Raw genomic sequence first — 142,809 nt, forward strand, 5'->3', positions numbered from 1 at the left:
ATCTGATGTGTCATTTAAAGCAAAACTCAGGTAAAGAGCTGTGTGTGTTTGTGCATGACAGGCATCAGGAGCTGAGCAGAGGCTGAAGCAGCTACAAGAAGAGCTTAAGTGTCAGAGGCAAATGCAGAGAGCAGCCGACTGCAACACCAACAGCGCACCAAAGAGCTGGAGAAACAGTATCAGAGGGTGAGATGATATTGAAAGAACAGGAAAAGTGTCTGCTTGTGTCTTACTTTCTTTTATTTTGATTTTTGTTGTTTTATTGTTTGTGTGTTTTCAGGATTGTTTTTTTTTTTATTTTTTTTATTCTTGTTTATTGTTTGTTTGTCTTGTTCCAGGATTTGACAGCGCTTCAGAAGGAGAGGCAGTGTCTTGAGAAGCAGCATCAGCAGGAGATGAATAAACTCAACCAGGAGCTCCAGCAGGCTAGACACTCCACAATGCCCTGCAGGCTCAAGCTGACAAGGTACATGCACACACATGTACAAGCATATGCACAAAATTTTTCACATTAACCAGACCAACAAGTCTTCTAACACGCATATAAATATATTTATCAAGATCGAGTTGTTACCAGCACTGAAAACTAAGGACCAAAAAGGTTCATAATCTGGTTCATAATCTGTCCAGTTTTTGGTATTTCCTCTTCCTTTCCTTTTTTCTGTCCCTATCCCATCTTCCTGCTCCCTTTTGCTTTTTTCTGTGACTATTATGATATAGACCCAAGGTCAATACATTTATCTCACTTCTCCCACACTTTCAGCTTACCCTTGATGTTTTCTCTCACTCTCTTTTTCACTGTCTTCCTCTCTGTTTCTGATTTCTCTCCCCTCCACCTGCTCCTCTCCGCTTCGTCCTCCTCTCCTCTTGGTTTCTCCTCAGTGGAAAGGTTGAGCAGAGAAGGTAATGATAGTGTGACTGCTCAGTTTGCTTTGTTTATGAAGCGTGAACCAATCTCGGAAACTTGGAACTTGTGTGTGAGAAATGGAGTGCTCAGCAAGAGAGGCGTGAAACAGTGGCTGCGGGTGGAGGTGGATGAAGGATTGTTTGAAGTGTTTTTACGGCATGTTGCATGAATGTATGGAAGTACAAATTTGTTTTTGCTTGAAAACCTTTTCAAAAAAAGATATTTTGTAAGTGTTTAACATAAAGGAACAGTGTATTTATTTTATTAGATTAAAAAAACCTCACAAAAATTTCCTTGTTCTTAACTGTCTGTGTATTTATAAATTCTACAAAATTCTTAACAATAGCTATTTAGTTTCACTAGTGCCCTTTAAAACCTTAATGTAATCTCTTTGTAAACCACACAGATGTTGTCTTGTTGCATCTGATAATTCTACACTGTGCAAATCCAGTATCTGACATTTAAAGTCAGACATTCAGCTGCGGGCAGTGAGCGTGTTACATAGGCTTTTGTAGAATTTGCATATTACTATTTGTGCATGCATGCAGTTTCAGCCATGAGAATCCCACATGATCCCACACCTGTTGCATTTTATTGATTCTCTTTACATTTATTAAAATGCACCAAGTAAAAGCAAAAAGTAAAATCTCTGTCATATTTTTTTCAGAGATGAAGAAATAGTTGTAAAAATGCTCCAAATTGCTCGATCATCTGCTGATTTGATTGGAAAATTGAAGTACTTGTGACATTACTTTAACTGAGAATTATTGGGTCAATGAAAATTTTTGGGTTACTAGATACTCTAACAAAACCAATATTAGTTAACTAATTAGTGACTAATACAAAAACCGTGAAGTTTTTCTTAAAAGAGCTACATTGAAATCACCACTTTGCTGTGCACTGAAGTGTAAAACACACCAACAGTAAATCGAAGAAGGTGAAGAAAGTAATGCAGATAACAGCCTGTTTGCTAATTTAATGAAGGTAATTTAAATACTAAAATTTGATTAGTTATTAATTAGATAATTTACTCAATACTTCACAATAAAGTTACATGTATACAGTTACATAACCATAATGTGTAGAATTTTAGATGAGAACTGGTGAGATGCAAATCTACTTGAGTCTTTGTCAATAACCCTGAGAGAGGTAGAGGATACATTAGACCCCGCTTTTGCTTGCTATTGATCACTGAGCTCTGTCCTGTTTCCTGTTCTCTTCACTGCCTCTGATTCCTGCACCTGAAACAAGTCAACAAGTTATTCCTTTCATCAGTTCTTCTGTTGTTTGTTTTACATCTCTTGCTCTCCTCTTTAGTTTTATTCCCACTCTTTCCTAGCTAAATAGTCAAAATTTCCTCCATCAGCTTTCTCTACAGAAGCAGGCATTGGAGAAGGAGTTAGATACTCTGAAAGAGAAACTGAAATGGACGGAGGGACAGCTGAAGGACAGCCAGAAGAAAGAAGCACAGACACAAGCCAAACTCACGGTAATGCACATACAAACACACACAGTGATCACCCTGAGTGTTATGAGTCAGGGTCTGCTTGTATCAGTTATTCATTAGATGAGCAGTGGGTATATAGTGAGCAACCTAATGTGCCATATGTCAGTTTAATATTTTATGTTTTCACAGTGTGAGAAAAGGAAATAAGTGGCTTCTTAAATTATCCAATATTATCTTTTATTAAAGCTATTGGATTAGTAAGCAGGGTCCACTATATCCCACAGTGCCATCATCATTCTCACCTCATCATTCTACACATTGTACAGTATGCATGCATCTATATTTGCAAGTGAAACGCATACCCTGTCAAGCCCTGTACCACCAGCATCACCTTTCTGCTGCTTTTTCTATCCCACAAAGAGCAGCATTTCTATTTCACTAGCCACATATATTGCCTTTAATGTGAAGACAGGCTACTGACTGTAAGAAAAAAAAAACAAAAAACTACTAGTTGGTGAGGGTTTGCTTCAGTGTGAATACTTCACAGATTAACTCGTAGCTGTGATTGGTGAAAACACTGTCACTGGACCAATTGCGTAAGCAGCTAGCCCTTCAACTTGCCTGGGCCACTGTTCCATTGTTGAAGCCTGGAATGAACTTCACACAACTAAAAGTGGGGTCTTTTAAAATACTGAATCAGGAGTGTGAACTTGAACAAAAAAGCAAATGTCCTTGCACATCAGAAAGCCTTTGCTAAAACTAACCTGAGTGCGCAGAGGATGTAAAATAACCCAGATTTGTTCATTACAGCAATTCATTACATGTTCGCAAGCTTGCAACAGAGCTTGTATTAATGCTGTCTTTATCTGTAGCTTGTTTGTGGTTTATAGCTGTTGTGACACTGTGTTTGCATAGCTCTTCTCCATGTCCTCATCTGGAAATCGTCTTGCACAAATGATAACATTCCAAGTTTCAATATCGCAATGGCAAAAATATAGACTTATAGAGTTATTAATGGCTTAATTTTAGTGTTATCTTGAGACAAAGATGTCACGGCAGACATATTTTGGAAAACAGTCTAATGTTCTGACAGATATTTAAAAATTCACCTTAAAAGACCATTGTTGGTAATATAGATTTGGTTCAGCTAAGCTGAGCACTTGTTTTAAATACCAGTTTGATTTGCCTGGATTCATTCAACCTCATTTGACTATTTTTGCTCTTTGCATTAGGAAGCGGTGCGTGAGGCAGAGGGTGTGGCAGTGAGTCTGGAGCAGAGCAGGAAGCGAGAGCGAGCTCTGGAAGAGGAGGGGAGGAGACTTGCGGATGAGCTAGCCGACACCTTGCGTCTTCTCAAAGAAGTGCAGGGTGAGGCATAAACTGTGGGGAGGAACCCAAATCTATTTATTAGTCATCTGATATGGACTCATAATTTTTCTAATGTTGCATGTTATTTAACTACAGGTGCTGGTCATAAAATTAGAATATCATGAAAAGTTGATTTATTTCAGTAATTCCATTCAAAAACTGAAACTTGTATATTATATTCATTCATTACACACAGATTGGTATATTTCAAATGTTTGTTTCTTTTCATTTTGATAATTATAACTGACAACTAATGAAAACCCCAAATTCAGTATCTCAGAAAATTAGAATATTATGTAAGACCAATATAAAAACAGGATTTTTAGAAATGTTGGCCAACTGAAAAGTATGAACATGAGAAGTATGAGCATGTACAGCACTCAATACTTAGTTGGGGCTCCTTTTGCCTGGATTACTGCAGCAATGCGGCGTGGCATGGAGTCGATCAGTCTGTGGCACCGCTCAGGTGTTATGAGAGCCCAGGTTGCTCTGATAGTGGCCTTCACCTCTTCTGAATTGTTGGGTCTGGTGAATCGCAACTTACTCTTCACAATACCCCATAGATTTTCTATGAGGTTAAGGTCAGGTCAGTTTGCTGGCCAATTAAGAACAGGGATAACATGGTCCTTAAACCAGGTACTTGTAGCTTTGACACTGTGTGCAGGTGCCAAGTCCAGTTGGAAAATGAAATCTGCATCTCCATAAAGTTGGTCAGCAGCAGAAAGCATGAAGCGCTCTAAAACTTCCTAGTAGATGGCTGCGTTGACCTTGGACCTCAGAAAACAAAGCGGACCAACACCAGCAGATGACACAGTGCCCCAAACCATCACTGACTGTGGAAACTTGGATTCTGTGCCTCTCCTCTCTTCCTCCAGACTCTGAAACCTTGATTTCCAAAGAAAATGCAAAATTTGCTTTGATCAGAGAACATAACTTTGGAGCACTCAGCAGCAGTCCAGTCCTTTTTGTCTTTAGCCCAGGCAGGACACTTCTGACGCTGTCTCTTGTTCAAGAGTGGCTTGACACAAGGAATGCGACAGCTGAAACCCATGTCTGCATACGTCTGTGCATGGTGGTTCTTGAAGCACTGACTCCAGCTGCAGTCCACTCTTTGTGAATCTCCCCCACATTTTTGAATGGCTTTTGTTTCCCAATCCTCTCCAGGGTGCGGTTATCCCTATTGCTTGCACACTTTTTTCTACCACATCTTTTCCTTCCCTTCACCTCTCTATTAATCTGCTTGGACACAGAGCTCTGTGAACAGCCAGCCTCTTTAGCAATGACCTTGTATGTCTTGCCCTCCTTGTGCAAGGTGTCAGTGGTCGTCTTCTGGACAACTGTCAAGTCAGCAGTTTTCCCCATGATTGTGTAGCCTACAGAACTAGACTGAGAGACCATTTAAAGGCCTTTGCAGGTGTTTTGAGTTAATTAGCTGATTAGAGTGTGGCACCAGGTGTCTTCATTATTGAACCTTTTCACAATATTCTAATTTTATGGGATACTGAATTTGGGGGTTTTCATTAGTTGTCAGTTATAATCATCAAAATTAAAATAAATAACGTTTTAAATATATCGGGGGGGGGGGGGGGGGGGGGGTCACAGTCACACCTGTGGGCAATTTAGAGTTTCCAACTAATTTCCAATTAGTTTTGTAGAGTTTGTCTTTTCTCCTTTCTACAAGAAAGTCAGAGATAAGAAGTTTCAAGAGGCCAAATGCTTGTATTGGTGTCCTCTGGTGGACTCAATTTGATAAAGCTGCCCTGTAGTATTTTAGTATTTTGTGCAGAAAAAAAGGGACATTGTTTACTGAAGGAGATGAGCCCTAGATTGTGCCTGACAGTACACTATGTCATGTAAATTACTGTGTCACGCATAAGCCTATTATCCCAGTGCTGCTCCCTGCTGGTTAATGATAGATGAATGTTATCTTTTAAAAATACACTTAACCTTTCCAGTAATGCGTGTGTTTATTAAAAACAGACAGATAATCATTTTTTTTAACATATATAAAAAAATCTTTTTCCTTTTAACTCCAGAGCAAAAATTAGCACCTCCTCCACAGCCTGTGCAGTTTTGCCCTGTTGGACAGAGTTTTTCATCTCAATCTTCCTCGTCTCATCATCCTCGACCTTCAGCCCAAACCAAGAGACCTTCTTCAAACCAAGCTGAGCAGAGGAGGGAGGAAGAAAAGGGTGTAACGGAGAGAAGGACAGATATTACAGCATCTTATCCTTCTGACAGAGAACCAGGAGAAGGAATTGACTCTGAACACATCAGTGTCTTAATCTCCCCAGACTCCTCAGAGTGTTTACAGAGAACAGTACACAAAGGGAAAAGTAATGAAGAGGAGAACAAAGCTATAAATGAGGAATGTGACATCTCTCATAGGCCCATCAATAACTCTGAGAATGCTGATGGAGTGATAAATCTTGAGCACTCACCTCAGGCACAAAATTTGATGCTTCCTGCAGAAAAGACACCTGCTCTCAAGTCTGAGCAGACCATCCCCTCTGAAGACCTCAAGAAGGAAAACGCCATGCTCCGTTCAGAGCTCCAGGATGTACGAGAAGAACTCCAGAAACGACTGGAGGACCTGGAAGCACAACGAAGGGCTGAGACAGAAGCCAGGACCCGCCTCAAACAACTCAGCCGGAAACATGCCAGCCAGGTTGTGGAGAGGGAGGAAAAAGGCAAGGAGTGGAAGGCACAATTGGAGACTGAGAGGGCCGAGACAGACAGGCTGAGGAGGACAATGGCTGCTTTGGAGGCAGAGATGAAGAGTGCAAAGGAGGGAGGAAGCAAAAAGGAACGAGAGGAGCAGGAGGGAGAGGAAAACAAATTACAAGAAGATAGGGAGAGTGAACTAATGGAGCTTAATATCCAACTTAAGAAACAGCTAGGGGAGGTGAAAACCCAGCTGGCTTTAGAACGAGAGGAAAGAAAGAGAGAAGAAGAGGAGAGAAGCCAGATAATAAACACAGACATTGATATAAAGGAACAGCTGAGCATGAAAGTGGCAGAACTTAAAGCTGAACTGGACGAACTGAAGCAAAAAAGGGAAAACTCACAAGAAGAGGAGAAGCACACAGATGCAAACAGCCCCCTGACGTACTTGACTCTTCGTGATGACGAGCTCAACTCCAACATTGTTAGCTGTGACAACAAACTCTTGCTTTCAGAGGAGCACCTCCTTTTCTGTCAGTCCACCAACCAGCACAACATGCTTGTTTCTCAGGCAGCAGATGACATCCAGGAAAAGAGCAATGTCATAGACACTGAGCACTCACCTCTGTCAGATGATGTTCAGATAGGCCTAGTGCCCTCAGACCTCCAGAAGGCTGAGCCTGCTGCCTCTGATTTGGTGAAAGAGATGGAGCGCCTGAAGAACAAGAACGCAAAGGAGACAGAGCGTGCTAACCAGTGTCAGGTTAAACTGGAGGCCCTACAGAGCCAGGTAAATAATGCTGGATGTATAGATTAGTGCACTAATGTTCTCAAACCTCAGTATAATTAGTGTTGACAAGTCATAAATAAAGCTTTTTTATATACTAAACTGTCACTCTTGAATTGTGGGTAGTCAATCACAAAAAACAGTTATGACCTAATATATCATGTTTTCAATATTTAACTTCTGATCAGAACTTAATCCATGTGTCATCACTGTACTTTCATTTATTTATCACAATCATAGTTTCATATAAAACATGTTACTGTAAAGCACAAGATTAATATTAAGGTATTATTACATAGATATCACTGATCTGATTACAGGTTTTTTTAAAAAATTTAGACATGCTTACTTTCATTCTGTAGCTGTTTTATGAAAGAATATGGCTACTACTTTAAGATGCTACTTAAAGGCAGATAGCAGCCAGTAAAAAAATACAGCAAAGTGTGGGAGTGAATAAAAACCTGTTCAAGCCTCTTTAAAAGCAGCCAGAACAGATAGACTTCATATTCCAGTTCAGGGCTAATCTGACAAGCTAAACGTCAGTCATGATAGAAGCAAAGTAAACTCTGCAGTTCCAGTAAGGTGACCTGAGCTCTCTGTGTGGCCCTGATTTACAAGTGGTAAAGATGATTTGAATTTACAGCAGTAACTTCACTGCGTGTATGTGCATTTTTCCTTGTAGGTGTTTATTTTGTATACTGGTGTTACCACATTAGCAGATATTAAAGCTGACACCTAAAGGAAGTAAACTTAAGAAGAGTGACCTTTGGTTTGCTTTTTTTTTAATTGTGCTTTGTGCTGTGGCCTGTAAAGTGCCGACTCAATAGTATTTTTCCTGCCTGTTCTCATGGTTTCTTTTTCTGTTCAACCTTCTTTTCTTCTCAGGTGACACGTCAGACCCAGCAGCTTACCATGGCCTTCGAGAAGCAGAGTCAGCACATCACAGGCCTTCTAGCTGAGCTACAAGAGAAGGAGAGTGCCCTCCTCAGCCAAAGACAGGAACTGCTACAATGCAAGCAAGAGCTGGATGCACTAAAGAAAGACAGGAAGTATGAGGTGAAGATGATGGTCAAAGAGGTGGAGGAAGAAGGAGAAAGAGAAGAACAGGGAGATGAGAAACTGGTGGAGATCTCAGAGCTCCAGATGAAACAGGAAAAGGAGAGTAGGGTCACCTGTGAAACTGTAGACTCACTAGCTGAAAGTGACTTGAAAGCACAGAGTGATGCAAGTCAACCAGAGACACGTGACGATACTCAAACAGCAACGCCTGTTAGCAGTGAAGAGGCTGATCAAACACACTGTTCGGGAGAAGAGCATTCTGAACCTGTAGACTCAAACAAAACTCAGAGTAACCCTGTGATGGCAGAGAATCAGTGCGGTCAAAATCGAGAAAAAGCAGACATCCTTACAGAACTGCTCACTCTCAGACAGGAGAATCAGCTGTTAAAACAAAGAATTGAGGACTTGACCGTCTCTGATGCACAAAACCCAATATTACAGACTGACAGTGAAAACCAAGAAGAACCAAAGCAAAGCCAAAACACATCAAAAGCTACTCTGTCCTGCTTGGCAGAGGACGTAACACTGAGTCTGCTGAATGATGTCAGGACTGAGGGGCTGGAGTCAAATATGAAGAATGAAGATGAAGGGCAAGATTTGGAAAAGGAAGATGGGAGAATCACAGGAGCTGAAGAAGACCTGGAGGAAGTGTCTCAGGTCCATGTAACTCACCTACAGCAACAGGTAATGGCAGTGATTTTCCTCTCAGTTATATGACAATATGAAAAGTGACAAAAAATATGTTAGTTGCATAGGACATAAAATTAAACAGGTGAGCTAATGGAGTTCAGTATGTAAATAGTTAGACTCATGATAATGTAGCTGGTAGTCTTGAGTAACACATAATTTTTTTTAATTTTATTTTTATTTGGAAGATAACAGATTTACATGAAGATACCTATTCGTTTTCCAGACATCTTCCCAGTTTCCATTTTTTATCATTAAAGAAGGAACAAAAAAAACCAAAACAGATTTGTGTGTGTGTGTGTGTGTGTGTGTGTGGGGGGGGGGGGGGGGGGGGGGTTAATGCAACTTCACCAGTTGGGAGGGAGAATCAGAGACGTTAGAGAAACCCGGTTCTAATTGGGGTTACATACTTTATCCACTTTTTCCAAATTTGGTAGAATTTATTTCTTTGGATATTCAGGGTATAGGTTAATTTTTCCATCTTTTTCTAAAGTAATATCTAACCAACCATCTACCGTAGGAGGGGTTGGGTTAAGCCATTTTCTGGTAATTGTTTTTCTTGCTCGCCACTAAAAGAGCCTGCAATAGTTTCCTGTCCATTTTCTGTTTCAGAATAGAAACATCAGCAAATAGAGCATCACAAAATTAAATGGTATTTCAGTTCCAAAAACCAAGTTCAAAGTTCTGTAGATTTCTCTCCAGTAGGTACTCAGTCTAGGCAATCCCAGAACATTTGGTAATGATTGGCTGTTCCTGTTCCACACTGTCTCCAACATATCCCTGTCATATTTTTGTATTTATCCTGGGCTGGAGTCTTGAAGTACCTTATTATGTTTTTCCAGTCGTGTTCTCTCCAGAATGAGGAGCTGGTGGAAGACCACTGGGATCTCCAAATATCCCCCCAGGTTTCCTCTTAAATAACAACTGCTGCTTCTTCCTCCCATTTTTGTTAGAATACCACAGAATTTATAACATTAAAATATTCAAGAAAATCTACATTGTTGAGTAAAGAATTACTTTTATATTATTATTGTATAGTGGAATTTATTTCTTTTATATGTGAGTTTTATGTCTGATTGATTCAGTGTATTCTGTCATTTTCCTTCTGTCCAGGTGGAGGCGCTACAGATGAAGGTACGGTCTCTGTCTGAGGAGACCCAGCAGCAGGCTGATGAGCTTGCTGTATGGAGACTGGCCTCCCAACCAGTACCAACATTTGACGAATGTGAAACCCACGAACAGACGTCTGCTGTCAGACAGTCCCACTCAAACCAGCAGCAGACAGATGAGATGACCCAGAGCCTGGCTCAAACTGTTCCTGATCGGGTTCAGGCACCCACACTGGATAGTCAGAAGTGCCAGGATAATATCACAGTGATCAGGGAAGATGAATTATTCCTTTCCTGCTCTTCCAACAAACTTCAGGGCCGCATGTTGTTCTCCAGGTAACTCATACCACTGTGGAAGCAGAGATCGCTTGCATTTGAGCCTACATTTTTTTTGTGTGTGAATGTTAATTGCATATACAAACATTAATTTATACAGTGTATGGGCATCAGCCTTCTTCTGCATCTGCTGGAATTAACTTTTTCTTGTTTTACCTCAAGACTTCAGAACAGCAGCCTTACTGAACCAAATATCCTCCATCCATTTAAACTGACTGCAGTGCCTCAGGAATACAATCAGGACTCTGCCAAGACTGACCAGGTGATTTTAAAAATTGTTGCTCACTTAAATACCAGACCAGTGAATGTCAATAAGTTTTCTAGAATATTAAAAGAATGTAGTTTTTCCAGTGATCATTACAGGACTGCAATTTCTCAAGAATTTCCTGGATTATTATTTTTTTTTGTGGGGGGGGGGGGGGCTATGTAATTTGGTGGAAATTACATGGAAAAATAAAGTACACTTTAAATTAAATAATAACAAATAATTGTTAGGGCAATCTGGGGACTCTTTTAGCCAGTGGACATCAAACCATTTGAACATGCATAAAACAGGGAAGCCTACATATTCAGAGAAATGTATTTTTAATAATAAACTGACAATAATTGAGTATTTATTCAGGTTTATGTGTAGCTGCTCCTGTTTTGAGTACCTATAAAATAAAGCATTTTTATTTTTACATCTAAACTCAAAACAGCAGTGTGCCCACAGTATTGAATACAATGCAGTGTTTTTCAGCCTGGTAAGTGCATACATTTCATCTTTTAGGTAAAATATTAACTCTTGAATTACTGTATTTTGTCCTTTGACTCAGGAATCTGAAAAAGAAAACCAGATCAACTTCTCACAATGGTCAGATAATTGTCCAACAGTGAGAAGAGACACCGAACCCATCCAAATGTCATCAGGGAAAATGGCTCAGCAACACGTAGCCAAAGTCTTGGAGCTAAATCCGACCAAAACAGAAGCCAATCCAAATATAACCACTAATTCCTCAGATAGAGATGTCAAGATAGAAATGAAAAATGTCAGCAGTCAAACAGAGGAGAGTTTGTATTCTCGTGGTGTTTCAACAGTATGTGTTAACACTCAGACTGAGATGGAGGAAGAAGAAGGGTCAGTGGATTCCCCTCCACTCTCTCCTGTCCAATTATCTGAAGGGGCGGCATCAGGAGACAAAATATTGTTTTCTGGTTCTTTCCCCATCCCGGCTGACCCAGCCCGGCTGGCTGAAAGAATCCGCCGTAACAGGACGCAGTTGTCAGCCGCCTTTGATGATACAGAATACGAACCCTATGGCCTGCCGGAAGTCGTCATGAAAGGTAACTTTATAATGTCTAATTGAGTGAAAAAAGGAAAATTCAGTTAACTTTTTTGGGTTCAGGAGTTGTGTAAAACTGAGTAACTAGTACAAAATTCTCACACCCGTATCACCCACTGATTCCAGCTGGCAAGCCGTGAAACATTACAAATAGCGAAGCATTTAACTGCTAATGAGCCAGATAGCAGCAGTTTCTAGAGAGAAAACTCAAAGAAAGAGAAAGCACAAACATGACTCTGAATTAGTGACTGTTAAACTCCCTCTCCAAGCTCTACCACCATTTGCCAGCAGGTTTGCTTTAGCAAATGAAATGGCGGCAACTGCATAAACCCACGTAAAACAAGACATGAGTGTCGTGATCTTCACTTTAACAAAAGCGCAGCTATTTCCACAGCTGTTTCCAATTCCTTGTGTCAGAATATTTAAACATATTCTTGATATCAGTGTCAAGTAAATAAATGGGAGAATCACAAAGAAAAAGGGCCGAATTAAAATTTGAGGCAAAACCTTAAAAAGGTTTTAGGTAAAAGATTAGAAAAGATGGTAAAAGTGGCAATTTTCAGTTTGTGTTCCTGGTGCTGCATGACCAGTTTAAAGGTCAAATTATACATTAGATCAAAAAATTTGTTTAGTTTATTAATGGTATTTATGGGTACGTACAGCCTCTGAGTCTTTGTGGCTTTCTGAAATCCACTGAGAAAAAAAAAATGTTTGTGATTTTTGCCATGTTCCCTGTGGGTTTCCTGTTTATGTGCTTCTTATTTCTGTGCTTTCCCACTCTGATCTGTTTTCTACCAATTCTTTCTATCCTTTAGGTTTTGCTGACATTCCCAGTGGTCCCGCATGTCCTTACATTGTGAGAAGAGGTTTGTTGGGTACAGCTGTGTTACCTGTCTCCCAGAAGGATGCAGGAAAGGAGGAGGAGATGGATTAAAACACAGCAAAAGGTAACTTCAGACACTATCAAAAATGTTTTAAATAGATTCAACATCCTAAGAAATTAACAAAACACATTGGGTAGTAAGAGCATACCTCCTGGATCCAGGATATCTGGATCCAGATTAGTTTGTGATATTAGAACAGAATAGAAGTAGATCCAAATCCAGATCAACTCTGAAGGTTAATTGCTTCTAAATTTGGTCAGTATCCATCTCTGATTTCATACTTACGTACTTAAGTCCCTCTCATCCACCAAGTTAGGCAAATGTGACAACTCCCTGTCTCTTGAAATTGGTCTTGATTTGGACTAAAACACTGCCTTACATGTTCTCTTGTTTTTGCATACAGGTTTTTTGCAGATCTAGTGGAAAGCCCTGATCACCATGGCTTCACTATGAACCTGAATGATAGATGACAGCAGCTGCACAGAAACTCAAAGCAATTAAGACCTTGAAATAAACACAGGAGCAGTTTAAAAAGCTGCAATCAGATGCGGACCTCTGTACGTGTGGGTGCAGGTAACTGGGCCTGCACTGACAAAATAAACACCTCCACTGTGGATCCAAAAATGTTTTAATGGCCACTAGTTTATCCACAAATTACTATATGGAGACTTTGTTGTCCATCACAATGCTGTCACTTTACACCCACCTGTATATTTGGCTACAGAGGTGGTGGTTTAGTGTGATGCTTGTTGATGTTTCTTGAACCACTTTTCCAAAGGGACTGTTTAGCTTTTTGAAACTCAGAATTAAGTTATGGGCCTAGCCTGGACTTACTTTGCATGGAACAGTGCCTAGCTGGTGTTTTTCTAAACAAGCACTTGTCAAGATAAGTTTGACTTGTTTTCCAAAAGGGTGAAGCAAAGAGAGGCCTGTTATGGGAAATATGTTTTCATCTTTAAACCTCACCTTTAAACCATTTCAGGTGGCTTATTTATGAACACTTGAATGTGTTTTCATAGAGGGGAGGTGTTAAAGAAAAATGTGTGAAAACATAGTGAGTGTGTGTGAATCATTAGCTGTGAATTTGCACATTTGTGTCCCCATCTTGGTGTGTGTGTGTGTGTGTGTGTGTGTGTGTGTGTGTGTGTGTGTGTGTGTGGGTGGGTGGGTGGGTGTGGAGGGGGGGATAAGCATGTCTATGACTCAGTCTAACCTGCATTGGTTTCCGCTCCATGTATGGTGATACACACTGCGTTTGCTCTGTTCTCCCTCTCCCACTCTGCTTCTCTGTGCTACACTAACACGCTCTCGCTAGTTATTCACAACAAAATTCCTATCAACTAAACGTGTTACTTTGTTAGAATTAGTTGAACTAAGCTGGTGTTTTTTAATGCATAAATTTTAATTTATTTTCTCTTGCACATTTGTTACAGTCATAGACAACATGTATGTGGTTTTGTAGATGAGTTGGGAGATGATGTCCAGTTTGTCCTGTACCCTGAAACAGCAGGATCTCATCATTGTGTTTACAGGATTTGGTCTTGTAGGTAAAGTATAGGTCCTTAAGTCTGCTTAAAATTATACTCCCATACCCACTTTTATATTGAAGGAGTTACTTGTTGAGTTTCTCATTGTGGATCAAATACTAACTAGCAAGCTTATTACTATAACTCACTTGCTTATGTCACAGTAAACAGTTCAGCCACAATAAGATCCACCTCTTGCCTTCAACAAAGCTCTGAGCATAGACTCAATCTCTGGGGTGTCCATGGTGTATGGCACCAGGATGTTGGCAGCAGATCATTTGGGTGGGGCCTCTGTGGATCCGGATTTTTATCATATCCTGTGGCTTCTTGATTGGATTGGTACATGGGAAATTTAGAAGGCTTGTCATGCTACTCAAGTTGTTAATGGCAAGTTTCTCAGTGCAATGGGGATGGGCAACAATGTTAAGGTGGGTGGTACGAGTCAAAGTAATGCTCACATGAATGCCGAGACCCAAAGTCTCCCTCACCTTAGTTTAAATCCACACTTTATTCTGAAGATGTATTTGTATCATGGACTCGTCTCCTAACTGCAGACAGTTTCTGTTTTTAAGGAAGTTAAATGAAAGTGAATAATGTAAACCAGTTTACAATCAAAATTTATCATCAGTAGGACAATAAATTATGATTGCGTACTTTGTTTTGAGATTTCTGGGCCAAAATGTTTGTGCCAAAATGTACCAAAAATAAAGAAAATGCAGAAATATTGTGTTGCTTTACATAGCTTCAGTGCAAATATGCATCCACTGCAATCCATTAAAGAAGGATTTTTACATCCTGGTGTGACCCACCACTTGATCAGTTTTTCAAAATTAGTGTTTATAAGTTAAAAAAAAAAAAAAAAAACCCAGACAAAGGTGAGGATGATCTGCACTTGAATAAAAACAAAAAGGGAATTTCAGAATAAGTCAGGCTGCCAATTTTTTTTTTTATTTCAACTTAGCCATTTATGAAATGTTTAGGAACAGTTAAGGACAGGGCAAAGTGGCCATTTATTTGTTAATCTAGATAATAAGCCATGAGTATAATTTTAAAGTATACTTTATAAAAATGGTGAATCTATCCTTTAAAGCTGGCTGTGCTGTCTTTCAGTGATTTTTAGTTTGTCACATTTGTGTTAAAATTGAGTGAGTTTTCTTTTTATGTTTACATTTTATTTAGAGGTAGAGTACTTCTTGTGTGCAAAGTTGTCACACACGCAAACACCCACCTCATCTGGGTCTCAGATGTCTTCAAAACTCTTGGATTTGTAGTCTTTTGTCACCGTAGCAGGATTGTCTGACCCTGAGTGGGGAAACTTAAAGTGTATTTGTTGCCTTGTTTTGGACACCTTTATGTGAATGTATCTGTGTTGTGTTTGCAACTAGAATAAAAGGTGTGCTTTTATTTAACCGCTGTCTTTCTGAGCACTGTGTTGGGGTGTGTGCTTTGTATTTCACGCTGTGATATTAGGTCTATTTGGTCAGCTGTGTGAGATTTTCTTTTTTTTTTTTTTTTTAAACTGCTTGTCTACAATTAAGTCTAAATGAGTGCCACGGTCCAATGAAGAGAGCCTCAAAGTGTTTTTTAAGTGGAATATCTTGGTTAAATCACATAAGTATTTCCGCAGTTACCAAAGTCCTCTCCCTTTGCCTCTCGGTCACAAATTTGTTGTTGACGAGGTGCTGAAAGTGTACAAGGAGCAGACTTAAATCAAGCACTTATAGAGTAAACTAAAGAGTTAGTCTTTTTCCAACTGTAGAGCCTGTTTTATTGCAGTTCTGCGTCAAGTGAATGAAAAACTGTCAACCATTACTCTGACTGTGAAGAAACAAGTGTTTCTACTTCTTAAAAAGACAGAGAATCAAGAGATGAAGGATTTAGAGCCAAGCCCCCACACCCAGATCCAGCTCAGGAAACTCCGGGCCCTCTGCTCTTCCTCTGCAATGATGGCACTTAATCACACTCAGCACTGTAATGGACTTCTCATCCACTCTCACGCCTCGCCCCTTTATCTTCCCCTTCTCCTCCTCCTCCTTATACAATCTGCTGTCCTCTGTCAGAGTGATGTAGAGTCACGAGAATGGGGAAACACCTTCCAAGGAGAAAACACACATGCACAAGTGCCTTTTCACAACACACACACACATACACACAGAGCTCCTTCAGTGCTGAATGGTGAGACAGCTTGTACTGCATGAACTTGGATAGCAACATTTCTCCAAACTGAAGGTAAGATGTGCAACAGTATCTTTCAGGAAAGCTACTGCCTGCTATAATGTTAGTATTTTTTTTTTTAAAGAACGACTGATCTGATTTCACTTTTGTCATTTCATGCATGGTTTAAGGTTCACTTTACATGTATAGACTGTCACACTGATGTAAAAAGAGATGATCCGTCTCCTGCTCCACCTTTCCTGGTCTCAACACTGACACTACAGACAAAATATTAATTTAACAGCGAAATGTCACTCTTCTGATTTATGCATGTGTTCCTGCAGTGCATCCACTCTGTTTGATAAGCGTTTCATTGGAAATATTTCTTTGATTTATTGCCTCAAAGAAATATGTCAGCCAGTTTATTTTTTTATACTGCTTCTGTAGCCCCAAACAGTCCTGTCATTATTTCTGTGGATCATTCTTTCCCAGAGCATGAAACCAGAGATCCAGAGTCGTACCCTGTGATCTCCTTCTGACGTCAGTGCTGGCTCACTGTAAAAAAGGGAAATTCTTTGGTGGGGTAATTACATCTAAAAGAGCTTTATTTTCTTCTCACACTGTAAATTCTTCAGTAGATACTACAGTCTTACCCATAGACAATCCTATTCATCTCTGGAGATTGATTCAGGATTATGGGTGAGAGAACATCTTTGTTTCTCCATCTGTGGCAGAGTAGTCGTCACAAATTGTACTTCTGTGTTCATTTGGCACATTAGAAACTGTACAGTCACTAAAGCCCCAGTGTCTTGCTGACATTATCTTTGCTGTGTCCTTTTTTTTTTTTTTTTTTTTTTTTTTTGTTAATATAACCCAGTCATTTAAAAATCAAGTTTTTGTACAATGTAATGTTATTAATATTTTTGGATCGGTTAGACCCTGGAGAGAGAAACTTCTGACCTGAACAAATGGTTATGAATTCTTATGAAACTCCTTTAACAGAAAACCAAGTAGACTTATTTTAGGACTATTAATGCTTAGTCTCACAGACTCCAGAAAGAAGTAAAACATTTTCTTCTGAAACTAGTAGACTAAAAGGAAAAAGTCAATGAAGACCACAATAGGAAAAAGTATTTAGTCCAGGATTAGACATAATCCCTGTATGGGAAACTGGGCCCTTGAGTTTAACATTAGAATCATAAGAATTTAGATAGAATAATTTTTAAGATCCCTCACTCAAACATGTTTTAAGACAAAAATACCCCAAAAAATTCAGTTACCTTCTCCTCTCCTTACAAAGTGCATTGTTCATTTTTATAGTGTGACAGAATTCTCCTGCTTTACTGAGAATTTCTAGTTTCCACTTTAGATTTGTATGTTACAGGCCACACACTGTTTTCTTAACTCTCAAAATCCTTGTTCTTTGTACATGTGTTAAGCAGAGATTCAGGTTGAGCACACAAGGAAAAAAAAAGATTGAGCTCAAATCTCCAAAGTTAACTAAACACGTGTTTGACTGGAGGAACATTTAAGGGGATTTTAGAGATGCAGCACCACAAGCTGAATATTGAGGGTCAAATTCAGGACTGATCATATTCAGAGGAAAGTTTGCAGCAGTTTTATGTGTTTTCTGTTTCTGTAGTCCTGTGTTTCTTAAGCTGTGAGAATGTGGGGTCAGCAGTGAGCCAGGTGAAGTAAATTAGAAGGTTTTTTTTGTTTTTGTTTTTTTTTTAATACTTAATGTCAAATTTATCTCTATAGCACATTTAAACAACCTGAGTGCTTTACAGGCAACCAAAAAATAAAAGGCCATACATAAAAGAAAAACAACAAAGATCCAAACAAAATAAAACGTAATAAATATAAAGTGTCAAGATTAGCTCGAATTAAAAGCCAGAGAGAAGAAATGGGTCTTGAGCAACGACTTAAATGTAGAAACAGTCGAGCAGTTCTAATATGAAATGGTAGGGCATTCCAGAGGCTCTGCGCCATAACTGAAAATGAACGACAAAAAGCATAGGATGTGAACTTTTTTTCAGTAGAGTTTGAAAACCTACTTTAGTTGAATCCAGTTTGGTAAGATTTTTATGCCTTACGTGTAAACTTAAGACCAACACATACACATCTTGTCGCAGCTTTGTGCGCCTTTCCAAACAGCTCACCTCATGATTTATTACCCCACCTGCCGCACTGTTTATCTTGGGATTAGATCACAGCCTGTCAGACACGAGCCGTCTCTCTCCAAGGCCCCCCCTCACTTAACATCTTAGCAAAATATAAAAATATGCCTGTGTAGGTTTAGACAGTGATAACTAATAATCTGTCAGTGTTGACGCCAGAGACAGAGAGTGAGGCTGTCCACACAAACCAAAGCCAGCAGTCCATTAGCACAGAATGCTAACAGTTGGCCAGACTCTGGGAAGTCTCAGAACACTGTCAAGGTCCAATGGGGAGACGACCAGGGCCAGTCAACCCAGAGCATGAAGCTCCTAAATCCCAGTCCTGTTTGTCTGGGTGTCTGACTCAAAGGTAAACTTGGTTCAAAGTAACCAAATGAAGATAAGACCTAAGCATGTTTTCGATTAATGTCAAGATGTATCTTTGGAGTTCTGGCAGAACATAATCGTTTGTGCGCCCACTGGCAGGGTCGCCTGGTGTGTGTCAGTTTTTCCCTGGTTATTATGACAAACACCCAGCAATGAGAACATTTATTTAAAGTCATGCGTAGAAAGAGAAACAAGGAAATATGCCAGCTTGGAACTGTTCTGATACATTTACCCTTAAGATACATGATCGTTAACCTAACCAAGTCTGTACTTTTGTGCACTTAAAAGTGTTCAGGGAAGGAAATGGACACACAATCCTCCATGCCTGAACTCTGACATTGGAGGCATCACAGAGCGAGCAGCAAAGGAAGAAAAAGGAGTCTTGATATTTCTGTCAGCTGATTTGTAGAATTTTAACATGGGATGAGCTTCTGACTCCAGTGAGTTTAAGGTACTGTCTTCATTATTTTCTTGGTTATAAAACATTTGTTATCGTGGAAACTACATAAAGCATTTTGAACAGCTGCTCTCAATAGGACAAACTCACTATTGCTATATTAGACTGTGATCACACACATCTCGATTTGGATTAAAGATATGGTTTGTTCTCATGTTCCAAGTTAAACAGGTCCAAACTTCAGTAACGTCACACACTGCGTCAGTGGAAATTATCCTTATCTAAGCAGATTTGTTTACCTGAAGATTTAAAAGGCTCCTTCTACTCATTTTATATACCATCTTCAGCTTAGCCTGAGGAAACAACTGGACAATCTTCTCTGTGACCTGAAATTAGGGCTGATATTTATATTAACCTCCTTTGCATTTTACACTCATGCAGAAGAAGACCAAAAAATCCAGACTCACCTGGCAAACAAGTGTTGGTCTATGGCGTGCCATTTTCATGAACCAGCTCACACTGGTCTTGTAACACGCTGTTGTCAATTTTGCAAAGTGCAACATCATGAATTCCCCTTTGTCCCTCACCTCTTAGTCTTGCCTGAGGGTTTGAGAGACGGGTGCAAAATCCCCCAAAATCTACAGTCTGTTTCATGCAAAAAGCATTTAAAGGGCAATTTTCTAAGAAAACCTTGTGTAGTGTTAGGATGTACCCACCCACACAGACAGCTGAAGCCTTATAATACTATAAACTGGAATGAAGATGGCTTATATCACGTATTCATCTTCTTATAATAAATATTACATCAGTAATTGCTCTCTTTTTGGCCAATATAGACTAGTTGAATGTTAATGAGACCAGTGAGTCAGTGTACATGTAGCAGGGTACACACATAAAGCATTTAGTGCAACAGTTCTGAAACAAATTCATACTGTATGCCATCTCTAATGCACCATCACACTAATAAAAGGATCATTAAGTGAAAGTTCTTGTTCTCCATCATGTCAGTGGCTCTCACATTTTTTTTTTTTTGTTGTTGTTGTTTTTGTTTTTGTCAGTGACTCTCAGGTTTGGGTCTAATGTACAGATGTCTTCCAAAAACACTTGTGTTGCTTTTCTGGACACGTCCGTGCTCCATATAGCACCTCTCTAAAGGAACGTCCTGTTTATGGCCAGCCGCATCCAAGTGTATCCTGACTGAGATCCCGACCAGATCTGGACCTCTGAGCTGGGACCCTCTAACCCTGGAGGGGCAGGAAGGTTGACGGGGAGAAAATGCAGTGCACTACCCTCACCACCCTGCTGGTGGGAGTCATGTTGTACCTGGTGATGGGAGCATTTGTTTTTGTCACCCTGGAGAAGCCCAAAGAGAGCCAGGCACATAAAAACCTGCTTAAAACCAAACAAGATTTCCTCATTAATAACTCATGTGTCACCGAGTTGGACTTTCACAAGCTTGTGAAGGTATCAGTGGACACACTGAGCTCACTCTTATTATCCCACTCAAACACATTTAAACAACTCTGAAATATGTTATTCCTTATGAAAGCAACCAAATTTCACCCTTTCAGAATCATCTGGGGGGTTTTGTACAATAACTTTAGTATATTTAATTAAACCGTGCAAAATTTTACCATCATACTTGTGAAAATTTATAGAGTTGCAGGCCCTCCATGTAAATAGGGGTGGGTCAAAATGCAGTGCATCTTAATTTGTGTTAATTTTTCTACCATTTTAAACTCATCAGAACTAAAGCTCAGGATTGAGAAACAGTGTTTTAAAACTGCAGTTTAATCAATTCTACCCCCCAGTCAAAGTGCCACCATTTAAAGCCAAAATCTTTTCTTCTTCAGAACATTATTTTCTACTGCTTACACTGAGCATCAGCATAATGGGATATATCATTGTTCCAATAGAAAAACTGCCCCAAATTAATATCTTTGATGTAAAGGAACAGAAACAGGCATTGGAACCCTGCATGTTTGATCTGTTCTCTGATCGTTCATAAGAGGAAAACTTCAAAAAGTTCATTTCAGATAAACTTGCTGGGGTCATATCACCCATGTGCGATAAGGGGCTAATCAAAGTACATAGCACTATATGCGTATATATTTTTAAGGCTTGTTACATTTGGTTCCACCTAAATGCAGTTCTGTGAGCTTAGTTGAGCTGATTTAAAGTGCACACTGTATGAGATTAATGAGTAAATATTTCAAAGTGTGGCATCAGAAGGCTCAAGCTTTCAGTCTGTTAGATTAACAACAAATGAAACATTCTGATTAAATAAATAAATAAATACTCTGAACTGCCAAAAGTATTCACTCGTCTGTCTTCACATGCATATGCACTTGAGTGACATCCCATTCTTAATCCATAGGGTTTAATATGATGTTGGCCCACCCTTTGTACTTATAACAGCTTCAACTCTTCTGGGAAGGCTTTCCACAAGGTTTAGGAGTGTTTATGGAAATTTTAAAACAATTCTATACTGAGCTCAGTGTATTAGAAATACACCCACAATGTGATAGGAATAAATAAGCATCCTCTTTTTGTACATTTTAACTTAGATGAATTCATATATTTACAACTGAAATTCCTCCCACACCTGCAGGTTTTGATGTCCGCAGTCGACGCAGGCCTGGATGTGAGAACCCTGCCTGCCAATTTGACCACCCGCTGGGACATCGCCTCTGCCTGCTTCTTCTGTGGCACCATCATCACCACCATAGGTACTGTACGTCGCAGAGCTCACCTGCAGGGGAAACTTTGAAGACTGTCCTAGAAAATGCTCTCTGAGTGGCAAAATGATATACCTGACACACCACTGAGACGATAGGAAAACAAGCTTTTCTGAGAAAGGGTAGCCCACATTGTTTTTCCTGAAGCATTTAAATGTACGAGGGTGGGCTGAAAAGTTCGTAGGCTGACTAAGGAGCAGTTATGATACAGTAAATTTGGCATGCCTTAAATTCAACCTTTACTGATTCCAACTGCATGTTTTCTTTCCAGATAAACCCACATTGGATACAGAATTGAGGACCTGAAAAGTAGTACTAGAGACATTTTTTGAAAATGGATAAAATTTGGCACCGTGGTGTTATCAATTCTCTGCAGAAAAAGGGGTTAGGGAGAGACTTGAACATGACCCAAGGTCCGGACGTCCTGCCACAGTCACCACCCAAGAAAACATTGACTGTGTTCACCACATGGTGATGGATGACAGCCATTTAACTGTTAATCAGATAGCTAATGCTGTAGCCATCTGCTGTGAATGAGTTGAGAACATTCTGCATAACGAACTTGGCATGTCAAAGGTTTCTGCTCAGTGGGTGCCACGACTTTTGACGCCTGATCAAAAGTGCACCAAAAGTGCACATTTAAAGTGGCTTTAAATGTGCAAATATGCTTTGCTAAGGTGGTTTTTTTGGACCCTGGTATGGTGCTCATTTTGAGCACCGTACCAGATGACTTTTTTTTTAACCTAACTACCCCATGATGTCTTTTTCGGGGAACTGTAAAGGTAGCGCTGCACTCGGCTGCATAACCTCAGGACACCTGTCCCCCCGTGTTGTGTTTGTGTTTGTTGTATTCTTGGATGGGTGCTCTGTTAATTGCAATTTCCAATGTGTGAACCTGTTCACCCAGATGGCAATAAAACCTTCATTCATTCACATTCACCAGGCTGGTCATGCCACAGGTGAACTTGGCACTTTTTGAAGCAAATCCAGACGGTTTTATTGAACATTTCCTCACCCAAGTTGAATGTTGGGTTCACCACTTTGAGCCAGAGACCAAACGGCAGACCATGCAGTGGAAACACACGTCTCCTCCCCCACCAAAGGAGGCCAAGGTGGTGTCATCGGTAGGGAAGGTGATGGGCTCCATCTTCTGGGATGCAACGGGCATCGTGTTCGTTGACTACCTTAAAAAGGCCATAATATCAATGGAGAATACTATGCCAACTTGCTGAGGCAGCTGCAAAAGGCAATCAAGTCAAAATGGCCTGGAAAACTGATGAAAGGAGTCCTGTTTCACCAGGACAACGCTCCTGCACACGAGTCTGTGCTTGCAATGGCTGCTGTGGGTTTGAGCTGGTTGATCACCCTCTATATTCTCCTGCTTTGGCACCATCTGACTATTTTCTGTTTCCAAACATGAAAAAACACTTGGCTCGGAAGCAGTATGGGACCAATGATGAGGTCATCATTGGTCCGATACTTTTGAGGACTTTTTTGAGGGCCAGAATGAGAGCTTCAATAACACGGGAATCCAAGCACTGCAACACTGATGGAAGAAGTGTGTGGACCACAGGGGAAACTATGTTGAATAATAATAAGAAGAAGAAACATCCTTTTGAAGAAGAAAGAAGAAGAAACATCCTTTTGAAGAAGAAAGAAGAAGAAACATCCTTTATTGTCCCACAGAGGGGAAATTTGGGTGTAACAGCAGCCGCAGTTATTATAAATATAAATATAATAATTTACACTATTGAGAATATATATATATATATATATATATATATATATATATATATATATATATATATATATATATATATATATATATATATATATATATATATATAATATAAAATCAACAAACAAGATTAGCCTTAATAATACTAATAATAACACACATTTGGTCAAGTTTGACCATTGCACTGTGGTCAGCCTATGAACTTTTCAGCCCACCCTCGTATTTTGGTCTCATCTAAATTTTCAGGGATTTAGCCTGCAGGTGTTTTTTTTCCTGGCCTGAAAAATGGCAGACTAGAGCTTATTTATGGCCTTGTTTTAAAGACACATTGCTTATCTGGAATAAAATAGGATCAGTGTTGACTGAGTTATAAAGTATTCATAAACTGTAGAATCATAGCTCATGTATATTGTCTGATAAGCCCTTCTAATTAACATAACTTCATAAGGATCCTCTGTAAAATGTACATGCATGTCAGCTTTTATAATTAGCTGCATGTGTTTTTGATTTATTTATTCTTGTAACAGGTTTTGGGAACCTCTCCCCTCGGACGTGGTACGGCCAGTTGTTCTGCGTGTGCTACGCCTTGGTGGGCATCCCCATGTTTGGCATCCTCCTTGCTGGAGTGGGTGACCACATGGGCACCGTGCTGCGGAAAGCTGTGGCCAGGATTGAGACCCTCTTCCTGGTGAGAATGGTCTGTCCTGCCCATCAGCCAAGGCTGAGGAGTCCCATCTGAATAAACCTACAAGGCACAGTCTTCTTATCAGTGCTGTACACAGTAAATAATTTGTTCTGTACGAGTTACAGGTTAGAACTGTACAAGAACAAGATATCTGCCCCTAGTGGAGGAATTAAAGAATTTCATGGATTGGCACAGAGTCTGCTGGTCTGTTGTGGTGAAGAGAGTGTTGAGTATGCTGTGGGTACAAGTGGCAGAAAATAGTTTCCTCTGAAGGATATCTGGGCTCAGCCTTAGAGATAGAATGAGGAGCTTGGTCATTTGGGAGAGGCTCAGAAGAAGTCGCTACTGCTTAACATCAAAAGGAACCAGTTGGGGTGGTTCAGGCATCAGATTTTGACGTATTTTGAGATATCCAACTAGGAGGAGAACCCAGGGCAGACCCAGGACATGCTGCAGATATTATGTCTCTCAGCTGACCTGGGAATCCCCTGGTGTCCTACCAGAAGAGCTGGAGGTGGTGGCTGTGGAGAGGAACGTCTGGATGTGTTGGCTCAGACTTCTGCTCCTGTGACGCAGCAGAAAATAGAGAGTGAATGGATTTATTCTGCCTGATTCTTTTAAATAGATGAATAACATAAAACTGCCAAATAAAGCCTTTCTTATTATAAAGCTCTTAATTCTCCTCCACAGATGCAAAAAAAAATTTTTTTAAATCACAAAAACGGTCTTTGTAAGTGAATTTCTATCTAAAACTTGCATTATAGTGCAGATCAGTTGAACAAGCAGAGCTGTTATCGGCACTATAGCTGCAGCTTCGAGCAGCCCTACAGGAGCCTTGTTCAAGGGTACCATGGTCACTATAGGCAATGAAAAGCAAATAATAACTGCCCTGCTATGACATCTTCAGTCAATGTGATGAAGATGTCAGCATGGACTGAAAAATGGCTGATCAACACGGATCACATCGGCATTCAGTCTGAATCCAGATGATTCTTTGCCTTCTTTTTATTAATCTAGTTTAATTCTTGCACTTTTGTTTGAAATGTATAACTGTGTTGATTTTGATTTATTCTGCATCTGTATTTGCTTCCATCTTTCTCTCTCATAGAAACGTAAAGTTGGGCCCACTACGGTGCGTGTGACCTCAGCAGTCCTCTCCATCCTAATTGGCTGTCTGATCTTCCTCGCTGTGCCAACAGTCGTGTTTCAGAAAGTGGAGGACTGGTCTTTCCTGGAGTCGCTCTATTTTGTGGTCATCACTCTTACCACTGTTGGCTTTGGAGACTATGTACCAGGTACGTACACACACACACACACACACACACACACACACACACACACACACACACACACACACACACAAAATAAAACCTCATGTCTCATTTTAAACAGTCAGGCAACATGCTTTTCTTGTTCAGTGCTTGACGGTTGTACTATGAATCATGATTAATGGATTAGTGAAGTATTCAGTTCAATTTAATTTATATAGCACCAAATCACAACAAACAGTCGCCACAAGGTGCTTAAATACTTAAATAAGCTTAATATCGAGCTTCAAGTCAGTTTTCCCTGTCATGAATGTGGATCTCTTTTTACCTCATCAAGTCATCATCTGCTAAACATAAAGCCTGGTCTGGAGCAGGTTATGTTCAGAGTTTCAGTTTAATAGTGTTGTAGTGTAGTTTTTTCAGCCTGTACTGCTGAAGAAAGCTGTGCAGCAAAGTTACATCACTACAAAATGAACTGCGTAGTAACAAAAAATAAAGGCTCTTATATTTGGTCTAAATCTGCTTAGCCTGTTTTACACTCCCAATCGATCAGTCTATTTTTAGGTCATTTATCACTGACAATATTAAATCAATAGAAATTATTTCACTTCAATCTGGCCTGAAATGTGCCCTTCTTTAGTCTGTGGCAGTGGTCCCCAACCTTTTTTGAGCCACGAACTGGTTTAGTGTTAGACAATATTTCCACGGACCGGCCTTTAAGGTGTGGCAGATAAATAAATGATAGCGACCGTAATCAAAAGTGTGATATTTTCTAAGTATAATAATGAACAGAGGAGGTGGATTACGTCACCAACTTTCCCCTGCTTACATTCATACCTTTGTTCCAGTGACCTCAGTAGGTCACATGAAACAATGGAGTGAAGTCCTAAATTGGTTTCATCTGAAACCACTGATTGTAATGGCCCATGCCTCCTTTCACACCTTGGCACATGTGATTATGCACATGAACAATAGAGGGTCATAACCACCTGCAGATGACTATGCCCACAGGGGTTTAAATACCTGGGTCTCTCCACCATTTGGTTTGAGAACTGAAGAAGTCTTTCGGATGAGCGGTGAAACATCTTCAAGAAACAAAAAGAAGTCCAGTCGCCTTTTTTCAAGCTCCAGAGAAGTCCAGCTGTGAAATTTCCTCAATGCTAAATATTCCACAGTCAACTGTTAGTTGTATTATTAAAAAGTGGAAGTGATTGAGAGCAACAGCAACTCAGCCACAAAGTGGTAGGCTGTATAAAATCACAGAGTGGTGTCAGCGAATGCTGAGGCGCATAGTGCACAGAGGTCAACAACTTTCTGCAGAGACAATCGCTACAGACCTCCAAACTTTATGCTGCCTTCAGACAACATCAGTGTCTGACTTCAGAAATGTGCTTCTGGAAGAATGGTCAAAAATTCCCATAAACAATCCTAAACCTTGTGGAAAGCCTTCCCAGAAGAGTTGAAGCTGTTATAGCTGCAAAGGGTGGGCTGACATCATATTAAACCCAATGGATTACTCACTCAAGTTCATATGCAGACAAGCAAATACTTATGGCAATCTAGTGTAGCTCCATACTGTTGTGCTAGATTGTGAGTAAATGTTGGAATAGACACTGCTTTTTTTTTTTTTTTTTTGGCTGGGTTATCTTAGTGAAATAACGGGCACTTGTGCTATGTGCCCTTTTATAGCAAACCAGGTTGCAGGTTCTGAACACTGATATTTCACAAAGAACAGTTTTGTTATTGACTTTAAATAGATGCTGCTGGAATCACAGTTATTAAATATTTGCTCTCTAATTGCATCAGTCTGAGATCCAAGTTAAGAAATGTGAACCTTTATTTATGCTCTAATACTGGATTTTTCCACATATGTATACAATCATAGCTGGAGCCATTGGTTGCTTAATTGACTCAAACACAGATAGTTTTTCTATTCTTTTCTTTGAATATATTTGGCTTGTGGTGGAGCACTGGAACATCACATGAAATTAAGCTAACTTTCTTTATATTCAGTTGGAGGTAATGAAGACGACAGCTTCTTCAAGCTTCTGGTGTTGCTGTGGATAGTGTTTGGTCTTGCCTACTTTGCCTCTATCCTCACCATGATAGGCAAGTGGCTAAGGGTGCTGTCTGAGAAGACCCGTGCTGAGGTGAGAGACAGCAGAAATGTTAACCAAGAGACACTTAATCTTGTCTCTTAACTTCAATATTGAAATGTTAATCTGTCTCCCACTCAGATGGAGGGGCTGAGGGCCCACGCAACAGACTGGACGCAGAACATGTCCAAGGATTTCCGCATCCCAAACCCTTTGGAATTCAATGACCCCTTCCTCCTGCAACGTCGACGCTGGAAACGAAGTGAGCGGCGACACATCCGCCGGGGAGCCCAGGGTACACTGGGATACTGGGCACGAGGGGGATCTGAGAATGGACACTTGCCGAGTCATAGGGCTGGCCTATCTAGCTCCATGAGCGAGCTGCAGGACAATCCATCCCTGGAAAGGGCGATGGCAATCAACCCAAGGGCACAGGTGAGTGTGGCTGGAGGAGGAATGGTCCTGAAAGCAACAGTGGGATTCAGGGTTGATCCTGCTGTGGTTCTGCAGAGGCAGGGTAGGTCGTTTCCTCACCTGCTATCCCGCTCATTCTCCGTCCCTGTGACCCGCTCTGCTTCACAGCTAGACATTGCAGGTGCACATATGCAGGAAGGATCACTCTTTGGATCTGAGTCTGCGTTTGACTCCAGGTCAGATGGCTCCTCAGTCTCCTTGTCTTTCTCCCCAAGTTCCAGCAAGTTCCAGCCGTGCTGTACCGTCAGCAGCATGGAGGAGCGAGGAGTGAGAGCTGTACACATGGACACATCAGAGGGGAAGGATGAACTGATTCCAGAAAAGAACTGTGAATCTCCACTAAACAGAAGCCACGAACCCGCACCTGACCCTAGTTTTCCATCTCACTCCTCCCCTGTGCCCCCGTCCATCCCCCAAGTCCTCCTTCCCTCCCCTGACATCACCCCCTCCTCCTCACGAGGCTGCCAGCTGCTCGACTTCTTTGGTGAAAACTTGGCATACATCGATGAGTCCTCAGACACCCTGAGCGACCGCCCCCAATCCACGACGAGCGAGGAGAAGAGGAGACGGTCTCGAAAGCCTAAGAGGAAGAGCATGAGGAGGCAGCTATCACACAGGTGGAGCCTGCTGCAGGTGAGGAGGCCCAGCAATGACATGCGGCCACCATCCAATCCTCCAACACCACCTCCAGACTCCTCTCTTTCAGACCTGTCACTACCCGAGAACCGGACAGATGTAGCTCCTACACTCTGACGATCACCAAAGTCCAGGCCTGTGGGTTTACACTACTACCAGCTAGAAGACACATGCTGCTGTTCTGGATTTTTTCTGTGTGTGTGTGTATTTATAGTTAGCCTCACAAAACCACTTCAACAATATTGCTTTATTACTTAGTTGTTGCTGCTAGTGTGCCTAAAGCAATATAAGCCGGATTTGAGTTACTAGGTTGCTCTGACATTGTGCATCTAAACAAAGAGATATTCCTGCCTTTCAGTGAGGGGAATCATGCAACTTTAAATGAACCACACCTGGTGTAAACAAGTTTCAGGACTCAGTGAGTCACTTCATTACCCAGATGTCATTAAACATAATTATCTGCTTTGTTTTGAGCTGCTGAGCTCACTCAATTCTCGGCAGACTGACTCAGAACTAAATCTCAGATTTAATCTGGCTTTGTGAGGCTAACTTTTGGGGCGTGACTATGAGCTTTGAATTCAGCACCGGGTTTACACAGCCATTTATAGAAGCTGTCAGCCACCTCGCCTAAAAGAAGACCACTTCCTTTAACATGAGAAAAAAAAAAAAAAGCTTTATGAAATGGAACATTAAAAGGGACAGCGAACAGGGAAAAACATCCGGGGATGTGTTTTTGAACAGTAAATGGCATATATTTAAAGTGTGTGAGGTCGTCATGTACTAACTAAATTGATCAAAAGACACCATGCGTCAGGATCTGGGTGGCTTACCACCACGACTTGAAAAAAAATTCCTAGGGGAAAATCCTGCAGTGGGTGGAAAACCAAAACCACAACAACAGCACATCTGTTTCAGAGCACAGCAGAGCCATGATTCTTCATCAGCCCAGCACCAGCCCAACATGGGGTGCTGTCATACAGGTCCTGAAGGTGTCAGTTGTATTAGGGAGAAAGAAAAACTGACTCCTGAAGGATCTCTGATATGCTGGTTCATTAAACTTCTCCTGAATATTTTGTGTTAAAAAGAGTTATAAAAAACTCTGACGGTATAAACCTGTTACAGTCACACCAAAGTTATTTGAGTTCAGTTTGTGGCACATACCAACTTTGCAATCAAGTGTCCTTAAATCACTGTTGGTAATGTTCTGCTTGTGTCCTCTTTCCTCTTGGCTTTTTTGTTTGTTTGTTTAATTTTCTGAATAATGGCAAGTTTTGTTTTTACTTGTGTAAAAGTCTTTAACTTCCTGTTTTTCTTCCAGTTGAACTTTCTCAGATATATCTTAAAGCGACCCATTAAAGTGACCTTTATTACACACTGTTATCAGACATTAACTGTAAGTCTTTATTCTGCAACTGTGACAAATTCTTTAAAGGGTCCAGGTGGAGTTTTCTGTCACTTTTAATGTCAATAAAAATTTTACATTTGGGTTTTCTACTTTATTTATTTATTTTGGTCAATTATTTTTATTTTTATTGTGAATCCACACAAAATACAAACAAATACAACATCATGTAAAGGAGTGAAATAAGGCACTTAAATATAGAACATACACACATACCCCCCCACGGTGACCCCAACCCCACCCACCCCAGATCGCAGAACAATAGCAATAATGAAAATAAAGATACAATTAAGTAGCAGAAAATAGAACATACAGTCACCAAATTAGATGTTTACAAAGAATTGTGTTGCACTTTTTCTTTAACCAGAGCATAAGCGGCATCCCATGCTCTCATTCTTTTCTGACTTGCTGCATGCATCCTGGCTACTGATCGCTCCATCATAACAATTTCTAAGAAAGAATTGGCCCACTGTTGCCATGGGAATATGTGTGGTGGTTGCCATCGCAGTGCCAACATCTTCTTAGCTGCCATAAGGCCAGCCCATAGTAAACGTTCTTGATGAGAGGAGATCCCTAATTTGGAATCATCATTGAGTAGGAGTAACAGAATGTTGACATGAAGCAAACCACTCAAAGTGGTGGAGATTGGTCTCCAGAAAGCCGCCACACTCAGACAATCCCAATACATATGCATAAATGATCCTAAAGTATTAAGTGTGCATAAATCACAGTTGGGAGAGTTAATGATTTTCATGGCGCCTCCTGGGCGTTAAATGCAGCCTATGTATGAATTTAAAATGTATGAGCTGATGGTCAGGGTTTTTGGAGGTGTTGTGTAGATTCTCCCACACTGTATCCCAGCAGATTTCAGCCTCTCCCATAACAGAGAGGTCCCTTTCCCATATCTTTTCCAGGGGCAACCTAGCAGGAAGATATGAAATAAATTTATATAATTTAGAAACAATACCTCATGTCTGGTTTCGTGGGGCAAGGAGTTCATGCAGAGGGTGGGTATTGAGAGATGTGCCCCACGGTACACCGTACGCCTTCGTGGCCGATCTCAACTGCAAGTAAAAGAAAAACGTTGAACCCAGTAAATTATACTCCATTTGTAGTTCACTAAAAGAGCGCAGGCCATGATCATTGAAAAGATCTTTGAGAACATTAACCCCCTTATCTCTCCATTGCAGTAAAGACAAGGGTTCTTTCCCAATAAGAATAGAAAAATTATTAAATAAATAATAAATTTTCAAGTTGGCTTTTGTATGATTCAACACTTTATGGCATGTTCTCAGCAAATGAGAAATAATGGGACCTAATTGTAATTTAGCCTATTTGGAAGGTATATTAGAGTACACAAGGTCCTGGAGCCTGTGTGGTCAGGAAAGATTCTCTTCCAGTGGTTTCCAGGAAACAGAGGCCTCGGGATTAAACCATACAAACAAGGGCCAAAGTACAAAGGACCAAAAGTACATCTTTAAGTTCAGCAGACCTAATCCACCCAGTGTTTTATCTCTCTGAAGTGTTCTTAATTTCAATCGAGGTTTCTTCCCATGCCATATGAATTTAGATATAAGAGAGTGTAACTTTTCCTAATAGCCCTTTGGCAGAGCTCTTTGTGGAGTTTGCGTGTTCTCCCCGTGCTTGCATGGGTTTCCTCCGGGTACTCTGGTTTCCTCCCACATTCCAAAGACATGCACTTACTGGGGTTAGGTTAATTGGCTACACTAAATTGCCCATAGGTATGAATGAGTGTGAAAGGTTGTTTGTCTCTCTGTGTTGGCCCTGCGACAGGCTGGCAACCTGTTCAGGGTGTACCCTGCCTCTCGCCCTGTGACAGCTGGGATAGGCTCCAGCGACCCTGAACAGGATGAGAGGAAGCGAAAGCTATGCGAAATATAGAGGGAAAGGTGTTAATCCCAAGGTACCTGTAATGATTCACCACTGGGATATCAGATGACAGGGGTAGAGCTGATACGACTGAATTTAAATTTAACAATGAAGATTTGCTCCAGTTGATTTTAGAAGAAGAAGGAGAAAGAGAAAGAGCTTTATTTGTCACATACATATATATGCAGTGAAATTCATTCTCTGCATTTAACCCATCACACACATGGAGTATGTAGTACACACAGCACAGCATGGAGCAGGGGGCAGCCAAAGGGCGCCCAGGGAGCAACCTGGGGGGGGTGGGCTTGCTCAGGGACCCACAGTGATGCCAGCCCGAGGATTTGAACCAGGGTCCTCTCAGTGATGAACTCTCTTCTTCTCCCCTAGGCCACCACTCCAGTTATATCCAGATAGTGGGCCAAACAAATCAAAGGTGGATAGTAAATGGGGTAAAAAGGATCCTGCGTCACGAATATAAAGTATAATATAAATAAATATAAATATAAATATAAATATAAATATAAATATAAAGTTTTGTAAATGATGGCGCTGGTGAGGTCAGCAGCCGTCGTACCTGCTCCTACGCTTTGTTTGTATATATTAGGTTTAGCTCTAATTTTGGACTTTATAATTCCGCCTGCTCTGTGTCATATCACGTATGACAGACAGACTCTTTTTAATATCAGAATACAGCACTCTGGCTGTATTCTGACACCTTTTTCTCCCGACCCGACTTGGCCTCGGGAGATCCAGCGTTTCCAGTGGGCCAGCTCAAACAAAGGACGCGGAGCACCCAGGTCACGGACAAGGCCCCGAGGGAAAAGAGCCGGCGTAAGAGAGAGGCTGAGGCGCAGAGCGCACCAAACGCCACTGCCGAGCATCCTGTTGGCTAATGTCCAGTCACTGGATAACAAGCTGGACGAACTCAGGGCCAGGATACAGTTTCAGAGGGACATAAGGGACTGCAACATCATCTGTCTCACGGAGACATGGCTGACTCCCCTCATACCGGACCACGCCGTACAGCCGTCTGAGTTCTTCAGTGTTCATCGCACGGACAGAACGAGTGAGTCTGGAAAATCAAGAGGAGGAGGTGTGTGCCTAATGATTAATAACAACTGGTGTGACAGTAGGAATGTTGTCCTTCTGAAACAATCATGTTCACCTAACCTGGAGCTCCTAACCCTGAAATGCCGTCCCCACTACCTGCCCCGCGAGTTTACTTCGGTCATCTTCAGCGCCGTCTATATTCCACCTCAGGCGGACACAAACACTGCACTATCCGAGCTACATGAGGCTATTTCCACCTATCAGGCTAACCAGCGTGATGCGGCTCTCATCGTAGCCGGGGACTTTAACAGTGCAAACTTGAAAAAGGTGATACCGGAGTTGATTCAACACATCGACTGCCCCACCAGAGGAGAGAGGACCCTAGACCACTGCTATTCTCCATTCAAAGATGGCTACAAAGCAAAGCCTCTTCCGCCTTTTGGGAAGTCTGACCACACCTCTGTGCTTCTCATGCCGAAATACAAACAACGGCTCAGGCAGGAACCCCCTGCTGTGAGAGAAGTGACACGGTGGTCTGATCAAACAGAGGCCGCTCTGCAGGGTGCGTTGGATTCAACCGACTGGGACATGTTTCGCAGCAGCGTGGCGGAGACATCGAGGAGTTTACGGAAACTGTTGTGGGATTTATTGGGAAAGTTGTTGAAGACACTTCACTTAGGAGGACCATCAGGACTTTTCCCAACCAGAAGCCGTGGGTGGATAAATCTGTCCGCGATGCCCTGAGGTCCCGCACCGTTGCCTACAACTCCGGCCTCGCCTCTGGGAACATGGAGGACTACAAGGTTGCATCATACAACGTCCGCAGAGCGGTGAAAGAGGCTAAACATCGCTACGGCCGCAGACTGGAACAGCAACTACAACAGTCTGACCCCAGGGGACTGTGGCAGGGACTACGCACCATCACGGACTACAAAGCACCACACACACACCCGGTGAGTGCCGACGCTTCTCTGGCTGATGAACTCAACATCTTCTTTGCGCGCTTTGAGTCGGGAAGCCGACAGCCGCTGCGCTCCCGGCCGGAGGGGCGGAGACACTCACTGTGACGGAGCGCGACGTGAGGAGGGCGTTTAGACGTGTAAACACGAGGAAAGCGGCTGGACCAGACGGTATTAGTGGACGTGTCCTTAAGACCTGCGCTGACCAGCTGGCACCTGTGTTTACACTGATATTCAACCTCTCACTGAAACTGTGTGTGATTCCCACCTGCTTTAAAAAGTCCATCATAGTCCCTGTCCCAAAGAAACCACACCCCAGCAGCCCCAATGACTTCAGGCCCATAGCACTCACCTCTGTGGTGATGAAGTGTTTTGAGAGACTCATCAAGACATTCATCACCTCCTCACTGCCCACCACCCTCGACCCACTACAGTTTGCATACCGGCCAGACAGATCCACAGATGACGCCATATCCTTCCTCCTCCACAAGACCCTTTCACACATAGACACTGGTAAGGGGAACTATGTGAGAGTGCTGTTTGTAGATTACAGCTCAGCATTCAACACCATAGTTCCCTCCAGGCTGGTCTCTAAGCTGCTGGACCTGGGCCTGGGCCCATCCCTGTGCAGGTGGGTTCACAGCTTCCTGACCAGCAGACCACAGGTGGTACGAGTGGGTCACCTCACCTCATCCTCCCTCACCCTCAACACTGGATCCCCCCAAGGCTGTGTGCTCAGCCCTCTGCTGTACTCACTGTACACCCATGACTGCGAGGCCACGTCAGAGTCCAACGTCATCATCAAGTTTGCTGACGACACTGCTGTTGTGGGACTAATCTCTCACAATGAGGAGACAGCCTACAGGAGAGAGGTCTCCCGCCTGGAGAACTGGTGCCAGGAGAACCACCTCCTGCTCAACGTCAGCAAAACAAAGGAACTGATCGTCGACTTCAGCAGGAAGCAGCAGAGGGACTACCATCCACTTGTCATCAGTGGTGCTGAGGTGGAAAGAGTGGACACTTTCAAATACCTGGGAGTGACCATCTCACAGGACCTGTCCTGGACTCATCACATAAACATCACTGTGAAGAAGGCCAGACAGCGTCTCTACCTCCTCAGGCGGCTGAGAGACTTCAAGCTCCCACTCAAGGTGCTCAGGAACTTTTACACCTGCACCATCGAGAGCATCATGCGTGGGAGCATCACCACCTGGATGGGAAACTGCACCAAGCAGGACTTCATGGCCCTAAAAAGGGTGGTTCGTTCAGCTGAACGGACCATCAGAACCACCCTCCCCAACCTGCAGGACATTTACACCAAGCAGTGCAGGCTGAGGGCCATGAAGATCCTAAAACAGCCCAGCCACCCCGGACACTCTCTCTTCTCCCTGCTCCCATCAGGCCGGCGTTACCGCTGCCTGAGGGCTAAGACTGAAAGGTTGAAGAAGAGTTTTTACCCACAAGCCATCCGTCTGCTCAACTCTGAGCCCTAACTGGACCATTATTGCACAATGTAAATATTATAATTTAAAAAGTGTGTATAGTGTATAGTATATAGAGTATAGTGTATAGTGTGAATTACTTTTTTTTTTTTTTTTTTTTATTTTTATTCTTCTTATTTATATGTGTGTGTATATAAGGTTGCAGGTACAAAATACATTTCACTGTGCATTGTACTGTGTATAACTGTGCATGTGACAAATAAACACTATCTTAATCTAATCTTAATCTTAAGTAAAATATCATCCACATATAACAATATGCGATGTTCAGTGTCACTGACAAAAATAGGGAGAGTTGAGGGATGATGTCTGATTTTCTGGGCCAGTGGTTCGAGAGAGAGAGCAAAAAGTAATGGGGAAAGGGGACAGCCCTGGCGAGTGCCCCTTAATATGGGAAACAAGGTGGAACACATATTAATAGTGTACACCATCGCAGGGGGGTTAGTGTTGCAGGTCCCAGCTGACACAGGGACTCCGGTAACAAAAAGAGTGTCTGTAAAGCAATTGTAGAGTGGAAGTAAGAAGCACACCAACACTCATGTCTTTCTCCAGACCGCGTATATTAATAATTTTGTTTCAACTCATTTACAATACATTTCAATGCTTTAAATGTCCAGTACAAACCATCTAGATAGATAAAAATCAAAATGGAGTGGCATCCTGCTCTCATTCATTTCTTATTACACAGAACTAGATGCAATTACAACTTTTCCACCTCCAGGTGACTCTTAGGAATGCTGGTAAACAATGTATATATACTGTAGTTTCAATGTACTATAGGTTCCTATTTCAATAGTGCAAAACTCAGTGCATCACCTGTGCTTTCGCCTAAGCATGTTAAGCTCATTTATAATTGGACTTAGCTCTTTGAAATTTTACTTAACTATAAACTCTCTTGGTTGTAACATACTTCCCTAATACATAAAGTTAACACTGACAGTCTGGCATTAACACCACAACACTAATAATCTGGAACTATGCATCATTCTATGCTTATAAAACTCATCAAGCCACATCAGGAGTTATACAAAGGAGATTGGGAGACATGTACATATGAATGAGGTGATCAATATGATAATGTCGACCCCTTTAACCACATTTTAAGCGTGAATTCAATGTCGAGAGGAAAATGCTCATTATCGCGAGAAAGACGATCATTAACGCGAGACTAGCAAAGCGAGCGGCGCGGCTCAGCTCTACCGCCGTTACCGATCGCGGCTCAGCTCTACCGCCGTTACCGATCGCGGCTCAGCGATCCTCAATAAAACAGTCATCGCAAGTCACGGCGATCATCCTACGCAGTGACTAAGCAATCCGAGCATGATGAACAGCTTAAGGCTTTAACTCACAGTTGTTCAACTGGATACCGACCTGTAAAGCAATTGTAGAGTGGAAGTAAGAAGCACACCAACACTCATGTCTTTCTCCAGACCGCGTATAAGCGTGAGCAGGAAGTTGCACCAGCTTATGCAGCCGGGACTGAGAGGTGCGCATAGGTTCCGCTCCTCCACAATATCATTTAAACAGGACTACTTATACAAAGTAAACGATTATAAGCTCAATACTCATGTAGGCTATAAGGTAACACTTATAAAGTGGCATTTAAAATTGCAACCTTTAAACACTATTGTGGTTACATCATTTAGATGGGCCACATTAGCATACAGAACCTTTACCATTTGAATAAATTGAGAACCTAGTTTAAAACTGTCCAGGGGGGCCCAAAGATAGGCCCACTCCAGTCTGTCAAACGCTTTTTCGGCATCAAGAGACAAGACTGAGCAAGGGAAGTCTACCGTCTTTGCTGCATGGATAGTGTGCAATAAACGGCGTACATTATCAGATGCCAATCTACCTTTCATTAATCCGGCCTGATCGATATGTATCAATCTAGACAAATATCTTTCTAGTCGAATGGCGAGCACTTTAGCGTAAAGTTTGACGTCTCCATTTATAAGCGACGGGTCTATAATTACTGCATTGGGCTGGATCCTTATTTGGTTTGAGGAGTAGAGTGATTATTGTGGCATTAGTACTTGGGTTAAAAAAGCCTTTGTCAATCGCTGCATTGATCATATTCAACAGCAGTGGGCCATATACTTCAGAAGAGCAAATACACCTCTGGTGGGATACCATCCCAACCTGGGGATTTTCCTTTTTTCATGGTGGCAAGGGCTTTTTTCAACTCTTCCAATGTAATGGAAGCGCTAAGTTTTTCTGAATCTTGAGTATCCAAAGTAGGAAGCTCAAGATCCTCAAAGAAATGCTCACAAATCTCTGTATTCAACAATAATTAAGATGAGTAAAGGGTAAATTCAGCAGAGAACCTAGAAAAACTTAACAGAACATGCAAATATTGTTGATTGAACATGAGAGGGGCTCCATTTGTAAACAAGTAAGAAAAAATATTCACTCATGAATAAGCTGGAACTGCTCAAAACAAACCCAGATATAGCATGACAAAGGTTAGGTTGCTATGCCAGCAGCACTTCAGACGTCAACCACAAAAAGTCAACCCGTAACCTTAATAGCAAAAGAACTCATTCCTTAATGGAATCAACAAACCTCTCAGCCACTTGAAGGGTGACAAAGATGTGAGTGGTTCCATCACGCATAACTTTAAGATTGGCAGGATAGAGCAACAGGTGCGGAAACCCATCTTCTGTAAGGCACCCATCATGTTAGAAAAAGCCAGTCTGCGTCCAAAAATGCGTGCTGTAGTCAGGAGGGAAGCAGACCGGCGATCCATTCAACTCCACCACTGTTTTCCGAGCATGAATCTCAGAAGATTCATCAGAAGGGTGCGCGGAGTAGACTTACGATTGGCATCTTCTCTCACTGGACCCACTCGGTGTGCACACATGATTTCAACTGCTCCCAGCTCCGGGAACCACTTTGGGATGGCATTGAGCAAATAGGCAAGAGGATTAGCCGTTTTGGGGTTTTCAGGGATCCCATGTACCCTTATATTGTCTCTGTGCGATCTGTCCTCCAAGTCAGCGCACAGTACTGTTAGCTTGTCTGCCGAAGTAGAGACCTCCGTCAAGCAGGTTTTGGTGGTTTCCATATGCTCCATACATTCCGTGGTGTAGTTAACATCTGAGACCGAAATTCAGCAATCTGTTCCGCCACCATGGCTTGTGTTCTGGTGGAAAGTTGGGCAACCACTTCTTCTAGCAATGGCTTCCTTAATAGCGTCTGCTACAGCTAGCTTGACTAGCTTAGCAAGTGCTTCGTTGTCAACCGAGTGGATATTAACTTGTTCTTGAGCTTGTTTGGCAGAATGCTTCTTAGACAAAGTCGACATCTCTTTAGTAAAATTGTCGATCAAATGATCAGATATGTTGGAAAAACCAAGAAATTTAAGGGAAAACTGTGGAGCAAGATAGTAAACTACTGCATCCCTCGCCACGGTCATGTGACTTTGGGTTTTCTACTTTATTGATCACATATATGCGAATTATAACACGTGTGTGGCCTCCACATGCCTGTATGACGTCCCTACAATGCCTGGGCATGCTCCTGATGTGGTGGCGGATGGTCTCCTGAGGGATCTCCTCCCAGACCTGGACTAAAGCATCCGCCAACTCCTGGACAGTCTGTGGTGCAACGTGACGTTGGTGGATGGAGCGAGACATGATGTCCCAGATGTGCTCAATTGGATTCAGGTCTGGGGAACAGGCGGGCCAGTCCATAGCTTCAATGCCTTCATCTTGCAGGAACTGCTGACACACTCCAGCCACATGAGGTCTAGCATCGTCCTGCATTAGGAGGAACCCAGGGCCGACCGCACCAGCATATGGTCTCACAAGGGGTCTGAGGATCTCATCTTGGTACCTAATGGCAGTCATGCTACCTCTGGCGAGCACATGGAGGGCTGTGCAGCCCTCCAAAGAAATGCCACCCCACACCATTACTGACCCACTGCCAAACCAGTCATGCTGAAGGATGTTTCAGGCAGCAGATCACTCTCCACGGTGTCTCCAGACTCTGTCACGTCTGTCACATGTGCTCCGTGTGAACCTGCTTTCATCTGTGAAGAGCACAGGGCGCCAGTGGCGAATTTGCCAATCCTGGTGTTCTCTGGCAAATGCCAAGCGTCCTGCACAGTGTTGGGCTGTGAGCACAACCCCCATCTGTGGACGTCGGGCCCTCATACCATCCTCATGGAGTCGGTTTCTAACCATTTGTGCAGACACATGCACATTTGTGGCCTGCTGGAGGTCATTTTGCAGGGCTCTGGCAGTGCTCCTCCTGTTCCTCCTTGCACAAAGGCAGAGGTAGCGGTCCTGCTGCTGGGTTGTTGCCCTCCTACGGCCTCCTCCACGTCTCCTGGTGTACTGGCCTGTCTCCTGGTAGCGCCTCCAGCCTCTGGACACTACGCTGACAGACACAGCAAACCTTCTTGCCACAGCTCGCATTGATGTGCCATCCTGGATGAGCTGCACTACCTGAGCCACATGTGTGGGTTGTAGAATCCATCTCATGCTACCACGAGCGTGAAAGCACCACCAACATTCAAAAGTGACCAAAACATCAGCCAGAAAGCATAGGTACTGAGAAGTGGTCTGTGGTCCCCACCTGCAGAACCACTCCTTTATTGAGTGTGTCTTGCTAATTGCCAATAATTTCCACCTGCTGTCTATTCCATTTGCACAACAGCATGTGAAATTGATTGTCAATCAGTGCTGCTTCTTAAGTGGACAGTTTGATTTCACAAAAGTTTGATTTACTTGGAGTTATATTGTGTTGTTTAAGTGTTCCCTTTATTTTTTTTGAGCAGTGTATTAGAGCAGCTTTGTATATTTCACAGGTCAAAAAAAAAAAAAAATCTTTATCTTAAACTGGGCCTTGGTGCTGCACCCTCAGTTCAGCCACTATCTGAGACAAGCCAGTTTTAGTTCCTCTTCCTTTAAAGTAACTTCCTTCTGACTGCCCACTGCTCACAAACAAAAGGTCTGAACATTAGGTGGGTGGGGCTTCTGTGCTCACAACCAGAGCTGTATGCCTAAAATGACCATATTAAGGATATCTGCTCTCACTGACATACAAAACAAAGAGAAAACTGTCTGAAAATGAGGTTTTACAGCACCCTGAAGCCTCAGCTTTTGGCTCTCAAGGGTTAGTTTTACAGTACATAAGCTGACCTTGTTCTTTTAAGCTCTAGTCATGATTAATAGGAGCATGCATATATAAAGAAAAGCAGAGCACATCTTTAGGTACAAGTCTTTTTAATTTCCGATAGACTGTATTTCTTAAAGATTACATTGTATTGCATTACATTTTGATTGCTATCATTTCCTTACATTTTAAAAAAGAAAATTTGCTCACTTTTTGTCTATAAACCCCAGAAAGTTTATGATACTATATACAGTACACATTGCATACAGAATAAAACTGGCACACAGCTGGGGTACTGTACAGCAGATGTGAAATGACCTGACCCGAAAGTTCTGAATGAACTCAGCTCTGGGTAGATAAATAGCCTCTTCCTGCTTACTCAGAAGCAGGAACTACTACCGAGGCTATCGTGGCATTTTGCCCTCCACCAGGGCCAAAATAAGTAACTGACTGAATCCACACTCAGATTCAGGCTGCCACATATTCTGTAACTTGTTGACAGAAAGCTGGAAGTAGATGCTTCATAATGGTGTGCTGAATATGACCCATCAGCAATATTGTCATTATGAGTCCTGACCGATGACGGATGCTCTTTTTCTTTTTTACTATTTTTTTTCTTTTTGTGCAATAAAAAGAAGAAAGCAAGTCAGGATATTATTGGTATTTAGACTAAATATGCAGCTAGTAAAATTTCAGATTTACAGATGTAATGATAAAGGTCACAATTTGTCATTTCAGATTAAAGGTCCTTCAAAAAACAAAACAAAACAGCAGCAGCAAAATAAACTTTTAAAGTAATTAATTTAAACATTATTTACTTATGTACAGTACTGTGCAAAAGTCTTGCGCTACCTCCCATTTCTTTGGCGCGTAAACAGGCACCTAACTACAGGAATGAACCAGTGTTGGGTCCACATATAACAGACAACTTAGCAAAGAGCCTTTTTTTTTATTTTTACTTTTGGCACTTTGTTACTTGCAGCCTTTCACAAAAACACATCATTTTTTTCTATTTCTTTAGTTGAATCTATTCAAAATGGGAAAGTTAGCACAGTTTGGCCGACACAAAATTGTATTTTTGCACCAACAAGGTAATTCCCAAAGATCTGCTAGCCAAAAACCTGGCATATCTCAGCATGCTGTGTAGTGTGTCCTTAAAAAACAGAAGAAACAAGTGGAGGATAAAAGAAGTAGCAGGCCAAAAAAAAAAAAAATACAGCAGATGAACAGTATCTGAAAGTCATGTCCTTAGGAAATAACAAAAAAATCCAGCAAAGACCTGACACAGGAGCTGTGAGATGCATGTGACCCTTCAAAAGATCCATCTACTGTTCACCCAAGGGAAGAGAAAAAGGGAGAAAAGGCTGAGATATGCCAAATTACACAAGAACTGGACTGATGGAGTGATGACTTTTGGTACAATCATCATCAGTATCTATAAAGGAGGTCAGGTGTGTACAACAGTGAGTGTATGTCAGCATGACAATGATCCCAGAAACACACTGCTAATGCAGCAAAAGCATACCTAGATAGAAAAACACACAATGGAACACTATCAGTCATGGATTGGCCTCTCTAAAGCCCGGACCTCAACATTATTGAAGCAGCAGATCATCTTGAGAGAGAACAGAAGAGAACAAATCCAGCATCCAAAGAAGCTTTGACTGTCCTTCAAGAAGCCTGGAGAACTACTCCTGAAGAGTACTTTAAGAAATTACAAGATAGCTGCCTGAGAGAGTTCAGACTTGAAGAATAAAGGTGGTCATACCAAATATTGACTTCAAAGCTTATTAAAATTGTGCAAACTCTATTTTTGCCTTATATTGTATATTTTTGCCTTGTATTTCCATGGACATTTGCACATTTAAAAAGAAATTGTTGCACCCATTTTCTATTTTCCTGAGAACATATAAAGAAATGAGGGGTGGCTTAAAACTTTTGCACAGTACCGTATGTAAAGAATTTGAATTCCTAATTATTACATTTAAATCTATATAAAATATACAAAAAAAACTATATAAACAAGAACAAATACTTTCAAATAAGTATTCATGTGCAAAATTTCAATGAAATTGTTCTCCAAAAAACTATTTAAGAAACATGTTAAAAGCTTCTCTTTTCATGTGATTTTCACCCTGTTTCAAAAAATGTGCCCAGAAACAAAAAAATCTAGGGTTCCCAGTAAAAACAGTAGAGAACAAAATGAATTTTCTGTGAGTACCCACAAATCATCACTTCTTCCTGTAGGAATAAGATTTAAAATGCCGAATACGACTTAAAAGCTCTGTTTCACAGGACTAAGCCTAGTCTTAGACTAAAAACATTTTTCAGTAGAAATCTTTGAATTAGTTGAGGCTTATTCCATGTCTGACAAATGGTTTTCAAATGATTAAAAACGAGGTTTATATTCAGTCATAGATTTAGTAATTATTTACAAGGAAAACATAAAATAAGCTACTGAATCTCACGTTAAATTTGAGTCTTTTTTTCTTTATTACTAAATGTGGCCTTCTTCTCAAAAGGGTCCTATTAATAAATATGACTCACACAGTCACCACCAGATAGCTGAACAGTCAAACTGAAGAACTTTCCTCTTTCCCTCAAACTGAACCACCCTGCCTTGCATTTATTGAAAGAAAACACAGAAATGACGCCCTCATCTGCTTAAAAGGAGAACAGCCAGGTCTCTGTGGGTTTGGCCCTGCGGCTGTTTTGTCCCAGCAGGGCCTCAAGTACAGCTCTGCTCTCCAAGTTTGACTGCTCAACGAATATGGCTTCAATAACGCCGAGGCCACAGATCAGTATCTTCTGTTTACTCCCGTGTCTCGTTGCTGCTCTGCTGCTTGTATAACTCTATATTTTGTGTTTATGGTGTCCTGTTGCCTTGAGAGCTGCATTTTAATTTAACTGGCAGGAATAAATAGGAATGACTTCAATCTAAAGTCTCGTCCAGACCTGTCATGTGAGCTCAGACCATAAGGTGCATGTGAGAATGAATTGCTTTTTTTTTAAACAGCTTTTTTCAAAGGCTCTCTTACTTTTTTTGGTCAGCATGGGGAGGGCGAGGGAGCGTTTCAAGAGCCAAAACCATTAATCATGGCATATTTTGCTGCATGGAGGCAAAAATAACTGAATATATGGATGTAGGGGGTGTGCTGCACTCACACTCTTTCTGTAGGTCAAAGGCAGGGTTTGTGGAGAAAGACGCGTCTGTGTGGGCAGGGGTCGACATCCACAACAGACGTCTCTCTCAAGGACAGAAGAACTCAGTGTGAGACGGAGCAAAGCACTCTACCGTGGGATAAGTACAGGTTGGATTTAGCAAGGGGTAGTTAAGTGGAAAAGACTAACAGATGCTGGGGCTAGTTTACTCAGGGGGGAGGGAGCTTCACCACAGCTCAAGTACTGACACCCCAACACACAGACACACACACATTCTCACTACAACTTAGAAAAACACTTTTATTGTGATGCCCGTAGAACAGTTTGTATCTCTTTAAGCTATTTTCACAGTTGGGGTACAAACCAGACTCTCTTCAGTAAAGACGGCTTAATTGAAGAACCAAAAACATCCTCTCTGAGCAGCAGCATCCTGCCATGCAGACAGATTTGGGTCTTAGATGCTCATTTTTGAGTTCTGCCTACATACCAATACACCAGAGCTCACAGGCAGTTCATGTGTTGTGCATTTAAACTAAACACAAACTACAGCATCCATGCACCACTTGGGCAACCATATTATGAATCAATTGTCTTTGACTGTGTGTATGTATATATATATATATATATATATATATATATATATATATATATAAAAACCCCCTCAGCCAGATCACTAACAGGACTGGCTAAGGATACCAATTATGCAAGGAAGCAAGCATCAGCCACCTCCTCTACATGGATGACATCAAGCTATATGCCAGGAGTGAACGAGACATCGATGCACTGATCCACACCACATCTACAGCAATGACATTGGAATGTCATTCGGACTGGAGAAATGTAGTCGGATGGTAAGAAACAGAGGGCAGGCAGTCAGAACTGAGGGGATAGCACTACCACGAGGCAACATTGCTCCAATACCTTGGAATCCCAAAGGCAAATGGGAACTATGAAGAGGCCGCTAGGAAACCTGCAACTGCCAAATACCTGCAGAGAGTAAGGCAAGTCCTGAAGAGTCAATTGAATGGGAAGAACAAAATTCAGGCAATCAACACCTATGCCCATGTACCCAGTGGCAGATTGAAGAATTGGCTGATATCGAAAAATTCTACCAATGGCTGGACAAAGCTGGACTGACAGACAGCACAGAGGTAATAATCATGGCAGCACAGGAACAAGCTCTAAGCCAGTGGTTCTCAAACCTTTTCTATCATGCCCCACTTTGCCGGATGAAATCTTTTCACGCCCCAATCTGATGTTCAGCAATTGTTCTGCATGACTTTTCTCCCAGGTCGTTCGCGCCTTAGAGCCTTAGAGCAGTGTTTCTCATTTGAGAAACACTGCTCTAAGCACAAGGTTGATAGAGGCTGGGGTCTATCATACAAGGCAAGACCCCAGGTGCAGGCTGTGCAGAGATGACCCTGAGAGGCAATCCAGCACATAACAGCAGGGTGGAAGATGCTAGCAGGCAGGGCATACATGGAACATCATAACCAAGTGGCTGGCATAGTATACAGGAACATCTGTGCCGAGTAAAATAGACTTTTATTTATGTTTTGCTCAAAAAAATATTCCAATAAAATCTAATACGAATGAAAGTTTCAAAACTAATTTTATTTATTTGTATACTGTGAAGTGAACACATCATTACAAGGACTGCCATAGCTGCTGGGGAATGTAAAATTTTTAATGGATTAACAGGAAACTCAGATTTGATTGAATTCTTCACCTTTTTATTTTTTCATTGTGGAACTGGTCCTCATACTTTTAAAATATCTGAATTATTCCTCTGCTGCTTGTTGACCTTGTACTCTGAGCAGGGTCATAAGTCATATCTGGTAACATTTCTGTGAATTTGCAGTAGATTTCATGATGACAGGTCACATTTATACTGGCAAAACATGTTGATGTTTTAAAGTGAGATTTTTACAGTTCACTCAAAATATTTTGAATGTCACTCATTTGACTGTTTTTAGCAAAGACAATTAAGGGGAGCTGCTATGCTTTTCCTTATTTTCTGTCATATATATACAATGTAGTCAAAGTTTAAAATAATGAGGTCAGAGTACACTATATGGACAAAAGTACTGGGCCACACCTCTTAATCTTTGGATTCAGGTGTGTATTAGCACCTGGCCATGCAGTCTGCCTTTACAAACATTTGTGAAGAAAAAAGGATGGTTCTGAAGAGCTCACTGAATTCCCGTGTGGTGCTGTAACTGGATGCCACCTCCACAACAAATGAGTTTGTAAAATTTCCTCCCTTAGATATTCCATGATCAACTGTAAGTGGTGTCACTGCAAACTGGAAGCGTTTAGGAACCACAGCAACTCAGCCATGACGCTACAGACCACGTAAAGCTACAGAGCAGGGTCAGCAAATGCTGAGCCACCAACGCTCTGCTGACTCAATAACTGCAGCGCTCCAAACCTCCTCTGGCATTATCTCCATCTCCTGTAGATGTAATGTGTAGGCGGTCCAGTGCTTCTATCCATATAATGTATATGCAAGTAATGCCTGTGCACCAAAATTTTCACACTGCTCAAAACACTAAGTTCCAGACATTTTTTCTTGCCTTGGCTCTGCATGATGTCACTGTGAGAGGAGGGGTCATCTCAGGCACACAGCTCTGGCTGTAAGCACAGAAGCCCCACCCACCTGCTGTTCAAACCCTCGGTTTGTGAGGGAAAGTCAATCAGAAGACAGTTGTCTTAAAAGGAGAGGAGCTAAAACAGCTTGTTTCAGACAGAGGATGAACTGAGGGGCTGCACCAAGGCCCAGTAAAAGAAAAGTTAGGACTATTTTAAACTGTGAATCATTCAAAGCCACTCTAGTGAAGTCCAAGAATAAAAATATAAAGCCAAAAATGAGCATATGTATAATATGTCCACTTTGAAGTAAATAAATGGATTACGTGAGTAAAGGGGTGGAGAAAAATCACAGACTAACCTGGAGAGAGAAATGGTTAATTTAATCCGCCTGCACTGAAACATTCAGATATCTATGAACCTGTCTAGAAGAGCTATCATGTGCACTTTTTTTTTTTTTGCAACAGCGCTTCCTTAAAGTGTTGACCAGTATACTGTTTGAGGTATCCAGTTACACGATTTTATTGCCAGCCTATATTTCCTGTGGTGTAACACCAGTGAGTGCATGAAAACCACTGGCCCACTTAATACATCTATAACTGGATGTTGTTGTCACAGCCTTGAATTTACTGGGACTGGGGCGCTTCCTATTCAACTAAACTTTATTGTCAACCAGGGTTTCAAAACATATGCACACATACATTAAAAACAAAAAACCCATCTCACTCATCTTTAGCAGGGTCACAGAGAAAACATCTGCTGCAGATGTTTTTGGGGGATTTTTTTAGACATAATCACAATAAAATTCACAATAAAACCCCAGGAATGACTTCTGTGCTATCACGCATGACCTCACCAGCTACATGCATGCACACACACACACACACACACACACACAAACACTGAAGACATGCACGCACACATGCACCCAGTTGCTGTCTGTCTCCCTCTCACACACAAACCACTGGCATACCAGAGAATCTATATTTAAAACAAGCCCTGGGGATGTTTTTTTTATTTTCAGCTTTTAGACATTCTATCAAAAGTGGTCAATGTAGATACTTGGGTGTATAGAAAGAGAGACTGAGTGATGATAAACATAGGTATGACAAAATACAATCTCAGCAATGAGTCAACAACTTTTTTTATAAAGATAATGAAGGCACATTCAGCAGAGGAGCATGAGAGTGCGATTATGAAATGTTTGAGCCAGACCCGAATAGTTACAAATTTGCTAAGGCTGCAAAATACCACCTTCCAAACTTGCAGCTTTTCCAAATACAGCTCTATCATCCCACGTCTCATTTTCAAAGCCTCTCTTTTCTCCCTCTCTCCTCCCACCACAAATCCCAGAACCTCGAGCACCAGAGAGAGGGAGAGAGAAAGACAGAGGAGATGAGGGGAGCATTTAAATCTGGCGTTCCGTGAGTGGTCGGGTCGGTGTCTGGAAATCTTTCACATCCTGTTTACGCCGGGCAGATTTCAGCCCGGGACCGCAGAGAGCTGGCGGGGCTGCTGCCTGGACACAGCTCCTCTCTCTCTTTTCTATCTGTTCCCGGCCTCCTTCGACTAAAGATCCCAGTCAGTCTGCAAATCTTTCCACGCCGCCTCCCTCCTATCAACACCTTCAAACCTAAAGCAAACATGTCAGCTTTGCACGGCTGCCCACAGCCGCAGGAATACGACAGAGGAGGAATCAAACTCCTGATAAAAAGAATCCTTTTATGCAGCAGGCGCACCAAGGGTGGCCAAGTCACACAGTACCACCCCCCTCCCCTTTAATTTTAATATCCAAGTACAGGTTTAATAGAGCTGTGTTGCCATATTTACAGTGTCTCAGTCAAACAGAAAGTTCCAGAAAGTGAAGAGGAGAAGATTGGAAGCAAAATCCTGATATTAGAGTCAGGTAACATAAAAAAATAACATCTCATGAGTCTGAGGTGATCAAACAGCGAAGCTTAATGAACCGAGGATCAGTCTGTCCCCCCGAAAGAAGCAGTTCGTAGCTTTGGTCCTGTAATCAGTCCCTCTGCCTCCCTCACCTCTGCATCTGAACTCGCCTCCCTCAGCGACACTTGCAGGATTTGACAACCATGTTGGAGAGCTGCTCAACACGTGGTGTGCGGCCTATGAAGTACATGATGGTGAGGGGTTCCAGGTCCTGAGGAACGCAGCAAGGTGTGGCTGAGGCCTCAGGGTTCAGCTTGTTGTACAGGGGCAGGATCTGACCCGGGAACAGAAATGTACAGATGTTGAAACAATTTATTCACAGGTTATTGCTGTGAATGATGAATGAACATGGGGAAAACTGTGAAGTTCAGCCCAAGTTTAAGCAGGGCTAAAAAAAAAAAAAAAAAAAAAAAAAAAGGAAACTGGGAAAAAACTGCCAAAAACTGCAGTCCCTCTAATGACTGCAAATAAGCCAATCCCCACAGGCTCCCATGTTAAAACACCAAACTAAACAGCATTAAAAATCATGTTAAAAAACTGTTTAGGTCTCTTTAAATAATTTACCCTTTTATAACATCTGTACAGAGGTAATTTATTTTCATAACTCACCTGTTTAATTGTATTAAGGCTTGTAATTACAGATTTGAGTGACATGTTGGAAGCTACTTACCCTTACCTCTGCTAATTTGAGTCAGTGTTTGAGGTGTTGGTCCCTTTTGGAGCATTTTGAATGCAAATATCTGTCAAATAATATGGCTTACTGGCTTATTGTATGAAGAGCCAGTCCAAGAAATTTGCATTCCAGTTTTAGAGAGTGAAATTCTGCAACATTATTTTATGTTAGTGCTAATTAGCAGGCATCTGCGTTTGTGTGTAGCCATATAGTCTTTGAATGCACTGAAATGAAGTTTGCTGGATTTAGCGCCTGACTAACACTTGTGTTAGAGATTGTGGTGGCCATAATGCTAAACTCAAGGCTTCAAATGTCACCTCAGTCTATGGTCATTTTACATCACTATTTTGGGGCTGCTTTGTAAATTTCTTGGTAACGCTTAAATCTTATTTTGACATTTTGGGAAATTGGCTTATTTAGAGTTAGACAAGAGGTTCGATGCCACTGTGCAACCAGCAGCTGGTTAGCGCAGCTCAGCATTGCTGGAAACATGAAAAAATAGGCCACCTGTCCACAGGGGAAAATCTGCAAAACAACATGTATACAGCTAACTAACTGAAATTAACATCTTCTTGTTTTACTCCAGTTTTAAAAGATTTTGGAGGGTTTTCCAGAATCTACACTTACCCAGAGGCAACTACTTTATCCAACTTTTCAAGTTTAATTCCTACCAGGTCAGTTTGTATCATTAAATCTAATTTTTTGCCTATTTAGACATCAATATGTAGTTTTCCATGCATTTTATGTGAAGGGGATGTGAATAAATCGAGTTTGACTTACTGAAGTGCATCCTATAACTGTCTGTCAGTTCCTCCATATGTTGCTTTCAAATACTTTAACATGCACAGCAAAAGCAGCCAAACTCCCTTACACTAAAGTCACATTTTGACAGCAGCAAAATGTGTAATTGCAGCAATCTTAAGTTGAAAATAAATGTGAAATTCTACACGTCTATATTAGAGTGAAGTACAAGAAGGGTGAGAGGCAGTGAGGCTGCAGGCCAAGCCCTACGCTGAGTGAGAAAGGCAAGCTGTGTTGCGTAAACCTATGCGCTCTTTACAGGCTTCTGTGAGGTGTCAGCCTATTTATGACCCTGGGGTTAACCAGCTAACGGTGGTGTTTTGCTGCCACAAACAATTCACTCAGAGCTCGCTTACGGGAAAACGTCTGCATCTCAAACTTCTGTACATTAACGGCTGAGCGTCGATTGGAGTTTGGTCCAAACCAGAGTGTTTTACCAGACAGGCTAAGGAGCTGCTCGGATTTTTTCTGACAATCACAGATGTTTTCTGTTTATATAATTTGGCCGTGTCTCTGCACCGAGAAGTCTGTCACTGTTTCCATTCAAAATATTCAATAAAGGTCATGAATCTCCAAATTGGAAAGAAATATAAGTTGGAAAAAAGAACACATTAGTCTTACTGGAGAAGGTAGTTTAAGTCATTAGTCTGAACTGTGGTCTGATGGGCTTTTAAGAGATACGGGTATTCATGTATGGATTCAGCTAATTAGTAACAGGACCAAAAACTGCCTTTATCAATTCCATTCTTTAAAGGGGAACCAATTATGTTTAATTCCAACTTCTTTGTAGCTCTGCATGATTCGCACTTCAAAATCATCCTTTTTATGTCATACTGGGCCTTGGTGCAGCCCCCTCACTTCATCATCTGTCTAAAGCAAGCTGTTTTAGCTCCTCTCACTTTAAGCCATAGCATGCATCACTTTATAGTTCACTCCACATGCACACATTTTTTAAAAATTAATCATTAATAATAAATAAAGATCCAAGCTAAAAATATCAGTCAGCATAATAACATCTGCTAACACGCCTGCTGTGGTTCTGTGCCCCAGCGCCGGGGCCTGTCCTGCAATTTGAGAACCACCATTTTAAGCCTGATTTCTTCTTATTGGCTGTCCCTTGCAAACAGAAAGTTTAAACTGCAGATGGGTGGGGCTTCTGTGTTCACACCCAGAGCTTTGTGCCTCAGATGACCATATTAGGAATATTTCCTATCTTTTGGCTTACAGAAATTACTTGCACATACGCTGATCTCATATTCTGGTCATGCTTAATGTGAGCATCCATCCCCACATGAGTATTTTTAATGATGAGGAAAACACGGAGAAGTACAGTTGGTCCCCTTAAATGAACTTAAAACCATCTCTCCAACCACATTTTCTTTTTGCCAAATGTGTCTAATATCTGCTGCTGACTAACCATAATCCCTATTTTATGTAATAATTATTGATTATTAAAATAGTTTTTATAGCAAAATTTAGAAGAAAGAATAATTAAGATTAAATTATTTGACTTCTTGAACCCTGTGACTCACCATGTTGTAGTGGTTGTTGGCGCTCCAGAGGTAAGGACAGTTACCGGCACAGAAATTGGCTTTGTAACCTTTTGGCTCATGGATCCACTTCCAGTTGAGGTCACGCCTGAAGTCGATGTAGAGCGAGCGGAGGCAGCAGCCCTGGTCTGAGCCACTGAGACACAAAGACACACACCATATGCAGTTCAACTCCCACCCTTCTCTTCAGTGTCATGGGAAAATTACCACAGGTCACCATCGAAGAACCAACCATCACATGGTAATAACTATGCAGGGCTGCCAGAGTTTTCCCCTGCAGCGTGAGGTAGTCTAAATAAAACGCTGCATGCCTCCTGGCCTGCAGTCTAAACACAGGGTCAGTGCTGTTAGTTTTGCCGCACAATAGTCTACAAAGTGGGTCAGGAGGAGAAAAATAAAATGAAACCCAGTGCTCGCCACAACTAGATTTCAGAATTACAAAACTACAAATGTTGGAGGAGTGTCAGCGATGTCAGTCACACCAAACCACCACACGAGCAGCTGGTTGGCGGCCTACCGGGAGCAGGTTGAGGTGTCAGTGGCAGCAGCCCTCTTCTTGCGGTTCTTCTTGGCCGGGTTGTCCACTCTGTCGCTGGGCAGCAGGGTGAGGATGAGGTGTGGCGTCTTGGTGCTGAAATCCGCCTGGCCTTTAACCTGACCGGGTTTCCTCATCTGACGGAGCCGTTCATCGTCCACACCTACAGAAGGGAAAAAGAGAAAAACTTACTCTGCCACACTGATTTTTTTTTCTCTTTTTATTCTGAAATACCTGAAGCTTTTTCTTTTCTAGGATTAAAAATGACACATTCTGCAAAATGTCTACCCAGTGTCTGTGGGTAGACATTGCTTTGTTTTAAAGGTTGACAACTATTGAGCTAATGTGTTTTAATTCCTACATTTTGCACAGTTTGTGTAATACTCTTTTATTTTCAGTTCCCATGCTTTCATTTTGCGGCGAGTGCTGCCCCTCCCAAAACTCCACACTCAATGCCCGCCAGGCCGAGGCATTTAGTTCACACTTATTTTTAACATATTTTTTTAAGCCCAAATATATTTAAATTCCAACGAAATGCACTGTTAAAAGGGCAGAAAAGCGCGTGCTTGATGTTTTTAAAATTAGTCAGCCAGCTCCAGTGTGAATGCCAAAAAATTTATTGGTTCGCATGTAGCAATAACTACTGATTCTGTCTGTGAAAGGTGCCGTTACTGCTTTGATTTTTACACCGTAAAGACTGTGTTTTTCTAAGAAGGCAGCAGAACTAATGTTCTTCTGCACATTCTGAATGTCACCGAATAAATATGACAGAAGTAATATGTAAAACAGATGTTTCCTACAGCAGGAATGATGGTCTGACTCTTTGTCTGACTTCATGGATTTTTTTTTTTTTTTTTTTGCAGCTCTTTCTGAGTTACAGGAGCCAAAGAGCTCAAAACAAGCCCCTGCTTGTCTTACATCAGTATCGCAAGTTGAATTTCTTTTCCCCCACGTGTGCAAAAACCTGACTTGGCTCAGCTGAGAGTAACTCCCGAGGAAAGTGCCATAATTTGGGGGCCTAAATGAAGCAACACAGACAGTCTGGTATTCAATAGTATCACTGTGAGAAGGAACAGTTTTTCCATTATTCCTGTACGATAGTGTGTGAGGGATTCATAAATCATTTTTATTTATGTTCACTTTTTGTGACCTGCTGGATTTTTGCTGTGCTCATAAATCTTCGAGTCTTCCAAATCAGTTAACTTCACATTTCGCAACTGGGATAGGCCGCTGGGATAAAATCGAAGTTTCTTAAGTCTTACTGGCACGCTGGCTGTCATGCTTATTTATTCGGGTGAAAAACAACCAACTTTCTCAAGTAGCTGCAATACAGCTGAAGAAGAATACCGAACAGCCATCCAAAAAACGAGCATCAACATAAAGAGGCTGATTGTGTTGATTTTTGGGAAATGACCAAAATCAACATAATCAAGCTCAGTCTATAATCAAGGAAACAAGTGAAACACGCCATTTTGGCTCCTCTCCCCACCTTTGTAACAATATATATGACAGAAAATAAGGAGGAGTATCATCGGTTCCCTTTAACCTCAGTTTCCTGGACTGGAATGTTTTTAGTAGCATCTACACTGCACATAAATGTATGATTATCCAGTCTTTTTTAATCACAATATTTAGGGAAAAAAAGAAGAAAAACTGCAATAAACCAGCAAACAGGGCCTCCAGCTCCTCGCTCTTGTTAGGAACGATGTTGTTGGTGGCTGGGATGAAGGTGCAGCAGGGACAGTGGACACCTAGCTTCAGGCCAAGATTATTCTCTGCAGGGGGAAGTAGGAAAAGGGAAACACGGAGATGAGATGGACCAACACTGATGTATGGATCATAGGGAGGAAATGGCTCGCTGGTGCTGAAGCTGACCTGGATCTGACACCCAGTTCTTCACAGTCTCTGTGACCTCCACAGAGATCCAGGCTCCTTTGGCTTTTGGCTGAACGGTGCGTGAGTCGATGTAACGCTGAGTGGAGGTACTTTCTTCATCTGGCTTTAGCAGCTGAAACAACAAACACACAGAAGGGAGCTGGTGTATGTTCACGTTTTTATATGTGAACCTCAGTTGACCTTCTCATGCATAGTAAGAGTACTTTTTGTGTTGGGTTTGAATTATAAATAACAATCTTCAAGCTTTAAGATGAAATCAAACTGTCTCTTGCTGAGATCGATGGGCATACCTGATAGATCTCCACTCTCTGCTCTGAGGCTCGGGCCTGTGGGTTGGGGGCTCTGAAGATCCTGAACTCAGCTTTGACCAGGGTGCTGTTAGTCAGGTCGACTCCGCTGACGTCAAAGTGGACGACTCTGTAATGGGGGCTGGGTGCTGCTGGCTGTACTGCATCTTGATGGAGCAAATAAAAAAAAAACACTGAGGATAACTAATGCTCCAACATCTCGTGCCTTCGCACAATGCTGTATTTATACTATGGGCTAAACAGCACTGTGGGACTGATGCATTGTCTCGGACATAATTACTGCTGATGAGCGTCTTGAACCCAAATTATAGGTTTGAGTAAAGAGACTAAATGTGTCGGGGCTTATGTTTAATATATGGGTGATTGTTGGGTTCATGGGTTTTCCTGTGTGAAACATTGCCAAACACCTAGACAGTTATACAATTATACACCATGTAGTATCAGCAGCACCATTAATCTTAAAATCTTCCAAATAAGATTCATCAACACACCGAGTTTTGTTTCCACAGCTGGTGGACTGACTCCATGAAACTGCTCTAGTGGTGCAGGAAAAGAGACTGCGTTACTCAAGGGTACTCCTGTGGTAGTTTTGAGTTTTTCAGAAGGTGAAATGTGCAGTAGTACAGTTTCTCACAGCAGTACCTATGATTTAAAACAGCCAGCACCATCTTACTGAATTGTCCTTCAGAACAACTAGAACTCTTAACTCAAGCCCTTAGAGTTAGAATTTTCCTTTCCTATCTATGAAACTCTTCTCCTCCTCAGAGGGAAATCCTCAGAGTGCCTTTTACTCCATTTAATTTTATGTGATAAATGGTTTGCAGCTGACTACAGTGTAGTTATTGTGTTGTGTTTGTCAACAACTGTAACATGGAGGCCAAAAAAATGGTTGAACAGATAAATCACAAAATACTGTAATAATTAGTCAAAATGTTTTAAATTTACAGTAAGCAAATGTGTTTTCATTTCTTTATATTTTGCTTCCAAGGAGCCCCGACTTTGTTGTATTTTGTAAAGCAGTAGTTCTCCAGGCTTCCTGAAGGTCTTTCAAGGTGTTTCTTTGGACATTGGCTGCTTTTTCATTCATTTTTACGTGTACCTGATCATTTTCAGAGGAATGTTTTTTGTTTGTTAAGCCACTTAACACTGACCTATGAATCATTCAAGCATAAAAAGCCACCTGACTCAAGGGATGAACCAGCGTTGTGTCTACACATAACAGGCAACTTAGCAAAGAACACATTTTAAATTGTAACTTTTGGCACATTGGTACTAGCAGCCTGCTGCAAAACAACATCATTTGTTCCTGCTTTGTGTGTGTGTGTGTGTGTTGTTGTTGAATCTATTGACAGACGTAAAATTGTATTTGGCATATGTCAGCATGTTGTGCAGTGTGTCCTTAAAAACTGAGGAAATTGGACATGTGGAGGACGAAAGAAGGAGTGGCAGATGAACAATATCTGAAAGTCATGTCCTTAAGAAATAGGAAAAATTACAGCAAAGACCTGACACAAGAGCTGAGAGATGCATCTGGACTCTCAGTTGATCCATCTACTGTTCACTGAAGCCTCATCAGAAATGACTCAGTGGAAGGGTGGCTGTCAAGAAGCCATTTGTGAGGAAGCGCAACAGGGAGAACTGGCTGAGGTGAAATTACACAAGAACTGGACTGAAAGTCAGTGGTAACAGGTCTTGAGTGGAGTTAATCCAAATCAGGCCTCAACATTATTAAGCAGTGTGGGATCATTTTGACAGAGAACAGAAGAGAATAGAACAAAAGGCAGCCATCATCCAAATCAGAGCTTTTAATATCCTTCAAGATTCCTGGAAAACTATTCCTGAAACAATTAGAAGAAAGCTGCCTAGGAGAGTTCAGACTGTGTTGAAGAATAAAGGTGGTCACACAAATATTGACTTTCAAGCTTGTTAGAATTGTACAAAATCGGTTTTTGCCTTATGAATTGCTGAGTGTGTCCAAACTTTTGACTGGTACTTGTATACTGCATTTCCATGTATGTTCACATGTTTCAATAAACTGCTGCACCTATTTCATATTTTCCTGATAAAATATAAAGAAATGAGGGGTGACTTATATATATGTTATAGTAATTGGCAAATAATATAAATTAATAAACAAAATGGTAGTCTAGCTGCTTAAAACTACATTTGTGCTAGAAATGTTTAAAAATATGTATTTATGAACTGACAATAAATGGTACATAAAGGACTTTAAGCTGTTACATATGTAGTTAAAATATATAAAAGCATATAGTTAATAAGTATATAACAGCCTTAGTTAGCAGACTGAACTACCAAACCAAAGACAGAGAAATCAGACAGACTCACAAAACCAGATACAATATTCAAGTCCTACTAATACATTAGCAGACAATAAATAAATTACCAGTTTTGTTTTTTGTTTAATTTTAAAAATGTTCAAGGTCATTGTTGCTATGATACGGGTGGAGGTTAGGACTTTTCAGTCACTTCACTTTATTGTAATCATATAGGAAGGCTGATACAAAATTCAGTGCATAAAACCAGATAGGTGGTGGGTTTCTGATAACTTGTCTAACAGTTACAAAAGAAAAAGAAAACAGTTATTTTTTGACTGTAATTCACTGACAGCTCTGAATAGATGGCCTAGGTCTTTCTTTTTACCAGATGGAGAATATCCAAAGGTTTCAAACTATGACAGGATGTAATTCTTCTAAAGTGACCCCTGAAGACCGCGGGCCCCACATTGAGAATCCCTGCCATACATCACACATGGACTCACTTGTGTCGGTACGGGGGGGCAGCATGTCAATCCTCTGCACTTCTTTGGCGTAGTAGTCTTCCTCGCTGCTTTCGCGCTCGCACGCGGACTCGGCCAGACGCGCGCGCTCTTTCAGCAGCTCCCGCGTGCTGTTGTAGAGCAGCATGACCTCTGCGGGCACCGAGCTCACTGGCGACTCGTCGTCGTCGTCGTCGTCCGGCGGGCTGCGGATGCGGAGCTTGCTGAGAATCTGACCGCGGACCGCCTCGATGCGTCGAGATTTCTGCGCGTCCAGATTGATGGACTGGCACGTGTTGAAACCCCTCCACTAGGAACACACCGGAGAACCGGAGCAGCAGCAGCAGCGCGAGGCAGGGTAGCCACATTGTCCGGGGAGAAGATGCGGGGACGGAGATAAGTCACCGTGGTGGGCTCTGAGTAAAGCTGGGTCTCCAAACCGAGCGCAAAGAAAGTGTGCGTAAAGTGACTTAAACTGCAAAACCGTGGGTGAAACCAGAACCTCCCTAACTTTGATCAATAAACTATTAAAAAAAAAAAAAGAAGAAGAAGAAAGCCAGCTGTATTTGTTATTTTGGTCAAAACCGCGTCATGTAAAAAGGAAAACCACATCTGCTGACTTCACACTTCTGATTTTGTAGTTTTATGACATTTTCATACAAGCGCCAAACACCAACACACAAGGACGCATTATTTATTCTTTAAAATCTACATTTAAGTTACTACATCTAAAAAAGCTCAGTTTTAATTAAAAAAAATCAAACTACAAGAACACTCCACTGCAAAATTAAGTGAATGGAAATTTTTCGTGACTCCTCCGCTGAAACTTCTGGCGTACAGTGCCGGCGTGTGCACGCTCTCTTAGTGTAAAGGTGACGAATTTTAACGACAGTCTGTCCGGAAAGTTAAAGCATTATCCGTCTCCGTTTTTCCATCGTCGGATAAGTGAACAGCTTTTAGGAGAACAGTCATCACGAGCTCAGCCCATGTCGCAAATCCTCCAAACAACAACCTGAGCGGCGCACTTTACCGAAAGCAGCACAGCTCCCGTGCCTTCACCCCGAAACACCCATCTGTGGAGCAAAAACTGTCCATATCCGCTTCCAGAAAATCTAGCTAAAAAACCCAGTGAGGTCCTCCCATTCCCCGTTATAGGTAAACAGAAAGCAGGCTGTACTCAAACGCAGGAGGAAAAAAAAAATGTGATTTAGTTGGAAAAAAACACGGTGGGCCTGTTAAACCCCCTCATATAAACATCAAAACACGGAAAAGTCAGACGACGTAAAAAGACATGACGCAGAAAACATATGAAAGAAATCCTGTGCTGCTACTTAAAAAAAAAAAAAAAAATAGAGGAAACTCTACAGTGACCTGTAGATCTTTAGTTAAATGAGCTCCAGCCGGGTGAGTGCTGGGCTGAAAGTTCTGCTGAAAATACGGAGACCTGCTGCAGGATGTGACTCCATTATTCTGCAGATCCTCTGTGAGCAACTCTGAGCCTTAGACGGAGAGAGAAGGAGGCTGGGAGGGAGGGATGGATGGTGGTGGTGGTGGTGATGGTGGGGGCGGGATGCCACCAGAGTGAATGTAGTGTATTATTATGTAGGTAAAAACCATCTTCCTCCCTCCAGAAGAGGCACACACACACAGCTGCACATTTTGCAATTATTTTCTCCACAAAAATTCACCACCCTCTCTCCGCAACTAAACCGCTCCAGGGGGAACAGTTCAGCATTTAAGGAACTAAATCTTTACATTACCTTTGCGTATTATGTGCAAAATAGCCAAACTATATACACAAACACACACCACTTTATTAGGTACAGTTAGTAGCGTGTTGGACCCCCCTTTTGCTTTCAGTGCTGCTCTAATTCATGGCATAGATTCATCACAGATTTTGCTCCATATTGACATGATAGCATCACACAGTTGGTGCAGATTTGTCTGCTCCACATCCTGAAGGTGCTCTACTGGATTGAGATCTGGAGACTGTGGAGGCCATTTGAGCATGTACAAGAAACCAGTTTGAAATGGTTTTGAGCTTTGTGACATGGTGGAAGCAGCCATCAGAAGTTGGGTACACTGTGGTCATAAAGGGATAACCAGGGTCAGCAACAATACTCAGGTAGCATGTAGCATTTAACAATGCTCAGTTGGCACTAAGGGGCCCAAAGTGTACCAAGAAAACATCCCCCACACATTACAGCAGCCTGAACCACTGAGAGCAGGATGGATCGTTCACAACAAGCTCTGACTCGACCATCCAAATGTTGCAGCAGAAAGCAAGACTCATCAGAGTAAGCAATATTTTTTGTCCAATTTTGGTTCAGAGATTCGTAGCCTGTTTCCTGTTCTTGGCTGCTGCAGGGCATCTGCTTCAAGGTTGTGCATTCAGAGATGCTCTTCTGAGCATCTTGGTTGTAACGAGTGGTTATCTGAGTTACCGTTGCCTTCTTGTCAGCTCAAAGCATCTTCACCCAGAGAACTGCTACATACTGGATGGTTTCTCTTTTTTGGACCATTCTCTGTAAACTCTAGAGATGGTTGTGTGGGAAAATCCCAGTAGACAGCAGTTTCTGAACTACTCAGACCAGCCCAAAAACAATGGCACATCCAGAGTCGCTTAAATGGCCTTTCTTCCTGATTCTGATGCTCGGTTTGAACTCAGCAGGTCGTCTTGAACATGTCAACATGCCTAAATGCATAGAAGTGCTGCCATGTGATTGGTTGATTAGATTATTGCATTTAAAAAGCAGCTGGACAGGTGTACCTAATGAAGTGGCAGGTGAGTGTATGAAAGAAGTTATGTGCCAGTGTCATAGAGTGTGTCCACAATGGCCTTTGATGCTTTTAACATCAATTTCTCCTAAAAACAAGTGAAAGTACCGTAAATCATGGAGCCTTGAGTCTACTGGTTTCAAAAATATTCACTAAAAGGGAGAAGCAAGGTTTAGGTTAGAGAAACTGTGATTCCACTACTGCAGTATTCTCCAACTGAGTCTCCAGAAACTTATAATTCCAGCCAATAAATAGTTCAACAGTCACCATAAAACTGTTGATTTATGAGCTTCAGAGCTCCTGTAGGTGGCATTTATCACCTACAGGCAGAGCCAGATGAGAGTGGTATCGATTTCCACTCAAAGGCCCATTCCCAAAACATAAAACCTTTTTAAATATTATGCAACATCCAAATGCTGATTTCAAAATGCAGCTTTAGTCTGGGTGTGATTTCCAGCTCTGACTTGTTCATGCAACAGTTTAAAGGCTGAATTCTGATCTTATTCAAAATGCTCTAAAGACACCCCCCCCCCCCTTTTTTTTTTTAAATCTTTATCTTTTTAAGCTTTCAATCTAGTGCCTTTCTTTTCTGTCTGTTCCTCTTTGGTCTCATTGTTAATTACAGCTCCTAACTCTGAGAGGACTATTAATCTGTCAGGGGTGGCTTTTATTGCTGCTCTGCTGCCATCCCATTATACCGTTATTATAGTTGCGGGTGGAGGCCTGTAATTGCTGTAAGTAGAAGGGAAAGGTAGGAGAGACTCAGGCTGCCTTTAGGCTTCTGGTCAGGGCAACCTCCCCCTTCATCGTCTGTCCTGGCAGTGTTTCTAAAAATGATAACAGCGCCTGCAAACAAACAGCCTCCTGCTCCAACTTGACTGGCACTGCCACTTCATATCATACGGAAGAAGACAAAGATGCCCAATTAGTAAATATGGTCCTCAACTCCTCCAGTCAAAGACCTCACAAAGATCAGACTTATCACAGAGCATCACAGATCACAGGAGGACACCCAGGTGGGGTGTTTTGTGTGCCAGTCTAAGTGTGTGTGTGCCTATAAGAACTGTAATATGTAGCTTCAAGGACAAAAAAAAAAAAAAAAGAAATAAAGACTTCCTCAAAAACAACTTCCAGCCTGCCTGCCTGCTGTTTCTGCTCTTTTTCCTCAAAGCCAAATATAGATAAGCCACTGCCACGTCATCTGGCCCTCAGCACTTTCTAAAACCCCGGCAGAAGGCAGGACAGGGTTCAGAGCCGGCCTCTCTGGGTTATATTTTGAATGTCTGTAATATAACCAAATCCATATTTTCCACTAACGATTCTGGCTGTTATGAAAATCTGGACAGTTTTATTGAAAAAGGAAAAAAAAGGAAAAGAGTCAAAACAGTTACAAAAATAAATACAGATAAAACCACTGGGGGTTACTCTCAGGGAACGTTTCCATCTGTTATTCTCCAAATCTTTTCCCTCCACTGGCGGCATCGGCCACTCAGATGTCATAACTACAATCAAACAAACAGTGTGGCCTATTTTCCAACTCTAATCAGAGTCCAGCCTCTCTCTGAATGCACACAGTCCAGAATCAGAGCGACAATACGGTGGGTGAGGATGGGAATAGGAACCGAGGCGGTGCCGTCTACACCTCGTCTTCATTCAGCAGCATGTTCGGGATTCCTTTAGAGATTGGGAACTCCCGCCCTGATTCAGGGCACTGAAGACAGCCCTCTATCACCTCCACCTGCAACACAACAGACAAGAAGTCACCACTAGGTGGCACCACAGTACAAATACACCATACATCAAAAAGTGTCACTACTGCTTCATTTGGTTTGCCCTAAGACTCATGATGCTTTAAAGATTTTAGACCAGACCACAGAGTATATTAGCTGTGGTTTCTTATCACCCTCTGAAACACACTCCACAATGCTGGACCAAAGCATAAGTATAAGCAAGCTAAAGACATTTCAAAACCTTTTTAATACCACCTGAAATGAAAATTAGGACCAAAGTTGCAATGGAAATACACACTGAAAGTGAAAATATACAGTTTAAAATAAACATTAAGGTAAAATGAAAATATTTGATGATGCTCAAGATCATCATCCAAATGATTTATATCCCATTGCTTCAGCATAATTTGCTTTGTAAGCATTTGCAGGCACAGGTTACAAACACCAAGAGTAAGGCAGATTTACAGTACTGCGTTTGCCAACTGTATTTGCCTACAGACAGCTTTGCAGACCATCACCCACATGTTGTAGCCATTTACTGTCACCAGGTGGCACTGTCAGTGGGCTAATCATGCTTGTGCTTTTGTTGGTCTGTCAGCCAGCCACAGACAAGAGTGAAGTTATAACATACAAAGAACTGAAGTGAAACCAAGAGTTAAAAACAATGAAAAGTGTCCACTGCAGCCACTGTCTGTACTTATGTTGTTCTTTTGTGAACCTTTGACGTTTTTCCCACTGCCTCCCTTGTTTGGGCCCACTGTATGCAAACAGCATTCAGCCTACTCTCAGTTGAGCTACGTGCTGGAAACATGTTGCGTTAGGTTGAAAACCTCTCAGTGTAGGCAAATACCTACGCAAATGTAAACAACCCCAGTACCATAAAACATTAAGCTGGTTTTTTGGAGAACAGTTTGCTAACATATTTGCAAAGGTGCATACACCTTTGTGTAGGCGAAACACTACACAAATGGACACAATGCTGTAAGTCCTTCATTTTCTCAAATGTTTGTCATTTAATTTGCACCTTCCATTTCAGAGACCTGTGGTTTTCACACTTATTCTGGCATGCCCAAACCTCAGAAGCCCAAAAAACCTAATGCCCCCACCTTTATGGAACAGTTTGGCTTGAAGAGACAGGGGTAAATTCACCGCTTTACCTCTAACAGCACTCGGTGCACTTTCTTCAAGAACTCTTCATTTTTCTCGTAGTCTGGGGCCAGCTCACCTGGCAGGTCTTGTCGATGACCCAACTGCAGAGAGAAAAATGATTGCACCAGGTGTAGAAAAGTCTCACATGAATGTTACAACATGTATCCCAGTGAAAGAAATTTGTGTACTGTGGAACACTTGAATAAACTGCTGTTCCCGCAAAGTCCTGTGATTTTTTTATGCACAGTACTGCCCAGGAGGACTTTGACCACTTCTAATTCATTGTGTAGCAGGACATCAACCCCATACAATAAAGCCAGAGTCACAAAAAAACTCTATTCAGGGCCCTGATTAGCATCAGAATCAGGCTGAACAGGTAGAATAAATCCACAGGACACTCAAAACAACCTCTGTCTTTATGCGTCTTAAGAAGCATGTGTATCAAGTGTGTTGCTTTCATGACAAAGGGTGCTCACAGATCATTCTTTTCTTTTTATGGCATTATTTTGTTAACCACTTATCCAGCTTAGGTTCACTGGGTGGCTGGAGCCCATCCCAGCAAACACACAGTGAGAGGTGGGACACAACCTGGACAGACAGCCAGTCCATACAGTGCTAACACAGAAACAGACAATCATTCACACTCACACCCCATTACAGCCAGTTTAGGACCACCAGTTAGCATTTACATGCATGTCTCTCGTATGTGGCTGAAAGGGTGTGTGTTCTGACCCACCTCCTCTGCTGCCTGGACCAGAGCGCCCCACTCCAGTTTGGGGATCATCCGGCTGACAAACTGAGAGTTAAACTCCACCTCATTCACCTTCACCTCAGTGGCCTGCACACAGATCATCAGAAAGAAGAGCAGAGCATATCAGTGCTAGAGCACATGACTTTAAAATGTTCAATATTTTCATATTAATGATTCAAAACATACATGTGCGATGATACACATACAGACACAAAGCCAAAACATGAAAATATCAGCAGCTTGTTTCAATTAGGATAAATCCTTTTACTTGAACTTTAAACAAATACCTAAGGCTGCCTTCTTTCATCTGCTCAGTGTTGCTGAAATTAGAGACATCCCAACTCAGAGCTGAAGAACTAGTTCATGCATCTATTACCAATTACTCCTAGGTTGTCCTAAAAGCTCTAGAGCACATATGCAAGAAGATCACTTGACTATAATCATTCTTTTTCACGTCAATGTTATGTTCACAGTTGTCAACTTTGTTCAAAAATTGTGTAATGTCTGTAACAGTGCAAAAAAAAAAAATAATTCAGTGGTTTCCTTCAAAGCTGCAAATCTTTTTTTTTTAACGAAGTGTGACTACTTCACAAAATCTTAAACCCTATTTTACAAGATTAGAATTAGAAATAGGATTTATTGTCACTGAAGCAAAGCTTACAACATCAGTGCCAGAGATGCCAGCAGGATCAACAAACTGATTCACAAGGCTGGAACCATCATAGGTCAGAATTTGGAGACGTTTGAGTCAGTGAGGGACAGGAGGTCACTGAACAAACTGCTCTCTATTATGGAAAACCCATCTCACCCACTCCACTCCACACTGATGAGGCAGCAGAGCTCCTACTCCCTCAGACTGATTCAATCTCGCTGCCATAAAGAACGCTTCAGGAAATCATTCCTACCATTCTCCATAAAACTGCATAATAACTCTTCTTTCTGTGTTAGGTGAACACACCTGTCAGGACATAAGAGCCAACACACAAATTTTGTATTATATCCTCTTGCTGCTGTCTTCTGGATTATTTTTGTACATACTGATTTATAGTGTATATTACATATTATATTATTTATCAATGCGGTTTGCCCTACTCTCTTGTACGTACGTTTTTTTTATACTCATCGTTGGCACTCTCACTTTGATGTTTAGTTACTGTAGATTGTATTTTTTCTCACTGCTGTTACACAATAATTTCCCTTGCGGGATCAATAAAGTAGCTAGCTATCTATACATATATTTTAAGTGCCAGAAATGACTAGATGTATATTGTAGTGCACAGAGTCATAAAAATACCTGCAAAACAGGTCGTTTCTTTATTTTATATATGACTCCTTCATAAATCTCACTGACTACAGCCTGTTCACCAACATTAGCAAAGACATTAGACATAAAAGCCCCTCCTTGAGCCTGGCTCTGCGGGAGGTTTTCCTGCTGGTAGGGGTTTTTTCCTCCCCACTGTTTCCACTTGCAGCTCTGAATGGAACACTTGACTGTTGGGTTCCCCAAAATTAACATTATAACTGTGTTACCATAAGTTCCCTTGTTGCTATTCAGGTGCTCGCGGTTACCTTGATGAGCAGCGGGTATCCATTGGTGACCCCTTTCACGTGAGACGTCAGCATGTTGTGCGTGAGGAGCTTCATGGTTACAAACAGGCGCTAAAAACCAAGTAAACTGTCGAACAGCCGCAGACTCACAACTACACATCAAACACGCTGCAGCGTTTACATGTGCACCGGAAGTCCCGCCGGTACGTCGCGTAAAAGAGTCCCGAAGCTTCGGTTGGTTCCTTGTCGTATCTTTAATTTATTTTTAGGGCCATTCTGTAATACTAAATACTAATACTAAAACATTGTTGTGTAAATTACACCTATCCTGAGATAAAATGTAAACCTAGCTGTTCCAAAATATTATTTAAAACACAAAATGCCCCCTGTGCCATTTTTCTATTGTCCTAACTTCTTGATAACCAAATTCATGTCAAATATAACAGTTAAAATAAATTATAAATCCACTTTTTTGTTTTGATTTTAATGACACATCTATTATAATTGTTAAACAATTTTAAGATCAACATATTTTAAAGAACAGTAATTATGAACTGCAAGTTGTCCCACAACACATTGTACCACCCTGTTACCCAAACCTGTTAACTTAAGCCTGGAAGAGACAAGGCAGTAAGTCACATGACAAAGAGGAAGTGACATAAACACCATGGGTAGACCAAAGGTCAGTCTTCTTTGACATATTTTGTATTTTTCCAGTATTATTGTATTTTCTTTTCTGACTAGATTGTTTATCACTCTAACCAATGTAACCCCGTTACCCATATTACCAAAAGAAGACAAAAAATCTATTACATTCCACAGCTCACAGTTTTTTTTTTGAGAAAACACCAATACTAGCACTGATTGCATCCTGTTACCATACAGATAAACATTACAAACATGTGTTAAAATATATAAATATACAGTAATAAAAATATTTAGTATTTCTCAATTTATGTCATAATCTACATATTATAGTAATATATCCACTCAGCCATGTTAACTTGTGCACATTATAAGATGAAGGCTCCATTTTTGTGTGTGTGTTATACTGTAACAGTGTTTCCTCTGGTAATACACAATGATTGTGGTGGAAGAATTAATAAAAGACATTAAACGATTAAAATCACAAAATCTGTTTCTACAAAACAAAAAAAAAACAATATTCTCAGCATACTTTAAACAAATATCATTGATACACTGGATTATTATACACTTTAAGGTTTAATACTGCACCTGCTCAAGATGGAGTTAAGTTTAACCATAACTGTTTACTTATTTAACAATTGATCATAATTGTTAAATTATGACTTCAGGAGATCCTGAAGCTGACAGCATGGTGTTCAGAGAACAGCTGACACTGAACACCATGAAAACCAAAGAAATCATCATTGACTTCAGGAAACACAGGACTGACCCAGCCCCCCTCTTCATCAACTGGTGAGCATGTGCGAGGGTCCACACCTACAGGTTTCTTGGTGTCCTCATTTCTGCTGATCTCTCTGGACATATAACATCACAGCTGTATCAAGAAGGCTCAGCAGCGACTACACTTCCTGAGGGTCCTCGGGAAGAGTAACTTGGCCTCGAACTGCTGATGACCTTTACCGCTCATCCATTGAAAGCCTGCTGACATACTGTATCACGTATGGTGAGACAGCTGCATGAGGCAAACAGAGGCTTTTGAGGGTATTCAAGACAGCACAAAGAATCGTTGGCTGCCCTTTCCCTCCCTGATGGACATCTAGACCTCCCACTGCCTCAGCAGAGTCAAAATCATCATCAAGAACAGCTCACACCTGGCTTTGAACTGTTTGACCTGCTGCCCTCTGGCAGGCGCTAAAGGCGCATCAAAGCCTTTAGCGCTGCCATAAAGAACACACAAGAACTTTTTTTTTTTGCCAAAGCAATCACCACTCTTAAATAAAATGTCTACCACAAACCTGTGCCAGAACACTGTTTACAAACTGCACAGCACAACACTGGTTAAAATATGGATTAACAGCAAAATAAATAAAAAAGGCAGACAGGTGTTCAGTTTTTATACTCAAATTTTTTTAATTTTTGTATTAATTTTGTATAATTCTTGTCTTTGTATTATACAGGTCATTCATACAGTTTATGATATACTAAATAGTAATTACACGCAAGAGGTGTAACAAGCATCAACCTGTCACCTTCACAGAGATGCACCATGTGTGCACACAAACACACTTTGTCGTCCTCACACACTCACAGACAGACACACACATACAGGGACACACATCCCTCACGCTTATTAATGAACAAAAACAAACAAAAAAAAGTAAAAACATTTTAAACCTAATTTTCATCCTCCATTTTCACCAGATTCACAACCTCCCAATCTTACTCTAAAACAAATATGACAATACTTATGCTTTAACAAAATAATAAATAATAATAATTAAAAAAAACTGATACAGAAACAATTACAAAAATGAGGAGGCAACTAAAGATATGGGCAAAGGACTTCTGAATACATAGTGGGCTAATTCTGATCCCAGGATGCGAGTTTAACAGATGAGTTGCAAAGTGGGAACCAATGAGCGACATCAGCTTGGAAAAACAATCAACTTTGTGAAGCTTGAGCAAAATCCAATATGCTTACAAAATTTATAGGCTTCATTTAACCTGCCATTTCTGTTCAGTCAGGTATGCAGCTGTATGTGCTGAACTTTTAGTAGGGGATGAGGTACAGGTCCAAGGAAGGCAACACAACTAGTTAAAAGGACACTGCAAGGTTTATGGCACGAAGAAACAGCACTGAGGGGTAGCGGGTGCATAGTGGGTCACAGCTAAACCAATCACACAGCGTTGTACCATCTGCAAGGGTGTTAGCAAAGGACACTTGATCAAAAATATTCTCAGTTTCCTATTAGCACAAGGAGAGCAAAAACTTACACATGGCAGCCCCCCCCCCCCCCCGAAAGACCAGTATCCTCACTCATCTGCAGAAAGCTCATTAGGTGAAGCTGCTCCCAGTCATTAGCATCCCTTCTCAATGCAACTTGGAACTTATGCTATAAATCACTGTTAAATTAAACAGCTTCAAGCAGCACAGTTCAGGCACATGAGAGGGCCCCCGTCGTGATTGAGGAAACGCTGAGCGTGTGATAAATTCTACCACCCCCCCCCCAAAAAACCAAAAAAAAAAACAAAAAACAAAAAACAAAAAAAAAAAAAAAAACAAAAAAAACAAAAAAAAAAAAAAAAAAAAAAAAAAAAAAAAAAAAAAAAAAAAAAACAAAAAAAAAAAAACCCCCCCCCCCCCCCCCCCCCCCCCCCCCCCCCCCCCCCCCCCCCCCCCCCCCCCCCCCCCCCCCCCCCCCCCCCCCCCCCCCCCCCGTCAGACTGAAAACAAAGCCAGCAGAAAGTGACGGCGATATGTTTGCACTGACATAAGAAGAATCTGCAGACTAGTGTGTTGCTGAGAGCAGGACAATGAGCGAATGCAGAACAGAAAAGTGAAATCTGGTACGTCCAAGTATGCTGAAGCGACATCAAATACTGCGTGTCAAGAACTGCAGCAGTAGTTAGTCCTTTTTTTTGTTTTTCTTCATTTTTTTTTTTTTTTTGCATTGGAGCATGCGCTCTCTCTTGTTAGACACAACACACATGCAGTTACTCATTCAACCCCCTGGATTCCCACAGACACTTTCCCAAATCATGATCTCGCATAAACACGCTCTCATATACACGCACACTCCCTCTCACACAGACAAAAAGCTGTCCTCATTCTTGGGCGTCCTCTGTGCGCCACTTGAGGAAATCCTCTTTCCGGGCGTCTGGTTTGATCTGATTCCTCATGCCACCCAGCAGATTGGAGGTGGCTTCAGAGGCCACTATTAAAGGTCGAACTACAGTGGGCGGGATCTGCCGCAGGACACCGCCCACAGCACCAGGGAGACCCTTCTGTTCGTGGCCGCGGGATGCTACATCGCACAGCGTCTGGGCTGTGTCAATCACTCCCTGGAGAACAAAGAGCAGAGAGTTTAGTCCAAATATTTAGTGTTTTAGGCCCCCTTTGCATTTATTATTTGTGAGCAACCTGGTGACAATCATGACTAGAAGTTTACATAAACTGATATGAATATTCTGGATTTTCTCTAATCCACACAGAGTCAAAAATATACATACAGGCTCAAATATATATACATACACTCACTTAAATTTTTTAATAAGTGGTGCTGAAGGTTCTACAGTGTCTTAACCCAACAAGGCCAAGGCCTATTAACTTCTCATTAGTGATCATGATTGACAACAACTGGTAGTTTCTCTTTGACAGCATAAAAAGGATTTATTCGACAGCACTCTTTGGATCGACCAATACTCAGAACAATGGGAAAGTCAAAGGAACTCAGTGAAGATCAAAGAAGGAAAATTGTAGATTTACACATGTTGAGAAAGTCTCTGAGCCATTTCCAAACAACTGCAGATTCCAGGATCATCAGTTCAAACAACTGTACGTAAGTACAAGTTCTTTGGATGTGTCACCACTTTGCTAAGGTCTGGAAGAAGACCCAAACTGTCACCCTCAGATAAGAGGAAATTGGTTAGGATGTTCAGGAATACCCCAGAAACCACCAAGGCTCAAGCCTGTCATGAACTGGAAACTGCTGGAACACCACAGTCACTGTCCACAGTAAAGCCAGTTTTACATCGCCATGGACTGAGAGGGGGCCAACTAAGAAAAAGAAGGCCCCGTTCCAAAATTGACACCTTCAAGCTCACTGAGATTTGCAGCTGCCCGCACGGGCAAGCCAAATGCCTTCTGGAGAAAAGCTTTATGGTCAGATGAGGCAAAGATTGAGCTATTTGTTCCAACAGGACAATGATCCCAAACACACATCTAAACTGGTTTTAGAATGGATAAAGCAGGCTAACATTAAGCTTCTGGAAGGGCCTTCCCAAAGCCCCGACCTCAGCCCTATTGAAAATTTGTGGACTACACTTAAAAACCTTGCCTGTGCCAGAAAACCAACCAATTTAAATGAACTCTACCAACCCTGCCAAGAACAGTGGTCAAATAACCAGCCAAAATTAAGACAGAAGCTTGTTGATAAAAACGTCTGATCGAGGTGCCACTTGTTAAAGGACATTTAACCAAATATTAAGTGTGTGCAGGGGTAAAAGTAAGCCAGTACGGTTCGTTACTGTATACCACTAAAAGATTCTGCGCCGGTACGCAGTACCTGGAAGAGGGGGAGCGGCTGTCTGCTGTAAAGCCGTCATTCACAACCAGTCATGGCTGCACTTTGGGTCAGAACAGATCCGCTAGCAATAAGCAGTCTAAAACACAACTTAACCGGTTAATAGCTTTTGTTTTTCACATTTCAAATTGTTTCTGAACTGTTCGTGCTATGCTGGAGCCTCAATTCTCTAGCTTCTCTCCCCTCAGAGCTCGAGGCTTTCGTCACCGGCCAGCCTTTAAAATGTCCACCGCTACGGTTAATGTCAGTCTGCTCGTTACAAAATATCCCAATTAAAAGCAAAGAGAGATTAACTAATTGTGTTTCATGTTATTCTGCTCTATTTCAACAACACAGCACAGCTTGAAAACACTGCTTATGACCGGAGATTTGATTTATGCTACACGAGAGCGCATTTACCTCCATAACACAGCACACAGGTGGTGCAGATTTAAAAACCTCCGCTTGCATTGGGACAGGACGAAGAATAAATCACTTATCATCTACAGACTTAAATAAAAACAAAAAGTTTATACACACACACACGATTTTTGTCATAGTACCGGTAAGAATTTAAAACTACTTTGACCCCTGGGTGTGTGCATATATTTGACCCCGTGTGGATAGAGAAAAAAATGTTTTTAAAGATGTATGCTGTACAGTCATTCCACCCTGAAAAAAAGGCCCCAGATTGATGAAGTTCAGCATTGTCTGAAACAGGCTTTAAACATACACAAGACACCAGGATACTAAGACTTCATGTTATGCAGGAAATCTTGTCATCTGTTTAACTTTTTAAAAAGAAGGAAAATGTGTGGGGGCCGAGAGCAAAATGACTCACATTAATAATGTGTGATGTCAGCTCTTAACACACATTCTGAATCACATTTTTCAACCTACTGCAATTCGACAGCATGATTTTACATTTCTATAAGCCTGATGTGAAAGACAGAAATGTGTTACAAGAACACATATCAGACGTATTTAAGTTATGAAAAAAGATCCTGTGAAAATGCTGCAAAAAGAACATTTTCCAGCAGAGATGCAGCTGCAGCAATTTTCTTTCATCCCCTGATTAACCTCATAAACCCAAAAACTTTGCTTCTCAATGATCAGATTATTACAGAAAGTGATTTTCCTCCATTTAAAGAACATATATTTGGTGATGCACCTCTCTGACAGTGTCGTAGGCCTTGGCCACTCCTTCTCGAAGGTCTGCAGGCTGGGCGGCTCTGCGGGGTCGACTGGAGGTGGCGCGGCCCTCTGTGATGGCATAGCGGTTGAGAGGAGGCGTTGGAGACAAGATATCATACACAGTCTCTGCTGTAGCCTGTCAAAGAGGTACAAAGACACCAGCAGAGTTATTGGCATCAATTACCCAAGAGCCCAGTTACTCTGAGATCCTTCAACAAGTGTCCTGCTGACACATCCAAACTTTACATGAGGACCTTATTAATATGTCTGTGCTTTACCTTTAAGCTTCTGTGTAACTTTCATTAAAAGTCACAATCTAAACTGAAAGTACCTGGATAGCCTGCACCAGCCTGTTGCTAAGCTCCAGAGCAGCAGATGCTGTGGAGGTGCCAAAGGATGCTGCCCCCCTCTGGAGACCTCGAATAATACGTCCATCCTTCCTGTACTGCTCTATAGGCATCCAAAACAGATCCCTCACTCCGTGGACTGGGCAAACACACCAGGATAAAGAAGAGAGGATGGATGAACCACAAGATAATGCAAGATAAGAAGCTGATATGTTTGGAGCAGACAAAAGCAACTTACACAGCTGGACAACTGAGTGCATGGGGCCAACACCTCCCAGGATACCTGGCAGCTGATTCTTTCTGATGTCTGCCAGCCACTCCGTGACGGCGTACTGAATCACTTTGTCGACACCGAGGAGACTGGAACACGCAGAACATCTCAGAAAGTCACAAACTACTAACAGCAAACTTGGGGCTAGTTGCACAATAAAGAGACTCTTAAAACATATTTCATGCAATAAATATGTTTAAATATTTGTTTTGAGAGAGTTGTGTTTTGTTTTTTTTTTACCCATGCCTGCAGCAGAGCCTCTTCAGCTTCAACTCAGAGCAGTTTAACTGGGCCAAACCGATCAGAATCCCTGCAAATGTCCCCTGAGGAACAACAAGGGTGAAAATGCAATATTTAAATCCTTCAGAGATCTTTTTATTAAATAAGCGTTTATTTGAATTGGTAAACAGGCCATCTGAATGACCACTCACCTGTTCAATGACGACATGTTTGCCGTGATAGTCGAGCCAGATAGGCACTTCAGATGTGAAACGAAACTCCCTGAAAAGAATGAAGACAAGGAACACAGAACCTAAATCATTTAAACTTTTATTCATTGGGCTATTCTACTTTAGTTATGCTATTTTGTAAAAGTTGTATTCATTTTTGGTTGCTGTAACACAGGAATTGCTCAACTAGTAACCTTTGTAACCTTTTTCTTCCCAATAGAGAAGAACCTCTTTTTCTGGTAACCACAGCTCTCAGGAGTCTTTCCAGTAAATCAGTGTCTACATACCGGAAGTAGATCGGCTGGTCGGTCGAGGAGCTGGAGCCGGCAGAAGAGGAGCTCTGCTCACTGTAGGTAGTTTCCACCGAAGCAGTGAGGTCGGGTCCAAGACTACCAGCACCAGCAGCCACCTCTGGTTCCTCAGACGCCTTCTGGGAGGCATCTGCCTTCACTAAAAACAAAGAGGTCACAAATCAAACATGCTAAAAAAAAAAAAAAATCAGTCATCATTTAAACATTCTGCAGCCAATAAAAAAAATCATTATGCCACAAACATGACATGTAGTACTGATATAACCAGTATATGACTCTACATAAAGCAGCATGGCAGATCATCAAATAACTGCAGCAAAGAATGATAAAAGAACACCCGACAGAGCTCACCTTCAGCTGCAGGGTCCACGGGCAGGTAAGGATTAACAGAGGAAGCTAGATTACTAAAAAAGTCCTTCAGGAAAAACAGTGCATCCTGGACAGGAAACAGAAGAAAATGCAGGTAAGAGCAGCACAAACCGCTGGTCCTCAGCAGGATGAATGGTACTGAATTAATAACGAGCCACAAAGAGACTTCTTTGAAGTATGCAGCAGGTCATTTATGACTGTCAAGCTAACGCAGATTTGCTACATCAGAACTCAAAATAATTAAAAAATATTTAGAAAAAAATATTTTAATAATGTAAAAGTTGTTTCTTAATCAAAACTTTAATCAGCAACTTTTTGACAATAGCTCTCAGTGTTCAGTCCTAGAAGTTACCTGGTCGATGTTGAGTCGCAGCGGCAGCAGGCTGACCCGGAGACAGCACTCTGGCCCACCGAGCCCAGACTCAGGACACACCTGCAGGGCCTTCACAGTCAGCTACAAAGACAAAACACTTCATGAATATCACAACACATGATTACTATCATATAAAGGACAAGTCCTCTCACACCTCTCCTATTTATTTCTGCTGCAATAAACTGTGCCAAATAGCAAGTGCAGAAGGCAAGTTGGGATTTACGACATCAGGGTGGTTTTATTGCAAGTCAGATGCTGTCTGACAGAAAATTCAGTAGTTTATAATTAAAGTCTCTCTCACCATATTAGAGTGGGCTCGGCGGGGCATGCTTTCACTAGTGTAGAGGTAGAGGAATTTGTTGATTTGTGAGGAGGCCAGTCGGTCTCGAATCTCCAGCTCCTGGACGATGAACACCTGCCTGGAGAGTGGCTGCTCGCCACTGGGACCAACCCCGACCGCTGCTGACCCCTCTCCGTCCTGCCCTGCTACTACCACTGGGTAGGACTCATGCTGGAATGACACCTGAAGGATAAAACAGGAGGCACATGTTGAGAAAGGGGTGCAGTGATTTTTGGCTGTATGATAGTATGTATTTAAAAGAAGTTATAGTTTCAAACCAGTGACATCAGTACATTCTAAGTGATGACCAGTAAATCAAATATCAAATAGAACTATTTGACAACAATACTGAGATAAACCAGCTTTGCAAGAGCATTTAAAGTATTCAGACCTGTTGCAAAAATGTAAAAATACTTCCTTATACTAAATTTTAACAGTAGCGTCTGGTTAAAAGGATAAAAATGTAAAAGTCCCGGTGACTGTTTTGTTATGAGTTATGCTATGTTTTTAGTTCTATTATATTAAAGAGACGGCAGACATCTTAAAACCAGGCATTTACATGGATAAATAGCACTGCAGTCCAGAGGACAAAAGTAGGAATCTGGATTTGAGATGAACCATCCCTTTAAATGTAAACTCTTAAACCAGAAAGAAACTACAACAGTCACATAACTGCAGTTAAAAACTACTTAATTTTTCTCTAAAATGTGAAGTAACTTAAGTAGAGCACAGTATACTGAGTAAATATACTCAGTTACAGAGCACGAGTGTACCTTGGTGAGCTGTATCTCCATCAGCAGGCTGTGCTGACGCCCACTGCCTCCAGCCCAGCGCCAGGAGTTCTGCGGGCGAGCGGAGGGGGCAGAGCGAGCCGGCGACCCACGAAGACCAGCGGAGACTGAACGACCTCTGCAGACACACACACACACACACACACACACACACACACACACACACACACACACACACACACACACACACACACAGAGGAGGACAGGGAGGAAAATATAAATCTGACAAACTATGTACACAAAAGTTTCCCAAAAGCTTGTATGGATTGGACAGGCACAGCCCTTCTCTAGTTATATATAGTCTATATATTCCATTGTATGATAAAATGGATATTTGTGCATAAAAGAATCTGTGTGCGTCTCTACCTGCTTGCGCTCTGAGCATGTAGAGACATGGGCTTGCCGCCAAAGTCCTTGCCCCCGTAAAGGTGCCAGACCACAGAGATCTCTCGCAAAACCACTCTGCTCTGCGGCACCGGAAAGCGACTCGGGGCTCGGAGCAGGTCTGAGCTGCCGCGAGGCCTGGAGAAGTGACTGTCCTTCACTTTGATGGGCCCCTTGCATAGCACTGTTACTGTGGGCTCCCCATCCCTGGGCTGCAACAAACACATGTAGACATTATGTGAGCAAGCACAGAAAATCTGAACTGGAGTCATGAATGAGAGGTGACAGGAAAGAGAAAGCTAACAGAGAGCCTCACGGGGATGCCCATGCCGGGAGCCTCCAGGATGCAGAAGTCATCATTGTCGGTGGAGCCCTCGGAGCCTTCCTCTGACATCATATCTGCCTGTGCCTCTGTCGCTGTGGCAACCAGCCCATCAAGCTCCCCCTGAAGGACAGGGGGGCCGTGCTTCGACGCTTCATCGGGGAACAGGTAGACTGAGACAGGGGAGCTTCTCGGCATCGAAGGTGAACCTGGATGAAAGCAGACAGAACAACACGCAAGTATTTATCAAACTGGCACTCCACGCAGTATGGTCTGTCCAACTCATACTATACCCTCATGTTGTACACATTACACCACTGTTCCTACTTCAGATTTTAATGGAATGTACTATCCTTTTTCTTTGGTTTTCAGACACTTATCAGGAAAATATCTAATGGCATTATATAAAACAAACAAACAAAAAAATCTTATATGTAGAGAAACCTGTGCAAAGTGAAGCATGTACACACACAAGGAAGCACAGATCACTGGAGAGTTTTACTAACTACAGGCTCTTCAGGTGTTCACACAATCAGAGGTGCTAAAAGACAAACTTTCCAGTACCTTGTTCTAAACTTTCTTCTCGATGGCTCTTCTCTGTGTCGATTAAGGCGTCGGCCAGGTCGTATTGGTTGATCTCAGCGGTTTCGGCTGGAGGACAGGGCAGCATAGACGCTGGACTTTCTGACAGCTAATAAGACAGAATAAGATTCAGTATGGTGGGCAGTTTTATCACATCTTTAAACCATTTATTCTTAAATTTATTGGCTTAAAATTCAGTTTTTGCAATTTGCCCAAAACTCTTTTTCACTTTATACACTTACTTTTTAAATTTACTATTAAACATTATACATTTCCCAGCTATTTCTGTCTGTCCTGAACATTTATGTCCTCCTCTTCTTTTGTATTTTTGGGGATTAATTCTCCTGAGTTAGTGTTTTTATTCTGCTGACTTTTAATCCAATGGGTAATTAAACAGACTGTACATGCATAAGTTTGCCAACATAAATAAAATAACACTTGAGGCACCTAACTAGTCTCAAGTAATTTTTTTAAAAATTCTACAGTGAATTCACACAAGCCTTACTGGCAATTTCTGGCCAGCGATTTCGGTGGGTGAGGTGTGCCGTGGCGGGGGGTGCAAATCCCCCTGTGAGACCAGGTACTGCAGCAGATTGATGAGGGCAGCACAGGAATCCGCACAGGTGTGGAGGTGGACCACATTGTTGGAACAACGAAGCTCAAAGAGAGGCTGGGACTGCAGAACGAAGAGAGGACACAATCATAAAAATACTATCAAACCATTGACCTTCTGACTGGTAGACAAGGTGCTCATATACTAGCAACTATATTAATGGTTGTAATTTGTATAATTTGTTTTCTCTGCTTTCATTGAGGTTCTTTATTGTGGCAGCATTATTATATGTTGTGCAGCATCAAGGATCTCTTGTTTATCTAAATATCTTATATTACTTTTATCCATCTTGTGTTTTTTTTCCCTTTCATTTTAGCTTTGTTTCAAAAGTGAAGCATTTGTGTGTGCCTGATTGTTTATAAATTTGTGTATTATTATATCCCATAAAAATTTTAAACAAATTTAAAGACAAAATAGACCAAATGCCTCCAACTAAAGACAGAACACAGAGATTTAAAACATTTTCATTGATTTTAAACAGTTATTTTTCATATAATACCTAAAACATCTCCTCACTACCTGGTCATAGGATAGCTGCATCAGTGTGGAGGGACATCCTGTTTACGGTTAGTGGTTTTGGCTTCATCCTTGCCTGAAATGATTCTGGTCCTAAATTGCTGTCTGGGGCTATTTTTTGTATTTAAATTTCATTATAGTAAACCAAATATTTATAAACTTGCAACCTGTGCTTGTTAGTGGTTTGTGAAGGAAATTGAGCTAAACTTTAATGTTTTGTTTATGTTCACATATTCTTCTGGCAGCAGTAGCCTCTTTTTTTTCTTTTTTTTTTTGCTGTACTTCATGGCTGCTGAGGGTGAAGGAGACAAAGGTAAGCAAGCAGAAGGCAAGCACTCACCAACTTTCCCGTATCACTGCCTTTCCAGGTGGTAATGGCGAGCTCCAGCAGGTCAATGTCCAGAACACATACATAGTCTATGTGTCACAAACACGTGGTGGTTTTATTAGAAAACAGCTTATTTTGTTATCATTTCGACAATTTCTTTGTTTATTTTACTAACAATGACCACAGGACTGGGCCTTGAAATGGCCGACTCATTTTAGAATACCTGTTTTTGAAAAAAGTACAAATAAAGTGACCTTTCTATTTTCCATTTCAGCTTACCAACATTACCTAGTAGATGCAGCTGTTCTTTTAACGTTCAGCATAAAGGTGATCAATGAGGCTCATTTCCAGCTCCATATTTTTATTCTTGGACTCTTTTGTATGATTCACAGTTGAAATAATCCTGATTTATCTTATACTGGGCCTTAGTATAGCTACTCAGTTCATCTACTGACTCAAGCGAGCTGTTTCAGCTCCATTTTCCCACCCTTTAAGCCAACTTTCCACAGATTTGCTGCCCCTTGTAAACAGAAGGTTTAACAAGACTGAGGCTATCACTGCTCTTTGACATGATACAGAGCTAGGAGTGGAAAGAAGTGTGTAACTGAGCTTTTGGCTCGACATCAGCCTCACAGGCCTCATTTGAAAAAAACAGTAGACCACCAAACCAGGGATAACCATTTTCTCTATTTAATAATCTGTCATTCTCAGCAGCCTGAACAATGATTTGGCCCCCTGTTAAGTTTCTGCAGCTGCAGCTGAGATATTGGGAAACAATGATTAGTTTAATCCATGTAAAAACCACGAAAGAACATGTTACATCTCCTCTAAGCTTTACTGAATTTCCTCAACATAGTACAAAATAACTAACAGATAAAATATAAATGGACACAAAGAAATGCGTTTTACACAGTTCCAAAAGGCACATCATGCATCTTACCTCTCCTCAAGTCCACTGTGTCAGTCTCACATTTGTCAGAGAGGTAGAGAGCAGAATCATCCAGAATGAATCTGACCACAACATAACAGATAAACATGAACAAAGATCTTACAGCATTTCATATACTGTGATCAAAAACCAGCAGCAGCATTTCAAATATTAACTATGTTGATTATCACTATCACTTTAATGGACAATCATTGTGTCAAGTACCTCAGGTGGAAGGTGGCAGTATCAACAATGATATTACTGGACAGAGAGAAGGACTCTGCTGTAAATAAGACGCGCAGGGGTAGATACAGAGGTCTGAGAAACAAATTATAAAACAAGAGTGTAAAAAAACAAAGAGGAAAAAAAATGCAATGTTCATATTGTTTTACTAAACCTTTTTTCTTTTTTTTTTTTGGTATATACCTGTAGTCAACAGCACAGGTAGCGAGGTGTGTGTGGAGGACAGTGATGACGGCCGGCGCTGTGTATCCCAGAATAGGATCATCAATGACATCCAGGAAGTCAACCAGCTGCAATAGTTTGCAGTAAAAGACAAATTTACAATTTATCCACTTAATTTGTCTACTTTGTGTGGAGTGCAGTTTTTATTTCTCTCTTCAGTCCAAACAGTTTAACAGGAAAATAATAAAAAGAACTAACTGCAATTACCATATTTGCACTTTCTGCAGGATGAAGATCATTACAGTTATGCAATTTGCAATCTTAAATCATATTGGGGTTTTTTTTTCCTATCTACGATGTAACAGCATATCCTTATTATTCTGGGAGCAAGAAGCTGTTTTTGGCACAGCCAGTAATAAACTAATAGCAGCTGCCAGCACACTAGCAGCTGTGTTCAGCAGTCTGGATTTTCCATTCATTTCCAGCACAGAAACATTTGCAGTACAATTAATTTGACCGGTATAATCAATCTGTTATTCTGTGCACATATTTCCTCCAAACCACATCTACATCAGTGATTACAGCACTTTCTTACAGTTTTTTTTAATGTATTATCATGAAATATATGTTGACTGCACAATATAGTGGCTATAAAATAATAACAGCATGAAAATGAAAAAAACGAGGGCTTAATTGTGCTTCCAAAACTAGACTAACACAGAACTTTTGTTTTTCCTGGTAGCTATTTGCAGCTTTATCCAGATAAGAGAAATGGCGGCTGCTGGAACAAACAGATTAACTGTGGAAACTCGACACAGCAAAAGAAGAGTGCTGTTGTTGGAGGAGCCAAGGAAAGCAAAGAGAGAGAGAGAGAGAGAGAGTGATACAACAAAAGTGAAACTCAAACTGAGAAACTCATCAGGCTTTCACTTGATGGAACGAGCTCTGGGACTTCAAAGGGGTCTAAACTGACATTCAGTTGGCATTATTGCTACTCAAGAAAGAAAAACATGCAGTCTTAACATTGGATGTCTTTAGTACTGAAAGCAATCATTTCTTTACGATAGCATCCCAGAGGGGAGCGCAGGAGGAAAGTTGTTTACGCCAAGTACCTGGAAAAATAGTTCACTATAAAAAAAAGAAATACAATAATAATGAGTAAGTCTAATTTCTATTCAGTGTTTTTAGCCAGTTCTTTTTTTTCAGCATGAATGTGGAATGCCAAAAAAATATAACGGTCTAGGGAGAAATAGTCATTTCCTAAATTTAAAAAAAGGAAATCTGTTATTTTTTTTTCTCTATGATGACTGAAATTTCTAATACACAAATCAGAAAAAGTCATAAAATGCTTAAAAATTAAATAGTAAAGCATCCCTCCATCCATTTTCTTAACTGGGTGTCAAAGTCAGGGTTGCAGCACTGCTGGAGACTATCCCTAGGGCCAATTTAGAATCACCAGTTAAGATGACATGCATATCTTTGGACTGTGGGAGGAAGCCAGAGGACCCGGAGAGAACCCATGCATGTATGTAAAATTTTTAACTTTTGATTTTTCAAAGATTGAGTCAGTAAGTCGAAATATTTGAGATAGTGGCTCTAAATTTTGACTTAGCTGTGCCTAGCATATTTTAATTTTTTATTTTTTCAGTGGCGGAAACAAGCTTCCACACCAGCCAGACTGTGGATTCAGACCCAGGACCTTTTTGCTGTCAGGAGCCTGTGCTACCCATTGCACCACTGTGCCCATTGTGCCATGTTTCTTTCAGTTTCTCACCTGCTCATGCCAGCTATGGTTGGTCTGCGTCATGTGATGTCGCATGGTGGCACCTTGAAGTCGAAGGGCAACGAGGAACTCCTGTGAAGAGACACAGAAACAAACTTAGTTTAGCACCAAACTTGCACAAGCTAAAACAAAACAAACAAATAAAAAAAATAATAATCAGGCATATGAGAAGGACGTGCCTTGACATTCCTCTTGGGGTCCAGTGTGATTTTGATAGCTGTAGATAACATCTGCACCGCCGCCTCCCTGCCACTCACACTGCTCACTCCCACTTCTGTGGGGTAAATGGTGAGGTCCAGGTGCTTTGGGGGCATGAAGCTGGGCATCTCCAACCGCTGCGGGAGGGGAGTGTCTTTCACAACAGCTGCGTTGGTGTAGCATTAAAAAAAATATATATATATATTTATTAATTGGACTAAGCAATAAACTTGTTGCATAACACATACCATGCTGCAACTAAAGGTCTTTTAATTACACCACAACATGCACCTTGATGGTAGAGCTCCACTCGTCTGCTCTCCAGACACAGGAAATTGAGATTGGGGTCATTTTGATGCTGCGCTACACTGAATATCTTCCCTCCTTCCAGATCGAGCACGAGTTCTCCATGACTCTGGTCCTCCTGAATCAATGACATCCACAATATATTACAAATACACAGTTAATAACGAACTATAATGCAGCTGTGTGAGGCTATAAGAACATTTCAAGTGGTAATTAATATAATTTTTTTGATGGAGAAACATTTTATATATTAGAATTGTTTTCTACACCATCATCATACATGTTCACAGAACTATGAATAGAATTTGATAAGTATAGTCACTGACATGTGGTTGTATATGAGTTTACACCTTTTTTATGCTCAATAAATGTTTATCTCCTGACTAAAAAGGCTAAAAAAAAAAAGTTCCCAAAAGCACTTTGGGGTTTAGGATAAACGTCTTGGAAGGTTTTAATATTTAATATCTGATGCAGATAAAATCCATAAAATTCATTGTCCTGTGGCCACCTTCTTGTCTGTCCTGGCTTGGAGGCGGCCCTTCCCAATAATCACAGTGAGGGAGAGAAGGCTCAGGTTGTGGTTGGGACGAGGAGCCATTTGGTGCGACTTTCCAGATGATTCATTGGCCAAGTAGTACTGAGACTCGTCCTCTTCTGAGTCAGAGTCTACATCAGAAAGAGAGAAGACAGAGAAAAACACACTTTATCAGCTTAATTTTGCCCATCAGTGAAGGGTTAGGTCAGTGAAGGGAAAAAAGTTTCCAAACCCAATAAAACACAGAGGCTATTATGTCCAATAAATCTGAACTATGTTCAAGTTTTTCCATCAAATGAGTCAAACTCACCCAGTCTAAAGGCAGACTTGCAGAGCTGGAACTCGTCCTGGTGATGGCGGCTGTGGTCGGGGCTGTGGGCTGAGGGGGGAGGAGGCGGGGGAGGCTCCCACATCAACAGATCATTATTGATCCTTGTGAGTGGAGGGGCAGGTGAGGGAAAATTACTGTTAGTTATGAGGCAGGATTTAAGCCCAAAATACTGATGAAAATAGGAACACAGCTGGAAGAGCTATTAATATAACGTAGCAAAGACAGTTTGACACGAGCAGCTCAAGGATAAACAAGCCAGCAGCATTTGGTGTAAAAGTAGCCAACCAAGCAACCAAGTAACTGAGATTACCTTTTTTTGTAGTAATGCAAAGCAGTGGTTTTGCAACTAAAGCAATTGATTATTAGGTAGATTTTTCAAATAAGCAATCAGCAACTGTTAAATATGTAACTAGATTTTCTTGATTGTCTTGTTGCGACAGAAAAAAATAAACCTGAATCCGGTGCATTCTTCTCTCTCTGACTCCTTTGCACGCACCTACATACTAGTGTAAGGCACAACATCCTAAAATTGTTCCTGCGCTCATGTTAAAGTGTGCTAGTGTGATGGCAGAGAGTTACACTGTGGATTTCTTTTAAAGCTACTTTGGGCTGCTCCCGTAAGGAGTCGCAATACCAGGTAGTTCTCAATGTTTGATTTGGCAGATTTATTGTGAAAAGGGATTTGGGCCTCCTCCTGTAATCAAACTGGGGCTTAGACTGGGATGGAATTTGTAAGGCAAACATATAAAACACCACACTATGGAAACATTTATTTCTGTTACTTCTGGTAATGCAAAAGTATCCTAATGAGTTACATTTCTCAGTCAGTAACACTGTAATGTAACATTTTATTGGCAGTATATTTGTAATGTAATAAGTTACTTTTAAAAGTATCCAACACTGAACACTACTAATACATAAAGCCAACAAAATCTTTTGTGTCAAGGCAGGTAAAGTGTATATTGTAAAACTTTACACAGAGCGAATCTTGAATATGGCAACATTTTTAAGACACCTAAGCTGAGAGGACAAACAATGCTCTTTACCAACCGGTTATAGATGCTCTGGAAGGCCTGTTTGCTGGGAAGCAGGATGTAGGCCAGTGGCAGGCTAATGTCGACAGCACACTGACACTGAGCGACACACTGCTCCTGAAACTGACGCATCTCCACTGGGTCGGCTGGAATCACCATCTAAAACAAACAGGGAGGAGAGGTGAGGCAAGGAGGAACAGGTCTGCTGAGGATGGCTGAGATTGCTGATTAACTGAGATGTCATGTTTTTTGTGTGCCAGCACACCTCCTCGGTCTCAAACATAGTGCGGTTGGAAGAAAAGGGAGAGCTGGTTTTGTCGTTGAATTCACAGTGACTTTCAAAGAAGGCGGCACCAAGGTCCCTGATGAGGCCCGGGTTCATGCCACTCAGACCCGCTGCTGGGCCCTGAGCCACACCTCCACGCACACGCACTGATATCCTGCTCACAGAGACACGAGAAAAGTTGAGGACGGTGCAGTTTTTCATGTCTGATCGGACGAGGAAAAATTAAAAAGAAAATCCAATTTTCTCGCAAGGGCTTCAGCAGTGTGAACAGTCAGCACAACCACAGCATGATTCAAAAACAAAACTGTGATAAACAACTGCAGAAAATATTGGCTTTGCCCTCAATTATCTCTCCAGTGTCACCACTCCTCAGTATAAAAGGTACTGAAAGAACCAGACTCCAGAACTGTGAAGTGAAAATGAAAACATGTAGCCCTAAATCAAATTTTATTTATTTATTTTGGTGAATTGCACGTCTTCCCTTTTGGCTCCAGTGTCTGAAGTTGATCACAGCCCAAAAAGGGAGACATGGCAATTTAGATTATCTTTAAGATCTTGTCATTTTTATTACAAGATCTTTTATTATTTTTAGCCACAAATGAAAACACATTTACAGTGTCTCCCAGTGACTGAAAAATACTGTCAGAGTAATTTCTTCTGAGAGCTCCATGAGCATCATAGGCCAGAGTCTGAGTCTGTGACTGCTTTTACGCATCACTGTACCACTGATGATTAGAAGGACTAACCTGGGCAGAGAGTCCCGATTCTTCCTCACTCTGATACAAGGGAATGAGCCTCCCTCCCAGCCCTCATATGACCCTGGTGAGACACAAGATATCAGTAAATTGAACTGTGTTCTAAATATCAGGTTAAAGGAAGATCTAACAGAACTATAATCTTACAACAAAGCCTATAAAAACACAATTTGCACAGTTACATCAATTTAAAATGTCAGAAATGAAAAGGTCTGCATTTATTATAATAAACACTTATGCACAATTTAAAAATATACACAGAAAACAAGGGTCTCCTTTTTTTTTAAACATATAAAGCTAACTTAAGTCACTGGATGAAAATCTTTTAGGTTATTGTTTCCAGGATTCCCTAAAAACTAAAGAGCAAATTATTGTAGTAAAACACAGACTGACTACAGACTACGTCAGGCTCTCTTTACTGAATAGTGGCTACTGGGAAGTACACTGTATATCTAGCTTTGGTCCCTCCTTTCATGAATCTTCAGTGAGTAGCAACAACTACTTGTGCGAGTTCCCACCGTGTAGGTCAGTGAAGGAGGCCTCCAGCAGCTGGGTGAGGCAGGGGGCCCACGGCTGTCCTGGGATAGCCTGCTCACTCTGTAGGTCTGGGGCCTCCTGGTGCTTCAGCTCGAGCTCCGTCATCTCCAACACCAAGGTCTCCTGCCGCACTGCCCTCTGGGTCGGCGATCGACGCTTTGGGAGGGGCCGTAGGTCAGGTATGGGGAAACGAAGCCTGAGGACGGCGTGAGGAGAGAGGAGGGTGAAGGAGGAGCTGAGCTCGCTGCTATGAGTCTGAGAGGAAAGGAAGAGAAAAAACAGATGAACATGGATTTTAGGAAGCATTTCAGTCAGAGCTACAGAAAGTCTCACTTGCTTCCCACTGCCAAGCTTCATTAGAGAACTAATCTGCTTGAGATGACTGCAGAAGTGCTAATTTACTCTGAAGACTGGCAATTTAACAGGATTAACTTTTAAAGCGATTCCCACAAAGCTTTTTGGTTTTCCATTGTGTTGCTGCTGTAAAAATTCACGACTCTGCACATCCAAAGCAGATGAAGTGATATTATATGTTACTTGAATGCCTTTCTACTCAGTCACGTCAGGCTGGGTTGTAACATAGAAGGAAACAAAACATTCCTTCCCCTTAGAAAGTGCCTCTCAAAGGTCAATCCTCAGTGGGTTCAACTACCAACATATTACTATCATTACAAACTGCCTTTGCTGATGTTAAACTCAATTATACCCCTCAGGTCCAGTAACTGAGGGATTTTTTAACAGCAGGTCTCTCTGTGCGGTCAGGTCCTCAGACGTGAGCCACAGTAATAGCACCCATCTAAAATGTGATGATCTGACTCTGTGGGTGACCTCATGACTTCTCCTCTTCTGACATCTTCTATTTTCCATCTTTGGGGGGTTCAAGGCCAGCCTGACTGGTTATTATCTAATTTGAGAAGTTGTAAAAAAAATATTGCTATATTCCATAATCTGAGAGATGCAGAAAAGGGTATTTAAAAAAAAAAAAAAAAAAAAGGTTTCTGTCCAAAGAAATCTCAGACGTGGATCACTACATTTCTGGTCTATTCATCTTTGTTTTCACTGGTAATAATCTGTTATCAATATATCTGCAACTGCCATGAGACTCTTTACTTGATCATCTTCCTGACAGTCCATTGTATTTTCAAGGGACTATATTTCCTTGTATTTGCTTAGACTGGCTACTTTCATTATATCTGACCTGTGTGAGTCCTGATGAAGCCATCTGATTGGGACAGTAGCTGAAAGCTTTGCTGAGGCTCCCCAGACGGCTGAGGATGTCCAGATCCAGCTCGGCACTGAGCTCAGCCAGCTCCACTCGCACTACACTGTCCCGCCGTAACACTTGCTGTTTACCCTGCAGACACACAAACACACAGCAGGTTAGACAATAAAGAAAAATTATTGTTATTCTCTCATCAGTTTTTGACGTAATGTTTGGCTGATTATCCATGTTTGTATAGTTAATCAATACTACACTGAAGCAAACCTTTGGTGGTCAATCGTTTTAAAAATCTTTAAAAATCTAGTTGTATCAATACTGGGAAAAGATGCAGTGCAGAATTTCATCATACAGCAGTTGAGGGGGTTCAATCAAAAAACATAATAAAAATTAAAAATAAAATAATTTCCATGAAATTTAGAATAAAGACATACAAAGGGGCGGAGGAAATTCAAAAGTGGTGTGTCAAAGAGACACAGTTTTATTTAATATGACATGAAAAAAGAAGGAATAACTTTCTCAATAAAATCTCAAGAAAGCAAATACTTGCTTTTTTTTTAAACCCAATTTCATTCCTGGAGTTTACATTTTTAGTCAACTGCTTCTTCTTCAGTGAGTCATGTGTATCCTCACAATTACAAACAGCAATTTTGGTTATGACCCAGAGTTAAACCTATACTGGTTTGACCTCGAGTGGCACTGGAAAAACTGGCTTTGAAAGTGTTTCTTGAGGAAAAGACATAAAAATACATAGAAAGCATTTTGGTGCAAACTAATTGTTTACAATAAAACTCTATAGGGAACCAATAATCAATTTAACGATAATGCAAAACAAAAAATATCTATCCATACTGCGCATTCTGCACAATGAAGTGCAAAACAAACTCAAAATGAAAGTTTTTCTTGAGATAAGACAGGCTTTGTACTCAAACAGCTACCTGTACCTGTACATATGTAGAACTATATGTTGGGGATAATATTTTTGGTAGCTTTCTCATTTTCTGGCTCAAATGGCCATTTATTTCTGAGCATGCTTTGGTTTGGAGATTAAAAGATGAACTGCACTGTATTATCACACGCTATATTTTCAGCTTTAACTTTATTTTAATTTTATAGACTCTTTTTAAAATGTGTCATTTGTAAAAGATGATTGGAGCACAGAACAGGAGGTCTTGAACTGAACATCTATCATAAGGGTATCCTGGCCACACCGCAAGCCTAGCATAATCTGGGCTAAGTCACGCTAAGCCAGCAGACTAGCTGATGGCTACTCAGACTGGGCTGTGTTTAGAAATGCTTACCTTACGGAGGCGTTTTTCGGTGAGGCTGTAGTGTAATTGGGCACAGGGTCTGGCTGCAGCTCCAACTGTGAACAGACCAGCTTTCTGGAACTGAAGCAACTGGAAAAGACACCCAGAGGACTGCTGACTGGATCTGCAATTTTTTCCCCTTACAAGAGTGGTAAAAGGGCAACAAATATACTTGTTCCAGACAACAGGGAAATGTCTTTATCATGAGATTCTTGTTTGATATTTTAAATTTTGCTATATTGAAAGTATACTGACTTAATGTGAATGGCTTAACAAAATTAAGTTCTTAGCACGAAGACAAAGTTGAAGTGTTACAGTGTGAACACACCCTATTTTTGTTTAAAAGCTCCAGAGATAGACAGAGATTACCTACCTCACAGTACACAGGCCGTCCTCCCAGAGGCACTCTAACAGCTCCAGTCTGCTGAAGGAAAGGTCTGAGGTCACAGCCCTGTTGTGGCGTCTCCCACTTCGCATCTCACAAGCAACCCGCACTGCTGCTCCCGTCAGTCTGCAGAAAAGACAAGAAAGAGAAACACACTGTCAGTCTCAATTGGGAAAGTTTGTAGAAGACCTGACCAACTATGTGTGAATGCAGTATGAGAGGGGATGGAAGCAGGCTCAGCGGAAAACCAGAAAGAAGGAAAACAAAATCCCATCCTCCTCAATACCTACAGACTAGTGTCATTAACGTTTGTACTCAAGAAATATTTTCCTCCTGCATCTTATAATGAAAGCATATTTTAGTCTCTCCGTTGATACAACACTTCAACAAGTATATTTTTTTTCTCATTACAACTACAAGCCAAAGAGAGGGAATTTCAGTTTACATTAACTATAATTTAAAAAACAAAGTTATGTGTGTATTTTTCAACCTGAGATGCGAGTGTGGGCAGGCCTTGGCGAAGCCGCCTCTCAGATGATGGAAGTCTCTTTCACTGAACATGCTATCCTTGAATGTGGCCAGCTCCTTGAAAAACACCTGAGACACCTGAGCCAAGGCTACGTCAGCCCTAGAGTGCGGGTCCTCCTGCAGCAGGGTTAGAGTGAGCCCGCCGAGGGTCAGTCGCAGCAACGCGTCAGGCTTTAGCTGCTCTGCCTGGCCGCTGTGTGAACGCCCTGCAAAGATGAGAGTTAAACATTGAGGTAGTTTTTTTAATAATGCTTTTGTCTGAAAATACAGCAACACAAAACATATTCACTCTTTTATTTAACAGAGAACTAGGGGCAAGTAAGTTAAATTTGCTTTACTTTGTGTCATGGTGTTAAGACACTGCATCTATTACTAAGTGCAATCATGACACTTGTTATATTAGATCTCCAGAATCCACAGGCATAACTGCAAACACTCCTTTACTTTAAGGCCATCCCCTGGCGCCCTCCTCTTTTGCTGTTTCTCCCAAAAAATTCAAGTTGCTGGACCATCAAACTTTTATTATGTATAAATATAAGACATGCAAGTTTTGTGTGGTCATCCAAAGTTACCCAAGTTACTAGACTGTCAATAAAACACAGTCTACGTGCTAACTGTCAATGTAACATGGCAACCCACAATCCAATTCAGAGGGTGTGTGTGCAGCTAATCTCTGCAGGTAGACCTGTTATTGTTGTTTCACCACTTCAGCTCCTTTAATGGTGAAGACAAAGTAAAGTGTAAGACTTTAAACACTTCAAAAATCAGAAATTGTGAGTTGAGCCATGTATGTGACTCTTTGGATGTGTGTGACAGGGAATTGTTCATTTTAGTAAAGATTCAAGTTTCCTGACTCAATCGTTCTCAGTAGAGAATGAGCTACCACCAAACTGAGCAGTCCTCCAGCTGGACAGATTGCACTGACCTCTTGGCTTGGCTACAAAAATGTACTACAGTGTAGTTTCACTTAAATCATTTTATACATATCCCACCCCTCCCCCTTCTCAACAGTAACCCCGTACTTAGCCCTCCACATTACCTCTACTGCGGCTACTGGCCTGGGGTAGACTGGATAGGCAGCCAGCTACGGGATACCTCCTGGGACAATTCATGATGCCCTGGCAGGAAAAAACAAAGTGAACACCAGTTCTGTGTTTGCTGTTGTTGAACATACACAACTCTGATTGCACTTGGCACTAAAACCTGTTTTCCTATTTGTCATCACTTGTAAAATACCCAAAGTAAAAGAAATTGAGTAAGCACAAGACCCATCACAGATGGGGATATCTTCTTGTGATTAATGGAAATACAAAATAAATGTAGAAGTCAGGATAACATTACAGCCCTTTTACATAATAGAAAACCCTTCAGTAGACATCTTATTACCTTCTGCAAAACTATTTTGCTCTAATTTGGAGGCACTGCCCTAAACTTTTATCCAATATTTTAGTCATCCCTGGGTTAGTAAAGATTCAATACATATTCCAGCAAAAATAATCATTAAATCAGAATAACTTCTGCATGCTGTAAGAGATTGATATTCTGTGATTATCTGTGACATTTCTACAGATACTGTTTGGTAACCCCATCCTAGAACAGACCCAAAAAAGGGTACAAGGGTTTATACTACATAATGCCTTTCTATTTATATAAGCTATAAGAAATAACCAGACAGAATGCATACTTACAAGGTATTCACATCATATTTACTCATGTGTATATTAGGAATATTACTACATGATGTACCCATACTACATAATGTGCTGATATTGATGCAAATGTATAACATCACTATAATCATAGAAACCAGTACAAACATAATGTGGTTTATATTTGAGCATATTGCTGAGTCAGTAGGTATGGCTTTAATATGATGATCAGAGTCTACTATTAATGCCAGGAGTAATCCCTGACCAACATGATAGACAATACTCAGCCAATCAGAAGTTGGCATGACAGGCTAATCAATAAGGCTGCAGCCTAGAACTGATGTTAACAGACTCACTCTTTGCCTAGAAATTTGGGATCCCCCAGTTTTCTCACCATCTAGCTTACAGCAAGCTGTTTGGGGACCTAGGTCATCTGCTAGATATGGGGAATCTCCACTTTCTTCCATTTCAGTCATAAGGGTCAAGTAGGTATAGTCTGAAATCCTCCATGTTGTTTACGCTCCACTTCAGATAAATACAGCCACATGTACTAAGTGTACTAAATATCCAGGAATATGAATACTGTGTTGCACATCTTTGAAGAGTAAAGACACATATGGTAAATTTCATGGTTCAACCCCTTTTGGTTTTGGAGTCTATAGACCGGAAAGGTAAAACTTCATAGACAGAGGTCTGAACGGACGAACGGATGGACAGATGGACGGTAAGAGGGAGGGGGGGGGAATCAATATTAGACAGAATAATGCTATTCTTGGGCCTGAACATACACACAATATGGATCACCTAAAATTTTATTCTGACAGTTTTCAAGCCTCAGAACATACAGCCATCTCCTACACATTTACACATTACACATTTACACACTTACACACACACACACACACACAACCACACACACACCACACCACACTGTGTACCTGTGCAGACAGTGGTGACGGCTGTGTTAAGCTGGCTAAACTATGTGTGGAAGACTCCATGTCGCTGTCTGACAGCTCGCTGCCAGAGCGGACAGATGTCACACCTGCTCGTCATTCCAGCAGGACCCATAGAGTAAAACATTTTCTGCAGGAATGAACACACACACACCCACACACACACAGGTTATATGCTGAAATGTACAGAAACACTTCCTCATGTTATGTTCATGTAAGAAAAGAAGCAAAGGAGGAGTTTTTCACACCATCAGGAAGGACATGAAAATACTGTACTACTTATGCAATCACACAATAAAGTAAATGTAATTGTACATTAACTGTAAGCTAAGCACATAATTAGTGCTACATGTTTATTTGTGGCCATCCAGAAAATGTGGTTTCTAACATTAACATTCTAACTAACATTATTTAGTATTTTTAAAAAAATAATCCTTACTTTCATAGCTTACTGGTCTTTTTTAAAAATTAGAGTGTTCTGGAAATATTAACAGGTCTACCAAGGATAGGCTGCATGTCAAGCAGACACAGTACAATATAAGAGGACTTGTACTGATCTGTGTACCTCCGTTCTCCATGCCAGTGACAAAGGACTCCAGGTCCGGCTCAGTTTCCCACTCCCTGTCTCTGGGACTGGAGCCCAGCTGCTTACTGAGATCCTCCTCAATCATCCGCAGGTCATCTGAGTCTAATGGACGACTGTGCACTCTGCCACACTTGGTCTCTGTCTCTGGGCAACAGAGGACAGAATATAGCATTAAAATGGTTCAAAGACAAAGAGACCATGTGTGCAACCTCACATTCAAGAGGCGTTTAAAAATATCTGTGACGTTACAGTTTAGTTCCAGGCTACAGAGGAAGAAGCCAGACTAGTCTAGGTGTTTAAGGTCAGAGACAGCATCCCTTTATGGGGCCATACTTGCACTGCTTGAATCTTTGGGCCGCATACTACACTATGGTTCAGAGACTGAATGGATGCTTCATATAAATTTCTGGTTTCATATTATGAGTGAGGGCAATACTTTTTAATCTATATGAGCATAAAGGAGAAATTGCGATTTTATCATCATTTATTCATGTTACTATAATGCTAATAACCTAACTATGCCTTGACTAGTTTCCTGGTTTAACCTAGATTAAGATGACAAAATTACCATCTTTCAAATTACAGAGGCATATAAACTACTTTAAGTCATAGCATTATCACTATGAGTTATTACAGCAATTTCTAACTAAATCTAAGGATAAAAAACAAACAAACAAAAAAAAAAAACAGGAGGATCACAGATTCACAGTAAAATGCATCTTTTAAATGTCAGATCTGAGCAGCGCAAAAGCTAATCAGAAGAAGCTGCTGCAATCTGGCCTTGCATTGGTTTATATCACACTGTCTGCTTTATTGTACCAGTGTCTATGCAGAGGGCTGCCAGCAGGTCTGTCAGATGGGTTATTTGATCAGGAGACAGCAGCATGTGGACACAGCCCACTTTCCCATCCAACTCCAGCTGATAATTAGAGAGAAAGAAAAGAGAGAAGTCAGTCTGAGAGAGTAGCTGTGTTTCACACCATCTCATAGTGTACGACAGAGAGCTGCGCACACCTTTGGTCCGGGCAGCATGTCATTCTGTTTGATCTTGACGGTGGTCTCAATGAAACCGGAGCAGCTTCCTATGAGGAGCGGCTGAGATAGAGGGGCTGCTAGTGGCTTAGCTTTCTCCCCTTCCTCCTCCCCTTCCTCCTCCTCATCGTTGTCTTCACCTTCCTCTCCTTCACTAGCCATGGCTGAATCTGTGCGTTCCTCCTCAGGAGGACCCTGTAAAATGAAGACAAATGAAGAAAGATTTACAGTTACACATACTGACAGTTTTGAGACATGAAATCCTGATAGATTTTCTCTTTCACATGATGTCATCCACTGCCAGTTTATTCCTGAAATTAATTAAATTAATCTCTAAAGAAAAAGCAGATCTACACCAGTTTACCCCCTAAAGATACGACATTATTATGAAAGTCACACTTCGGAAACATTATTTGGGACAATAGATAGCATAAGATAAATTATCTTGTTTGGAAAGATGTCATCTAAAACAGTATCTTATTGAAGCCAGACATGCTGAAAAAGCTGCATGCTTTCCCCAATCAGAATGTTTGAACTGAGCTTACAGTCTCAGTTCAAACATCACACGGACTGTGTCGGTGTTATTATCTGTAACTTGTTCCCACAACTCTCCAAATTAGTTAGTTAATTACTAGTTTAATTACTTAAATTCCAAAGGAAAACCGCACTAAAACAACGAGGTATGTAAAAACAATCAAATACTTTCACTTTCTGTGACAGTATTCTCAGTGACATTATTATGGTAAGAACTAAGTCATCTGAGATTTTAGTAGATGCATCTATGGTATCAATTTGAAAATCCTTGGTCACATCATTCTCAATTTATTGTGTTCACAAAGTTGAAGGTTGGCTGCCCGCCTGCCCGGCTGAGTGACAATACCCTATCAGCCTTTTTTGGGCTGAGGGGTAAAAATGGATAAGACAAAAAGACAGATATCCCATGTGCTGAATATGCGTTCCTACATTTTAAATAAGTTGCACAGAACATTAAATATGACTTGTGATACTGATTGATCATCACAGGAAGCAACTAAAGTAAACAATACATAAAGATTTGAGACAGTGTGGTGACCATCACCTGTACTATCCCAGTGCTGTCATAGAACAGCTGAACAGCGCTCAGCTGGAGGATCTTGTGCAGGAAGGCAGGCGGCTGGTGGATGTCGACAGGCACGGCAGTCTGGCTGGCTGGATCTCGAACTGCCTCGTCAAAATACTCCAACCTGGAACAGCACAGCAACATTTAGTGCAAATGGCAAATTTAAATTAAGAAAATTTTAAGAAATTATAAGAAAATGGTGGAAATTGAGACGTTATACCTGCAATGTGACAAGGTACAAAGTGGCTCAATTTAAAAAAAAAAACAAAAAAACACCAACTCAGGGAATTAATGGCATGCTGCTAAGTACATCTGGGACCTTATATTTTGACCAGATACACTGTTACCATCAGTAACTTAAACTCTAGGACTGCTGAAGCACAAGTTCCTGTTTAATAAACATTACATATGTAACATGCCTCACTTGACCTCAATCAGTTGTTCTGCCCTTGTGGTCACTGATCAGAGATCAGAACAGCCAACCTGAGCAGCTTTGTCAATATGCCAAGAAAACAGAGAGCCTCACAGCAAAATACCAATAACGCCACGAAAAGAGGGACACAGAAAGGACGTACCGGTAGGTTTGGTGTCAGAAATGTGAGAGGGCAATGAAGTTTAAAAAAAAAAAAAAAAAAAGACGTTACTGTTATGTAACTGTCCAAAATAATTTTACCTCCCTATATTATAACTTCTAATTTTTAAATGGATATTTGCATCTATAATTTTATATATCCCTATGATGTTCCCTCTTCATGGCTTGTTGTGGCTGCCCCAACAGTAAACTGAGAGGTAAAAGTCAAAGCCAAAAAGAAGTCACAAAAGCACTCCAAACTTAATGTTAGTTTTCTGCTTTGAGTACATGGAGTGTCAAAGATTAGGCATCAACAATTACATTCTCCCAGATCTACTTAGGTTTTTTTTAAAGAGAGATGATCAATCTGAAGCTACCAGGTAATAATAAAAGAGTACTTTATAGACAACTGCATGCAAGCTGCCATTTTCCTGCTTAAAATATTGTTAGTGAGCAAGTTTGGTGCATTTTATTTTGACCAGGTTTGACTATTGCAGTTGGAAATGGTTACAATGTTATGTCAACAATGCAACAAAAATACATCAAACCATTAAGAACAATTCTTTCTCTCATTCTGGTGTTCTGTAGGCAGCATCAGTGACTCTGTCCATATTCATCAACATCATCATGACAGACACTCTCTTATTGACAACACCTTGAGTGCAGCCTGCAGTTATTTGCAGTCACTGTTTAGGAGAATGAACTCATCAATACTGATAATGTTTAAAATGGGGTTCACACTGAGGCCACGGAGTACAAGTTCATATTAAAAAAATTAAAAAAAAAAAAAAAGGCCTCTCAGGCTTAGCAGAGAAGACCTGGCTTCAATTTTGCTTTCCTTCGCTCTGATGCGGGAGTGTTCCAATCTAACTGATCACATAAAAACGTGTGCATGCTTGGTGATGAAAAGTGAAATGCTGTGCTTTATATGTAGTTTGTGTTTCAGTTTCAATCCACCTAGAGGGGACTGCTAATTGCATTTAAGCCTTTAAAGTGATGTCAAATCTAAAATATTTAAAATCTTTGTAATGTAAATTTAATAAGCAAAAAACAAAAAAGCCCCCCCCCCCCCAACACTGTCTTACACACTTGCCGAATGTGAAATGAATAGAAAAATTTACAGCATCAGCGTAATGTAAAATATATGCAGCAACATTTTAAATGCAAGAAAGAGCACATTTGATTTTATACATTTTAATATTTATAAAATCATTTCAATAACAGTTAGATGTAACTAACTTTAAATATTACACTATAGATGAACACCTTTGGATCTTTCTAAAAGCCATGGTATGAGATTATAAATCTAACATAATTTCATTATTTCAGGAATTTCTAGTCAATATAAAAGTAGAAAAATAAATACATGTATGCAGATTGCTCCTTTTAATATAGTAACTAAAAGCATCTGCAGGTGAGTCACACTGAGGTTTGGAAGGACATAGTTTTTGTTTGTTTTTTTTAATGCCTGTGTAAGTCTATCCCAGCTGCCATAGGATGAGAGGCAGGGTACAACCTGGACAGATCATCTGTCACAGGGCTAACACAGAGAGACAGACAACCACTCACACTCATATTCACACCTATGTGCAATTTAGAATCACCAATTAACCTAACCCCACTAACTGCACAGTGAAAGGAACTCAAGAGTACCCAGTGAGAACCCACGCAGACGAGGGGAGAACATCCAAATGCCACACAGAAAAGCCTGGTCAGATGGTGGATTGGAACCGAGGACCTTCTTGCTGTGAGGCTAACCATCATGCCACCGTGCTGCCCCAGTAACATTTCAGATTATTTGAAAAACATTGTTCTGGTCTTATTTAAGAGCTCATTTAAGACAAGTAAAGTAGAATTTTCTAAAAAATATCTAATTGTCAGGTGAACTACTGAAGCAAAAGTCATATTTTTGTCTTTGAAGGTGTTTCCATTACTACTGGAAATGCTGTTGATATACTACTAAGCTAACTATAGCATTAATGAGACAATTGGAAGTATGTAAAATAACATTCAGTGGAAACAAAGTCTTGTTTTTCCTGTTTGCAGCTTATTTTCTTTAAGAGAAAAGGAAGCAGGAACTTACCGTTTAATGTGCACTTCTAAGGCAACGCCTGTTTCCAGGTCCAGGGGCTGGTGCTCGATGCGGACAATAGTGTCTAGAAAGGTGACTTTAATGCGACGGAGGACTGAAAAAAGAGATGATACATGAGCTTATTTATACTGGCCTTGGTACAGATCCTCAGGTCATCCTCTGTCTGAAACAAGCTGTTCTAAACTGCATTTAAGACAGTGGAACTCAAACCATGGTGCAGGCCTCAATGGTACAGAACAGAGCCACTACAGGTAAAGGTAAAGAGTGGACACCCACGGGAAAATGTGAAGCAAAACTAAGTTGAACTGATATGTTTTATTTATCAGGGAATTAAACCAAGGAGAGGTTGGACAGGAGGTTTTGAACAGCAGCTGGGTGGGGTTGCAGAGCTGTGGTCATATTAAGGGTATTACCTGCCACTGCCATCATACAGAGTCAAGAAAGAAAGAAAAGTACTGCCTGTAACTGAGCAAACAGAGAAGGGATTACAAACACTGACCTCCTAACTGAAACTTCAGTCTGTTTAATATGACCAGTCACCATTCTGATACCATTATAAAAGTTACTATATGATTGGAAATAACTAATATAGGTCCACTTTAAAGTGAATGGGAAATACTTGAAACACAGTTTGATAGGCATAAAATTGTATTTTTGCACCAACGAGGTGAGTCCCAGATAGATATTAGCTGAAACATTGGCATATCTCAGCATAGTGTGCAGTGTGTCTATAAAAAAAATTAAGGAAACTGGTCAAGTTGCAGAAAAAAGAAGAAGTGGCAGGACTAAAAACTATCCACAGCAGATTAACAGTATCTGCAAGTCATGTCCCTAAGAAAAAGTTAATAAAAAAAAAAAAAATACAGCAAAGACCTGATAGACCTGAGAGATTTATCTGGCACTTCAAAGAATTCAGGCTATGTTAAAGAATAAAGGCAGTCATAACAGATATTTACTTTCACACTTTACAGCCTTATATGCTGTATTTCCATGTATGTGTACACATATTTCAATAAATCCTTGCACCTTCCATTTTCCTAGTAAAATATAAGGAAATGAAGGGTGCACAGTACTGTAGCCAAAAAATGTACCAGTCAATAATGGAGTATTACATAAGTATTATATAGAATAATTACATAAACAAACACAAAGAATCATACCAATGAAGAAACTGTAAATCAAGGTGGACAACTGTGAGAAGATCGTGGGTGGCTGAGGTATCTGTTCCATTCCAAAAGTATGTGATATTCATTGTCATAAACTATTTCAAGCTATACACATGCTGGAGATAAATGAGCAGATTCCCCGTCTTTCACAATAACCTATCCACCTGTGTGAATCCAGTCTGCAGAAGGCCAGGGGAGATCACTTAGCAGGGATGGACCACCCAGAAGATACAAGCCAAGTGTGTAGGAAAAATGTTGCCTTATATTTTTTTAAGAATAAGATCCTTAAGCGCAAAGATACATTTTTCTGTCCAAATAAAAGTATATCAATAAGGCGAAGCTATGTGAAATGACTGCTAACAGCCAGGGGTAACTGAGCAGTGGTAATATAAGAAGGAGGCTGTCACAGAAAGGGCTTTCTATTTGGAATCAAGTTGAAGCATGATCGAAGATTTGGGACCAGTGGGAAATGTGTCTCATGCTAAAAGGATAACTGAATAAATTTAACTGCGATCAAAATGCATCTGAAACTTTTTCAAGCCAATTCCAGAACATCTGTTTTTAAATAAAACAGACTGCTTACTGTAGTTGGTTGAAATGTCAGTGGTTGGCAGCTGAGACACCTCAACCTCCACCCTGAGGTGAGACATGATGCTTACCTTTTCCTTTCTTAGAGCTTTCCATGCCAAATAAAATTAGAGTATTAATAAGTGTTGTGTCTTCTCTGCTTTTGAAACAAAGTGAGGGTTAAAGTCTGTCACCGTGTGTGTGTGTGTGAGTGTGAGAGAGAGAGAGAGAGAGAGAGAGAGAGAGAGAGAGAGAGAGAGAGAGAGAGAGAGAGAGAGAGAGAGAGAGAGAGAGAGAGAGAGAGAGAGAGAGAGAGAGAGAGAGAGAGAGAGAGAGAGAGAGAGAGAGAGAGATAGAGAGAGAGAGAGAGAGAGAGAGAGAGAGAGATGGGTGTTGGTAACTGAACCATATAACACACAGTTTTGGACTAACATTTTTGGGAAGCTTCTGATACACCTAAAGTATAGCCTATTGCAAGTTGTCATCAACCCAAGTCACTACCTTTGTTTCTCCCTATCTGGTCTTTGTTAAATATGCGTTATACGTTCCTCATCTGCGAGTGTGCCACTGTCAGCTTGGGCATGGGTGGCGTAAACTTCATCAACAGATGATGAGTGTGAGGCTGCATGCAAAAGTTTGCATGTCTGGCTTTTTTATGATCACATAGACTCATCCACAGGGAGACTGGACCAACTATGCATGTTCCCTGCAGAGGACTATTACAGGAATGACCACTGGTCAGTGGTGTCTGCACCTGTCTGTGTCTGCAACAAAGAGTAATCCCCACCTTACAGTGCTCTTGTTTCGTTCTATCCCCCTTTCATATGCACGATAACAGCAGGGGGAGAGCAGGTTGAGAGAAACGAGCGTGACCATAAATGCATGCAACACAAGTAACATTCAAAGGCAATGAAGTCAATTAAATGTTTTGGCTTTATTTTTTGTGTCCTTTGCACTGTATTTCAAAGTGATCATAACTGTGAGGGTTCTTGAGAACACTCGACTTTGCTGTAGAAGTTCTTTTGTCTCTATGGCGATGCACTTTTAGACAAGTAACAGTCAGCATGCAGAAAAACAGCTTTTACTCACCTGTCTCAATAGTCTGTGCAAACATCTCAAGCCCCTCCAGTGGGGCAGGGGGCTCTTCTGAAGCCTCAGGGGGGTCCTTCAGGCACTCCTGAGCCAGCTGCATGCTGGAGGTCATGCTGGATGACCAGCCTTGTGAGTCCCAGCCCCCACCTTTTGTTTGCAAAAAGCAAACAAAGAGGATTCAGTGATTTCTGTACTTCAGAGCTTTGGGATCAGGACTGCATCTACCTTTTTTTCCTTTCTTTTTTAGTGAGATGCTCTATAAGTTAACACATAGCTATACCTGAAATCTGTACCTGAAAGGATTCACCAGTAAACCTCATTAGTTTAGTATCTTTCAGCTACTCAGACATGAGGGATGCTGCACTTTTATCTCTTACATGATTTACTGACTATTTGGAGGCTGTAATAAAACAACTGAATATATCTGCCTGAGCTCTAAAACATATATATAAAACAAATAAAAATATCAGCTTATTGTGAAAGGAAATGGCAGATTTGTTGCAGTCCGAATTCACATAAAGCTCTGCATAAGTCCTGGTTGGATGTTTTCTTATTTTGTCCACATTTTCTGTAATGCCTTTGACTATGCAAGATGTATTCTTAATAATCATACTGATTTTGTCAAACTGGGTTTGACAAAATCAAAATAACTGATATACAAAAAAAAGCAGAGCTGCTAACTGAGGTATGGCTGGTGTCCCAATGGGAAGGACATATACTCTAAGTGAGCTTACTGGTCCGGTACTTGGGTCGACATGTTATCTGAAGACCAGAAACCTCTAAGGTGCAGTGATCAGTCAGGAGAGCCTGCCAGGGGATGGTCACCGTTATGCTGCTCACAAAGCCATCTACTATCTCCAGGGGGGCCCCGAGGGACTCCAAAAGCTCATTGACCGCCTGTTGTAAAGAGGGAGCAGTCAGTAAGGCGATGCAAAGAAGTAAAAGTGAAAAATGAAAATAACTGGTTTCATATTTGCCTAATCACTCTGGGTGTAGACTATATTTGTAGGCAAATATATTTATGCTGACTGTAGTCAGAGACAACCCTGGGATAGTGGTGTGTTTCTTAAGAGTGGATTTCCTCGAAGAAATGTGACCTAGGCTAGGAGCATGACGCTGGAGACTGTTGTTGAATTCAAGCGCAGTTGCGAAACAGTTGAGGGTGCACGAGTTCGACAAAAACATTTGATAGCTGCTGCTCGCGTGCCAAGATTACCTTCTCCTCGCTGTTAAAAACTCACCCACACATCGAGGTTGATATCCTTGATGACACCGCTGCCGTTGTACAAATCCAAGCCCAGCTGATCAAGGCTCAGTCGCTCCTGCAAAAAGTGACCGAGGTAGTGCTGTAAAAGGTACCGACAGGCCCGCTTCTTGATTGAGCCCGACCAGGGGAAAAGCCAGCGAGACATAGGGCCAGAGAGAGCGGGGAGAGGGAGCGAAGAGGTGGCGGAGGAGAACGAGTGCCAGTACAGTCCCCTGGAAACTGCATAACAGACTAAAACAAAGTGTGCAAAAACAAGGAATGAGCCACAGCTAGCTACAAGGGGCTAAGGAAGGGGTATGCCGTAACTCTACTTCTCCCTAAGGCTGACACAAAAACTACAAAATCCTTTGTGTCAGGACCCACGAAGTTCCCACGATACTTGACGAGACGTTACTCCAGCTGACGATAGCTGTCTCGACTCATATTTTCAGCAGGTTTGTGTCGAATTGGAGCGACAAGTCCTCTTCACGTATCTCTTGTTTCAGGGTTGTTTATTGTTATCATTCGCCAACTGATGGTATGGTGAACGTCCGTGCGTAAAGCGTCACAGTGACGCAGACAAGACCCGGAAAAGGAGCGTGTCCATCCCGGCGCCATTTTTATAAGGTCGGTGTCTTTATTGTAAAACTCAAATTACATTTCTTAACATATACATGTAAATGTATGGGAGGTAAAAACACACTGAGGGCCCAAACTCCAAAATGTAATTATTCTATAAAATGTGACAATAACAAAATGTGTGCCTTCTTTCTTTCTGTTATCATCATTTAGTTTTTTGCACATTATATTTGCTAGATTTAAATATATCTTTACCCTTTGTTTTGGTTAATTCAGTTGGTTTTATTTAATAAAAGTTCTGTTATGCCACAATTTTCTTAGAAATCTGGCATAATATGTATTCACGTTTGTGGTTTTCTTGCAACTATATCTGATTTAATATGATTAAAAAAATAGATGTTTTAGTTACATAGGTATAGCAGATGCAAACCTACAGCATTTTTTCCCAATCTAAATACCCCTCAAGGCAAATACTGTCTACAGAAAAAAACATTTTCTCTTTGCTGCTCCTTTCAGATCATCTGACTCCATCTCACCAACCCTCTGCATGCATGTCCTTCTTTACTCCATAAACCTGGTCTGTGGTCTTCCTCTTTTCCTCCTGCCTGGCAGCTCCATCTTCAGCATCTTTGTGCAATATATCCACCACCCCCTCCTCTGCACATGTCCAAACATTCTTGTCTCTAACTTTGTTTCCAAACTGCTCAACCTGAGCTGTCCCTCTGATAAGCAGAAAGATATTAATTTAAATTAAACCAAAGTTCACAACAGTCTGGACTTCTGTAAAGAAGTAGGAAGTATATCAGCACTATCAAAGTTCCAAATTATTTTTTTATACTAATAACTTTTTCTACACATTTATACTTAATAGTACTGCTCTTGCATAACTTAATATTTTAGATAAGATAAAACTTTAATGATCCCACAATGGGGAAATTTGCACATTACAGCAGGTCAAGTACAAAGAACAGAATGAGAGGATTAAGGATAAATAAATTACAGCTATCAATGAGAAAAAAACACTATATACATAAAATACAATAACTGATATCAGTGGCTCTGTTGTGACTGGGGGTGAAACAGGGTGGTGAGAGGAGAATGCAGGTAGCGATAGCACTGCACCAGGGGAGGGGAGGGGACAGCATACGGAGGGGGTAGATGGGAGCTGGGGGGGGGTTAACATTTTCTGTATTTAACAGCTGTGGATATGATATAATCAGTAACAGAGGCACAGCGCTGATTAGGCGCCCCATGCGCTCCTTCACCCCCCCCCCCCCCCCCCCCCCCCCCCCCACACACACACACACACACACGCTCTCACACTCACAAAAGGCGCTCCAGCGCGCGCTTGATTGCAACTGTTTTCATTTGAATTGTGCTATAATCTGACGACAGGAAGCTAAAGATGGAGAAGCACAAAAGAAAACTCCCTGGGGCACAAAACAGAAAACGGAAGAGGGAGAGGGAGAAGGATAAAAATGTTGTTGTGATGAAAAAAGCTTTTCAAAGTGGTTTAAAGACAGACGGTAAGTTATGTCATAGAAGCCTTGTAATTTATAAGTTCATGAATAAGTGAGACCTGCACACATGAACACAGTAAATCTTAAGGGGGTGCATTGTGTGTGTGTGTGCGTGCGTTTTTTTTGTTTTTTTTGGGGGGGGGGGGGGGGGGTGCCTAACATGTGTCGGCATACACCTCAGAAAGTATATAGCTGCGCCCCTGTGTGGCAGTCAACATACTGGGTGAAGTTAGGGAGAGTGGTAGAAGGTAGGTGAGGCATGGTTGAAATCCACAGATAATAATCAGGGACTGCGGATGTGACTGGCCAAACGCTAACAGTTCAATGTCTTTGGTACAGCGCTGCTCTTTCACAGTGATGTGTCCTGGGTTACACCAAATTTCGTTAACATACATCGCCAGTCCCCACCTCTCCTCTTACCACTCTCCCTTTTTAATGAAATTAAGTTGTTATACTGAATTTTACAGCTTTCAAATCAGTCTTTTTCGACATAATCTACAGACATTCCCTGTCAAAACTTCATGAATCACTAATCATTCAAGACCTCCTGTGAGGTCATACACTGTTGGATGAGAAGACCTGGTTCGCAGTCTCTGCTTTAATTCATCCCAAAGGTGTTCTATCAGGTTGAGGTCAGTGCAAACCAGTCAAGTTCTTCCACACCAAATTTGCTCATCCATGTCTTTATGGACTTTGCTATATGCACTGGTGCACAGACATTTTGGAACACAAAGGGGCCATCCCCAAACTGTTCCCACAAAATTGGGAGCATGAAATTGTCAAAAATGTCATGGTATGCTGAAGCAGTAAGGGTTCCTATCACTGGAACTAAGGGGCTGAGCCCAACTCCTGAAAAACAACCCCACACCATAATCCCCCTTCCACCAAACTTACACTTGTGCAGTCAGACAAGCATTGCTCTCCTGGTAACCACCAAACCATCCATCACATTGCCAGACAGAGAACTGTGATTTGTCACCCCAGAGAACATGTCTTCAATGCGCTAGTCCAGTGGTGGCGTGTTTTTACACCACTGCATCTGATGCTTTGCATTGCACTTGGTGATGTAAGGCTTGGAGGCAGTTACTTGGCCATGGAAACCCATTCCATGAAGCTCTCTGTGCACTGTTCATGAGCTAATCTGAAGGCCACATGACATTTGGAAGGCTGTAGCAACTGACTCTGAAGAAAGCTGGTGACCCCTGCACACTGTGCACCTGAGCATCTGCTGACCCTGCTGTGATTTTACATGGCCTACCACTCCATGGCTGAGTTGCTGTTGTTCCCAATCACTTCCGCTTTGTTATAATATCACTGACAGTTGAATGTGGAATATTTAGCAACGAGGAAATTTCACAACTGGACTTGTTGCAGAGATGAGATCCTTTGAGTATAGTGTAAAGTCTGCTCAATTCTAATTTTGCTTGCAGTAAATTTTTAAGTGGTTGAATTATTGGTATTTTTCACTTTTCCATTGTTTTTTTTCTAATGTATACTTGAAGGAGATGTATCAGTTGTGACAAAATATATTTTATTATTAAACATAAAGAAACAAAATCAAGATGAGCACATCACTACATCTGCCCAGTCTTTATTCCTATAAAAAATGTGTAGTGATATCTATACAATGACCAAAGTTTACAGTAACCAAAAACAGTAGCAGAACATCATTCTTCAGGTCAAACAGATGACATTTGGCTGTTAAAACAGTTAACACAAGTAAACTTGATCTACATTATTTGTAGTTAAACAAAAAGTGAGAATAAAAGAAAAGTCATAAATAACTGCTGCATTTATTTCGCAGATGTTTGACTCCACTCTTTATTTTATGAACGCTACATCGGGAATCTTGCCTTCAGCCTGGAAAGAGAGAAGAGCAGGAGATATTTCAAATCCATGGCATAACAGTCATGTTTTTATGTTGATAAATTAATAAATGAATCTATACAATTAGTTACCTTTAACTGAGTAAAGATCTGCGCTGCTCTATTGAAGTCCCACTCATTGTCTTGTAGACACCTGTGAAAGATGAGTGTTTAGATATTTTAAGTACATGATCACACACAACTGCAAAAAGCTATATGCAGAAAATCGGGACCTACTTCTGTGACCACTCCAGGTTCATGCCCGACGTCTGTGAGAAGGCCGTGAGCATCTCTTGCTGCGGCGCGGTGAGGGTGGGGACGGGGCTGGAAGATGGGGTTGGGGCAGGAGCCACGAAGGCTCGGCGGATCTCCTCTGTTGTGGCCATTCGGATGAAAAGCTGGTCGTTGACGATGCACAAACTGTCACAAGAGAACCGCAAACAGTAAAATGAGGAAGTCTGGACTTTTATACACTGGAGAAGCTGAACTTCCTGAAGCTGAATTTATCATTAGAATGATCTGCCATATGCAGTCTACTGTCAGGATCTAGCAGGAGAAGCACAGCCAACATTAAAAAAAAAAACAAAAAAAAATAAAATGATTTAGTCCATTTAGCTGACACCACTCTTGGGCCCCATTGTTAAATATACAGGCTGCCTGTTATAACTTATTGGGACACTGACTGAACTGATCCGTTGTTGATTAAATTAGTTTCACCTGTGTCATAGTAAGCTATGACAATGGTAGTTTGGGTTATTTGGCTAAAGTACTGTAGTCTAATATAAGCACTGCCCACCTTCACAGTTAAAAGATTCAACTTTCCTTTAAACTGTTGATGACTACTAACAGGTTCCATTTTATGCAACTGTTACAAAAGGCAACATGAGTTTACCTTTTATCAGTGAAGTCTGTTTTTAAACTTTCATTTTTATTCTTATATAGCTTAAAATATATTTATAGCCATTATGAAGTCAGTAGTTTTAGAACACTGAGCTTTTTATTCATAGCCACTTCAGCAGACAACAGAGGCATGTTTATCCTGTTCAAGTATTTATTTTTTCTTCTTAGAAGCCCACAATTGCCATTACCAGTTCAGTAAGGTTGAAGTCACACAGGCCTAGGCACCAGTTGTTGACTTCCTGGAAACCACCGTTCTCTAGTGAAAAATGTGTATCTCCCCAGTTTGCTGGTGAGAGGCTACTGTCCGTCACATGGTGAAAAATCAAATAGAGGATACTGCACCAAAAACCTTGTGACTGCTTTGGTTTCTAGCAGATTTCCACAGTTGCCTCTAGTTTGCATGGAAGACGCCTGGCTTGTCTGCAAGCATGTGTAACAAAATCCTTCAGTATGTTTGGAGTTTAAGTGAACTCGTATGTCTCTCCTATGACAGTACTCTAACACAGCATCCTCTGTGACCAGTTTCACCCAGCGAGCAAACCACTTGCCAGTTGGTCAGGAAATACACATTTTTTCCCTAGTGACCGGTGGTTGCAAACCAGTCTCTAGGCCTGTGTGACTGGAGCCTACAATTAAACAAGCAATTCCTTAGGAACACTGTGTGTGACCACAGGAGGATGATTTAAACCAACAGGGAGCTCAGTACACTCACCCAGAATTTCCTGCTGGGACTGTGATGAAAACTCGAGAGAAGGCCATTGTGGATTCTCGTGATTTACCATCAACAGCAACTGAAACAGACAACAAATTAGTAAAGAAATCAACACTTAGGCCCCTTGCATTAGAACAAATTCTAAAACCACGACCACACAGCTCACCTTCTTTGAAGACTCCGCTCACTGTGAATGAGAGTAGTGTATTCTGTAAATGGAAAACATGTTTTGAGAGAATTAGAACAAAGAATTGCTTCAGGGTGAAAGGAAAAGGTTGCAGCGGATGACAGAATGAAAAAAATCTAATCACCGTGTAGGTGTTCACATCAATCGTAAAGGAGGCGATGTCGTGCTGAGTTTTTGGCAGCTCGTTGAGGAAAGCCACAACATTAAGTCGTGTGTGCTTCAGCAGTCGAAAGCGGATCGCTAAAGTCGTCAAGATTCAGAGAAGAGAAATATGAAATGTCTCAGATTCCAACAGTACTGAGTCTCAACAATTCAGACAACAAAAGGTACTCACTCGAGTCTTTGATTCTCTTCAGGTTTCGACTGTCTTTGTAGTACTCTCCCAGACTGCTCCTAAACAGCAGAGGGACAAACAAACAGACTGATTGTGACTGCAGGACTGGGATCGTAAGAGTAACCAAAGATATTTTCAATGAATATCCAAAGAACATATATTAATCAGAGTTGTTAGTTATCTACAAATGTGCCTTTATGTTTGTCCTCACCTGGAGGGGTTCTGGGTGGAATACGGTGTTGTGATCGATAAGGATGCTCCATCATGGTAGGCATCCAGAAGTGGCTGTCTGTCCCCCGAATCATAGATACTGTAGTACCTGCAACACATTCACAAGTCACAAAGTTACTTTCTGTGTTTGTGACTCTTATCTATAAAACCCTTTTGTGGGAAGCTTGTACAAAAATAAACCCACTAATAATTAAACGGGCACATGACTAGTGCATCAACGCAACAGCTCATCAACAAATTTCATGGTTTTCTAAAAAAAAAATAAATAAAAAAAAAAAAAAAAAGCAGAAACTTACTGTTGCAAGAACCGAAGGATGAGCCCCTTGATTTCATCTGAGCCAAAGCAGCTGCCCTGGATATTCACACAGAAAACCATTTGTACAATGCAGCTTAAAATAATCAAGTTAACATTAATGAAGACACTGTTCTGAATATCACAGTGAGTAAAACTACATATTCAGCTAACCTTGCAGGGGGGAATAGTGGTGGGCGTTTCCACATCAAATCCAATGGGTGGGGGGAGGTCATGACCATCCTAAAGAGAACCACACATGGAGGAAGATACACAAGTGACATTTTACAATAATTTGAGAAAAAAGAAAAAAAAAAAAACCCAAAAATATGTACACTACAAAATACTGCCATTAAAACAGCAATAAAACTACACCAAAACCAAAAATATGGCGCGATATGTATCATATGAAAGACAATGACCATTTTAGGGTTTCCCACAGAACATGTGGTTCAAACCTACTGATTACTTTTGCCATTTAGGCTGAAAAGGATAAAAATGATGGAACATCAGTAGATCCTCCAGAACAAGATATTTATTGCAGTATAGTTTCTTAAGCTATAACTAAAGAAGGGAGAATGACTGTAAGGGAGTGAATTTTGGAGATAAAACATGGGAACCTACCAGTTTGAGAAGCCGGGGAAACCTCTGCCGCACAGCACTGGTACGGGAACAAAAACCAAGAGCACCAAAGTTAGCTTCACAACTCATACTCACTCACACAAACAATGCTCGTTACTGTAACTGTCAGTCACACTTGCTGATCCACTAATGTCATTTTGTGCTTTTCAGTGGAATTTTAAGCCACTACACTTTGAAGAGTTGGAAAAATAGTCATGTACTGATACACAAAGAGTTTAATTACAACCAATGCCAAAAAAGATTTAATCTTCTTTGTATACAAGTAAATCCAGAAATCATTTTAGCATTCTCGCCCTTCTCTTGTTCATGCTGCACTCTTTGAAGTCTCCCACGCTGATGTGTACTTACCAGCAGGTATACTCACCCTCTCCCCCATTATGGTGATATACACAGATCTGACATGGAGAAGCAACACAAGCACACTTGTCTAGGAGCACATACATACAAACATGCAAAGTCCCAGGATCTACCAGACTGCACTGGGAACCAGCAAACACATTCATTCTGTAGTAGTAAAATAAAGAGGTTATGTATTGCTGGGAGAGAGGTGGTTACCGCCATTCGTGTGTTATCTCCCCCCCCAAAAAAATTCTGGCCAAGATGTTGGGGAACAGATGAGTCTACATCACCAAAAAAACAAAACAGGTGAAGTACAGTTCAGTGAGACACTAGCACAAGCAGCCTAAAATTCAGAAGAGACTGTTCATTGTTCGGGTGATTTTCGTCGGTGTCTGTGCACACGATTATCAGCAAAGAAAGCCAACCTGAGAAGAGAGCTGAATGAAAAGCATTGCAGGTCTCTAAGAGAGCTGAGTCTAGCAGTCCCCTCGCTCACCCTGTACTTATCCTCTTCTGCAGAAGTAATAAAGTTACCAGTTAACCCTCTCACTATGAAGAATAAATCAACATTCTATACAATTCCTATTTGTATAGAAAGTTCTAAGTAAAATTTGGGACCAAACCTCTGTTTACAGAAGCACTAGGAGGAGATCACTAGGCACTGAAGTAGAGTGATAATCATCCAGTAATAATTGAGCTTTTTTGTACTGGTCACAGCCATTAGAAACTGGAAGAGGAAGTGCTTTTTTTTTTTTCATTCAACATTTTTCAGGCAGAACTGAACCTTCAATTTCCAGTTCAGAACATATTTTCTTCAGAGGTTAGTCAGGGATATTTGCCAAACTCTCCACTTCATTCACTGAAAAGCAGAGGCCCGTTTTAGGCAAAAGAGATCAGACTTAGTGGGAGTGCTTTTTCTCTTTGGCTCATCACTGGTCATTGATTATGACACATTTCCCCCTCCACCTCAGCCCAGCGGCATTACCCGTGAAGTCCCGACTTCTCTATTTCATCTCATCTTCTCATAAGCGAGTCTGAGCTCTCAGGGACTGAGGCCGAGTAATCGTGACTGTGCCTGCCTTAGGTTGTCCCGGGGTTTCAAGGTGGGATCTTACCCGTCATGGGCTATCCAGCCTTCCATACTCGCCTGATACGGGGGCCAAGTGGGCAGGGGTGCTATGAGGGGAGGGGACTCACTGGCTGTGGAAATTTCTTTGTTTCATCCAAAAATTTGTCAAGATGAAAATGGCTTGCATGCTCTCCAATAGAGAGCCTACACTTTTACAGTACTGCTCAAAATCTCATTTTGGATCCTTGGTTTTGAAATCTGAAATAAATCAGGAGTGCAATGTTGACTTTTTATTTTCTCTCTCTCTCTCTCTCTCTTTTTTTTTTTTTAATAAAATAGCGTGTCTTCTTATATACATCATCTGCAGCGTGAATGTATTTTTACAGCAGTTTATGGTATAAGTAACCATGATGTCAGCAGGGGAGTGCTAGGCAGAGCGTCACCAAGAGTTACAACACAGAGATGAGACCTAAGCTTGAAAGGAAGTCCCACAGAGAAGCTGAAAAACTGTCAGAAGTAGTGCTGTTCAGACTGCAGAAGGTTTAAGCAAGCTGAAAGGAAAACAAAGTGGAACTTTACTGTGGTTAGATGTCCTCTCAGCAACTTTTGGATGTAAGAAATAATTAGCTTGCAGTGTGAAAAGGAAACGTTAATCATCAAGTTGGAAAACATGTTTAAAAAAACAAACTGTCTAAACATCCACAGATGCTTGATGGAATATAATATATAGTGTGCAGCACACAAATACTTGTGTAGGTCACTAAAGATGCGTAGGTACATGCAACAACTCTGTATGCCAGTAATCTGTGGCTACCTGAACATACATGTTATCCATTTATGATTTCCATTTCAATGATATTCCACAATATGGTGACAGAAAAATGCAATAAAATCCTTCTGAATGTTTGTGGAATATTTAAGTCAACTGTATATCTCCTATGAGCATACTCTAACACAAACAACTGAAATTTTCAATAAAATAATCATATCTACAAGATACAAACTCAGTGTTTCTTTTCTTCCAGTGTTGTTAACAGTTTTATGAGCTGGATCTGCTTGATCCAAAAGTTCATCCTCAACTGCTGAGGAAATGGCTTGTTAGTTTACAGCAATCTCAAACATAGTCACACAGGCTGATCCGATCTTTTGTAGGACCCTGCTTCATACTCATACAGGACAGTCACACACAGTCACTGAAATCACTGAATTATTTCCATAAGAATGATTTTTTCAAGCCCCCGAATTGCTGACTGACCTAATGTATGAAGCCTGGTCTTTGAAGATGTCACACAGAGGGTTTCGAGTTAGCCACAGCTCCACCAGCTTCAGGCCTTTCAACTTGTCCAGCTCTCGATCAGACTTCAGCTGGAAGAACACAAAGAACCAGAGGAGGATTTAAAAAAAAAAAAATAAATAAATTAAATGTGAAAAGGACCTCTAGTCTATAAACTGAGCAGCCAGTCTCACCTCATTGTGGGAAAGATTGAGCGTCTTCAAATTAGGCACCTTGGTAACCAATTCAGCTAGTTCGTCCAGTTTATGAATCCGGTTGTTACTCAGATTTAAGCATGTTAGCTGGCAAAATGAGACAAAATTAATAAGCACACTTGAATTTCATCCATTACTGCCCTTGCTTCTTACAGGAAAAAGTAAATTGCACTTGTCATAATACTAATGTTACCTCAGGAATGTTTTCTTCAATTATCTTGATGACAGCTTCCATGTTTGTCCTCCTGTTCAGGATCACTTCAATGTTTTGGGACACCAGGTCTGTAACGTGACATAAAATTAGCAATAAAGTACTAAATTTCCATTCAGTTTTATTTATGTGGCAGTAAATAAAGTTATGCAAGATTCAATTTCACCAGAGGATTGACTGAGTCCTCGATGTAAAAACATCTCTGGAGACCATTTAGAAAAAACATTCAATCCCCATTTGACACAGATATAAGTACTGCAATAGTAAATTATGATGCAATAATTTCTATAAAGCCAGTCAAAAATTTGCTTATAACAGCTAAACTAGTATGTCTTATCAGTTGTTGGGAGCATATGTATGTAAAATGTAAAAGATGAGTAATCACCTGGGTCCGTTCGAATGTTGTTCAAGTCCAGCGCTTGCTGGGAGCCATCGAAACGTTTTGCCATGCATTGCTATCAGACATAAAGAAGAACAAATATATTAGGCCTCAGACGACACCATAAAGTGTCACAATAGCAAAAATTCTCCTCTAAACTCTCTCCATCACTTATCATCTCATCACTTTTACTTTCCACTTCTATCATATCAAATGCAAAAGGTTTCAATACCAGTTAATAAAAAAATTAATGCACAGATCTTACGACAGAGCACACATCACTTTAGCTGATTATTCACGAATGCCAAATGATGTAACAAAACAATGAATGAACCTGTAGTCTAGTGATAAAATATTAAGTATTAAATTATCGCTAATGCAAACCAATCCCACTGCTGCAAATTCACACTGAAAGCATCTAACTGGAAATCACACATTTACTTTTCATTATAAGTACACTGTATAAGTATACACTGTATAAGTATACAGTACGTTGGGGTGAATGGATGGCTATACTGGCTATCAGCGATTCAGTGATCTGCTTCCTTGAGAATTTAACTTTTATTTGCTCAAAAGCACCAGAAGGTGGTGCTTTCTTCCTTTCTGTTGTCTTGAGTGGATAGTGGTACACTCAGACACTGACAGATTCTCGTCAATAAGTCACTTTATGGTTGATGTTAAGTGCTGCAGAACAAAGCCCCAACCACCTTGAAAAGGTGGTGCCAACCAGTTGTAGCCTCCTGTGTTGAATAGCCGAAATTGCCAGAGTACTTGGATCCCAAGTTCTGGATACAAGTTGGAATGTAGATGAACTCAAGGGCAAAGATGATGAGCTGATGGGGGACAGACTTAATCAAAGAGAAACACGCACATCCAAAAATTTAACCAGGGTGCTGGATCCAAGCAAAACTCAATGAAAAAGGAGGACGTCCACACACCAAAAAGCGCCTTGAGAATTTTTAATCCATCAGTATTTAATAGCAGTAACGTTTCGGGCTGGAAGAAGGGCATTCCAGCCCGAAACGTTACTGCTTTTAAATACTGATGGATTAAAAATTCTCAAGGAGCTTTTTGGTGTGTGGACCTCCTCCTTTTTCACTGATGGGGGACAGAGCCATAAGCATTTTCTAGGTCTAGCCAGACAATGTGGAGGGTCTGTCTTTCACACTTGTCAAACTGGGATTCTAGGTCTGCAGGGTAAGGCACATAACCTGGTGAACCAATTGGGAGTGTTTTCCCTCTCTGTCGCTTAGCTGGCTTGTGATGTGGTCCTCCAGGTCTTGCACAGTGACTTCCAACTTCCCATTTTTCCTCTCCTCCAGTAAGCCCTTGGCGAACTTCAAAGGATCCTGGAAGAACCTTATCTTCTTCTCTTTCTTGCTTCTCCGCCTCCAGATTCGCTCAGTGCTCCGCAGTGTTGCAAGCCTGTCTCTGATCTGGTCACAGAGCATTTTCAGACCCTTCTTTTTTCCTCTCCTCTCACCTGCTCTCCTCCAGTACTTCCTGAGTAACCACCTTTCCTTCACTAGCTTGAGTATCGCCCTCTCTTGCCTTCCTAGCTCCCTAGGGATCATCTTTTGTTGAGCCATCACCCCAAATCTCTCCTTGCTTTCTTCATAGACAATATCGCCAAAGAGGTTTAACTTGGTCATTGAGCTTCCTTTAAGTGATTCTCCAAGGATTTTGTTAAGTTAGCAGCCTCCAACTTCTTAGAGATGTGACAAACTTTCACTTATGACATGTGCATCACTAAACTGACAATGCTTTGTTTTGAGGGCCTATAATTCTGTTAAACTGTGTTGTGTGTGTAAATGTATACAGAATTCACACCAGTAATGAATGGTGGTAAGTTAGGCAGAACCTAAATCTTGGAGCAGTGTACTATTTAGTAGTTTGAGCCAGTCTCTCACAATGATTAGAGAAAGTGAACGAACTCTGAACATTATTTATGAGACTTGCAACCACTGTCACTGCCCCCACTCAGATGCTTCAGACAAGGAAGGTGCCTTATACCTTCAGGTGCTCCAAGTGTTCAGGCTTCAGGTCAGAGAGAAGGAAGGACGGTGGAGCACTTTTGTTGACATGCACTTCGACCTTGAAGAAACACACAGATGGAAAAAGACAAATCAGTAACTAGAGATATAACACAGACAGAGATTTAGTTTAAGAATGTTTGATTAATGGTTATTCATTATTTTTGTTGAGGTGGGTGGATAAGCACTGAGCAGCAGTGCACCAATGACCTGTGAGATTAAGGTATCAGCACATCATAGTACCATGAGCCAGAACAGTACATGTGACACACACACACACACACACACACACACACACACACACACACACACACACACACACACACACACACACACACACACACACACACACACACACACACACCTGCTGCAATAAGAGTGACAGTCACATTATTACACCAACATACCTTATAACCATCTGTGTCAGTGATTTTGTGTGAACACTTGTGTAAAGCACTGGCAGCAGAGGAATCATCCACATAGAAATGGACCCTGTTATGGTCCACATGGTACTGGATAAACACAGGACAAATAAGACAAAATTAAAATCTCTTAAAAATCTTTAGCTTACCCATTTTTTGTGTGTTAATATTTTTATTATGAGGAAAGGAGGACAATGAGGCAAAAAATAGTATTGCTTATACAGTATAAATCAGAACATAAAAGCACAGCACCTCTGAAGCTTACCCATTTGTCTATACTGGTGATATTTTCAGAATAATTTAATAGGCAGCAAGAATTACATCATTTCTTTTATCAGAACGTGAAGCAACATGTAAGAACTTCAGGTTGCTCACATATTTGCTTGGAAATTGTGTTACTTTAAGAAATACACAATGATATTAAATCTGCTTATAACTACTAAGCATAAGACTGTGCTCAGACTTACCTGTACAGGTGTGTATGTAACTGAACAGATGTTCTGGAGAGCTGTCAGTAGCCACTTCTTGTCATATTTTCTTCCATGTGGTATCTGTCACGCAAACAAGAAGCAAAATATAATCTCTTTTAGGGCTGGGCGATTTGGACCAAAAGTAGTATCTCGATATTTTTTAGCTGAATGACGATATATTGTATATATCTTAATATACTTTCTTCCCAAAAGGTATAAACAAAAAGGCCCTTCAGAGTCAAAGCTACATGTCCCAAATGTCACACAGACATTTTTATTAACATTCAGCTGTAGATATGAGAAATTACTCAAAAATAAACTATTGGCATATTTAAATAATAATGCTCCTCAAATAATTTAATGCTTTTTTTCCTCTATAAAAGCCTCACAGCTGTGCTATTAAAATGTAAATAGAAAAGAGAGCAAAATAGCAAAAGGCTGACTTATTCTTTACAAAGCTGTACATCCAGGTACAGGCGCCTGTACATGACAGACTGACTGAACAAAATTCCACCTGCAGGATTTTAGCTATCTCAGCAAATCCATAGACATACCCGCTGACATATCACAGCAACTGGCCCAGCCGCTCAACGCAGCGTCTGTAAGCGCATGTAAAAGACCCACTTCCGCTATTAAGGTCACGTGACTTATGGTACAAACCAGCTTCTGCTGCGTATGGCGGCCCTCTCTTACCTGCAGCCAGGGACTCTTGGGGGGCCGGGTGATGCCAAAGCGTACGAACGGACGCAGTACGAAGGCTGTATGTACACAAAACACGGCGACAGTGGAGGATTTCAGGTTATCAAAACTCTCCGACCTCACCGGGAAAAACTAGTTAAATCTGCCGCTAGTCGCTTTTGGGGGAAAAAGTTGCCAGCAGGGTCTGAAAAGCCATTAATCTACAACAAAAGCCGCTTTTCTATACGGAACAACTCACCGCGGGTCGACTCGACTCTACGCGATTTGACATTAGAATCAGGTACACTTTGCCGGTCCTTTTTCCGTACTCACTCACCCAAAGTTCTAAAAGTCACTAAGTTGGGAACACTGCCATGTGATCGCTTCCTGCATGATAAACGGGTGAAGCAGAGAGAGGCGGGGCAGCGCAAAGTTGTGCAGAGGCAAACTGGGAGAAGAGAAAGGCGAACTTGTGAAGCTAGTACAAGTATGATTTTAACACGACCTACAGTATACCGATATAAACGATACAGTCTCATTTTATATCACGTATGAAAATATATCGATATTTACAAAAAAAAAAAAAAAAAAAAAAAAAAAAAAAAAAAAAATCGATATACCGTCCAGCCCTAATCTCTTTATAGGTTAAAAGGTAGAGTCTTTAACATCCTGGGGTGACTATAGTGATACACACCGTTACTTTGTACCAGCCTGATGGGTTTTTCCCTCCCCCGCTTCCTCGGTCTCCTCCTCTGAAGGCGCCACCTCCTCCACCTCTGCCTCCCCCTTTGCCTTGTCGCCTGTCTCTGTCAAACCGCCCATCTCCTTTCCGAAAAGGTCTTCCATATGGGTTACTAAGGAGGACACAACAAGGCAGTATATTCAGACAAATAAACACACATTACAAAGCAAAAATGCCATACAATTTCTCAATGTTGTCTTAGTACTTTCAATTAAAAATAGGGTCTAGAAAGAGGATTCTCTGTGACAAGCAGTTTGTGCTCATTGTTACTGTCCTTGCAAATGATGGCACATGCCAAAAATTAAGTCGCAACTGCTGGTACGTGAGGTGCTTTGGTAAACTATCAGCTTGTTGTGCATCTCCAGAGTTTTGTAACCTGGTGTGCAAAGTGCAGTAGGGCTTGAGACACCACTGGATCAGTGTCAACATGGATTTCAATGATTTATCAATCATACCTAGAGACAGCATAATGGAGATTGCTGCTCTTTGTTTACCTTTTTGACTTATGCTCTTAATATAGTACCAAAGCATTGGCTTCATCGTTTAGGACTAGACTGCAGCAACTGCAGTCATGGTGTGCACGAGCAGCTACTACTGTGCCGACCACAACCGCGGTATGACAGGTCAACACGACACAGGTTTCAAAAGCATATAGATACACTCTTTGTATTTCTCCTTACATCCAGTGTTTTCTCATCTATTCTTAAGGCCCAACACAGTTTTTACAACTGCAGTTTTTACCCCCCCCAAAATGTTTGTTAAACAATCACGTGCTAGCAGAACATCAGATACAAACAGGAAAACTGATTAAAACACTGCTTAACAGTTTAAATAGTGGTCACTAACTTCAAAGCGACACACTGCAAGTTGAACATCCTGGCCTCACAAACAAAATTACTTATTTTAGCTCAATTCGTACTGTTCATGTCAGCAGAGTAACTTAAGTGAAAATGATCTGGTGCTCTACTTTCTCTTCCTCTAGGGGACTTTGGCACTGTTTAGAATACACCTTCTGCACATACAGTTTCACATCAAATGCACATGAAATATCTTAGACCTTACTGTACATGTGCTAATCACCTTACATGAGAATTGTAGATAGCGTAAAGATATTATTTACTCAGAATATTAAAGTGAGCAGTTTATTAGTCCCATTCTAACAAATATATCTGATGACAATGCAACATTAACACTTACAATCTGTTCTGGGAGCTGTTGTCCTGAGAACTGTCACTCATGGTTACATCTCCATCAGTATCTTCAAGCCTGGACCGTGGTCCGGGACCTCCAAACCCTCCAGAGTGGTTTCCCCGCTGACGGTCTCTGCGAGACCGATCATACGCTCGACCCTTGTGAGGGCCTCTGCCTTTACGGTTGCGAAACTGTGGTGCAGTTCTGTCATCGTGCTCTGTAAAAGCGAAAGGAAGTTAGCTCGTGACTTAAATGTCACATATAAAACAATAATCCCCCAGAAAAACATAGGTTATCAGATAATGTACAAGGACTACATATTTGTATTCCTAAGAGTGAAAAGGGCTCCAATAATGACTTCTACAGCTTGCAATGTAAACATTAAGGAAAAAAAAAAATCAAGTTTCAAGAAAATAATCTGTAGCAGATGTTAATATACACCTACCCGTCTTCAACTTCTGCTTATTTTTAAAAGGCCTTTAATCCTCAAGACAGGACCTGATCTTGTTGACCTCTGCAGTAACTCTGTGGCCTCATTTATACCAGTGAAATAATACAGATATTCATAACGTGGTACTGGCTAAACATGCGTCCCTAAGGTAACACAATGAGAGCTCCAGGAAGCCTCGGACATACTTTTACCTCCGTGAACCATGAAATCGGTTCTTCTGACCTCTCGCCTCACCACAAAGTTCTCACGATCTGAGGGAAAATGGTTAAAAAATACAGTGAGATTAAAGCTGCAGCAAACGTGGCTTCTTACCGTTGTAGTAATGCCCGCCGTCCGCCATATTTCTCCAATAGTATTGGATAACAATCACAGCCCAGGGTAAAAGACAAAAAAATAATACTACGAGCGGTGCTTATTGTCTTTGTTTCACGATACGCAAAGCTAAGGATGTGGGAGAGGCGCCAACATCCCGAGCTGAGCAGCAGAAACAAAGGTGACCGCGACGTGACGGGCGGCTCGCAGTCAGTACGACAGCTTAGCTTAGCTCGCTCTCTTGTGGGCCCAGAGGAGAAGGCGGAAACACAACTGCATCGCAATTTTTTTTTCTTCCGGGACACGAAAAAAACGGAGCGGGCATTTTAAACAAACTACTGCGGCATCGTGGTCGAGTAAATAGCATTACAAATACCCGACACGCAATACAGATGAAAGGCAGGCTTTTCTAACGTTAGTTTCGGCTTAGCTTTGCGTATTGTGCGCAAGAATTTCAGTGCGAAGCAAGATGACATCTGACCATTAAAACGATTATAGCCAATCATAAATATATTAACTACTTTAAATAGCAGATCACCATCCTTATCACCACACAGATGGGGATAAAAGAGAGCCGGTCTGCTGGCTTTTTGTAAAGCTATGCCAGTATGCAAATGTATTTAAAACAATAACTATCCACAGGCCCTTCAAGCGGTTTCAAGGCGCATATAAAATAAGTTTGTCGTTTGCTAAGCTACATGTTAGCGAAAAGCACCTAATTTAAACTTCCACACTGAAGAAATTGCGCACACTACTTCCCGTTTATTATAAAGATTTTGCAACAAACTCGCACCTGCAGGAAGGTTACACTGTTCAGAGGGTACTTTCTGCAGGTGCTGTTTGTATTCAGCTTTATTTTGATGTAGTGGACGAGGAAGATGGGGTGGAAATCTTTCAGACCTCGTGCATTTGAACCCTGCACTGTTATACTGAGCCACTTTAATGTCATCTTAAAGTACTATGCAAAACTCTCAAGCAGCCCTCATTTCTTTACTTTTTGCAAGAACAATGGGAAACGGGTGGACCAATTTATTTGTAACACGTGCAAACATACATGGAAATACAGAATAAGGCAAAAAAAAGAAAGATTGAACAATTCTAATGAGCTTAAAGGACATTCAAAGCTCTTCTATTGATGTTGGTGGCCTTTTGTTCTGTTCTCTGTCAAGATGATCCCACACTGCTTCAATAATGTTGAGGCCCAGGCTCTGGGTAAGCCAATCCATGACTGATAGTGTTCCATTGTGTGCTTTTCTACCCAGGTATGCTTTTACTGTATGTTTGGGATTATTGACATGCTGAAAAAAAAGGTGATACTTTACAGTGATAATTCCATCAATTTTGACAAGATCCCTGACACCACTCATTGAAATGCAGCCCAAAATCATGACAGAGGCCCCACCTCCAGAGGGCTGTAGACACTGTTGTACCTCTCTCTCCTGACCTCCTCCATACATACTGACAACAATTTGAACCAAAAATTTCAAATCTGTATTTAGCCCTCCTTACGACCTGTTGCCACAGATGTTCAGTCCAGTTCTTGTGTAATTTCACACACCTCAGGCATTTCTCTCTTTTTCCCTTCCTTAAGAATGACTTCTTAACAGCCACCCTTCCACTGAGACCATTTCTGATGAGGCTTCAGTGAACAGTAGTTGGATCAACTGAAGGATCAACATTATTTAAGGACACACTGTACACCTTGCTGAGATATGCCAAGTCTTTGTGAATCATCTTGTTGGTCTAAAGATGCTATTTTATGCCTGTCAAACTGCTATTTTTGGCATTTTCATAGATTCAATTAAAGAAATGGGAACAAAATATGGGTTTGTGGCAGGCTGCTAGTAACAAGTGCCTAAAGCTACAACTGAAAAATGCTTCTTTGCCAAGTTGTTTGTTATACTAAGTTGTCTGTTATTGTAGACAACAGTTGAGTTAGGTGCCTTTTTATGCTTGAATAATTCATAGGTCAGTGATAAGTATCAAACAAACAAAAACTAAAAATGAGTGAAAAAGCAGCCAATGTCCAAAGAAAAACTTTGAAAGACCTTCAGATAATCTGAGGAACTACTGCTTGAGACCACTTAAAAAAAAAAAAATCACAAGAAAGTCTGGCTCTTTGGACGCAAAATATAAAGACACGAGGGGTGGTTCTAGACTTTTGCACAGTACTGTATATTTGCTGATTTTACTACATTTTGTGAGGCATTCTTCATTCTATTTATTTTTCTTTGATTTTGATATAACAAATTAAATTAGATTATTACTCAATTTTTAATAAATATATACTTATTTTCCTTTTTTTAACTTCAAATTCGTTTTTATCTGATTAGGATATTTTTGTCATGGTACTTTATTTTACTGAACTATTTAGGTCTACTATTCTACTTATTTAAGCTATTTTTTGTTGATTTCAGTTTTTGGCTGCTTTTTAAAAAATTTTTTTATTAAGATAAAGTGGATCTTATCTAACTGACAGGCGTTGCAGTATATTGTCTAGTTGCATCTGATAGTTAGCAGCACAAACATCCTGTAAAACATTTTCAGTAAGAACTGAACATTCATGAGGGGAGGATTTACTAAAAGAAGACTTGAGAAATCACATATTGATTTCCAAGGCCTCTTAATATCTAACACTTCTAAAAATGTATTCCTTGAATTTGAAAATGATTTCAATGTCATGTAACACTCGGCCTCAATAATAAAATTCAGTTAGATGCGTCATTTTCTAAAGCTACAGGTTTCTTTACACATTTCAGTATGTTGTCCTGACCAGCTGTAAGTAGTTCTCCAAATAACTGAAGTTCCCCAAACATATGCACAAGAGACCTTGTCATAGCAGACGTGTTGACTTGTCAAAGTATGAAAAACACAGGTGATATTAATGACTCACTTCTACTGTTTGTCCCATTAAACGCCATGCATAAAAGCAGGCCCTCCCATAAGTGGAATGGATTCATCATCAATACTCATTATGTATTAATACCTGCATGTTCCCTACAGTGACAGAGCAAAATATCTGCCGTGAGAAATGCCTGAAGGCAAAGGTGGCAGCAATGACAATAATGACGTCCAAGTATGCCCCGACAGTGAACCAGCGTGGACAAAGGGGAGAAACAACCGCTTTTCCTGCTATGACAGACTAAACTATCTGCTGATGTTGAGTAATACTGGCAGAAATATCACAATATCTCAAACCAAGTCATTAATATTGCATTCTGGAGTCTGGGTTTATTTTTTGGGGGCTATTTTTAGGATTTAAAAGAGTATAATCTGACAATATTTCACTCAAAATAACTTCCAATATACAGGTTTCAGGATGGTGAGGTCCTCCAGTTTGCAAACTTCTTCTCGAGGATATGAGAGAAGTTTCCCTCTCCCTCCACACAGGCTCAGCTGTAGAAATAGTGCATTTGAACCCAAACCATGATATTCTGCCAAGCCCCGCAAAGTGGTGAAGACTTCCACACCATCTGATTTCTCTGACCAGGTGAACCACCATGTGAAGCTGGAGTCTCCTCCTCCATTGCCTGCTTGTTAATTTTTGAATATCCAGTGTCCAAACAATATCGTTCCTATTGTGTATTTAAAACACGCGGTATTCATAAGGCACAGGCAGGCATAGGTGATTAAACCAGAGCTAAATAAGCAAAGCAGAGAAAATGAGGAATACTTACCGCTGTTCACCACACGTGTCACCACCGACAGGTTGGGGTAGCTCCTCTGAAACATGACCACTCGGTCCAAATGTTCCACAAAACACTTACTGTCTCCTTGAAAAACAGTGCCAGATTCTGTTATCAGTTTTGCTGAGCGTAATTTTGAGTTTTAACGCAAATTCCGCCTTTTTCTTTCTTCTTTTTTTTTTTGGTGCAACTTTGAGAGCAGAAGCTAATGTTAGCTTGTAGCTAGGAGCTAGCGTTTCTATGGCAGCGGATCCCGCCGGACATCACGCTGCTCTCACAGGCCCAATTACAATATTTACCACTAATTTGTTTTACCACCTTACAGTTTTTTCAGGTGAGTCCAGAAAACGTCTGCTGTTGGCTCCTGTCAATCGGTTCGTCGGTTTTCCTCTAAAAACCAACGACAACATGGCGCCACCTGGTGGAATAAAGGAGCTCTATCGGCTCTGGCTCAAAGTAAGTCTATCTATACACACATATTTAGGCCTAATATGCAAGATTTAGTTTTTTTAATTTCATTTTCTTTAGATATTTGGCTTACATCATAGTTTTAATATTAAGAAAAAAAAACTAAACTAGTGCCTATAATTTAAAGTTTGAACATCATGTTTTATCTAAATAGAGGCCTACATTACATTAATAATGTAGGCCTCTATTTGTCAAACATGGATTATTCAGTTGGCTATTAATCATGTTATGAATAACAAAAGGTGCAAAAAAAGATTTTTTTTCTGCTTTATTTCCTGTTGTTGCCTGTACATTTTAAAATGTAATCATTGCAGCTTCTGCCATTTAGTCATTAATAACTGCTCCACAAAGGTGTATCACTGTATGGGAATACTTAATCTTTATACATTATTGCAGACTTTTGCATCATAATTTGTGGTCTCTGCTTCAGAATTGTCACACCAGCAGTGTTTAATGAGCCCAATATGTTTTGACTATTCTCTGCTTTTAATAATAAAACTACAGTTTCATATTGACTGTCTACAATCACCAAAATACCACTTATGATGTAATGTTAGTGTAACATTGTCACCTTGGACCTAGTATTTCTATTTTTCAAAACTTTTAAGCACTAAAGTGTACTTGCATTTGATTAAGTGATTAAGTAAACGAATGACTTACTTTTAATAGTAGCTCCGAACCCTAACCCTATGTTTTTGAACAAAAGAAAAAAAGGACTTTTAAAAAGTAAATATATTTTGCTGTGTGCCAGTTAGTATGATTACTTTCTTATTCCTTGACTACGAAGATGTGTGAGGAAAAGCCTATTCTGATAGTTTAGGTTTAGGATCATTGATGATGAATTGAATGTCAAAGGGTTAAGATTTGTGTTCTTTTTTTTGCATAATATTCAGTTATTTATTGTTTACCTTATTTTACTTTAACCACTTAGTATTATTATTTTTTTGGCCACAGTGGCTTTTTTATTAGCAGTAGAGGGGGGACGAAATCAGGAGGAGAGATACAGGGAAAGACATGCGGGAAATAAGCGAGAGGTCGGGACTTGAACCTGTGCCACCCGCACCACAACACGGCATATGAATATGGTCACCTGCTCAACCTCTGAGCCACCCCAGCCCCCCAAACCACTTAGTATTATTTTAACAAAGCTGGAGAAATTGTGTCATTCAGTTTTCTTTTTCATCTTTTGGCTGCTTTATTTAGGGGTCACCACAGTGGATCATCTGCCTCCATCTCACCTTGTCCTCCTTCACTACGTCCATTAACCTCCTCTGAGGGCTTTTTCTTTTCCTCTTGCTTGACAGCTGCATATTCAACCTCCTTTGTTCAGTGTATCCACCATCCCTCCTCTGCACATGTCTAAACCATCTCAGCCTTACCTCTCTTAAAGCAGCTGGTCCTGATGGAATTAGCCTCAAACTTTTCAGGACCTGCTCCAGTCAACCATGCTACATCCTCACACACCTCTTCAACCTAAGCCTGTACCTACAAAAGGTTTCTGCACTGTGGAAAACACCGTGCATAGTTCCAGTTCCCCAAAACAGACTCCCTGCTGAGAACAGCGACCACAGGCCTGCAGCCCACATTATGAAGGCCCTTGAGAGGTTGGTCCTCTCATATCTGAGACCCAGGTCTTTGCCCGTTCACCTTTCCACCCGTCTCCCTCTCATTCGCACGTGTATTCTGTCTTGCTTCTACTGACTTTCATTCTTCTCTCCAGTGCATACCTCCACTCCTCCAGGCTCTCTTCCATGTATATAAAGACTAAACCAAAAGAAGCCTTCTTTTTAATTTGTAACCAACATATATGTGAAGTTATTTTACAGCCTATAAAACTATGAAAAAAAAAAACATTTCAGCTGCATCATATGTAAGTGATTCAAATACAAACAGTATCATATCATATAAACATTGTTGCTGTTTTATCAAAAATAGCTTTACCTGCATTTTAACCTGTGTTTTATGAACATGGTTAGTTTATTTTTTGACACATGCTGACTTAAAACAGGAAGAGCATGAAGCTGTTCAGCCTTTGTGCACATTATGAGATACTGTACCTTAAATGAGCTTAACATATGTTGCAACAAAGGTAAGATCTTTTGGTTTATGCAGACCAACCAAATTAAAAAAACAAACAAAATAAAAAACAGGAGCATTTGTAAACAGATCTTCAGCAGGGTCATTCCTACCCTTTGCCCCTTCTCTGGACACACTCCTGATCTACAGACATTCCTTAGATTGTTAATGATAAAATTAATAATAATAATAGCTTTCACTGTCAGAATATGTACATACCAGATGCACAACCACCTCAAATATCTATGGATTTTTGCTACATGAAAGTCCCTTGTTCCTCTTCCTCAGCCCATGAAGACTGTCTCCGTTAACAAATCCTCCTCCTGTCATTTCTTCCAGTGAATGAAACAGTTTAAGTGTAACAGCAGTTGATTTGTCTGCCTCATCCACTTAAGATTGTTTAAAAACTGCCAAAAATGCACATTCATGGGGTTCTCTTTCCCTCTTCACAGTCCTCCTCCTGCTGCCAGGATGCCATGCTGATGGCCTGGGCTAAAGATGTGATAAGAGAGGTCAGACCAATGAGGTAGCCATCCTCCCTGCTCCCTTCAGACCATGGGACGTTGTGTCGGAGCTCCCAGGAGTCAGGCAGAGGTGTTGTCTTTCCGAAGTCTATCATCCACACGCTGGCCTTGCTGTGGTCATGGACAAAGAGAAGCGAGCTGCCAATCACCTGATCAATTCAAACATATAAAAGTATTGTAAGATTAATCTGAGCAAGGTGAACGTAAACTGCGGCTGTTATGAATTCATGTGTTCAGCTCTCAGTTAATGACATTTATCGCACAATTTTACAAGCGTCGTCTGTACATGTAAACCAACCTCATGAGTTCTGAAAAAAGGTGAATTCTTCAGTGCGTCATTCAGGGCCAGGAGTCTGGAGTGGTATGCTCTCTGAGAACACACATGGGTGCAGATGTGGTTTAGCAGCAGCAAATGGTGCAGCTATGACAAATCAAAATATTAAAGGGGGACCTACTATGCTTTTTGTTATTTTACCTTTACAGTGGTGGATGCTTATTTTAAACAAGGCCACACAGGTCCCTGTATAAAACATATGAGGACTATTTTGGATCATGATTCATACAAAGTTCTGGTGGCAGAGGCCAGTAACAAAAATATGAAGTTGAAAATGAGCATCTGCAAATTGAAGACAGTGAGACATGTGAATGAACAGAATGACGAAGTAATGTTTCATTTTGTTTTGAAATTTCTATTTCAGTTTTCAGCTCTTCTGAATAATTTTATTTTGGTAAATGGCTGTTGTTGGTTTGTTCTTTCTAAACCGCTCAAAATCAATGCCTGTGTGGTTTGTGTGGTCAATAACTGTCGATATGCACTGCTGGCACCACTTCTGCCATCATGGTTTGCATTTCTCTGCACTTTCCCCTCCCAACCAGACAGAGCATAGCATCCCCACTTTTTCCATTTGTTTGCACATAGAGGACTGTGTTCAGTATGTGTTTTGAAGCTGCTTGTTCTGTTTTATTTTGTGGTTATCAACCAGTTTTACAATTATTTCTGCTTATTGTGATATGATTTCAGATGTGTTTTCTAAAGGAAAGGTGGTGCTAGTTAACTAGTGTTTCTTTATTAGACAGAACTGACCAGAGTGTTCAGCTGACTCCTGGTGAAGTAAAGCAATACCTCAGTGACCTGAGATAAAGTCTGAATCTTTCTGAAGTCCCGCTGGACGCTGCCATCCTCCATCTGACTCACAGAAAGAGAAACACAAGTCAAATTTTAAACTGATACTTTTGATTAAAGTACATTGTGCAGTTCCTCTTCTGGCCTTCATTCCTACCATAATGCCCTCTATCCTGAAGCCCAGCGTGGACGTAGAACTGATTGAATCCCTCCACTGGAGGTAGCGCCATTTGGTCACCCCCTTCTGTGCATGTTCCTCCGCTGATGGAGCAGAAGGGTCCATATTCACCATCTTCTGGTACATGTCGCTCCGCAGGGGAGCTTTGACACGAGCTTTGATTAATTCCTCCTCTTGGTACGTTCTAACAAAGAAAATTCAGATACTAAGTTTTCACAAGGAGTTGCAGACTTTGTGAACAAAAACACCAAAATCAGATTGCAAATAATGACCTGGGTTATACCACTGTGACTGAAATTCAGGGGTAGTTGTAATTTGTAGCACTGAGCAGAAAGTGTGATTTTTAGACTATTGAAAGTCACACAGAGATCCCACCTACGGCAAGTATTTAACAATGTAAAACAGCCTAGTGATTGGAATTTAAGCTGAGCTTTTTGAAAAGCTTTTAAGCTTTTTGAATGTAAGAATCAACCTCATTGTGAACACTGAGAAGTATCTGAACCATTCAAAAAGACAGTTCCCGAATCCATCTGCTGATGAGGATTGCTCTGCATGATCAGAAGCTTTTGTCATTTTTTTAGGGGATTCAATAGAATAAAAGGTTAAAGTTAAGAAAATTGTGCATAAACTTCTATGAGTAGATGTCAACCAGTATAGCAAGAACATGAAATAAATACTTTATACCCAAATACCCCTCCTAAACATTAAAACTAGCATGGCCTATTATTCATGGAGTCTGATGTCTTCACATTTTCTCCCCCTAAAAATTTAGTTAGCCCCAGGTGTAACTAATATTGAAATCTTCTGCAATCAGGACTGGACCTAATTGTAGAGGAGGCCCTACCTGACGCCCATCTTGCAGTCCACGATGACTGGCCTCTTCAGGCCGCTCACCAGGTCCTCCAGGCGGATGTAGCGGTGCTCCCCTCTCGTGACCAAGCCATAGTACTGTGGGACAAAGGGTCTCAGCGGGTCTCTCATCAGGCACTCCAGGCACTTTGCCTCCACTTCATTGTACAGTTTTAGCACCTCGCCTCCTTTACTCACCTGGAAGTTACCTGATGGCACCAGCAAACAGCAAGGAGATATGAAAATATTCTTTCCATATGGTCAATAAGGCAAGGAAGCAAAATGAGGGAACCACCTGAGTTGAGTAAACTAAACTGAAAGGAGCACTACTGGTTTTAACCACTGTAGTCACTGTTTGATGACTAGTCCCTGTCCTAATAAAGCATCTTTTGAAGCACAAACAAAAACAGTGACTACATTTGTGAAGGGCTGATATACTGTAATGCAGAGCTGCAGTAATATTTACATATGAGTCAATATGAGCTAATGCTGGTAAACGGTAGAGGTGACATACTGTACATGTTATAGTGACTTCACTTCATATTTACAAGTCAAAAAGTTGATCTCAGAAAGCTTTGCAATCAATCAGCATCAATGTGATAGCTGCATCACCTGGAAATGTAATGACACCGGTTTCTGTGTGAGATAAACTGTAATACACATGCCTTGATGTCCAGCCAGCTGGACCCAGGAGCTCTGGCGGCTCATAGACCAGTGCATCATAGTCAGGAAGGTTTTCCAGGAGCGGCACTGAAGCGTAAAAAGAAAAGCAGATTATGTGAGAAGAATATTCCTGCCCAGTAGTTATCTAACATCTATTTTTTTTTTTTCGAAGGCCTGTTGTGCTCAGGGTGTGGAGCATACCTGTCAGGTAGGTTACATTCTTGATAAAGTGTAAAGCACAAAGACAAACACCGCAGGGAGTTCAGAGTGCCAAATTTACCTAAACAGGAATAGCAGCATGCATGCAAAAAGAAGCAGTTTAAGCTGGTTTGTTACTGCGAAGGGATAAACTTTCTTTATCGCAGTAGGAATAACACAGATGCCATTAATAGATGTCATTAATAAAAATTAACAATGGCTCATTTCTGTTTAACCGGTCCAGCAAATCATGACAGTGTGACACCAAGCAAGCGTGAATCATACGCAAACTTTGAAACCCAAGCAGCCGCATGATTATACGCGAGTTTCCTACTGTGAAACGTCAAAACATTTACAGTGAAAACATAGCTGTGGATCAGCTAAAAGAGGCACAGTGAGCTTTAAATCTCGGTGACTTGGAAAAAGGTTCATTTGTACATTTCATTTGACAAAAGCATAAAATAACTAAATGTCAAACTAATTTTGAATTCTTTGATTTCCCTCTTTAGGGAAACATTTAATTGTGTGGCCTTAAAGTCCTCTGAAAATGCACTTTAACAGTAACTTAAACGGCTGTTTTCAACAACCTGAACATTCCTCGACAGTTACTGTCTACTTTGTATATACACAAAACAGTTTCTAACAGACACAGACGGAGCCAGTGAAAAACCTAAACCCAAATCCAGCTGAAGCTGACCCAAGCATGCTCATTAGTGCACTGCTACAAAATGACAGGTTTGCTGTTTGGAGGAAATGTCTATATTATATCATATTTAAGCTTTAACCATTCAAATCATGCATGCCTCCATGTTAAATGCTACTATCTTGGTTTTAAATGTTTCGTAAACTCTTCAGTCCTGCTAATGCAGACTGTCAACTATTCAGTAGCTGACAATGCAAACACACTGTATTTAGAGCATACTTCCTATCATCCTCCCTCTGTTCATGCTTTACTCTCATATCTGCAGCAGCAGCAGCAGCAGCAGCCAGGCATGCAAACACCATTCAAATCTGACTTTGTCAAAGTCCTCTTTCAAGCCCATGCAAATCACCAGGACCACAGGTGCAAAGAACAGTTGAAAAATGTGGTTTTACTTTACTTCCATGGAAAACCAGAGCAGCCAGATGCATGAGCTGGTGCCACATCCCCCAGAAAAATGAGAACACACTTTAAAGCTGCATCCATCTATCTTGTGTTTTTGCCAGCTATTCTCACCTTCCTGAATGTCTTCCTTTTCGACCCAGCATCCTCTCCTTCACTGAAGACCTCGTCGCTCTCTGCCGAGGAGAGGTTGATGGAGGAAGAGGAGGAAGTGGACGAGTGCAAAAGCTTGGAGAGAAGGGGATGTGGGGAGGACCACTGTTGTGTTGTGGATTCCCCTGTCATTCCTGGCAGTTCCGCTGCCTCTTTATCATTCACTTGTAGGGTCTCCCCACTGTTTTTGTTATCTCCTTCTACTTCTGAAATAGTAGATCTTTCATCTTCATCCTCCTCTTCTTCTTTCCTCACTTTCTCAAAACTGGAGTTTCTACCTCTCCAGTGTTTCCCCTCAGCATTTGTAGCTTCTTCTTCTTCATCATCACCAAATTGCTCTTCTTTTTCAGTCTCCTCCACCCTTCTTTTCCCACTGCACCTTCCTCTCTCCCAGCCGTCTGTGTCAAACTCAAAGCTTCCCCCTAATCTCTCCTTCCTCCTCAGCCTCCATTTTGCCTTCACCCCTTCCCTTGCACATCTTGCTGTCAGCTCCTCTTTTCTTTCCGTGCCTTGAAGTTCATATGGCTGGCAAGCCATGTCTGAATTGTGCTGATCGTCCAACTCTTCATTCTCTCCCAGTCCGCCTATACACTGACTGTAAGGGGGGAAGCTTTTTGTTGACTGGAGACTGGGTCTGGATCTCAGTCTGACCAGCCTGCAGCTGGTGGACGGCCTGTCGCTGATTAAAAGATGTTGATGTGTCTTATCTGATAAGCTGGAATAACAGTCATTATCCACAGTTTGCTCATTTTCTGTCTCCATATTTATCCCCTCCATGTTGTTGCCATCTGTAGTGTCCATCTTTGTGTCAGGTGTGGACCCAACATGTGTTTGCACAACAGGAAATCTTTACAACAGATGCAGAGTTTTGAATATGTTTGAGGAAGTGCATTAAAAAATCTAAAAATCACTCGAACATCAGCATTTTAAAAAATGACACAAGTGGAAAAATATCATTACATGCTGAAATATGTCTAACTTACCTAACCTGTGTCCTCCACCTGTCAGCTTTCAGTTGCACAAAGCTGTGTGTCTGTCAGTGAGCCACATCCCTTTCCCATTCTCTCTGCTGGTGCCAAATTTTGCATGCAGTGACGTTAAGTTTCCAGAGCTTCACTCAGGGACAGCTGCTGGAATTTGGCCAACAGTGCCACAGGCGAGATGACATCCAGGAATATGGTGTCTTCCCTCCAATAATAAATGTGTTCTACAGTGTTTTATTGCAATAGAGAAACAGCATTAGAGTGCACTTTTGTATTCTTTACATTTGGACTTGAAATGTGAAAAATGTGAAAATGTTTTTGTGTAATAAGAAAAAGATTCACAGTTTGCTCTATTGCTTTTTATTTTGCAACATGCACGAGAGTTAAAACCTGACAAAGAAACAGCTCCACAGCCCTACATAGCTTAAGAAAAAGAGGAACTCGAGACAGTTATTGTTTAGCATATTTTTGATATACATAATTATTATATAATTGCATTTTTTGCATTTTTGTACTTTGTTAGGAATGCCCATTCAACTGCTATTGAACAGGCAAGATTCACATGGTGGCAACAACTCAATATATTTATGCATGTAGACACGGTCAAGATGATCTGCTGAAGTTGAAACTGAGCATCAGAACGGGGCAGAAAGATGATTTATGTAACTCTGAATGTGGCATAGTTGATGGTCCCAAACTGGCTGGTCTGAGTATTTCAGAAACTGCTGATCTACTGGGATATTCCTGCACAGCCATCTCTGGGGTTTACGGAGAATGGCCTGAATAAGAGAAAATATCCAGTGAGCAGCAGTTCTCTGGGTGAAAATGCCTTGTTGATGCCAGAGGTCAGAGGACAATGGCCAGATCACTTTGAGCTGATAGGAAGGCAACAGTAACTCAAATGACCACTCACGCCAACAAAGGTTTGCAGAAGAGCATCCCTGAACACACAACATGTTGAACCATGAAGCAGATGGGCTACAGCAGCAGAAGACCACACTGCCTGTCAGTCCTGTCAGCTAAGAACAGGAAACTGAGGCTACAATTTGCACAGGCTCACCAAAGTTGGCAATAGAAGACCAGAAAAATGTTGCCTTGCCTGAAGAGTTTTGATTTCTTGACTTCTGTTGCCCCATTTGGATGGTAGCGTCAGTTGTTAACAACATGAATGCATGGATCTATCCTGCCTTTTGTCAATGTTTCAGGCTGCTGCTGGTGTATGACATGACATAACATGGCAGTGACTTCACTGTACTCAAATGTTCTCCACACTCACCAGTCACCTGTAGAGCACCTTTGGATTGTGGTGGAACAGGAGATATGCATCATAGATGAGCAGTCGACAAATCTGCAGCAACTGTGTGATGCTATCACGCCAACATGGACTAGAACTTCTGAGGAATGTTTCCAGCGCCTTGTTGAATCTGTGCCACAAAGAATTAAGGCAGCTCTGAAGGCAAAAGGGAGTCCAACCCGGAACTAGCAAGGTGTAACCAATAAAGTCTAATGAGTGCGTGTTAGTGCATATAATTATATAAGGAGGCACTGTGTGGCTTTTCTTTGTAACTTTGCTTAGAAAGCTAGCATTGGGGTGCCAGTTTGCTAACTAGGCTGAGCAGGCAACCCATGTTCTGCAAGGCTAATGCAGAAGCTGGGATTTTATTTTGTTTCAGGCTATCGCTATCATGTTGTTCCCCCAGCTTTCTCTCCTTGCCTTTCTGTCTACTCCCTGTTGTTATGTCCAAAATTTCAAAAAGGCAGTATTGAGTTTCCTGAATGTTGTTGTTTTGTGTGTAAAGAAGCTGCGGGGTGAGTTGAGCATCTGTTTGTAAAATTTGAGGTTCATTCATCCTAAATGTACTTGGCCTTTTACTCAGTTGGCGTGATAAATAAACATGTTACCGGTGTTGTGCCAAAAAGTGATCGTCTGCCAGAAAGTGATTTTTGATGTTTCTATGTGCTTTTATGTGTAATGTATATGCTCATATTGGTGAATAGAGTGTAGTCAAAAGGATTTATGAAGGGCTTAGATATAAAATGAAGAAATGACCTGTTATTCAAGTATGTTTATGACTCTGCATTATTGCACGTACGTATAATAAATCCAGTCCTCTTTGGTCACTGAAAATATCTTTATAGAGTGTAATGTCATATTTGTTCTGATTTCTGCTGCCCTCCTGACCACATATGTCTTTAAAAATCAGGCCAATCGCAGTTTTTACCCTGATAAATAAAGAATATATAAAAGTCTCTGCCAAAAACTGATTGCAGCTTCTACCTTGTGACAGAAATGTTGTTTGTTACTCAAAATGACTTGATATCATTCACGAGAGATATGTTTGACATATTTTTCACAGATTATAGATCAGCAAGTCATTTACAACAGTTTAAATATGGGCAATCATTTTCTGGCAATCACTTTTTGGCAGACGATCACTTTTTGGCACAACACCGGTAATGCTGTTATGTCTGAGGAAGGGCAGCTGTAGCCGGAAATGTTACTCTTATTAAGGTCTTTGTATTAAATTTATATTTATTATCCAGGAACTTTTTGCTGGTGCGTGGACTAGCTTTTCTTGTTTCCTCTTACTCTTACAGTTGGACACTGGAGTTTCCCACATCGTTTCAGTTCTGGTTAGAGCCCGTTTAAGCTGTTCTGTGAAAGGAGTTGCACACACCAGTGTATGAAAGCATCACTGATTTTGATTTTCTGCATGTAATAGTCTTCATTTCTTAGAACAATTTAAGCCATTTTAAGCCTTTAAGGCAATGCTTCATGCACTCAATCAGCCAAATGTATTACTTGTACTAAGAAAAGCAGTCTTCAGATGACTAACATATTTGAAAAATATTGTTTCTAATTGTAAAGTAACCATTTATAACATGATAGACTTGCATTAATCTGCCACTGAAATATAGAGGTAACTTCTTTTTTCAGCTGCTTCCTTTAGGGGTCACCTGAGCAGATCATCTGCCTCCACCCTATCCTTGCATCTTCTTTTGTTGCGCCAACACTCTGCATCTCCTCCTTCACTACATTCATGAACCTTCTCTTTGGTCGCCCTATTTTCCTCCTGCCTGGCAGCTCCATATTCAGCTTCCTTTATCCAGTATATCTGCCTTCCCTCCTTTGCACATGTCCAAACCATCTCAGTCTTGCCTCTCTAACTTTGTCTCCAGACTTTTGTCTGTTTTGTTTTGCATTTAAAGACATTTATAAGTGCCTTATTTTAGCTGGCGTACATTAAAAAAGTCTCTTTTTTTTCAGTCTAAGATATTCCCAAGAAATGATACTTGACCCTGCTTTTCTTATAATGACAGTGTTTTTTTGTGGCTTTTACCTAAAATTGATTATCATTTTTAACCATATTTTGGCCTTTATCTTAACAACACAATATGTTCTCCACACGTTCTCCACCTCCTTTATCAATCACCTCAGGCAGCTTCTGTTTCATTTATTTCTCCCTAACCACTTGTGTCTCTGTTTTGCTGCTCTGTGCCATTGCCATTGTTAACATGGTGCTCCTCCAGGCTCCAGTCTGTGGGGTTTGTGTGGGAGGGACCCAGCAGTTCTGCATTGCCTGTCAAAGTATCAGTATATTACACTCTGGGACTGGTTCAAATAGGTTAAACATACATTAACATAAATAGTAATGTGTCTAATTCTTTGTACCTGCGGGAACATCTTTTTCATCCTCTAGCTTGTTGTTCTCCTCCGTCCTATTTGCTTTGTACTGTAAGCAACAAGGAACAGGTGACAGGTGAGTATGACCTGGAAGGAAAAATCTGATAATTCACAATTTCAAGTGTCTGCAGTCATGGACCTATCCTCTCACCTGCTGTGGTTCCACTTGCAACAGCAGTCTCATGTAGCTGAGGACAAAGATGAAGCTGAGGAAGAAGAAGTTACTGCACACGCCCACCAGGGCTGATATGACAGGGAAGTGGTACAGCAAGTATCTGGTGAGGCGACACAGAGAAACAAAAAGCAAAGAACTTTAAAAAACTCTTTATTGTCTCCACGGTGTCTCGATTTGACTCATCTCCTTCAGACGGAGCAAGCCCACAGGTATGGAGTTAACTTTGGTGGCCCATTCCTAATGTGAGTGAAAAACTTTGAGTTTGAGAAGCTTTTAATCCATTTTTTTTTCAAAGGCACTCCATAATGTCATGTAGGTTAGTCCATTAGATAAATCTGCAGGAATGCACAAACTGTGCACAAAGTGCTCAAACTGTCTGCCAGAGAACCTTCGAATACATGATGGTTTTAAAGTGCGTTACAACCCTAAACTCTCACAGATTTATCTCAAAGTCTGCAAGTCTCTGGCCAAACTTGAGTTTTGGGGACCTGGGGGTCATTTATCATTTAGGTTGGTACCCAATTAACAAAGATGAGCATCACTGTTACTTGAAGTAGGTTTTATCTATTGTGTTCAGGTGTTTTAGGGCCACTGCTGAGGAATGTGTGTCTCTTTCTCATCTACAACATATTTCCATTCCATTTATTCTAGCATTATTGAGTTGACTGTGAGTTCTGCTAAAGCAGTTTCTCATAAACTGTGGATAGATTATGAGGGAAGCGAGAGCCACTGATGTCTTGGCTTGCTTTTGTTATATCTCTGTTGAGTATCTGACCCATGATTTTATGTTAAAGCTCACAAAATGCCACATTTGGACAGTTAATCATGGGGGAAAAGCCAACTCTATTTTTAGTCACATAGATAAAACAGATAATTTTATGTTCCATATAAAATCAAATCTGAAAAAGTTCCCACTGACACCATCAGTCAGCTGGAGTTTATTGTACAATAACTTCAGTATATTTAATGAGCCATGCAAAATTTTGCTTTCATACTATAAACATACTCCTGGTTACCCTTGAGGTACATATGGATGGGTCTAAATATAGAAGCTAGCCACATGACATTTTCAGGACTGCAATCCTTGCAATCTGAGTATGCAGAGGGGCCTGGAGTAGATTTAAATGTTACAACATAATTATTTCAAGCAAATGTGTGCATTGTGTGGGTAATTCTCACCTGATGCCAGTGAAATGGGCATGAATGTAGAGGTGAGATGAATATATCTGCACCTTGCTGGATAGGATCTCAATGACAGCTGTGACCGAGGGAGAATACTGAACAGGGAGGGAAAATACAGTATCTGTTATCTTGTTAATTAGGCTTCAGTTAAATATTTTCCTGCTGTTTCCATATTAACGTGTTCTCCCCATATCCCTGCCTTACTTATCTCTCCCTACTCCCTTTTTTATGTAATATGTTAGCACAACTTACCGGGTTGTCTGTGAAGTCTGAGAAGAGCTCCACCTCCAGCACTTGTTTCTGCTCAGCTGCTCCTGTCAAAAAGGCTGGGAGGAACAGCAGCGTTCCCAGCGTCCTCAGCAGGTCTGAACGGTATCGCAGTATGCTCTGACCACACGAGAACAACACAGTAACTCTGACGTGGTTGTGGATTAACTGAAGTTCAACCAGGCTTTTTTGTGAATTAGGCACATAGTCTAGTAGTATGTATGGAGATGTATAAATTATTAAAAGTAAAGTATAATAATTCAGCCCTCTTTTATTGTCATGCATGCTTCAGTCTTTGAGTAATTGTACTAAATCACATGCTCCATTTCACATGGATATTTATCTTTTATTTCTAAACTGTCATGATGACCTGTTGCAGTGGAAGATCTGCACAACCATAAGCAGCTCCAATCTGGCTCTGAGCAGGTTGTGTGATTAAAAGGGTTAGCATGCATCAGCACTGTACTCACAAAGCGAGAGCTGGAGGCAGATAGCTGTTGTCTTCCCTGAGAAACACACAGCAATGCAGCAGTGAATCACTGGAGCAGCTTTAAAGGGTACACTACTTGATTGCATGTAGACACGCTGAAGCTGAATGAACATGAGTGCAGCTTACAGAGCGAGCAGAGGAGGCCACTTGCTCTCCATCCTGAGAGAAACAGGTTGTTTTGATCATAAACATCCCCAGCTCCTGATTGGCTGGGGAATCGGGCATCTCCAGCTGCAAAGACATCCGATAGGGCTGGCCAAATGTCAGCGCCTGAATATACATTTAAAAACAACACATGAACATTCTTGAACCATATTTTAATATATGAATAAATGTCTACAGGGAACCGTAAATTGATGCACATACATGTTTTTTGTTTCTCATCAGAGAGATGTTTGCCAGAGGATGAGAGCACATAAACGAAGCTGGAGATTCACAGTCTGTCCTGGAGATCAAAACATAAATAACTGAGAAAGAAGGAACCACAGAAACTGCAGTTTTCCTGTTGCAGCTGGATGGGACTTGACCTACACACCTGTAGTAGTAGTGTACAGGTGCAGAAAAAGTCGCCTTGGGCATGTAAGAGTAGTAGAACGTTCCGTATAGAAATGCAGCAAGCCACAGGAGCAGAAAGACAAAAGAGAACACGATGAAGACTTGCACGAATCTCTGACGAGCCCGTGTCATCGCCACAAGTACAGCGTACTGGAACTTCACCAGCGCCCGACCAATGAGGATTGATGGTTCTGCATCATCTTCCGAACGCAAGTCGCTTCGTTGATCCATTAAATCTAAAAGCCCAACAAACAGTCAAGGTAATGGAGCATGTTGATAAAAGTGAATGCGTGAACATACTGACTCAGCTGAAAGCAGGTCAAGATCCACATTTGTGTGAGTGTTATCTGGGAAGTCATCTGCTCCACATTCTCCTGAAATACAGGCATAATGAACATTTAATTCAGTCCCAGAAACTCAGTGTGGCTGATGATGCCATGAGTTTTAGGCACAAGCCTTCACATTCATGGTATTGAGATCTGCAAAACCACTGAGTCCAATCACAGTCACACGGAGAGGCCTTTCATATCAGATGACTCCAAACTCCGTCAACAGTCAGCTGCCAGTCTGACTGTATTGTATGTGTCTAGAGGCAAAGAAAAGAACTCAAATCTGTGGGTGAATATGGGTGAAAAAATGGCATTTATGATTATTTTTCAGCAGACAGAAATATTTGTAAAATCAAGTTTAGTTTTTTGCTTTAATTCTAAAGCAGTAGTGTGCAAAAATCTTGAGCCAGTCCCCCTTTCTTTAGATTTTGCTGTGAAAATGAGAACTAGGTGCAGCAATTGACTAACAAATCTGCAAATATACATGGAAATACAGTAAATAATGCAAAAAAAACAAAACAAAAACAGAGCTTGTACTTTTGTTCTGTTCTCTGTCAAGATGATTCCACACTGCTTCAATAATGTTGAGGCCTGGGCTTTGGGAAGGCTGCATTGGCAGTGTGTGCTTGGTATCAAAGTCATGCTAAAAATGAAGCTGTTGCCTATTGGATCCTCTCCAGATGGTATTGCATGGTGGATCAAAAATCTGACTGTACTTTTCTGAAATGCAGCCCCAAACCATGACACTGTGTTTTACAGATGGCTGCAGACACTCACGATTGTACCTCTCTCCTGACCTCCTCCGTACATATTGATGACAGTTGAACCAAAATTTTGAAATCTGGATTCATCACTCCATAATACACATTGCCACTGATTTTCAGTCCAGTTCTTGTGTAATTTGGCATACTTCATTCTTTTCTTCCTGTTTCCCTTCCTTAAGAATGACTTCTTGACAGCCACCTTTCCACTGAGACCATTTCAGTGAACAATAGATGGATCAGCTGATGGGCCACATGCATCTCTCAGGTCCTGTGTCAGGTCTTTGCTGGATTTTTTCCCCCTATTTCTTAAGCACATTTAAGTCTAGTAATTAAGTACCTTTAATTTCCCTAATGGAATCTTCCTAAAGGGATTAATAAAGTTTAATCTAATCTAATTGCATGACTTTCAGATACTATGTATCTGCTGCAGATAGTTTTTTTTAGGCCTGCCACTTCTTCTTTTGTCCTCCACTTGCTCAGTTTCCTCACATTTTTTAAGGATATATTCCTAAACATGCTGAGGTATGGCAGGTTTTCAGCTAATAACTCTTTGGGAATCACCTTGAAATTTGTTCTTTGCTAATTTTTTGGTTATGTGCAGGCACAACAGTTATTTATCCCTTAAGTGAGATGCGTTTTTTTTTTATACTTGAATGAATCGCAGGTCAGTGTTAAGTGGCTTAACAAACAAAAAAACCCTTCCTCTGGAGTACTGTTAAAACCTTTAAGAAAACAGTCTGACATGCCATGCAACATGCCTTCAACAGTTATGTGTCCCACTATAAAAACTCACCTCTTGTTACTGTTGGCCGACTATGAGCTGCTGGGAAACTTCTTCTTCTTTTTCCCCTGAAGTTTGTCGGTCCAGGCTTGACACAGATGTGATGCAATATGAGCAAAACTCCCCCAAGTAGCTTCTCCTTAGTGTCTCTCAGGCTGCCATTGGACAATATTTAGTCCGTCCCACACTAAGAAAGATGCTGCTGCCAGCTGTAACAGAGTTCTCAGCAGGACTGCAGTAACACTGTGAAATACTTCATTAAAATGCTCAGAATGTCTGAGACACTAGAAAGTGTGCTATGAGAGGTGAGGATATTTAGCGATCCTGCTTGAAATAAAGCTTACAAACTCACATATTTATCCACATTGAATTCCTGTTTGAATTCGTAGTGTTACAAATGCTGACTCTCACCCGTTTTCATTTCTCTTTCTCCAAAATGAGCTGCAGAGCTCCAATTTTCTGTACTATTAGTTTTATGTCCAGTAATGTGCTAATTATTCACTCTTACTATAAAACATGACAGCTGATCTTTTATTGTTTATTGAATCTGTTTTATGTCATGGTCCCTGGAAATGGTCCTTAGGGTTTGATGTTTTTCATGTTTTTGATTATTAGTTCATATATTTGAGTCTTGGTTTAAGTTGATGTTTGTGTTTGTTGAATTTTCAGATTCCTGGTTTTTACTTTATGGGTATTCTAGTGATGAGTTTCAGTTTTGTGATATCTGGTGTTCTGCTTCATGTCTCGTTAAATAGTACTATTAGTAGTAGTAGTAGTGTCCCAGTTTGTACCTCCTTCTGTCTTGTTTTTGCCTTAACGCCTCGGTCCCTCTGGGTTCTCTTGTCTCTGACATCCTGTTAAGTATTAGTATTTATGTTTCTGTGAACCTCTTTTCTGTCCTGTTCCACTCTCATGCTTTATATGAGTTTTATTCCACATCTTGTTCCCCTCCTGTGTCTCATTACACTTCTTTGTCTTTTAGTCCATTTTAACTCTGTGTTGTGCCGTCCTGTTTGTGTCTCTATGGTTTGCTGTGGACATTTTCATGCTTGCTTCTCTGATACTTGTTCTGACACGAGTTATTGTATTACATTTATAAAGCATTTGTGTGTTTGCACCCTACTTCAATTACATGGATTTCATTTCACTTGCATACATCTAGATCTTTTCAGAGTATTGCTGGAAACGAAAGAAAAACACTGAATGAAATATGGAGATCTATTTTACTGTCTTTTAATGTCTTTATTTGTACTGCACAGTGGAACAAGAAGCAGTAAAAAGTCCAGTTTGCCCAGAATTGAACTAACAGATGTCCCATGTGACATGCACCCTAATAATTTGGCCTTTAGGTCACCCCTGTAACTCTACACTGCACACAGTCACAAACTGCCAAGAACCAAGCTCCCTCATTACTTAATGCTATCTCAAAAATCATCCTCCAGTCCTCCTGTGCTGGCTCTCCCATTCCTCTCTCTCTGTCTGTGTGTGCGAGTGATTGAGGTAACCACACCTTATTTTCCAGGGGCGGGGCTACCTCGTCTCCCGCCCTGCAGTCTGCACACCTGTGAGTAATTAACTCACCTGTCGGTAATTGCCTGTTCATAAACTGGAATTCTTCAGCTGGCACAATTCTGATTTTTTTTACTCTTTAAACAATGATTGTTAACTTTTATATTGAGTCTGCATTTGGGTCCATCACCATGACATGTACAGCAGGAAAGAGCCCAAATTTTATTCAAAAAAATAGAAACAGGCAAAGGATACACACAGCTGGACAGGAGGAAATGCAGATACAAATGTTTTATGGCCCGTAAATTCCTCGATAGGTTCCAGCCCTGCTGCAGGTTTGTGTCACCGTCCTGGGTCCAAGATTTTTTGGACTTCTAAATTACTGTTTTAGTATTTTTTGTTTGGGTTTTAATTTATTGTTTACCATAAAAACACAAAAGCAAATGCAAAAACAAGTTCAATTTTATTCATACACTAGCATCTTTTATTCAAACATGCAGTTTTACAAGACTGATAAAATGTAGAACATCAACAGTAAAACAAAACACCTCTGAAGACATAAATAAAAGTTAATAAAAAAAAAACAAAAAAAGCACTTTTTTTTAAATTAAAATTTTAGTATTTCATTTACCTACAAATCTTTAGAAATAGCTACACCAGAATAAGGGGGTACCAATTCAAGTTCTTACAGGCAAGAATAAATATACTGTAAGCAATTTTGAGTAGTGTATAACAATACTGTATTAAGTAGTAATAAGTAATTTTAAATAGTGCATAACAGCACAAAAACCCCCCCAAATATTTACACTGTAAATACGCTGTAGTTTTAGGGGAGCAGGCTGTGTTATGTAGGGGCCTAACCTGCCTTTTCACATTTTTATTGTGCATTATATTGGTATGCAAGAAAAAGTGAAAAGGTTCCGCACACCGGCAAAGCTCCTGAATAATGTTTATTCTAAACAAACCTTGACAGCGAGTGACGTTTTGGGCCACAGATTGCTCTTCTTCAGACTTAACAAACACAATGCAGGACTAATTGTATACATACACAATAATACGTCATGTGATGGATGCTGCCTACCAATCAGAAAAGGGGAAGGCAAAAGACAAACGTGTATACAATCAAGCATCAATGGGAAAGAAAATATATAAATATGCAGTTATATTACAAATATAAAATAAATATATCAAATACACAATAAGTATTTAAACAATCCAGCTATCGTGCATATTAAAATATACACACACAAGTATATATAGAAAATACTGAAAATATGAAAAAGTGTTAAATGTCCTGCAATTTTGAAAAGATTTTTTAAATATAAAAAGATTAAAATATATACAATCAAAAAAGTACAAACTAACACGGTCAAAAAAATATATAGATGGGAAATAGACAAATATAGGAATGGCAAAAATGGAGAGCAAATAAATAAAGTTTATAAAAAAGGTCTCAAATCAAATTCCTCGTTGAGGCCACGAGGAGCTAATGTGTTCAGGGTAAAGATCCAAAAAGCCTCTCTTTTTAATAGAGAGGAATTGATGTCACCACCATGACAGTGGGGGTTTAACTACTTCAATCCCACAATAGGTGAGAGTAGATACATTATGTCCAGCTTGTGTGAAATGAACAGAAACAGAGCTTTTAGTATCGTGATTGCGTATACATGACCGGTGTCCTGATATTCTCATTTTTAATGGTCTAGTTGTTTTACCCACATATGCCAAACCACAGGGACCATTTTTTCTTTTTCTTGATTATATATTTTTTGGCCCAGCACCCAGCCTTCATTTCCATATGGATGTGCGCGTCCTTTCTTCTTTTTTTGCTTCATTATATTGGTATGTATCATTGGATGTTCCACTATTCCTCTTATATTACATATAAAAAATATTAAACTGTTCTCCCTCTCCTGCTTACAAGAAAAAATAAATACAAACATCTGAGCAAATGTTGCAGGGCATAGACCCATGTGATCCTATAATTTTGGAGTCAAGTCTAACTTGAGTTTTTCTTCTTTCACAAACACTGTTCAACCATCAGCCAGAACTTTCAAAAGGACTCTAAGAAAACTACAAACAAGCAAATCAACAAACATGAATGAAGAAAAACGCCAATAGAATTATTTTTTTATTTATAAACCTGAAATTGAAGACAACAGAATTACCAATAAACTGTTCTTATTAGCTATACTTTTATTTGTACTTTTTTGTGCTTTCTACACAACAGCCACTACAAAATACACCCCTCACTCCTATAAGTGCAGCATAATTGCAGTGTAAGATGGGGGATTTTGTTTGTTTTTGTGCTGTTATGCACTATTTAAAATTACTTATGTACTACTTAAAAGTGTAATTATTCCTTTGTTTGTGTTAAAAAGGTATGAATATAAATGATAATAACCTAAGATAATTAGAATCATATTCAATAAATATGGTAATACTAACAGGTACTTTCTATTATTTCTACTTGCAGCACAGTGGCCTCACAGCAAGAAGGTCCTGGGTTTGAGTCCACCATCTGGTTGGGCCTGGGGTGGAGTTCTCCCCATGTTTGAGTGGGTTTTGTCTGGGTTCTCTGGCTTCCTCCCACACTCCAGAGACATGCAGTTAGTGGGGTTAGGTTAACTGGTGATTCTAAATTGCTTAAATTGAATGTGTGTGTGAATAGTTGCCTGTCTCTCTGTGTTAGCCATGCAACAGGCTGGCGATCCATCCAGGGTGTACCCTGCGTCTCACTCTATGATAGCTGGGATACGCTCCAGCTCCACCATGACCCTGAAAAGGATAAGCAGAGGAAAATGGATGGATGGATGGATGGATGGATGGATATTCAATGAATATCAGGGGCAAAATTTATTTATTTATTTTTAATTAAAACTTTAAAACTGAGGTTATAGATTTGGCCTCTTGTGTAATTTCAAAGAAGAAGCCCGACTGCAAAAAAAAAAAAAAGGTCTTTAACATCCTAAAAACATATGCGACATCTGAAATCAAGAGGCAGTGAGTCACAGTTTAGGGGCATAAAAACAGAGGGTGAACAGAGGCTTCACCAGGAGGGGGAAACATTCTGTGGCAGAGCAGAAAAAAACCGCCAAAAATATCTTCAAGCGTAGAAGAAGATGATGTCGCCCAATCACAAGCTGTGTTTGGTGTTTACCGGAAAACGTCCCGTTGTACGTTTCACGTTAGGAAAACTGCATAAAGGTAAGGGTGGAGAGTTATGATTCTGAAATAAATGTAAGGCTCTTATAGCATGTATGGTGTTTAATAGGAATGGAAACACACGGTAATATAACAAAATATTAACAGTAGAATTCGGCCTCTTTTGAATGGGAAATCTGCACTGAAGAGCACTGAGTTGTCAGAGCATCACAAACTAAACCATGAACAGCTTCAACTCTTCTGGGAAGGCTTTCCACAAGGTTTGGGTGTTTATGGGAATGTTTATGGGAATTTTTGGCCATTCTTCCAGAATCGCATTTGTGAGGTCAGACCCTGATATTGGATGAGAGGGCCTGGTTCGCAGTCTCTTGGTGTGCTGAAGCATTAAGAGTTCTTTTCATTGGAACTAAAGGGCCGAGCCCAGGTCCTGAAAAACAACCCCACACCATAATCCCCCCTCCACCAAACTTGACACTTGGGACAATGCAGTCAGGCAAGTACCGTTCTCCTGGCAACCACCAAATCCAGACTCATCCATCGGATTTACAGATGGAGAAGCGTGATTCGTTACCACTACTATAGAGTCCAGTGGCGGCGTGCTTTACACCACTGCATCCGATGCTTTGCATTGAGCTTGGTGATGTAAGGCTTGGATGCAGCTACTCGGCCATGGAAACCCATTCCATGAAGCTCTCTGCGGACTGTTCTTTAGCTAATCTGGAGGCCATGTAAATTTTGGAGGTCTGTAGCGATAGATTCTGCAGAAATTTGGCACACTATTGGCCTCAGCATCCGCTGACCCCACGCTGATTTTACATGGCCTTCCACTTCGTGATTGAGTTGCTGTCACTCCCAGTTGCTTCCACTTTGTTATAATACTACTAACATTTGTCTGTGGAATATTTATATCAAGGAA

At 40.9% G+C, this 142,809-nt stretch overlaps 9 protein-coding genes across 13 annotated transcripts in view; 3 read left to right on the forward strand and 6 right to left on the reverse strand.

The window, feature by feature from the left end:
- Positions 1–445: 445 nt before the first annotated feature.
- On the forward strand, positions 446–13,723 carry LOC115787455 (trichohyalin). Its single transcript, XM_030740177.1, has 10 exons — positions 446–466; positions 2,274–2,396; positions 3,587–3,722; positions 5,759–7,176; positions 8,059–8,916; positions 10,033–10,364; positions 10,527–10,626; positions 11,180–11,687; positions 12,502–12,635; positions 12,975–13,723. Exons 4-9 carry the CDS (start codon positions 6,181–6,183, stop codon positions 12,618–12,620), a joined length of 2,913 nt encoding a protein of 970 aa, XP_030596037.1. The 5' UTR covers positions 446–466; positions 2,274–2,396; positions 3,587–3,722; positions 5,759–6,180; the 3' UTR covers positions 12,621–12,635; positions 12,975–13,723.
- Positions 13,724–16,184: 2,461 nt separating this feature from the next.
- kcnk4a (potassium channel, subfamily K, member 4a) lies at positions 16,185–30,171 on the forward strand. Its single transcript, XM_030739679.1, has 8 exons — positions 16,185–16,325; positions 19,085–19,247; positions 20,252–20,657; positions 21,805–21,922; positions 24,197–24,357; positions 25,463–25,649; positions 27,636–27,772; positions 27,860–30,171. Exons 3-8 carry the CDS (start codon positions 20,469–20,471, stop codon positions 28,943–28,945), a joined length of 1,878 nt encoding a protein of 625 aa, XP_030595539.1. The 5' UTR covers positions 16,185–16,325; positions 19,085–19,247; positions 20,252–20,468; the 3' UTR covers positions 28,946–30,171.
- Positions 30,172–45,414: 15,243 nt separating this feature from the next.
- On the reverse strand, positions 45,415–58,488 carry LOC115787445 (transforming growth factor beta-2 proprotein). Its single transcript, XM_075074404.1, is given in 8 exon segments — positions 45,415–48,727; positions 51,460–51,613; positions 51,995–52,175; positions 53,677–53,787; positions 53,888–54,020; positions 54,199–54,362; positions 56,996–57,296; positions 57,298–58,488. Coding segments are annotated over 8 exon segments (1,266 nt in total). The 5' UTR covers positions 57,361–58,488; the 3' UTR covers positions 45,415–48,568.
- A 2,610-nt stretch (positions 58,489–61,098) lies between these two features.
- Positions 61,099–65,149, reverse strand: trmt112 (tRNA methyltransferase activator subunit 11-2). The gene is made up of 4 exons (XM_030739631.1): positions 64,970–65,149; positions 63,386–63,487; positions 62,658–62,750; positions 61,099–61,508 (listed from the first exon to the last, which is right to left on the reverse strand). The coding sequence occupies exons 1-4, from the start codon at positions 65,042–65,044 to the stop codon at positions 61,407–61,409; spliced, it is 372 nt and encodes a 123-aa protein (XP_030595491.1). The 5' UTR covers positions 65,045–65,149; the 3' UTR covers positions 61,099–61,406.
- A 3,160-nt stretch (positions 65,150–68,309) lies between these two features.
- atg2a (autophagy related 2A) lies at positions 68,310–100,468 on the reverse strand. Its single transcript, XM_030739602.1, is given in 43 exon segments — positions 68,310–68,938; positions 71,330–71,488; positions 71,684–71,838; positions 71,938–72,059; positions 72,211–72,293; positions 72,402–72,471; positions 72,707–72,869; positions 73,082–73,166; positions 73,452–73,553; positions 73,774–73,995; positions 74,586–74,721; positions 74,970–75,199; positions 75,304–75,518; positions 75,874–76,000; positions 76,397–76,567; positions 77,361–77,437; positions 78,289–78,359; positions 78,502–78,594; positions 78,703–78,809; positions 80,456–80,536; positions 80,644–80,828; positions 80,954–81,086; positions 81,477–81,634; positions 81,814–81,935; positions 82,885–83,027; positions 83,134–83,308; positions 83,901–83,973; positions 84,428–84,701; positions 85,645–85,800; positions 86,967–87,065; positions 87,354–87,486; positions 87,851–88,094; positions 88,928–89,006; positions 90,476–90,580; positions 90,582–90,619; positions 91,056–91,220; positions 91,896–91,995; positions 92,091–92,303; positions 93,187–93,331; positions 95,862–95,964; positions 98,693–98,842; positions 99,430–99,592; positions 99,937–100,468. Coding segments are annotated over 43 exon segments (6,033 nt in total). The 5' UTR covers positions 100,108–100,468; the 3' UTR covers positions 68,310–68,701.
- A 3,145-nt stretch (positions 100,469–103,613) lies between these two features.
- nxf1a (nuclear RNA export factor 1a) lies at positions 103,614–121,080 on the reverse strand. 4 transcript variants are annotated; one of them, XM_030739051.1, is made up of 22 exons: positions 120,666–121,080; positions 116,868–116,927; positions 116,232–116,442; positions 114,987–115,146; positions 113,612–113,695; positions 113,130–113,234; positions 112,703–112,783; positions 110,696–110,765; positions 110,293–110,381; positions 110,079–110,186; positions 109,867–109,976; positions 107,186–107,222; positions 106,736–106,804; positions 106,566–106,621; positions 106,250–106,357; positions 106,039–106,097; positions 105,829–105,944; positions 105,684–105,726; positions 105,518–105,596; positions 104,143–104,325; positions 103,999–104,059; positions 103,614–103,900 (listed from the first exon to the last, which is right to left on the reverse strand). In XM_030739051.1, exons 1-22 carry the CDS (start codon positions 120,718–120,720, stop codon positions 103,862–103,864), a joined length of 1,983 nt encoding a protein of 660 aa, XP_030594911.1. In that variant the 5' UTR covers positions 120,721–121,080; the 3' UTR covers positions 103,614–103,861. The 4 variants fall into 4 exon arrangements, with proteins under 4 accessions (XP_030594911.1, XP_030594910.1, XP_030594912.1 ...); XM_030739050.1 differs by having other exon boundaries at positions 116,862–116,927; XM_030739052.1 differs by lacking the exon at positions 116,868–116,927.
- A 3,212-nt stretch (positions 121,081–124,292) lies between these two features.
- Positions 124,293–126,413, reverse strand: LOC115787156 (inositol-trisphosphate 3-kinase C-like). The gene is made up of 5 exons (XM_030739734.1): positions 126,407–126,413; positions 125,888–126,101; positions 125,023–125,227; positions 124,827–124,928; positions 124,293–124,358 (listed from the first exon to the last, which is right to left on the reverse strand). The coding sequence occupies exons 1-5, from the start codon at positions 126,411–126,413 to the stop codon at positions 124,293–124,295; spliced, it is 594 nt and encodes a 197-aa protein (XP_030595594.1).
- A 4,978-nt stretch (positions 126,414–131,391) lies between these two features.
- On the reverse strand, positions 131,392–137,314 carry LOC115786475 (seipin-like). Of its 2 annotated transcripts, XM_030738625.1 has the most exons (11): positions 137,232–137,314; positions 135,326–135,581; positions 135,157–135,235; positions 134,917–135,060; positions 134,771–134,806; positions 134,286–134,420; positions 134,031–134,128; positions 132,828–132,951; positions 132,665–132,725; positions 132,426–132,572; positions 131,392–131,647 (listed from the first exon to the last, which is right to left on the reverse strand). In XM_030738625.1, the coding sequence occupies exons 2-10, from the start codon at positions 135,574–135,576 to the stop codon at positions 132,457–132,459; spliced, it is 1,044 nt and encodes a 347-aa protein (XP_030594485.1). In that variant the 5' UTR covers positions 135,577–135,581; positions 137,232–137,314; the 3' UTR covers positions 131,392–131,647; positions 132,426–132,456. The 2 variants fall into 2 exon arrangements, with proteins under 2 accessions (XP_030594485.1, XP_030594484.1); XM_030738624.1 differs by having other exon boundaries at positions 131,392–132,572.
- Positions 137,315–141,845: 4,531 nt separating this feature from the next.
- rnaseh2c (ribonuclease H2, subunit C) overlaps positions 141,846–142,809 on the forward strand; it is a 6,153-nt gene continuing 5,189 nt past the window's right edge. The window contains exon 1 of the mRNA XM_030738833.1: positions 141,846–141,935. The gene's annotated coding sequence lies outside the window, so the exon portion shown is untranslated. The remainder of the gene's footprint in view (positions 141,936–142,809) is intronic.

This window comes from Archocentrus centrarchus, chromosome 10, assembly GCF_007364275.1.
Source record: "Archocentrus centrarchus isolate MPI-CPG fArcCen1 chromosome 10, fArcCen1, whole genome shotgun sequence".
In the NCBI taxonomy this organism is placed as follows: domain Eukaryota; kingdom Metazoa; phylum Chordata; class Actinopteri; order Cichliformes; family Cichlidae; genus Archocentrus; species Archocentrus centrarchus.

What these genes read in the sequence shown, in the direction of transcription:
- LOC115787455 (XM_030740177.1), top strand. Translation starts at nt 6,181, where the DNA reads ATGCTTCCTGCAGAAAAGACACCTGCTCTCAAGTCTGAGCAGACCATC. An exon ending in GGCCGCATGTTGTTCTCCAG is followed by an intron (nt 10,365 to 10,526) that starts GTAACTCATACC and finishes TTTTACCTCAAG; the next exon opens with ACTTCAGAACAGCAGCCTTA. An exon ending in ACTCTGCCAAGACTGACCAG is followed by an intron (nt 10,627 to 11,179) that starts GTGATTTTAAAA and finishes CCTTTGACTCAG; the next exon opens with GAATCTGAAAAAGAAAACCA.
- kcnk4a (XM_030739679.1), top strand. Translation starts at nt 20,469, where the DNA reads ATGCAGTGCACTACCCTCACCACCCTGCTGGTGGGAGTCATGTTGTAC. An exon ending in CTTTGGAGACTATGTACCAG is followed by an intron (nt 25,650 to 27,635) that starts GTACGTACACAC and finishes CTTTATATTCAG; the next exon opens with TTGGAGGTAATGAAGACGAC. An exon ending in CTGAGAAGACCCGTGCTGAG is followed by an intron (nt 27,773 to 27,859) that starts GTGAGAGACAGC and finishes TCTCCCACTCAG; the next exon opens with ATGGAGGGGCTGAGGGCCCA.
- trmt112 (XM_030739631.1), bottom strand. Translation starts at nt 65,044, where the DNA reads ATGAAGCTCCTCACGCACAACATGCTGACGTCTCACGTGAAAGGGGTC. An exon ending in TGGTCCAGGCAGCAGAGGAG is followed by an intron (nt 62,751 to 63,385) that starts GTGGGTCAGAAC and finishes TTCTCTCTGCAG; the next exon opens with TTGGGTCATCGACAAGACCT. An exon ending in TGCACCGAGTGCTGTTAGAG is followed by an intron (nt 61,509 to 62,657) that starts GTAAAGCGGTGA and finishes GTTGTGTTGCAG; the next exon opens with GTGGAGGTGATAGAGGGCTG.
- nxf1a (XM_030739050.1), bottom strand. Translation starts at nt 120,720, where the DNA reads ATGTTTCAGAGGAGCTACCCCAACCTGTCGGTGGTGACACGTGTGGTG. An exon ending in AACACTTGGAGCACCTGAAG is followed by an intron (nt 110,766 to 112,702) that starts GTATAAGGCACC and finishes TATGTCTGATAG; the next exon opens with CAATGCATGGCAAAACGTTT. An exon ending in ATCCTTCGGTTCTTGCAACA is followed by an intron (nt 106,358 to 106,565) that starts GTAAGTTTCTGC and finishes AATGTGTTGCAG; the next exon opens with GTACTACAGTATCTATGATT.
- LOC115787156 (XM_030739734.1), bottom strand. An exon ending in GACTGCAAGATGGGCGTCAG is followed by an intron (nt 125,228 to 125,887) that starts GTAGGGCCTCCT and finishes TTTCTTTGTTAG; the next exon opens with AACGTACCAAGAGGAGGAAT. An exon ending in GGAGTCAGCTGAACACTCTG is followed by an intron (nt 124,359 to 124,826) that starts GTCAGTTCTGTC and finishes TTCAATTTGCAG; the next exon opens with ATGCTCATTTTCAACTTCAT.
- LOC115786475 (XM_030738625.1), bottom strand. Translation starts at nt 135,576, where the DNA reads ATGGATCAACGAAGCGACTTGCGTTCGGAAGATGATGCAGAACCATCA. An exon ending in TGATGAGAAACAAAAAACAT is followed by an intron (nt 135,061 to 135,156) that starts GTATGTGCATCA and finishes ATGTATATTCAG; the next exon opens with GCGCTGACATTTGGCCAGCC. An exon ending in TGCAAGTGGAACCACAGCAG is followed by an intron (nt 132,726 to 132,827) that starts GTGAGAGGATAG and finishes TGTTGCTTACAG; the next exon opens with TACAAAGCAAATAGGACGGA.